The sequence below is a fragment of the Eumetopias jubatus genome, unplaced genomic scaffold (genome assembly GCF_037043125.1).
Source record: "Eumetopias jubatus isolate StellerSeaLion01/CBP00866 unplaced genomic scaffold, mEumJub1_p1.0 scaffold_1, whole genome shotgun sequence".
In the NCBI taxonomy this organism is placed as follows: Eukaryota; Metazoa; Chordata; class Mammalia; order Carnivora; family Otariidae; genus Eumetopias; species Eumetopias jubatus.
In genome coordinates, this window is record NW_028274807.1 from 107,071,976 (window position 1) to 107,216,154 (window position 144,179).

A 144,179-nucleotide genomic window follows, 5' to 3' on the forward strand; every position below is an offset into this window, starting at 1 on the left:
GCTCTGCATGACGGAACCCACAGAGTCATACCAGAATTTCTTTAATGAGAATCTGCAGAATGATTCTTTGGAGGACCAGTTCTCTATCAATATAGTGTTAAGGTCAATAGAATAGTTTAGGCTTGAAAATGGTTTTGGCTCCAAAACATGAAACTCATGTAAACGCGCATAAATTATATTTCATGTGGAATCTCAGTATATTTCAATATGTTTGATATGAAGTAGTGTGGCGTTTCTGAAAATAAGAGTATCCAAAGTCTAAGAAACTTAAAATGCCTTTGTTTTGCCCCTGCATGGCTCCCGCAGCCTAGCCAAAGCTGATGGGTCAGTGCCTCACCCCTGTGCCAATTCCACAGTCCTGCCAAAGCCAGTGGGTGCAGGCAGCTTACGGAGGAGATGCGCCTTGAGTGCCTGGCTGTGGTGGCTGGTGGGGTGGAGTTTCTGGGTCCCATGTGTCTGAAACAATTGGAGAGACGGTTCTGGGTAAAGGCTGTCACCCCCAAGGCAATGCATAGACAGCAGAGTAAAACACCCCTCAGTCTTCCTGAGAGAAAGGCCTATTTACTCGTCTTGGAGCTTTAGCCAGAGGGGCAGGCATCAGGTTTGCCACACATCCAGAAGCTATGGAGCGGCTCTCAGGAAACACAGGCCAGGAGACACCAACTTTGCACTGTCCTTTGGCCTCACTACCTCCCAGAAAGGAGCTCATACCTTCATTCCAAACCCCAATTTTTTTTTTTTTTTGTATCAAGTTTTATTTACATTCTAGTTAGTTAACATATAGTGTAATATTGGTTTCAGGAGTAGAATTTAGTAGCTCATCACTTACATAAAACACCCAGTGCTCATCACAACAAGTGCCCTCCTTAATCCCCATCACACATTTAACCCATCACTGCACCCCCCAGTCCCCTCCAGCAACACTTAGTTTGTTCTCTATAGTTAAGAGTCTCTTATGGTTGCCTCCTTCTCTCTCTCTCTCTTTTTTCCCTTCCCTTGTGTTCATCTGGTTTGTTTCTTAAATTCCACATATAAGTGAAATCATATGGTATTTGTCTTTCTCTGACTGACTTACTTTGCTTACCATAATACACTCTAGCTCCATCCACGTCATTGCAAATGACAAGATTTTATTCTTTTTGATGACTGAGTAGTAGCCCATTGTGTGTATATATATATATATATATATATATATATCTGTATATATATATATATATATATATATATATACCACATTTTCTTTATCCATTCATCTGTCGATGGACCCTTGGGCTATTTCCATAGTCTGGTATTGTTGGTAATGCTGCTATAAACATCAGGGTACAGGTGCGCCTTCGAATCTGTATTTTTGTATCCTTTGGGGTAAATACCTAGTAGTGCAATTGCTGGGTCATAGGGTAGTTCTATTTCCAACTTTTTGATGAATCTCCATACTGTTTTCCAGAGTGGCTGCACCAGCTTGCATTCCCACCAACAGGGTAAGAGTGTTCCCCTTTCTCCGCATCCTCACCAACATCTGTTGTTTCCTGTGTTGTTAATTTTAGCCATTCTGACAGGTGCGAGGTGGTATCTCATTGTGATTTTGGTTTATATTTCCCTGATGATGAGTGATATTGAGCACAGAACCCCAAGTTTTGCAACTATCTCCAGGGGCCTCCCCCAGATCACCTGGTCTGGAGGCCAGCAGGGTTTATGATCAATTAGTGTGCTATACTACATCAACAAAATAAAGGCTCAAAATCATACGATTATTTCAATAGATGTAGAAAAATTATTTGACAAAATTCAACATCCATTTATAATAAAAACTCTCAACAAAGTGGGTATTGATGGAAAGTACCTCAACATAATAGAAAGGCCACATTATGTTAAGCCCACAGCTAACATCATACTCAACAGTAAAAAACTGAAAGCTTTCCCTTTATGATCAGGAGCAACACAAGAATGCCCACTTTTCCCACTTCTATTTGACATATTATGGAAGTCCTGGCCACAGAACTTAAGCAGGAAAAAGAAATAAAAGCCATCCAAATTGGAAAGTAAGAAGTAAAACTGTCACTATTTGCAGATGATGTGATTTTATATTTAGAAAACTCAGAGGATCTGAATAGACATTTTTTCAGAAAAGATGGCCAACAAGCATATAAAAAAATACTCAACATCACTCCTCATCAGGGAAATGCAAATCAAAACCATAATGAGGGCGCCTGGGTGGCTCAGTTGGTTAAGCGACTGCCTTCGGCTCAGGTCATGATCCTGGAGTCCTGGGATCGAGTCCCGCATCGGGCTCCCTGCTCAGCGGGGAGTCTGCTTCTCCCTCTGACCCCCTTCCCTCTCGTGCTTTCTATCTCTCATTCTCTCTCTCTCTCAAATAAATAAATAAAATCTTAAAAAAAAAAACCATAATGAGATATCACCTCACACCTGTCAGAATGGCTATTATCAGAAACAAAGAAACAACAAGTGTTGATAAAGATGTGGAGAAAAGGGAGCCCTCATGCACTGTTGGTGAGAATGTAAGTTGGTGCAGCCACTGTAGAAAATGTGGAGGTTCCTCCAAAAAATTAAAGAGAACTGCTATATGCTCCAGCAATTCCATTTCCAGGTATTTAAACTCCAAAAATGAAGACACTAATTCAAGAAAAATGTATGCACCCCTATATCTACTGCAGCTTTATTTACAACAGCCAAGATATGGAAACAACCAGAGTGCCCATCAATGGATGAACGGATAAAGAAGATGTGGTGTGTATGTATACAACAGAATACTGTTCAGCCATACATAGAATGAAATCTTGCTATTGAAATCAACATGGATAGACCTTGATGGTATTATGCTAAGGGAAATAAGTTAAACAGAAAAAGACAGATACCATACGATTTCACTTCAATGTGGAATCTAAAAAACAAATAAAAAAAAAACACAAAACTCATAGATACAGAGAACTGGTGGTTTCCAGAGGGGAGTGGAGTGCGGGGGGCAGGGTACAGAAATGGTGAAGGGGATCAAGAGAAAAGAAATTTTAACCTCTTAACTTTCATAAAATTGGGGCCAGTACTGTAGAATGGGGGTTATCCTGAGTCCTTCCTATTTGGCATATGTTACAGTTTATATACTTCAAGGCATATTTTATGGAATTGAAGTGGACTGGGAGTTTCAGGGGACAGCAGATTATAACTGATATGTTTAGGGCTGTTGCCTTCCAAAGCACTCAAAGTGACTGCTGTGGAAGAGACTGTGGATACTCATGACTATCAGTGAGCTCTCTACATTTCTCAGTCTTGTGACTAGTTTTGGCCAATAAAACGTGAGTGAAAATGTTGGCTCTCACTTCTAGCCTTGGGTGTTCTGTGTGATTCCCCCAGGGTCTCTCTCTATGTTCCCCCACCCAGTCCATCTGGTGGGAAGCAAAGAATTCCAAGATGGTGGGTAAAAATGCTAGAAGGAGCCAGATAACAGTCATGAGTCAGAGAAGAACACCCAGGGAAAATGCCCAGCTGTACTAGATATCAGGCGAAGGAGAACAAAACTTTGATTGTGCTTTCCAGTTTGGTAGAATCTTCATTACAGTAGCTAGCACTGACTACCAGGACACATTCAACTGTCCTTTACATTTTGTTTATTTGTTCATTTGAGTATGAGGGCATGGGAGTTAATATGAGACAAATGGCTGCAAAGACACCAGAAAATTTCTTTTACTATAATTCTCTCTTGTCATATTAAATCCTGAATAGGCCTGATTTCCATACTGTCATATGGTTTGTAGTGTATAACATCTGACGTTTAAGCCCACAGTTTTCTTTTCAATAGATATTAGTCTCGCAGTGGCTGCACATTCCCTAAGATTGTATCATATAGTTTCTCTGGGCACTCATATACAAAAATTTAAACTTTTGTTTCTTCCTTCTAGAGACAGATGACTTTATAATGACTCCTTGTATTTGTTAGCACACAAGCTGAGCTGCTATAACAAGCAGACTCCTGTCCCCCTAATAAAACACACTCAAACTCAAACTAGATAGAAGTTTCTTTCTCATTTAATAGTCCAGAATAGGCCCAGAGTGAGCTTTGCCAGGGACCCAGAGTCTATCTATCTTGAGACTTTACCTGCCCAGACTGAAACTAGCTCATCGACACCACATTTGTAAGTTTAGGGATGTATTATAGAGTACAAGCAATCTCCTTAAATAATATGATCCAGAAGTTGTATACTCTGCTTCTGTTCACATTCTATTTGCTGAAACATAATTACATGCCCAGCCACCCCTGAAACATAATTACATGTCTAACAACCCCTGACTATATTTAAAATATAGTCTCTAGCTGAGTAGCCATGTGCTCACAAAACTCAGAAATTCTGTTATAAAAAGGAAGAGAAGGAGAATGGGCACTGGGACACAGCAGCTTTTACCTGACAAATCACACTGGGACATTAGGCCACATTTCAGTAGCCAGAAGGGATCTGTTTATCATATTCTGTACTACTGTATAATAAGTACCTTTGTGAAGGAAAATCACTGACATTCCTGGAGATAATTATCACTGAGAATGTTGTCACTAGTTCTAATTTGAGTCTTGTATCAAGAGGTCTGCAATAACAAGGCAAACAAACACTATATCTCTATCTATCTATCTATCTATCTATCTATCTATCTATCTATCTATCTATTCTATGCTATATATATAGCACCATTTCTTCTATAATGAAAGCATGTGTTATATATATCCCCCTGCCCCTTAAAAATAAAAATCTTTGTGGAAGGTGGGAACATAAGGTGTCAATCACATGGTAGTTGCTGCAATGGAAAGATTCTGCACAGGAATCTCTGGCAGTAACGAGAGATAACGAGAGACGGAGCCCACAGGTCAGATGACTATGCCCTCGGTGTCTGGCATCAGCACTCTGGGAGCCGTATCCCTGGGACCAGGTAGCTGAGTCTGTTCCTTTCGTGGGGATTAGCAGTGGTAGCCCCCTTTATGGGCACCAGAGCACAGCTACTGCATTAGGAATTGGCATTAATAGGAAGTTTTCGCAGAAAACTGGAGCCAGAGAGGAGGGAATTCTTGAGTGGTCAAGCGTGCTGGACTTGCTTTGACATGGAACATGGGTGTGGTCCTCATAGGACTTTCAGAAATATTTGGGAGGAAGTTGAGAAGATCAGGAATTTGTTTCTATGTAATGAATGGAAGTTAAGACAAAGGGAAACTGGTGACATTTGCTGTGACACTTTCTGTCCCATCTCTCCTTGATTTATAAATAGTTAATGTTCTTGATCTATTGTGTCTAGTGCTTGCAGCCTTATCTAATAGAGCTCCAAGCCTGCTGCCTCACTGCTCTTGGACTTTGTCATTGATTTGTCCTGATTCCCAGAAGAAGGAGGGGCTCCAGCATAGCACACCTTCTTTTCAGGGAACAGGTGATACTGAAGCTGAAATTAAATGAGCCCCCTCACTAAAGTATCCTCCCCCCCTATTCTATTCAACTCTGTTTCTTTTGTGTTGCCTTGACCTCCCTTTGAGTACCCTTGGCTGCTTCTGATTCAAGGCTCCACAACAGACTGAGAACCACACTAATAAGCAAGTCTCCCTTGTTCTAGTCTTTTGTCACAATTTTCTATTCTAATTATGTCTGCTTAGCACTGGTCTTGCCTCTTAACTTTAACCTGTTAATTTCATTTTCATTTTTTTCATTTAAATTCAATTAGCCAACATATAGTACATCGTGTTTTTGATGTAGTGTTCAATGATTCATTGGTTGCATATAACACACAGTGCTCATCACATCACGTGCCCTATTAATTTTAACTGGCAAAATATCTTACCAGAGGAAAAGATATTTAAGTCACTTTATAAAATGACTCAAGAAATAGTTTAAGATTGGCTTAGTTGGAATATATTGGAAATATTTTGACAGGTGTGTTTGGTGGTAGAAGGATTAAGTACAATGACATAAACTCAACTCATGATCTCCAAACAGAAAAGAATTTGAGTGCTACAATGTACTGGGTGCTGTACCAAGCCCAAAAGGTACAGTGGTAAAGAAAACAGACATGAATTCTCGTGTGGTTTACTAGGTGTCTGGTGTCACATTAGCACAATCCCCTTTTCTGACAGAGAATCAGGCTTTAAATTTTAAATGCACTTACAACATGTACACTTTTTAGTCCAGAATTCTAGATCCCCACAATTTGGCCCCAAACTACTTTGAGAAGTGAATTTTCCTCTGGTTAGTTTTAGACAACCCCATTGCCTCTTTGAAAAACTGTCCCATTTATCAACTTTGACTCAAGTTGTTCCAGTCTCTTGGAATTCTTGCTTTGCTATTCTGCATGGAGCACTGGGTGTTATACGCAAACAATGAATCATGGAACACTACATCAAAAACTAATGATGTAATGTATGGTGACTAACATAACATAATAAAATAAAATTAAAAAAAAAATCTGTCCACCATGGGGAGCCTGGGTGGCTCAGATGGTTAAGCATCTTCCTTCAGCTCAGGTCGTGATGTCCAGGTCCTGGGGTCCAGCACAACAAGGGGCTTTCTGCTCAGTGGGAGTCTGCTTCTCCCTCTCCCTCTGCCTCTCCCCTGCCCCCCCTGCATCCCACCGTGCTTGTTCTTTCTCTCTCCAATAAATAAAATCTTAAAAAAATCTGTCCATCTTTAAAACCTTAGCTTAATGATGCATCTTACTGAAGCCTTTCCTAATGATTGCAAGTGGATGTAGTCTCCTCATTTGAACTCCTTTGTCATTTCCATCATGACTAAATCATATATCATAGTTATTCTGACTTTAGTTAACCTCCTCAAGTTAGCATTAGCCCACATGGTGCCATTGCATGAATCAGAGGAAGCCACCCCTTTCTCAAAGCACCTTACATTCATCGATTGGAAAACTGTGACATTAGAATAAGAAAATTAGAGCCATCTGTGAGAAAAGTTACAAATACACAAACCTGTTATATCTAAGACATATAAGAAGTCCCCTAGATTGTGTTACTTCAGAAGGCCACCCCGGTTTCACTTACTAGATTTCAAGTTGCCTTTGGTCATGGCCAGTGGTGTGCTGGTAAATGATGAACAGCTGGATCTCTGGGAAAAATCAAACAACTAACCAATCACCCAACCAGCCAACCCTGATTTGCAGTGTTGGCTGATCTGAAGCTTCCAGAGTGATATCAACTGGCTTGCAAAATTCATAAAAATTTAAAAATCAGCTCTCATCAGCTGGTCATAGCGGGCTCCCACATACCACAGGCTGGGCTTTGTTCATTTTTCTCTCTACAGAACTGCAGGAATGAGGAAGCCCTGTACACATGGAACTCATGGGTGTTGTACGCTGAGAAATCAGGAACATTCTTGGTGTTGCTACCCAGGACAGCTTGCACTTGCCAGTGTGACTATCTCCGCTTTATTTTTAATGTTTGAGCACTGGGGCAATATGTCTTTTTTATGACATACTCCTGAGGCTGAAGTGCAGAAGTTCCTGAGAACACAGCAATTCATTAGCTTGCCCTAAGGTAAAAATAATACCCATAAATAACCTTTCAGGAAAACACAGTATGCCAAGTGCAGTAAAATCTCAAGGCTGCCTTATGATTAGTATTTCCATAGTCCTGGGTTTCTATTTTCTCAAAGCTTTGCCTGAGCAATTTCTATTTTAGCTACTTTAATGGACAAAGCCATAAATATTTTCCTGACATATTAGTGCTTATATAGGGAAGGCCCTGTTGGTAGTTAATTGGTTTGCATGCTGAGATGAAAGGTGGGTGATAGGCAAGGTTTGTTAAGTGTCAAATACCTAATCTCTGTAAGGTGAATTATGCTTATTTTATAAAGGCCAGTGTTTTAGTCTTTGAGCGAGTGAATCAGTTATGACTTCATATTAGTTGAGAATAATGAAAATTCATACCTAGTTATTTCAAATTGATGTCATACCATATACTTCACTGCCTAGTAACAGATAATAGTATTCTTTGATTTTATATAGTCGCATATATTTTGCCATTAGAAGATAATATCCGAGCTTAGCATAATTTTCAAAACGTTTAAATAATTCTGAATTATGTAACTTGCAACATTTATTTATATCATGTATTTTCTATAGCTGCCGTAACAAATTACCACAATTTGTTTGTGGTTGAAAACAACACAAATCTATTATTTTACAGTTCTGTAGGTCAGAAATCTGATAGGGGTATCCTTGGGCCAAAATAAAGGTGTCAACCGGGCTGGGTTCCTTCTGAAGTCTCTCGAGGGGAGTCTGTTCCCTTGCTTTTTCCACCTCCTAGAAGCTGACTGCATCCTCTCCCTTGTGACCCTGTTCCTCCACCTTCAAAGTCAGCCATAGCTGGTGGAACTCACATCGCTTCACTCTGGCCTTTATTGCCTGTTTTCATTTTTAAGGACCCTTGTGGTTACACTAAGCCTGCCTGGATGACCCAGGATAATCTCACCCTCTGAAGGTCAGGGGAGCAACAACCTTAATTCCCCTTTGCCCCATACCCTAACATATTCACAGGTTCTGGGAATTAGGATGTGGACATCTTTGGCGACAAGAATGCATTTACATTTTTACACTTACTTTGGAGCAAACAAAGTTTCAAAGGAGTTAAATAGCTTCCCCCAAATCTCTGGGCCAATGCCATTTTCTGAGCAAAGTGAAGGTGATTTGCCTAAATTGTTTTCCCCCAAATTATTGTCTCACTCAAATTTTCAGTTTTGTTTCGAGTGTGTTCTTGCTTTTGCTCTTTACTTTTGAAGAAATCCTCTATTTAAAGTTTGCACGTTTTGTGCCTTTTCTGTTTCAAGAATGTCTAGTGAGGAAAATGATTTAAAAGGAATCAAGTAAACGACTCACCTAGAGCAACATGAAAGACAACATGGTAAAAAAGAAAAAACAAAATTCTAGTCTTTTAGCTAAAAGCCCTCATGTTTTTAAAGACCCACAGGCTTCATTAGTGTCAAGGAGAAGTCAGAGGTAACCATCAAGGTATTAAATTTCAGTGCTGCATTTGCTGGCGACCGGTATAGTATCCTTCCCTGAGAGGTGCATGTGGTTATGGCCATTTTGAAGAGGAGGAAATTGAGGCATAGAGGAGCCAAATGCTTGCCATGTAGTCATTTGGCTGGTCTTTGCTTTGACCTTGTGTGTCCCTGGGTCTATCCGGCTCTCTCTGGATTCAGATTTTTCCATAACACTGTGCCCTAGTTCCTCTGCATGATGCTATCTTTCATCAACTCCAGGGAGTTTGGTTTGCAAAATATTCCATCTGCCTGCCTTCTGGTTTTGAAAAGGCTTTGATCTTAACTCTGATTTTAACTCTAAGACAATGGAAATGCAGAGAAATCGTTATTTGCTAAATGTAGTGATTTAGCAACAGGACTGGAATAAGAGTAGAATTCCAAGTTTCCAGGAGTGGGAGGAATATCCTTATCTTCTAGCAAATGCAAGAAATGCACAGGACTTCATTCAAAGTGGAGTGATAATGAAGAAACTTTGAAAATAGCATAAGATCTCTGAATAAATAAGGGAAGCTTTTCTTTCAAGAAATGCTTACAAGACATGTCAAAAAGCCAACGGCTAACAACGGATAGCTGTGTCAAAATTCTCAGAGCTCGTAGTCCCCTTAGCAAGAGTCTGTCTTTGCTAGGGTTAATGTGGACTTCTTACTCGTTTGTTGGCTAATGTTCTACATGAGATACACTTAGCCAATATATTTCCTTGCCTCCTTCTCCAATTGTCAAAATCCCATCCATACTACCAACTGCAACATAGGTGTTACTGCTTCTGGAATGCCTGGCATGCTAGGAAAGAAAATTTTTCTGAATTCTCAAAGTTTGTTTTCTTGTATCTCTTGGCACATCACACATTCAGCTACATTTATTTGTGTACATTTTTGATGTCTCTACTATATTAAAAGGCCAGCTGTCTGCATTTATTTTTCTTTTCTAGTGGCCCAGTAAAAGATAATCTCATAGGCCTTTTTATGTGTGTAAAGGTGCCGGATGTTTCATCAAGGAAGAAGTGAATGGATGTAGTAAATAAGTGGAGTGCCAGCCAAAGACTATTACTTTGTCTTGTTCTTCTTTTCTAATTATTTTTATTTTTGTTTCTAATACAGTACCTTGAAGAGCAGATGTTCTAGAAGTATCTATTGGTATAACTTCAAAATACTTAATGTTCTTTTAAAAATCACAGTGGCTTCTGTAAAGCCATAGAAGTACTGGAGAATACATTATTTTTCATTAGTTTTTCTTAAAGGATATGTTTTGGGAGTTATTAGCCACAAATGAGTTTATTTTGATGGGCTAAAATGCATTTTATAGTGACACAGAGAGCTTTGATAGTAAATTTATGTAGATTTTGGACTTCAACACACCCTGGTTTGGTCTCTGGCCTTAACATTTACTACCTGTGTGAAATTGGGCAAATTAGTTAACCTCTATGAAACTCAAATTCGCCATCTGTAAAACAGGAGTATCAACATTACCTCACAGGTTAGTTATATTAAGTGGAAGCTCTATACAAACAACCTATATTATGTGTCTTGCTCACAATAAATAATAAGTATTATTTCTCTTCCTTTCTACCCTTTTATTATTGACTTTCAGTCTGCTTTTCTAACTAAAATGCATACCTTCATTTTGATTACACAAAATTAAAGTTGACACTTACTCAAAATTTAATATGTACAACGTAATCCAAACTGAGATGTCTTGCAAAGCATTTAAGAAGTATCTAGTGTTACCAGTGTTTCAGACATCTGTTTCTTTTGCTTTCTCTCTTAGGAATGGTGATTTCTTTTCTTCTGGAAAGCTACCCTTCTCTGAGGACAGGGTAAGGGGATCAATGATCATAATTTGTACAACCTCACCACTTCCCCATGCCCTCCCCACTGAGGTAGACGTGTTTCCAAAATGGGCTTTTTCTCTAGGATTTTCATTGGGTTTTTTCTAGGATACTAAAAGTGGACTGTAGTTAGATCCTGTCCTTCCCCTGTGAAGGAAGCAGAGGATCTTTGAGCCTGGGCACGGTTGACCATCATGGCTTTCTTTTGGAGAAAGGCAGTCTGCAACAATAAGGTAGGCACCTGGAAAGAAGACCCGATTACTCAGCCATACCCCACATTTGGTATCGTGGATCAAGAAAATCTCTAGTTTTGGCTAAACTAGCATGAGTGTGATCTTCATTTATGACCAAAGTAAAACAGAAACACATGTAAGCAGGGAGTTACCTGGGATTCATTGTATCCTGCTGTTTCCTCCCTGTTCAGCCTCTAAATTTTAGTATCTGACCCCCAGGTAAATCATGGTGCCTCCCAGGTAGAGCATTTAGGCCAATCACTGTATACTTTACCGGCTACTGTTTTAGTTATGGGCTGTAACCTTAACCACGGCCAGGATTTGGTAAATGCTAGGGTGTTGCGTGGGGGGAGACCTGGTGGGAAAGAGTGGCAAGATTAGTATCTTCAGGGGCAATAAAGAACAAAGGACGTCTGGAGCACAGGGTTTGTTCTCAGCGAGCCACTTTGAGCACAGTCAATGGAAGGTCTGAAAACTCCCCTGCTCTGTGTCAAGCAGTGTGTGTCAAAGCCACCTTGGGAAACAGATCTGGCCTGTTGTGGGGGAAGGGGGTTCCTGACCAAAATCTCCTTCACCGGATTCCTTGGGTCTAAGTTGCCCGAGCTACGAAACTGAATAGCTTCTTAAATAAATGAACACATCTTAAATTCAAAGGAATTAGGTTTTTTTTGGGGGGGGGGCTCAATTTGCCCCATTCCTCTCCCTTCCATCTTCTCTCCCTTATTTCCTCCTTTCTTCCAAGTAACATTTTTTAGATGACTTTTAAGGTGTAATGTTTTCACCTCATAGAAATATTTAAAATGCAGAGGAAAAAATGAAATAAGGATCACCTATAATACTACCACTCAGAGATATTCCCTATTAATTTCTGGCATATATTCTTCCAACTCTTTTTCTATGCAACAATATTTTAACATAATTGAAATCATAGTGCATATCTACCACTGCAGCCTCTTGATATTTTCTTTGAACAAATCTAAACAGTTTCTCCTATTTCGTTTTTTCCTTCCTATTGCTTTGATATTAAAGGTAGAGCTGCCATGAACATCTTAGCATCGCATCTTTGATGCCATATTTCAGGAGACATAGAGCACTGATAGCATGTGTTTTGAAAGATTTGCACCAAGGTAAACAGATAATCCAGATACTGTACTTGACCCCATTTTTGTCTTCCTGCATATAAACTTTTCGTATGCATTATAATTTGATATGATCAGATCAGAGATGACACCAAGTGTGTTTATAGGAGTAGAATCAGATGTTAACATGTCTGATACCTGAAAAAATTATCGTTAGTTTCTGGGTGGGAAGGGAAATTCAGAAATATAAAACAGTCACAATTGCTAGACTTCCGGTCTTCCCTCACTGTTCAAGCTGAGAGCCCATCATGATTTCTAGCAAGAGTCTATGCTCATTTTTCTGTCAGGCTTTTCTTGCACAGCCTAGAGGATCTGCTTTGTCAAACAACAAAATAGAAGCACAGTAGTTTGGCTACAAAGTGGAAAATAACAGTAGTATTTCTCACTGTTTTAGAGGAAGTGCAAAATACAAAGGCGTTAAAATTAAGACAACATTGTTAAAGAAGAGATTAGAATGCAATATACATGTGCCACTTTGACAACAGTCACAGGTGGCTCCTCTCTTCACCTGATTAATCAAGTCAAATCCTTCAGCCCAGGGATGGTGCACAAAGACAACTTTTGTTTCTGCCTAAGCCATCATCTGGTTATACCTGTGACTCTCTATAACACTTGGCAACCTTTTCACTGAACCTTTGCAAAGAAATCGGATCGGAAAACCACGGTATCTTTGGAAGAATGAGGTGGTATATGCAAGAAAACATTGGTGAAATAGTTTATGTTATTCATTTTTAAAAGACCCAATTTGAGGCCGGCAGGAAGTGTAAGACGGCCCGAATGAAAGCTCCATTTGGCCATAACATTTTTCAAGACATAGGGGAGCCTGGAATAGGCAGAAAAGCAATACTATGAAAAACTTTGTTTTTATTTTGTATTTTGGAGACTGGAACTGATAAAAACTTTCTGATTTTCCATCTTTGACAGGGCAAGTCTCATTTCCAAACTAACTGTTATCTTCTACTTTGAGAATTCCCTCTGAGACAACAGGAAAAATAAAGGCTTTAGAGAAAACTAGTAAGAGCAGCATGGACCCTAAGGAGATCAAACTTTCGTCCTTGTCTTTGAACTACAATGTGGTCTAACTGGACTCAGGCATTTACATGAGTTCTGAATTATCTGATGCAGTGGTTCTTCACTGGAGGACAGATTACAAGCAAAGAAGTATTGGACACATTCTCCTTCTCTTGTTGAGAATACTGATGGAATCTAATTTTCTTTTATTTCAAGGGGGGGAAAGCAAAGGCCCAAGAGAATGGATCAAAGGCCCAAGGTCACCTTGTCATTAATGGCAGGCTAGGACTAGAATAGAAGACTCTTCTCCCAAGATAGCATTCTTTCCACCTCATGCCCAGAATCCACATGGACTTTGCAGCATGGAGGCCCACTCTTTACCAGTGAGAACCTCTTTCTAGCCTCATCCCTGAGTTATATTAGCTTCCAGCCCTTAGTGCCTCAGCTTCTAAAGTCTTTCCTTGACGAAGATTTGGCCACAGTGAAATTGGACTTATGCGTGAGATTACAGATAGGCCTTACCTGATGACACAACTCCAAACGATTGGGACTGGTTGAGAGAGACCCACACAACCCAACAATGATGCCACATACAATTAATAATATCCTCACATGTGAGGGAGGGGGAGGTACTGGTCTTCTCACTTAGGTGTATCCCTCACTCCCAGGAAATCTCATATCTCTAGACCCAGGAGATCCAGGCATTAGAAAGGTTTTATTTCCCCCCAGAAAAATGTCACTCAGGTCCTTCCATAAGGATGGGAGTCTGATGTTTTAAAGAGTGGGGAATCTAGTGTCTTTTTGTAATTTGTACTAGTTGCTCTTCAGCTGCTCTGACAGGATAGAAATTAAATGATTCAAAGGTAGTTGTTCTCTTCAGAACTGGACGCTCCTAGTGTTCCAACCACCAATCTTACTTATAAGTGTTTTCAGTTTATTTAAGGAAATATATCCATAAGTATACTTTGAATTACCCATAATAATGGTGGTAGTGATATAAGAAGAAAAAGATGAGGCTATCCATGGCTAGTTTAAAACTATATTTTCAATATTTATAATAACTCGACGAAATGTTTGTGGAAATGAGCTCATTAAAATCTCAAGTGAAAAAAGATGTGTAATATGCAAGTATGTATACTCATAATTGCACTATTTGTAACAGCCCCAAACTGGAAGCTTCTCACATGCCTATCAACAATGGAATGGATGAATTGTAGTATAATCACACAATAGGATATTATTGAGTAGTGACAATGAAAGATCCACAGTCGAATGCAACAATATAGATGAATCTCAAAATGTAACACTGAGTGAAAGAAGCCAGACACAAAAGAATACATGCTAATCGATTAAAATTAATGTGTGATACTAGGAGTCAGGACAGTGGTTGTCCTTGGAGGAAGGAAGTGGTAGTTGGAAGAAGGGGTTTCTAAGGCACTAGTAATGTTTTGTTTCTTAAAGGTGCTGGTTACAGGGCTGTGTTCAGTTGGAGAAAGTTCACTGAGCTGTACGCTTATGCCTAATGAAACTTTTGGGTATACGTTATATTTTCATTAACCTTTAAAAAAAGGTAAATAAATGGGCATTTTTCAAGAAGCAAGAAAACCAACACGCATATTTTGAATTGAAATTCCCTCATTTTCATTTTGTTAGGAAAAATAAGGAAAATGCCTCTTTTGTAAAATACTAATCAAATAACGAAGTTAACCAAACTAGCCAAAAGGACAGGGAAAGAGAAGAAGATAAAGCCTCAAGAGATGAGTTCCTAGCAGGGACTAGACAGGCCCCTCCCAGAACTCTAGGCGAGTTCGGATTTCAGACGCAGGTCTGTCCGAGTTGGGCAAGCCTCTCATTTATATTCAGAAATGCACTCTCCAGAGCTAGACTGCTGGCACAGTAGGCTCCGTGAGAAATGGGCTCACAATTCCAATTTAGGATCAAAATATTTCCATCAGATGGCAAACCTGAAAAGATAAGGAGATGCAGAGCTACAAAGATGCAGTTTTGTCCTTCTTTCATAGCCAGCTCAGGGACAGAGTTTATTTTGAAAAATTCTGCTTCAGACAACTGTCCAATGGCAATTTTTAACCCAGAGTTTGTGCTTTAAGCTTTTTATCAATATGATTGATAAGCTTAAAAAGTCTCAAATCTTCATCTGTACATCACTTTACAGATCTTAGTCCATAACTATTTATCTGTCTGAAACGTCAATATTCAATGATTACCTATAATAATTACTTAGTCATAAATGTAGTTAATAATTAAATATAAAAATTATTATTTATACATTACTACAAATCTCTTAAAAAGATCAAGTTTTGAGAGAGACAGAGAGAACAAGAAATTGCTTAGAAAATTGCATGGACCCTCAAGAATTTCATTATCGGTGAAAGCAGGTACAATCAAAAACAGTTTCAGACATTCATTTTAGCCCTAAGAGTAGCTTAAAATAAAATGATCTCAGAATGAATAAACTGATGATTCGCAAAATCGGTTTCAAATTACATTAAGTCCCAAGGCCCCAATATGTATAAGAATTCTTTGGAAGAGTTCTGTAGGAGTGAACCAGTTGCAAATAAAAGTAAAAACAAGTAGTGAGGCAATGTGTTTTTAACCCTCATGCCACTGCTGTGCTTTTGGAGCCAAATGTATGCTTCAATCTCTTTAATCTCCCTTTGATTAGCAATCCCAGTCTACATCAAGTGGTTAACACTGTTTTCAAGAGACGACATCAACTGGCAGATCATATGAGAAACAGAAATGAATGGTAATATCTTTAGAGATCAAGCATTATTTACACAGTGAGAGTGATTGATTTGATAGACACCAGACACCCCCCTCCTCTCTCCACACCTTTTCCAGAATAACCTAACTCCATTTCTAATATGATGCTTTGTCATCTCTGTGAACTATCCCCCATGTCATTACAGTGACCTCTGTGGACAGAGTTCCCCATTTCGGTGGTGTTGGCAAGTCTAGCCAAGGGCCACACCGCTTTCGCTGAAGATCACCACACGCGGCATTTCTTCTCTGGATTCATGTATGAATTCTTGCGGCAGTGAAAGGCCTCTGAAAACTCAGGGGAGTTCTGCAAAGTCCCAATAATCCTGTGAAACAAACAAAAGTCACATCAGCATTTGATACTTAGGCCCATGCCATGTAGGAGCTCTACAGAATTTCTCGAAGTACTTCTATTGACGGAATTTGGAATTTACAGCTTGAGAGGAAAAAAAAAAGTTCTACTCATTAATAGAATTTTTAAATGGACAGGTAACAAAGTATCAGAGCACAGATTTTGAAGACTGTGTGGCTTGAATCCTGGGTATGAGTTGTATTTACTTAGAATCTCTGTGCTTCAGTTTCCTTTTCTGTAAAATGCATATAGTAATAGTACCTGCATCTTATGGTTGTCACGGGGAGTGAACTTATAAACACCCTATGCGTGTTGTAAAATAAATGAATAGTTCATATTCAGAATTGCAGTTATTATAAGAAGAGTTTAGTCAAAAATAAAATCACGATTTTTCATTACATCTTGGAAGGGCTCACACAATAACTTACATATAATAGACTTTAAATAGATACTTGTTGATTTGATCTAATAAGGAAGATCATTATTTTCTTTTTTTCCAAAAGAACTTCATAGATATCAGAAACTGGATTCAGCCTGAGTAACTGGAAAGGGCTGGCAAAAAGTCAATGTCTTCTTATCTCTGACCCCAGTGGGCAAAAACAACACTGTCCGACCCACTGTCGGCACCAAGCAGCATTGGAAGGGAGAGAGAGGTCAGTACAGTGATGCAGAGGTGATGTTTTCACACCAACCCCAAACCAGCTCCTTCCTTTCTCTTCCTCCCGGGACCATCCCACCACACCCACCTTGGGCTGGGAGGAAGGGCAGGGAGGCAAACAGACGAGGGTGGTGGGAAGACCTCAGGCAAGTGACAGGAGAGTGTGTTCTAATTACTGAGATCTCCGTCCACGGCAGGTGTGCTGAGTATAAATCTTTGCAGTCTTATCTCCTCTGACCCATTCTCCACACAGCAGAATGACCTTTAAAGTTGGAGTCAAATCCCCTAATTCCCTTCCTTAAAAATTTCCAGGGGCTTGAATGAAATCCAACTCCTCCCCATAGCCTCCAATGTTCTGAGGGCTCCAGCCAACCTTCCCGGCCTCCTCATAGTACGTTTCTCTTCCTGTTTCTCATCAGGTTCAAACTACACAGACCGACTTTCCATTCATCAAACCAGCCAATTTCTTTCCCTCTTTAGGAACTTCTGCTCCTATGGACCCCACTCCCTTGAAAGTTACTGCCCAGTGACTCCATGATTCACTCCTTCTCAGCTTTCATGCCTCTACTTAAATACCCCTCCTCAGAGGCTTTCTTCAAAGAATGTCCAAATTAGTTCCTCCCACCCGTAGTAGCCCTATCGGTTCACAACGATTTGTTCTCCTTCTTTACTTTGTGACATCACCACTACACTGTAATCTGAGGGCAAAATACTGTGTATCTCTTGCTGCCTGTTGCCTTCCCCACTGCGCTCCCTGCAAAGCCTACCACAGTGCTTTGTCTACTGTAGGACTCAGTACATACTAACTGAATAAATGAGACTGTCAGCTGGGCATGGTGATTACACGTATAGGAGGAATAGGTCATTACAAAGAAAAACACTACTTAGCATTTTTGTGTTTATTTGCAACTAGGACCAACTATGAGAAAAAGCAAGCATTTCTTTTCCTTATCCCCATTCCAGGGAAGACAGATCCATACCTAATTTCTAAAAGTCTGACTTCCTAATGTGTCAACCATTACCACATCAACTATCTCTCCAGCCCCAACATCACAACTCCCCTATCCTTCAGGGAGAATGTAAACGTTTTTGGTTGTGTGTTTTTTCTTAGTACTCCTAGAGGAGCCCTAAAGATTAACAGGAATCTTCCTGGTATGGGGGTGTTGAGGTGGGGTGGGGGACAGAGCTGGGGAATTTATATCTATTAGTCCACTTGAGATGGAGAAGACTGGCCTCCCCAGTGCTGAGGAGGGGCCCAGTAATGGAGGGTTGTGTGAATGACAGACATTCTTCCCACTGTGAGCAGGGCCCTGAGAGGACCTCTGATAGGATGGCATGTTATGGGGGGGAGCCCGAACATCAAGAGCAGTGGTTCCCGAGGCCCATGCCCATGACCACCAGAAAGAAATGGAGCCACCTGACTTCAGATGGAGCCTCTGAACTGCAGACATGTCAGCAGTGACCATGGCAGGCTGGAGATGGAGACTAATTTCCTAATTTCTGGGTCTTCAGATTCCTGTACAACCCTAAAAAGGAGTACACTGAAAACTACTGAAATTAAATTTCTTACTTCCCTGCTTAGGGTGGGAGCTTAGAGATTGAATTAATTTGCTATAATGATGATGACGGTGATGATGTGTCATTTCTTATATCTGAAAGTCCAAGAACAAATTCACCTGATACTTGGTCAAAAGTGGTCATGTATGTAGGAATAAAAAGATTTTATTTTATTTTTAGTAATCTCTGTACCCAACATGGGGTTCAAACTCACAACCCCAAGATCAAGAGTCCCATGCACTACTGAGCCAGCCAGGTGCCCCAAGGAATAAAAAGATTTTAGACATCAGGAATTTGTATTGGTCTTTGGTCTTTTAAGTTTCTAGGCTCATGGACTCTGAGACCGAGAGAAACTTTGATTCGTTTAATTCAATCCCCTTTCCACTTTGGGAAGCCCTATGTGCTAGCTTAGTGGCAGTCATCACGATGACTTGATTATTCCTCAAATTGAGCAGCAAGCTCCCTGATGGACAGGGAAAGCATCTGGGATCCTGTGACAAGAAGAGCTGCTCTTGTTTGTTTTCATTTTATTAAACTTTTTTTTTTTAAAGGATTTTATCTTAGATATAATCATAGGGGCACAAGTACGTCAGTAAAATGTCCAAACCCATGACTTAATTCTACATTTGTCATAAAAACATGAGGGAAATGAAAACAAAAACAAAAAACCCACAGACCTCAAGGAAGGGAACTCTTCACAAAGCACCAATGGCAGTTAGCCGTGGAGCAACACTCAACCTAATGCGCACTCAGCTCTCCATTTCCGTTCCAGCTCTTCTCTTTCAATCCAAAAGCTTCACTTAGATCATTTGGTTCTGAATAATTAGGTCAACCATGTACCAGGACTTCACTTACCTTCCCAGGACTCTGATTAATGTCTTATTGTTTACATTAATTCTTTGGATAGATGACATAAATAATCTATTTCAGAAAGTAGATACATTATTAATCAAATGAATCCCTTCTCTTAAGAGTGGGGTCATCTTTCATTAATATTACATAAAGGACTTACATGAATTTCATGCTATATTAAAACTGTGCAATGTTTGTGTTTATGATAACAGAAGATAAATGGCTTTTATTGATTATGTCTTAAAGTGATTTATTTGAAATTTTGACCTTATTATATAAAATGTTTTATTATACTGTTGTTGTTTATTCCCTTGGCAAATAATCACTTGTTTTAAAAACATCTAAGGGATATGGAGTTGAACATCAGGTGACCAAGAAGACTACTCCTGCCTGTGCCTAACTGGATTTTTTAATTACTGAATGAGTTTTTTGCAATTAATTGGTCTTCTGACAACCTTTTGTTACTTCTTATATTATTTATTTATTTTTTTAAAAAAAGACTTTATTTATTTGACAGAGAGAGAGAGAGAAAAAGAGAGAGACAGCGAGAGAGGGAACACAAGCAGGGGGAGTGGGAGATGGAGAAGCAGGCTTCCCACTGAGTAGGGAGCCCGATATGGGGCTCGATCCCAGGACCCTGGGATCATGACCTGAGCCGAAGGCAGACGCTTAACCAACTGAGCCACCCAGGCATCCCTTGTTACTTCTTTTAAATGAATGACTTGGTTATGAGGTTAACTAGCTGCATTTATAAATAAACTATCCAATCTTTATCGTTAACTGTTGTTCATGGTTTTGTTAAAGGAAGGTCACATTGATCAGCTTATGTTCCACTATAAATTCACAAAGAAATAAATGCCTGAATAGATTCCCAGATGTGGTTTGAAGATTAACAAGTGCTACAAGGTTCACCAAAATCCAAACTGACATTTACAAAATATCAGAAACCAATGCTAATATTTAAGGCAAATAGAAGAAACATTAGTATTTCAAAGAGGATTTAGCATACACATACTAAACTCATGGAATAATAGGGAACAAAATCGCCATATTACCTGAAAATGTCTACATAAAACACTAGAAAGAATATCTTACAAAAAGTACTAGAAATTAAGCTGTGGAAAAAATGTCTTGCTTTATTAGTGGTGTTAGTTCTGTAAAGTGCCCTTTTATTCTGACTGGAAGATAATATCGAGCAATTTAAGCATCTAAATGAGCACCTTTACTATTTAGGTAGTGCATACATTGGTATCACTTTGTCCCTTTGAACTTGCTTTAAAAAAATTATCAGACCCTTATATATTGTTTAGAAGTATGACATCTGAATAACTTTAGAGACACATCTGTAGATTATATGGTAAATATTAGCATAACAACCATTCCAAGTGATGGGGATGGCTAACAGGAACAGAATTTCCAAAAAGACGTCATTTAAATTGTGAGTTCAATTTCTAGAACATCAAGGGGAAATGTTTTTATTTTAAATACTAAAGTTTTAGGGGCGCCTGGGTGGCTCAGTCGGTTAAACTTCTGCCTTCGGCTCAGGCCATGATCCCAGGGTGCTGGGATCGAGCCCCATATCAGGCTCCCTGCTCAGCCGGGAGTCTGCTTCCCCCTCTGCCTCTGACACTCCTGTTCATGCTCTCTCTCTCTCTCTTTCTCTCAAACTGATAAATTAAAAAAAAAAAATTCTCTCTAAATACTAAAGTTTTAGAAGTTTATAGGGGCCCCTGGGTGGCTCAGTTGTTAAGTGTCTGCCTTTGGCTCAGGTCACGATCCCAGCGTCCTGGGATCGAGCCCCGCATCGGGCTACCTGCTCGGCGGGAAGCCTGCTTCTCCCTCTCCCATTCCCCCTGCTTGGGTTCCCTCTCTCGCTGTCTCTTTCTCTCTGTCAAAAAATCTATAAAATCTTTAAAAAAAAGAAAAGAAAAGAAAAGAAAGTTTATCTAAACTACGTAAGACTTTAGTTAGGAAGACTAAAACAATTACAGCTCAAAACTAACAAATGGTTTTATAGATTCAGCTTTATATCAAATATATTTTGCCTTCTGTTTTAATACTGCCTTAAGCATAAGGTTACAAGATCTCTATTTCAGAAATGTTTCTACACAAACCACTATGCACAATTTCTCAATAGCAATTCAATGTCTATTAGTTTTAAGGCTTTTAAAAAAATATGTTTTACTTTGTACAGCCAGGAAGCAGCCCGTTTCCAAAACTAAATGTAACCTCAACCTTTTGCCGAGGAAATCCCTTTACCTCCAGAGAAAATAATAATTTCCTTGACAAAAGGTTGGCATTCCATTTACCCTTTTTAAAAAACAACACATACTTTTCTTACTAGAAACGAAAAATAGTCAAAGAGGCATCTTTTGCACCAGAACAAAGAAAGTTACAAATAAAGTTGTGAATAATTTACATATTTTATAAAAAAATAGTATGTATTTTTACAGATAGCAAATTTTACATATTTATAATAAAATTTTTTCAGTTTAAAAGTGAGGGTAGAAAACAGTTATGTATTTACCTATATATCATCTAATCAGTGATCAGTTATTGACATTCTGAACTATCCAGACGTAAGAAATGAGCAACAAAAAGCCCTTGACTCTCAGGTAATAAAACTGTTGCAAAGTCCATATATTTACCCCTGGGGATTCTTAATTCTGTTCACACCTTTCTTATCTAAAAATAATCCTAGCACTAATTTTCAAACACATATATGTAATAGATACTTCTTCTATATTAACATTAATCTTCTTAACAACTCTCAGGATAATTTAATCCTAATTTAAAATATCTAGAAACTGAGACACAAAGGTTAAGTAACAGCTTATAAATGGCAAAGCTGTGGGTGGAACTCAAGTGTTTCTTCCTTCAAAGCTTACATTCATTTTTTTCACCAAGTATAAGGATCTGCTTTCTGAGCTAATCAGAATGAAGGAATGGGATGGCAAAGGGCAGGCAATGTAGTAACAGCAAAGAGAACTAGGGAAGAAACAAACAGGAAAACTCTAATAAAAAGCCAAAATGAAAAGTCAAAAAAGCATCTCCATATCCCCATTGGTGGCTCTTTAGTGTAGGAATAAATAGCTCCCATACTCTAGCTTTTGAGGAGTTCACTAAACTAATAAACACTAAAATGCCAACTAATAGTCATAGCAATAGTCTGTGTCATTAAAAAAAAAAAAGCTAGGTTTTGTTCAGGATACTGTGTTAATAAGGCAATAAGGTAGAAAATGTATTGTAACAGAGAAATTTTAATCCAGTGGTTAAGATAAAAATGTTAATACTCAAGGGACAAATTTTAGCTATCAAAATCTTTCAATTTGCAAGCCCCATTCCCTGAGGATATGCCAGGTGTACCAGGTATTACAATAATATTATTTAAATTCATTAGGTTTTTATGCACATATGCTTTAGTTCATGGGGATATGGAAGGAAGAGCTTTGACCAATTAGATTGTTATCATGGCTTATGTGAGCTTATAATAATTGCCCTCTGTTGTCTTCAGAATTAAATTCCTGTATTTTCACTTCTGAAGACTTCAGTAAGGAAAAAGACAAATTCTAAAAACGAAAACAAAAAGTTACTTGGGTAAACTACAATGGGAATTGATCCAGTGACTTTTGCTGCTCATTATCTAAAAAGAAGTTAATTTGATTATTCTAGCAAGACTGAATTTACCTTGGATTACACACTTAATGGGCATACAATAAACAGTTGTTGAGCGAATGAATTTTGAAAGAACAGTTAAGGCAAATACTAAATGATGGTGATTACGATGATGATACTAGACCAAGCTGAGTAAACTCTTTAATTTGTAAATATGCTATTTCATTGTTTCATAATTGAATGTGGTTTTTCCCCAGGAGTGAATGATCCAGGCAGTATGTTTATAACTATTTTAGGAAGGGCTTTTAAAACTCAGCCCATTAATTCTCTTTTGTTCTTAAGCTATTTTCCAACTACTCTATGAAATTTTGTTTGTTTTTCAGAATTCCTGTCTGAGAAGTGTTGTTGATCAGTAAATCAGTGATGAAGTGTTATTGTATGTGGGAAGGGGGAGCATTAATAATTTAGTCCTAAATTGAATACATGAGGATCCAGGATTCAACATTGAAAAGCTGGTTAGAGTGATTCTCTTTCAATACATTGCTCTCTTAGATTTTCTGATCTCAGAAGGACTTTAGATTTCTTCTAACTCAACCTTCCACTCTACAGAGCATTTCTCTCCAGCATCCTTGATGGGTTGTCCTCTGACCTCTGCTTCAAGGTACCCTCTCCTGGAGTTCTGTGGATAACTATTTTATGTTGGATAACCTCTAATTAAACCACATTTCTCTTTATGTTGAATGGAAATCTTTCTTTGGAATGGCTACTCTACATCTTTGCTGGAATCCAGCACTAAGCACAGGTCACGTACATTCTGAGGATAAGAGCAGTCAAGGCTATGCTTATGTAAACATGACATTTATCCTGTTGTGTTCTGTTGATCCTATCCATGACCCTCAAAAGAAAAAACAAAACAGTGGATGTCCAGATTTTATAGTCAGAGTTAGAAAAGGCCAATTTCCAAATGTGGAAGTAATGGGGTCAATATTGGAGCACCTTGACTGCTGTTCAAACCCACGCACCTGAAATTCCCTGGACTGTGAACATCTGTTTTAATGGAGTTGACAGCATACTCTGGCCTGTAGGTGCCACACCACACCTAGGGATAAGAAGATAAAGGAAAGTAGTGTGCTTAGGTTCAATCAAAGATTATTTGTATGGGCAGGCCCACTACCTATTGCAAAAATTAAATTGGAATTCTGCATTTCTCAACCATTTGCTCTTCAAATAACGTTCAGAGATAGGCAACCAGGAACATAATTACCATTAATATGAGCTGATAGTCTGTTATAAACAGTGAAAGTCAGTCAAGTCAAATGCTCTGCCACAGCTGATTAAAACAAGAAAACTCAGCATGCAATATCTAATTAACTATGAAATTATGATTCAAGATGATTTTCATATCTATCAATCAAGAAAGATACAATACCTGGGCAAAGTTCAAGAAGAATAGTTGTTTGTGATTTAGGTCAAGTCCAGGAAGTAATTTTTCTTCACCATTCTTTTTAACATAATTTTGATAGGCCTAGGCAGTTAATGAAATAGAAACATGATGTTTATAATTTTCTAAATTTATGTATAATTCTGTGCAAAAGACCATGTAATCCAGTAATTAACCTTTTATATTGGGATCACCATAATAATCTATTTACATATGGCAACCTACAACTATTTCATGGATTAGAAAGAAAACCAGAATTCATTTACAAATGTTCTGAAAATGTCATTGATCAATAAATGTCAGTTGAATGAATGGATGACTTATATAAATGATAAAAAACTTATCTAAATGTTGTTCTATAGATAGATGGATAAGTCTTGCCAGTTGGGAGAATGGATTGGCAAGGGAGTCAGTCTGCAATTACCATATTTAGCTCAGTTACCACTCTTAGCAAAAAAGATTTACACCAGATTTTGAATGATTCATGCCAAAAGTCAAGGGATTCCTTAAGATCTCTTAAAAATAAGTACCCTACGATTCTAAGAATAAAGATGAGCAATTATTGTGGTACCCGGAAGACAGGGCAAAATAGACTGAACCTCAGTTACATTAGGAAGAAGGAATTTAGGTTACTTGAATGTCAGAAAATGTCCTTAGTTCTTAAAATTCTATGAATACCATTGAAAAATGTAGTTTTCCTCTACTAAACATATTTAAGGAATTTACAACAAACTTTCTGAGATGTGTTACTTCCAATTTAATACAAAGGAAAGTGGTCAGTTAGATAAGCAGAAGATATATTTCATTTCCTCCTCCTTGCCATTAACACAGATTTATTGAGTCTCTATTATGCAAAGATGCTAGGAACATGGGGAAGACTTGAGCCTGCTCCCTCCTAGGGAGCTCACAATCTAGCAACAGGACAGAGTATTAGATGCTATGATTTCATGTATAAAAATTATAATTTGCTTCATTATAATAAGTCTATACTTGTTTTAGGTGAAGGTCTTCATGGAAGTACCATCAACCCAGATTTTGGTTGCATTTTTACAGCAATGATTTTTAATCTGTCTGAATATTAGAAATAACTGTGGGAGTATTAATGGTGCCAATGCCTTCCACTTCCAGGCAAGATGGAGTCAGAGGGACTGGATTTACCTTCCTGCTGAAACAACCAAATGATGGACAAAATATATGAAACAATGGTATGCATAACACTGGACATCTGGCAAAAAAGAGAATGATCCCTCTGAGATGGTAAATAAGGTAAGCCCTATAATTGCCCCAGCTTACTGTCTTAAGCATTTCCAGGCTACAACATAGAGAAGGGAAACTCAACTGGAGCCCAAGGGTTGGCCTTAGTTGAGAAGGACCCGAGAGTTCAAAACACCAATGACAGGGTCCTAAAGAGGAGAAAGCTATACAGGAGAGGATCTCTAGAAATCAGATGGGCCCCTCAAGATTCACACAGTAGGGTCTTGCCTCAGCAGGGGAGAATAATTGTCCCTAGACTGAGCACTACCCTAGTCCCATCTAACAAGTTGTAAAAGCAAGTTTGATCCAGAAGGATCAAACCATTTCTGAGGAATTTAATCGTGTCTAAGAATAAAGCTCAAAATGTTTGTAGGAAAACAAAAATGTCTAGGACCCTCAAGGTAAAATGCACATTGCCTGGCATCTAGTCAAAATATTACCAGTCATTCAAAGGAGCATCAATCTACCATCCCCCAGGGTTCTGCTGGGACTCATTCTTTTGTAAACTTTGCAGGTAGCTTAATCTCCCAAACCACACATTTGGATCATCCATGGTCACTGCCAAGACACAGGCCCTCCCAGTCATCTCTCCCACACTGTTCTGAAGCTTCCCCTTTCCTGGCCCAATCACTGAGGCCCTCCCTCTCCCCTCTAACTCATACATTTCTATGGTGGACAAATAATCTTCCATCCTCATCCACTGCATAGAATATTACACACATCTTTGTCTTAGAGAAGTCTGGTTTTTCCTGGGGCACTTTATCCCCTGTACCTTCTCAAGCAGATGCTGCTCATTGGCCCAAATGTCAGCTACCTCAGGGTTGGAAGAAACACTCAAAACTACCCTCACTCCTTTTTTGTTGCTTCTAAGACCATTATTCTTCTACTATTTTGTGAAAATCTCCACTTTTTTTTTGTGCACATGGCATCAAATAGACCACCCTTTAATCCCTGCTCTAATCATCAAATAATGACATATTTTATGGAGGATTCACAGCTGTGTCTCCAACACTGAGAATAGTGCCAAATACACAGTAAAGTCCTCAACAAGTATTTGCTGAATGCAAGAATGAATGGAAGGCTAAATGAGATTCTAAGGGATGTTCCATCAATATACTCCTCTGGGTATAATAGTTTGGATGACTACAAGGCCATGTGTTGGAGCTATATCACTTCAGTCTCTAACTGCGTCGTTGTAACCGGACTGTGGTTTATGCTGATTATAGTTCCCAAATATTGCTTCACCTGCTGTGAAACTGAGGGTCTTATTTAGTACATTGATCAATGACTAAAATAATCCTTTTGATGAGGCACCTTTTCTAAAACATTTATTTCAGAACTTATTTCTTAGAAAAATGTTGCTTCCTCTGTGAAACTTGCATGTCTCCTCATTTTTGCTGATATAACATTCCAGGTTTCCTCTTCTCAGCCTCTCAGAAACCTAGACTGTTCAGCTCAATCATAACCATACTGCCCTTTCTGGTTAGCATACTTACCATCCCCTTTTCCCCCATGTATTTTTTACTTCCTATTCATTGTTCACTGCCTACATTATATGTGCCTTTTGCAAAAGGCTTTAAATGAATGATTAAATATGATAAATATATACTCCAATCACTAAAATGGGAAAAAATATTATTACTCACTCTGTATGCTTGGCCAATACCTCCATTATCAGCAATATTTTCTCCCAGTGTATTAATTCCATTGAGCTGTTAAAAAACAAAAGATGTTTAAAGATCCTTACCTGTATTTGGATTGTTAAGAAGGCATCGATAATGCACTTAAGATTGGATATATCTATTCTTCAAAAAGTTAAAAATAGAAATACCATATGATCCAGTAATTTCACTACTGGGTATTTACCCAGGGGAAATGAAAACACTAACTTGAAAAGATACATTTACTTACTGCAGCATTACATTAGCCAAGTCATGTAAGCAACCCAAGTGTCTATGGATAGACAAATGGATAAGGAAGAAGTGAAACATGGCAACACATATACACAATGGAATATTATACAATCATAAATAAAGAATGAGATAACATGGATGGACCTAGAGGGTATTATGCTAAGTGAAATAAGTCAGACTGAGAAAGACAAACACCATACGGCTCCATTCATAAATGGAATCTAAAAAAAGTGAATAAACAAACAAAAAGCAGAATCAAAACTATAAATACAGAGAACAAACTGATGGGTGCCGGAGGGGAAAGGGTGGGGTTTGGGTAAAATGGGTGAAGAGGAGACAGAGATATAGGCCTCCAGTTATGGAATGTGTAAGTCACGGGAATAAAAGCAGAGCATAAAGAATACAGTCAATGATACTGTAATAGCTGTAATGGGACAGATGGTAACTATACTTGTGAACATAGCACGATGTATAAACTTGTCAAATCATTAAATTGTACACCTGAAATTAAGGTAACATTGTGTGTCATCTATACTCAAATAAAATAAAAGCATCAATAAAAACAACAACAAAGATTGAATATATCTAAAACTTTTCAAGAGAATGTGAACATACATGCTGTCCACCTGCTAGGTCCCAGGAGAAGTTTCCATACTGGTACACCATGCATTGGGATTGGTCTTTAAAATTATTTGCCGACTGTTGAGTCCACCAGTCAACAAGGTCTCCATCCTTGTTAAAATTTCTGCCTGTAATATAATGATTTAAATAAAAAGGGAACTCATTACATCAAGAATTACAATAAGATATCTTTAATTCAAAAAGCAAGGACTGAAATACCACTGTGTGAGGGAACACTCAATTGGACAGGTAATGAGAGGAATTGCTCCCCTTTCTCATCCCGTGTTGATGAAACATGCACTGTGAGGGCCTGCTTTGCTGATGGGCCTTAGTATTGATCCAGGCTTTGTACCTACGTGGTTCCTGATATCTCAGCCAAGGCCACCAGCTAAGCCACTCCTGAAATCGTGCCTTGTTTCTCTTGGATGGTTTTCATATGGACCAAGTCTGTTTAATTTGATATTTTGAGATTGAAAAACACTCTTTTTGTTCTGCATTCATTTCCTATCTCAAAGCCCTCATGAGACACTGAGGACTCAGAGTTTCCCTCTACTTCAAGCACAAAGAAAGAGTCGTCCTTCCTCCTAGAGCTTTCCTGCTAAACCTAAATACCTCGATCTTTCCCTTTTTTGAGCTACAGTGGCATTTGTTAGATGCCATGTTTTAATACTTCATTTTATCATCCTTTTAAGTAGTTACTTATGATGTAGTGAATGAGAAGAGGGCTACAAAGATAAACTACTTGAACTCACATCCTGATTCCACTAATTTCCTAGCTTTGTAACTTCGAGCAAGTCTTTCATGCGCCTCTACTTTTTTCTATTAAAAAAAAATGGAAGTGGTATTAGTACCCACCTGAGAAAATTATTATATACTTGAATTGAGTTAATAGACATGTAGTAAGTCCTTTCCAAAATTGTACCCTTCTTGTCACCTTTTCTTTATATGGCATTAAAGTTTATTCTAGTTAAGGCTTAATTATTTTCTATTATTTTCTTCCTATCTTCTCTCCACTTGCAAACCAATTTTTGTCCTAGCTTCAACTATCACTTCCCTATGTATCTCATGTCTTTACTTCTATGCCTCTCAAATTTCGTCGAAACTCTAAATCTCTTTTTGCCATTTGAGGCAGCATATAAACATTTAAGTGTCCATTATTTGCAAAGTCCTGAATTAGGTAAAGGGTGCAAAAAAAAAAAAAAAAGGCCCTGTCTATTAGCAGTTTAAAAGTCTTACAGGCACCTTACTTTTTGATTTTATATCTGATTTTAAGACATGAATCCTGTCCTCTAGAAGTCCAGATAGATAATACGTAAACAATCATGAAATAAGACCAAACATTATCATTGGTGTTGACAAACATCACAGTGTTTTCTCAATGTGAATATTTATGTTATTCTGTCAGAGTGCAAAGCACACAGTGCTCATCTTACAACTAGACATTTCTGATCTTCTTAAGCAACAATTTAAAGGGAACGCTAAGAGTATGATTATTAGCCAATGATACCCTGATGATTAAATGTGTTCTTGTATTGATCAAGTATAATAACTCTATTCAGGTTTATTAGGATGTGTCTCAGCCAAAGGAAAGTGTCCACTGAACTTTACCATTGTCATCGAAGCCATGGGTGATTTCATGTCCTATGACCATGCCGATACCCCCGTAGTTCAACGAGTTAGACTGCTGGGCACTGAAGAAGGGGGGTTGCAGAATGCCAGCTGGGAAGACTACAAGGAAAGAAAATGGTTAAAGATGATCTGTGGCATTCTTCTTTGATGGCAGGCCTGGGCTGGGCTTTCTGCCTGCTGAGCTACACTTCCCAGTTTTGTCAGTTTCACTTAATTGTATACAAAAATCTTCTGTGATGAAACAAATGTAGGTCTTTTATGATTGATGACAACAAAGAGTTCATCCCAAAGCGGCACCATGATCTATGATTTATAATCACAATTCACTTTACAAACTCTGCTAAGATTGTTAGCAGAACTACGAGGAGTTTGGAGCTAGGGGAAATTATCATCTTCACTCAGAAGGACTTTTCCCCACAGCAAATATTTGGGAGAAACAGTTACTTAATAACACAAATACTACTTTTTTAAAAAAAATAACACAAGTATCATTTTTAATGTCATCTCTAACATTTTATCCATCTACAATAGCTTGTTAAATAAACAGAACTACTCAATCGGAGGCATCCCCCAACCACATTGCCCTATGTTATTTTCAACAAGGCATCTATGGCTATTTATTTCCTCATTTTTGGTTGTTGTCTTTCTTATCATCCTCACCTGCTCCAGCACCTCAAATATCAGTCCTTTGAGAGCAGACATTTGTGTGTCTAAATGTATATTTGTTTGTTTATTTGTTGAGTCCATTTGTTTTTTTTACTCATTATGTCCAGCACCTAAAGCTAGAATGATGCCTGGAACACAATAGGTGCTTAGGAAATATGTTGATAGGTGAATAATCAACGATAAATGAGTGAGCAAATAAATTTACCATGGTGTCCCAGAGACTACTGAATAAATAAATCACCTATTTTTTATGTCTACGCTGACATCTGCATTAACTTAGCTAGCTTTCTACACTTAGATGTCTCACAAACTTTAAATTTCATGTGTCAAACATCAAACTCATCATTTTCTCTTCTAAGCCATCACTCTCTTGACTTTATTTCTACTAGTGGCATTTGAAGGGTCTCAATCACACGACATGAACATTTTCTACTTCTCTTACATACCTATTTTTTTATTTTTTAGGTATTTTATGTATTTGTTTTTTACCAAGTCTTACACCGTCTACTTAGGAAAAGACCAGGTCATGTACCTTCCTTCTAGGAGCATCTCTTGTGTTTATTTCCTCCTATCAGTCTCATTGCCATCATCCCACCTCCTATTATCATTCTTTGTCTTAAGAATTACTTGATTTCCTACATGATCTTTCCATTTCCTGTCTCACCCAACTATAACCTATCCTAAATCTAATCCATCCTGCAGCCAGATTAAAGTGTAACTTTGGTCATTATCACTCCCTTCTAAAAAGCCTTCCAAAGGATGGCTGTGATGCTTTCTAACTAAATACAGCATCTTCTTCCTGACCTTTGACTCCGTGGTCCTCTTCTACTTCATCTCTCTCATGCCCTCTCCTCTGCTCATAATGCTCATAACTTAGCAATTTCATCTTTCATGTTTTAAAATTCTAGTATCTACTGAATTATGTTCTGTAATAAAAAAAAATCTTTAGCATCAACACCTATTGCATATAAAGCCCTAAGGGATCACTATGTGGGACTCCAAGAACACAAGAGAAGGGCCCTGACCTTAAGAAATCTAAGATCGAGTTCACATAGTAGCAAATGTTGTTTCTTTATCTTTCAGGTGGGGAGAATATGGCTGAGCCTGGCATGGATTTCAAAGATAAATATTAGATGTTTACAGAGGAGACTTTAAAAATATGCTGGACAATTTAAGTGCTCTTCAGAACTTAAAAAAAAATCTGGAAAGTTGCCATAACATCCAAATGACAAAATAATTAGAAAATAAATATTGCTGCCCTTGGAGGATTTTGATGAAAGTTATACCTCACATATAGCTGCCTGAGTTATCAACAGTGCCAAGAAATTATTTTTAGCTTAACGTATTAAAATTATGTGCAGTACTTTATTAACTTAAAGTGAATACTATCTCCCACACTATGTACTTTGATTAAAATCCACTTTTTATATAAAATGTTCTTATGAAACGTGCTATCAAGACTAAACATTAACTGTAAAGATCCTGCTGCTTTAATTACATCCTGATATGTCATTCTTCAGGCAAGTGATAAGATTTTTTTCTAAAGATTTCATTTATTTATTTGAGAGAGAGAGAATGAGAGATAGAGAGCATGAGAGGGAAGAGGGTCAGAGGGAGAAGCTGACTCCCTGCTGAGCAGGAGCCCGATGTGGGACTCGATCCCGGGACTCCAGGATCATGACCTGAGCCGAAGGCAGTCACTTAACCAACTGAGCCACCCAGGCGCCCCAAGTGATAAGATTTTTATGGCTCATATTAAATACTAGCCTTCAAGTTCAGCTTTGCAAATTATGATTTCTCCTTTTACACTGTCAGCTAAATCTCAGTGATGAGGATTTTCCCCATTAGCCAATTGCTGTTACTAGTAGACTTCATAACTTGATAACAACCAACAGCTTAGTTGTACATTTTTTATGTTCATGATTGTCAGCAAGTTAGTTAATTAAATAAGTCATTGGTCCATGAAACAAAAAATTATGTTTCTTCCTATCTCCCATGCCCTCACTTCCCGGGTTTAGTTTTTTAAGGCTGCAAACAATTCAATTTTAGAATCTTTGATATAAAGTTAGATGACATCAGGTAAAATCAATTTTGGGTGGAAAAAGTTAAATATTATTTTTTACATTAAATGGATATCAATATGTTTGGAAACATTTGCTCTTGATTTTCAAGTCTGAAAATAAGATTCCTAAGAACAAGTAAGGTAACTTTACAAAATTTAATTATTTCAAGGTAGTCATACACCACCCAGGCTGAATACACTAAATAATCCATAGAAGGTTTCTGAAGCTCTATGGAACAAATGTGTGGGGAATAAGAGACAGTGAATTAAACACTTTCGGTATGCCTTCCTGTCTGGGAAATTGATTTTTTTTTTTTAATTGACGTGAAGTGGCAGGGGTGCATAAAATTTAGAATATAGCCTATCTGTGTGAGTTATAACAAAAAGTGGTTGGAATTGAATTAAAAAGAAGAAATTATTAATATGAATAACTCCTTATATGATAATAAAACAAGTTCTTTTTTGCCATAACATAGAAAGGCCAATCCCATGAGAAATTGCATGTGATCTAATTTAAGGTATTTGTGTGAGGATGGAAGGGTCATTTGTGAGACATATGCTATTTTTTTTTAAAGATTTTATTTATTTATTTGAGAGAGAGCACAAGTTGGCGGAGAGGTAGAGGGAGAAGTAGACTCCCCACCAAGCAGGGAGCCCGATTCGGGGCTCAATCCCTGAACTCTGGGTTCACGATCCAAGCCAAAGGCAGAGCTTAACCGACTGAGCCACCCAGGCATCCCGAGACATATGCTATTCTATACCAATTCTAATTCTATAATGCATCATATCAAAATTAAAAGTTGTATGTATGTAAACAGACACACACACACACGCATAGCCACAAACTCACTTTTCTTTTGAAGGATTTCTTTCTTTTTTAAATTAAAAAAAATTTTTTTATTGACATATAATGTATTATTTTTTTCAGAGGTACAGGTCTGTGATTCAACAGTCTTACACAATTCACAGCGTTCACAATAGCCATACCCTCCCCAATGTCTATCACCCAGCCACCCCATCCCTCCCACCCCCCACCACTCCAGCAACCCTCAGTTTGTTTCCTGAGATTAAGAAGAAAGATGAAGGTCTGGATCTTCAATTACTTTTATTTAAGACAATCCCCACTTTGAAGATTTAAAAGAATTCTCAAAGAGAAAATGTACACGTCAAAGATTTCTTGTCTTGCATGACACTTTCCCCTCTTCTGAACTGCTGTTATTAGCAGATAAGCATATGAAAAGACTTTAACAATTTTTCAGATTTCGAATTTCTATCTGATACATTTATCTTGAGAGTCTTTAAAAGGTCTTTCTTATTAAGAATGCTTATTGTAGCCAATTCTTGATTATTCAGAGGATAACTATTTTGTGAAATGTTGGGCCACTTTTACCTTCTTTTTCCTTTTGCCATGTGCTTCTTTGGTTTGAGGGTATTAAGTTCAAACTGAGAACATTCCCTGGTCTTCTCTGATCAGGGAATCTCTGAGGTGAACCAATTTTGAGCTGGCTCCAGGGATATGGGGTAATTCAGAACCAAGCAAGTTACTGTCTTGATCTAAACTGTGTGGATCTGCTCTACAGAGGGGCTGAAGGGATGAACCCCTACTGAGGGTCTATATGGGTCTTCTTGTTGGAATGAATCAGTATCAGGTCTGATAGGATCCAGGGTCCTTCCTGAGCTGGATTAAAATGAAGCTATATCCCTTAGTCTATCCTAATACAGAACAAAGGCCAGGCTGTCTCCCTTTGCCTTGGAATTCCATTAAAAAAGGTCATTATCCTGTTTAAGTTCAAGTCCAGAATCATCTTACACTGACAGAACTACTGAATATCAAAAAGAAGGCTTCAAAGTGGGGGCGCCTGGGTGGCTCCGTCAGTTAAGCCTCAGACTCTTGATTTCGGCTCAGGTCATGATCTCAGGGTCATGAGATCAAGCCCTGCTGTGCTGGGTGTGGAGCCTGCTTAAGATTCTTTCTGTCCCTCCCCTCGACTCCCTGCCTCCCACCCCCACACACGTGTGCGAACATGCATGCTCTCTCTCTTTCTCAAAGAACAAAACAAAAAACAAAGGGAAGCCTCTGCAGAGAGAAAGATGCTTCTAAGAAAGGGTCTGAATGGTTTCTGGGAATACATTGCAAAAGATAGACTGCACGGGTTCTGAGTTGATCATTAAACAGGCGCTGGTCTGAGTTTAGGTAATCATTGCACTAGCTAGGAAATGTATTAGCTTAGACTTTGAGCTAATTGGTTTTGATAGGTGCACATGCCTTCCTTATTATTTATATGTTATATAAACAAACTTTTCTGATTATTTTATATAATTCATTTTCATGTCATGAACCAAAATAAATTCCAGATGGATTAAAGATTCATTTAAAAAATAAAGACCATAAAAATACTAGAAGAAAATGTAGATAGTTTCTTACTTTAACTCTTCCTAGGTTTAAAAGCAATGGGGAAAGCTACAATCAAACTTTAAAATAAAATAAAGGTCATAATTTCTTTTAAAATTTGTATGAAAAATCTAGCAGGATTTTTCATCATTTCTAATCTAATCTAATTAGTAACAGAATTCATGAAAAATTGAGGTTCAGGGCAGACTCTGAGATGTTTACTTTAGAATAATGCTGAAATTATCTTCCCTTTTGATTCCTGATTGCACTTAGAAATGAAGGGCTGAACTAGGTGCACCCGGAGAAGCTGATTGTAGGGTTTGTTTAGTATACCCTCGGTAGTACTGAAACTGTTGGGTGCCTTTCTACATATTTAAAATCCTTGGGAAAAAACGGGTCTAGCTATGTAATGCTTAAGAAAGAATTTAAAGATCTCAAGGTCTTCCCAGGAAGAGAATCAATATATCTTTGTTATAGTAGGCCATTTAGTTATTCATTATATCATTCACTCAAGTATTAATTTCTACAGATTCCTATAGTATTACTATTAGTGAGCATATATTTTTTTCTTTTTTTATTAAAAGTAGTTAAGTAAATGCAATCTCACACGGTTCAACCTAATATAACCGACTTTTCAACTTTCTGAGACATTTGGAGTTGTCTAGAAAAATAGGTGATACAGATCAGGACCATCTCCACCAGAGCCAGCTTACAGAATTGCCAGGAGAACTGGATCTCTGCAAAGCTGGTTCTTGGAACCTTAAACCCTTTAAGATTTTGATGCTTAAGGAGTCCTAAAGTCAATATAACTTAATGGAGTTATAAGAGATGTTTAAAAAGTATTTAGAAATAAAATAAAAGCACTTAGACATAAGATAAACCACTTAGCCACAAATGAGAACATTGCAAAAGAAAGAAAATCACTTAATGTAATTTGTACTAACTTAAAATTTGCTACTATAGTGAAATGAGGTACATGGATGCATTTACTTTCAAGGAGTATATTCAATAAATCAGTAATTCAGCCTCAGCTGTGCTTTTATGGGGAGTACTATAAATTGGACATGCAATGCACTACAAGTTGGTAACAACAGAGGCATATTAAAGAATTATTTAGGAATAGGCCTTACCTATCTGATTTCTGCCTGAAGAGTAAAATGCATTGACTACAGCTGCTCCGCTTATCCACCTATGGAAAACATAAGAACTCGTTACAGATTATACTATTAGTATCTGATTCAATCTGCTCACCACAATAAAAGCATTATTACTATTCCAAGATGAATCTTAACTTTCTGTGTGAAATATGATCAACAAATTAATATTAGCTCACTAGGTGAGATATCTCATTTGAAAGTATTTCTACTTCTTGAAAAATCAGAATATATCCAGGTCTACAATCCATCACCTCACTTGTATGAATTTTTGTGGAAGCAAACCCATTCAGATGTATCTTTTTGGAAATTGCAAATGGATTGACATTATATTGAAATATGTTTACCTTTATGTTCCTAATACTAGGTAAGTATACCAACAATTCTGGAGCAGTTGACAGAATATTGAAATTCAAGTTGTTAAAACTTCAGATTCAAGTATAAATTTTTCTTAATTTCCTAGTTTATTTTGACACTGAGATATCCCCTTGTCAGGTAGTTAGTTTCGGGTAATCTGTCTCTGATTACTGCCATCTTAAGTTTTTTTTTTTTTTTAATGCAGCATTCCAGCTAATTGAGCAAAGGTATACATTTGTATGAAAACTGCAAAATGAAATCCAGGTTGTTCATAAGTAGATTTGTCTGTCTGTCTGTAGGTGCCAACGTTCCCATGTCTTTCTGCTCAGATGTTATGATGATGGCATAACAATAATCATTGTTGGAATATTACTCAGCCTTACAAAAGAATGAGATCGTACTATTTGTGGCAACATAGATTAGCCTAGAGAGTATTATGCTAAGTGAAAGATGTCAAGCAGAGAAAGGCAAATACCACATGATTTCACTTATATGTGGAATCTAAAAAACAAAACAAATGAACAAACAAAAAGCAAAAACAGACTCATAAATACAGAGAACCGACTGGCGATTGCCAGAGAGGAGGGGTGTGGGGGCATGAGCAAAATGGGTGAAGGGGAGTGGGAGGTATAGACTTCCAGTTATGGAATGAGTAAGTCACAGGGATGAAAGGCACAGCACAGGGAATATAGTCAGTGGTATTACAATAGGGTTCTATGATGACAGATGGCAGCTACACTTGTGGTGAGCATAGCATAATGCATAGAGTTGCAGAATCATTGTGTTGTACACCTGAAATTAATGTAACATAGTATGTCAACCATACTTCAATAAAATAAAAAACAAAATCATTGTTATGCACCTTTTTGCAACAGGAGTAATATCCCCATCTTAATGGACCATTACATATATTTTTATACAGTCAATGAAAAATGTACAATTCTTGACTTCAGATAACCTCTTAAATGTCAGCACACATGTATACACTTAAGACAATCCTATATTATTAGCTAATGGCTTCATTGTAGTTATACCACCTTCAGGACAACAATTAATGGGCAATTATTATCCTACTTATTGAAGGAGTTTACAGTAATCAGTACAATGAGATTAAATCAGAACTGTTTCCAGACCCTGCTTTGCAAGGTAAGCAGTACAAAGTCAGCTGCCCATGTCAGCATTTTAGCTACAATTTCAGTAACTATTGTGGGATGTCAAATGGGAGTCTTATTTTGATCTCTCAAAAAGAACTGAGAGAGGGCCACATATAACTGATAAATTCTAATTAAGTATGGGCTTTATCTCCAATAACATGATGAAGACATTCATATAAAAAATTGGGGAATTAAAAAAAATCCAGATAACATTTCTGTGAATTTTTCTTCAGAAAGAAAATAAGTTTGAAGACAGAGGGGAGATGGTTGATCAATGTGTTTCTTTAGTTTGATGTCACTGTCATTTTAAAAAGAGAAGAATATTTTCAAACAGGATGGTGTGACTGATACAGCAGTTTGTCCCAATTTCATCACAGCTGAGTCATCAGTATTTTAATTTCTTGCAGGTTGAGGATTACAAGCATATAATTGTATTTATTTTAATTCAACTCTACTCAATTTCCACATGATTTGTGACGACTCACAACAAAAATATGCAAACCCGGGGGTGGTAAGACTAAAATCAAGAGATCAGGAACTATACAGAACAAGTAGATTTTGTTTGCGTGACCAAAAAGCATTACAAAAGGAAATACTTATATAAGTAAAAATCATGATCAGGAAAAATGATTTATCAGGACTATGTTTACCTATATTCACAGAGTTATTATGACTTAGGTTCAAGTATGGTTCTAAGTTGTCTGGCAGGAGGGACAAAATGGAATATGTGCTCATGCTCCCCGTGAGGAGAAACAGCATTCCTTACAGTGACTCTTTAGAAAGGCATTTCTGATGTGTCCTCAACATTTTGATAGCAAATATGGCAGCAGATTTTATGCATAAATAGCTTAAAATTATTAATTTTAATTGTTATAAAATTGATTTGACATGTTTCCAGATCTCAGTTGTTTTAAGGTTCAGTTTCTCCATTATGAACTGATTTAGTAACAGTATACTCTGCATGGACTCTTACAGGTAATCACAAATAATAGGCAAACTGGTTCTGAACTCAGGCATACGCTAAAAAGGAAAGACACAATGTGCCAATCCAAAATGTGTTCTTAAAATAAGTAGAGTACAGAGGGAAGGAGTTAGATATATGAAACTAATGTTTCACACAACAACAGAACTCAAAAGCAGGGCATAGATGAAGTTTATACACCCTTTTCATGTTTATTCCTTTTGTAAAAATAAATGTCATACCTTTGTTTTAGTGCTTTTCTGCTCTTCTATTACCGTGAGGGGTTTAAGATTGCATTTTGATTCATGTTTATAACTTTCCAGGAGGGAGTGTTTTACATATTAAAATGTCCACGGTGAGTTATACTTTCAAGAAAATACGAAGCTATTTATGACCACAGAACTCTCAAATAAAATTAGAATTATGGTGGTTAGTTCACAGAGCACGGGTGTGTAGTGTTTGCCTTTTCTTCCTTGAGAACTTTCACCATGCATCATCAGACCACCACCCCTGGGTGAGTACCCAGATTCAAAAGCACAGAGCATACTGTTCCTGGGAATGACAGGAACCTATAGTACTATGATCGGACCATTACATCTTTTTTTTTTTTTTAAGATTTATTTATTTATTTGAGAGCGAGAGCGAGAGAGAGAGAGCGCATGCGTGTGAGTGAGGGGTGGGGCAGAGGGAGAGGGAGAGAATCCTTAAGCAGACTCCCTGTTGAGCGGGGAGCCAGGACACAGGGCTCTATCCCAGGACCCTGAGATCATGACCTGAGCTAAAACCAAGAGGCAGCCACTTAACAGGCTGATCCACCCAGGGTGCACCCCTGGATCATTACATCTTAAATAAAATGATGATAACAGCTAGAGGTTCAATGTCTAATACGTCTGGTCAATCATGAAATATCTCATTACGTTACAGTAAAAGCTAAATTAGGGCAAAGAAAATATTTTTCAAGTTAAATGGTGATGTAACAAAAACTATAAGTTATTCTGATTTGGATGCAGCCCAAAGTTTCGGGAAAAGCTTCCATTTATGGGACACAGAAATTTGATGCTAAATAGCAGCACAGAAAAGAGAAACTGCACGACAGAAGAGAAAACCAAATGGAGGTGATTCTCGCCCTAAAATACTGGAAAGTGCAGGTTACTTGAGAATACCTTTCAAGTCCAGACTGGAGGCCAGACACTAGCAGCCTCCTGGAGCAGGTATCAAACCCAAGAGATGAAGTAGTACCCTGTTCTTTGATTTTTCTTCCAGCCTCCCATGGTCTCTGTGTGTAGGGGTTTGGGTGTATGTGGTGTTCAGTGAGGAATAGGAAAGCAAGAAAGAGGAGAACTTTATTTTTAATTTTGGAGCCATAATTTTGTCAGGTGAACTGATTCTTGTTTGGAGGCATTCAACAGAACAAAGAAGGGCCCCTATAAGTAGCATGGCCCTCAAAGCTGAGCTAACAGTGTGGATGGGAAATACAACTGAAATACCCTTGAGAGGGGGACCAGGTGTTTCTCTTCTATCTCTTATTACCCTGAAGAAGCCAGGAGGTGAGGAAATGAAAGCACAAAGACATCATTTTTACAGCAAGGAAAAAAGGCAGAAGTCGACAGCCTGATCCTGCAGACTTTTGGATGTAATAAACCCACTGGATTGCAAAAGCACCTGGAGTAAAACGCCTCTTTTACCCACTCATGTGTAACTTTCAAACTTAAAACAACAAAATTGTTAATGCCCCTTTCCCTAAAAGCGTTCAGTTTCCCAGCATCTAGTGGTCCCAGAGCAAGTCCTTTAAAATCAGCAGTACAAAACAATGATTTTCTCTATTTCCCTCAAGTACTGGTGGAAAGGAGAATTCTCATTTTGCAACTGCAGTAACCACTGTAACCCTTTACATTTATTCATATTCTCTCACCAAGCCTTCAGAGTTTCCTAGATACCATCCATCTTTCAAGCCAGTCATAGAAGACAGATGACACCTCCAGTTTTCAGGTATAGAAACTAAGGCACAGCATGTTTTTCTGACTTTTTCCTAATACACTTACAAAGTGATACAATTCGGAAAGGCATATGTAAACTAAAGGGAAAGGGGAGCCTCTCATCTTCCGCTCCAGCTCAGTACGATGATGAATGCCATTTCCTTGCCAAACTCTTTAAAATATAAGTGCTCATTTTTATTTACTTATCTTCAATATACAAAACTCACTTTTATTTATATACACTAGCAATGAACAGTTCAAAAAGGAATTAAGAAAACAATTCCATTGACTAGAATCAGCATGCTGTACATTACATCCCTATGACTAATTATTTTATAACTGGAAGTTTATACATCTTGATCCCCTCTACCTCTATTACCCACCCTCAAACCACCCTCTGCCACCCTGGCAAGTACCATTCTGTTTTATGTATCTATGAGTTTTGTTTGTTCATTTGTTTTTTAGGTTCCACATATAAGGGAAATCATACAGTATCTGTTTTTCTCTATCTGCCTCATTTCCCTTAGCATAATACCATCAAATTCCATCCACATTGTCAGAAATGGCAAGATTTCGCTCTTTTTTATGGCTGAGTAGTATTCCATTGTGTATATGTGTGTGTGTGTGTGTGTGTGTATGATGTATATGTATAAATATATATATATATATATATATCTCACATCTTCTGTATCCATTCATCCATCAATGAACACTTAGGTTGTTTCCATATCTTAGCTATTGTAAATAATGCTGCAATAGATATAAGGAGTGCATATATCTTTCTAAATTAGTGTTATTATTTTCTTTGAATAAATACCAAGAATTGGAATTGCTGGATCATATGGTAGAGTTCCATGTGTACTTTTAGGAAACGCTATACTGTTTTCCACAGTGGCTGCACAAATTTATATTTTCACTAATAGTGCACAAGAGTTCTCCGGACAACACTTATTTTTTCTTTTTGGCAATCATCATTCTAATAGGTGGAGGTAATATCTCATTGTGATTGATTTGCATTTCCCTGATTAGTAACATTGAGCATCATTTCATGTGCCTGTTAGCCATCTTGTAGGTCTTCTTTGGAAAAATGTTTATTCAGATCCTCTGCCCATTTTTTAATTGGATTGTGGTATATACATAGACACACACACACATATACACACACATATATATGTGTGTGTGTGTGTGTATGTATTTTGGATATTAACCTCTTATTGTATATATGATTTGCAAATATATTCCCCCATTCAGTAGGTGACTTTTGTTGAGTTAATGGTTTCCTTTGCAGAAGCTTTTAATCTGATGTAGTCCCACTGTTTATTTTTGCTTTTGGAGTCAGATCCAAGAAAATCATTCCCAAGACCAATGTCCAGGTTTACTGCCTAGGTTTTCTTCTAGGAATTTTAAGGGTTTCAGGTCCTACATTGAAGTCTTTAATCTATTTTGAGGTAATTTTTGTGTATGGTATATTTCTCTAGTTTTATTCTTTTGCATGTGGCCAGTTTTCCCAATACAATTTATTGAAGAGATTATCCTTCCCAGTATATTCTTGCCTCTTCTGTCATATATTAACTACCATATATGTGTGGATTTATTTCTGGGCTCCCTGTTGTTCCATTGATCTATGTATCTGTTCTTGGGCCAATACCATACTTTTTTTTTTATTGCTATACCTTTGTAATATAGTTGGATATTAGGGAGCATGATACCTCCAGCTTTTATCTTCTCTCTCAAGATTGCTTTGGTGATTTGGGATCTTTTGTGTTTTCTGTACAAACTTTAGGATCTTGTTCTGTTTCTGTGAAAAATACCTTTGGAATTTTGATAAGGATTGCATTGAACCTGTAGATTGCTTTGGTAATACGGACATCTTAACACTATTAATTCTTCCAATCCAGGGGTATGGAATATCCTTCCATTTATTTGTGTCTTCTTCAATTTCTGTCATCCATGTTTTTTTGGTGTACAGGTCTTTCACCTCCATTTCTCTCCTGAGTTTGGTGACATCTTTAAAACCATTACTTTTAACTCTTTATCAGATAAGTTAGTTATCTCCATTTCACTACAATTTTTTTCCTGAAGTCTTAACTTGTGCTTTCATTTGGAACATATTCCTCTGATTTCTCATTTTGTTTGACTCTTTCTGTTTGTTTCTATGTATTAGGCAAAAAACTGTTGAAGGAGTGGTCTTGCGTAGGAAAGGAACCTTATCTTTCAACTTTGCCCTAAGTCTTTGTTGCCTCTCAAGCTTTGCAATTGTCAAAGCAACCTGATTTATTCGTCATAGGTCCCAGTTGTTGATAGTGTGCCAAGATGTGTCAGTGCTCCAAAGAGTGGAATCTCTTTAGTACCCAGTTTCAGGTTGATTGGAAGGCCCTCAGGCAGCAATATCTGAAGTGTGCAAGTATATACAGTTTTGAGGGACTACAATCATAAACCCTGCTGGCCTCCAGACCAAGTGATCTGCAAGTGTCTCTGGGTTATAGTTATAAAAATTGGTACTTCAGAAGAGTGTATAAGCTCCTTTTTGGGAGGTACTGGGGAGATGTAGTGCGGCTGAGGGAGAGCACAAAGATGGTGTCCTCCAGCCTACATTCTCTGAGAGCGCCTCCATAGCCTCTAGATTTGTGGCAAACTTGAAATCTGCCGCTCAGACTGAAGCTCCACGACAACAGATCTTTTTATAGAAATACTGGACGTGTGTTTCAACCTGCCGTCTGTGTAGTGCCCTGAGGGTGCTTGCCTGCCAAAAACCATCTCTCAAATTGTTACAGTCCTATGGAATCCAGGAACACAAGCCCCTTGGCCACCAGAGCCAGTTAATTAAGGAACACCTCTGTGTTTCCTGCGTGCACTCGCTGGTTTCAGCAAGGCAGCAGAATAGCACAGAGTGAGGCACTCTTGCATATGCTATCAAGGTAGAGAGAGCAAAACTAGTACCCACCCCTGCCTCTGTCCCCACAGAGTCCCAACAGGCCAATGCCCTTAACAGATGCATTAAGATTAGCAAATGAATTTCCTTCACGTATAGTCTAGGCCCTTTTCAAACTGCTACTTTTGTGCTGGTCCCTGGAGTGAATTGAGTCTGCAGGTGAGCCCTTTAAAAGAGTTATCTCCATTCTCTCCACCCCTTTGCATCTCTTGGATTTGAATCCCATTAGTTTTCACAGGCAACATCTCTCCATTGCAGGTCTCATGGGTTGGGGTGCCTGAGGTGGGGAACAAACTCCTCACTCCTCAGGAGGAAGCTCTGAATTTATGAAATCCCTCCTGATTGTGGGTCACCGTACCAGGGATGGGTTTCTGGCAAGGCCACCTATCTGCCTCTCCCACCCATCTCAATTTGGGCCTTTTACTGTTTGTCATAAAGAAACTATTCAGCTAGTTTCCAGGTCTTTATCAGAGGGAATTGTTCTATATATAGCTGTAGATTCAGTGTGTACATGGAAGGAAGTGAGTTCAGGATCTTCCTATGCCACCATCTTGGACTGCCCCTTTGAAAGTGCTCCTTTTAAAATTGCCTCACAAAAGAGCCTAGATGTCCATCAACAGATGAATGGATAAAGAAAATGTGGTATATGTACACAATGGAATATTATGCAGCCATCAAAAAATGAAATCTTGCCATTTGTAATGAAGTGGATGGAACTAGAGGGTATTATTATGCTAAGCGAAATAAGTCAATCAGAGAAAAACAATTATCATATGATCTCACTGATATGAGGAATTTGAGAAACAAGAGAAAGGATCATAGGGGAAGGGAAGGAAAAATGAAACAAGATGAAACCAGAGAGGGAGACCAACCATAAGAAACTCTTAATCTCAGGAAACAAACTGAGAGTTGCTGAAGTGCAGGGGGGTGGGAGGGTTGGGGTGGCTGGGTGATGGATACTGGGGAGGGTATGTGCTATGGTGAGCACTGTGAATTGTGTAAGACTGATGAATCACAGACCTGTACCACTGAAACAAATAATACATTATATGTTAATAAATAAATAAATAAATAATAAAATTGCCTCACACTTAGGTTTCCCCCTTACCCTAATACACTTCAGTATGCAACGTCTATGCTACATGAAGTCTTTCTAGAAGACCCATCATGACCAGACTAAAACAACAGCTACTATTTAATGAACACCTAAGTTATATGACAGGCACATTATGCGATATATAATACAACCACCTGATAAGGCAGAAATAGATGTTATTTTCCTCAGTTTGTAAAGGAATCTTTGATGCTCAGAGATATTATGCAGGTTGTCGAAATTTACACAGTAAGTGTCAGAGCAAGAATCTTAACCCAGGGCCACCCACTCTGTCTAACTCCCACATTCCACCATCCCCCCATCCCTAACCTGACTGCAAAGCACAAGCTCTTTCCACTGTTCCATAAAGGGCAGTATTTTTTACCCAAAGGTAAAAGCACAGTAGGACCAAAGGGTCCCATTAAACTATTCATTGTTGTTTCATAAGAGTTGTTAACATAACTGAAGTACTCTGACTCCTATTCTTACATGACATTGGGAGAATCCACTTCTCTTTCAACCAAATGCAACAGAAATCACTAACCTGGTTTTCCCCCCTAGAAGTCAACCAATTGCATGTGGTTCTAAGTTTGGCAACAAGGCACAAACTTGTACATTTATATGCACAGATGTATGGCACCTTCACTTATGTGATATACCAAATTCAGAGAAATTCCCAAACTGGGAAATATATGGGTGGGTGGATCACTTCTGTCAGAATTTTCTTTCTTTTTTTATAAAAATATTTTATTTATTTATTTGACAGAGAGAGACACTGCAAGAGAAGGAACACAAGTAGGGAGAGTGGGTGAGGGAGAAGCAGGCTTCCCACTGAGCAGGGAGACCAATGCGGGGCTCGATCCCAGGACCATGTGACCACGACCTGAGCCAAAGGCAGATGCTTAACGACTGAGCCACCCAGGCACCCCTGTCAGAATTTTCTTTTGGTGACTTTTTTCCTGATTTAGAATAATCTTGTGATCTTTCAGGAAAGAACTGAAACTTCTTCCATCCCATATAACCCTTAGCAATGATATAACTTGACATTATTGTCTGTCTAGCTCTATTAGACAGTAACTCCATGAAGGCAGTGATGTTCTTTTTTTAAAAATTGTAGTAAGAACATGTACCAGAAGATCTATCTTTTTAACACATTTTACCACATTGAAGTATACATTATTGTAAACTGTAGATACAATGCTGTACAGAAGATCTCTAGAGGTTATTCATCTTGCTTAAGTTAAACTTTATACCTGCTGATTAGTAACCGCCCTCTCCTCCAGTCCCTGGTGATCACAATTCCATTCTTTGATTTTATGAATTTGGCTCTTTTAGATATCTCATATAAGTGGAATCATGCAGTATTTGGTTTTGCCTGTCTGGCTTATTTCATTTGGCATAATGTCCTCATGTTCATCCATGTTGCTGTATATTGCAGAGTCTCCTTCTCTTTAAAGGCTAACTGGTATTCCATTGTTCGCATATACTACCTTTTCTTTATTCATTCATCTGTCAATGGAAACAAGTTGTTTCCACATCTTAGCTGTTATGAATGGTGTAATAAACATGGGAGGGCAAATATCCCTTAGAGATACTGATTTCAATTCTTTTGGATATATATTTAGAAGGGGGCTTGCTGGGTCATACAGTAGTTCTATTCTAATTTTTTGAGGAAACCCATACTGTTTTCCATAGCAACTGCACCACTTTGCATTCCTACCAATGGTGTGCAAGGGCTCCAATTTCTCCACATCCTTTACCAATACTTGTCTTTTTTGTTTGTTTTATCATGATCATCCTGACAGCAGTGATGTATTAGCTCACTGTGATTTTGACCTGCCTTTCCCTGATGACTAGTGATGTTGAGCATCTTTTCATGTGTCTGTTGGCCATTTGTATGTCTTCTTTGGAGAAATGTCTATTCAAGCCCTTAGCCTATTTTTAAATTGGCTTATTGCTTTTGTCGTTATTGAGTTTTAGAAGTTCCTTATATGTTTTGGAGATTAACATCTTACCAGAAATATGATTTGCCCTATTTTCTCCCACTTCATAGGCTGCTTTTTCATTCTGTTCATTATTTCCTTTGCTGTGCAAAAACTCTTTGGTTTGATATAGTCTCACTTGTTTATTTCACGCTGCGTTCTCAATTGTATCTCTAGGGCTTAGAACAGTTTAGGGAACATGAGAGGCACTCAATGTGTCCTCCAAGAGAGATGACCCTCTCATCCTGGGATGCTGGAGGGGGGAAGGCACTAGGCCTAGGTGAGGCACTGCTGCTATGCAGGCTGTAGAGAGCCATGGCCACCAAGAACCATGCACCAACTGAACATCATCCCCTCAAGATGGTGCACCAGTGTAAAGATTCCAGAATTCTTTTGCAAAATTCTCCTAGTTTAAAACTTCATTCTTTAAATTATTTAATTGCCCTCTCTATTTCCCCTTCCCCTCTAAAAACAAAACCAAACCAAACCTTCCTTGGATGCTAATTAAAAAAGCAGAAATGGGGGCACCTGGGTGGCTCAGTCGGTTAAGCGTCTGCCTTCAGCTCAGGTCATGATCCTGGGGTCCTGGGATTGAGACCTGCATTGGGCTCCCTGCTCAGTGGGGAGTCTCCTTCTCCCTCTCCCCCAGCTCATGCTCTCTTTCTCTCTCAAATAAATAAATAAATAAATAAATAAAATCCTAAAAAAAAAAAAAGCAGAAATGTTTTACCCCTATCATGATGAGCACTAAGTAATGTACAGAATGGCTGAATCACTATACTGTAAAACCTGAAACGAATATAACACTGTATGTTAACTATACTGGAATTAAAACAAAAAAACTTAATTAAAAAAAAAAAGCAGAAATGTTTTTACTACTAAAATGTGTTTTGCTTATGGTCCCAAAACACACTGTAAAAGCACAAAGCCTGTCAGTTTAATGGGAGCATAAAAGATTGGAAATCTAAAATTTTAATCTATTACAACATGTGTAGAACATGAGCATTCCAAGGCTGATACTGACATGGGGAAGTAGAATGATTTGTCCAAGTTTGGTCTAGCTGTTATTCTGTCTTTCTGGCTCAGTAATACTTGATGAGCCAAATAATCTTTTTTGTAAATCTTCCCCACATATCTATGCTCATGGAGATTCATTTGTGTCTCAAGTTTCCAGCACTCTGCACACCCACCCTGGACAGTTCCTATCAACGCCACCTCTGTACCACCTCATTTACCCATATATAACTTACATAATATATATAATGCCCACATATATAATATAATAGCCCTCCATACTGTTTTTCTTTGGATAACCAAGCTCACTGATACAGGACTTCATGAGAAAGAAGACTGGCTCTAGAAATAATATAGTGAAGGGGAAGCATCAGAAGGGATTTTTTTTCGGTATTATTTATTTTTATTTTTAAAAAGATTTTATTTATTTATTTGTGGGAGAGAGAGAGCACAAGCAGGGGGAGCGGCAGGCAGAGGGAGAAGAAGCAGGTTCTGCACTGAGCAGGGAGTCTGACGTGGGACTCGATCGCAGGACCCCGGGATCATGACCTGAGCCGAAGGCAGACGCTTAACTGACTGAGCCACCCAGGCGCCCCCAGAAGGGATATTTTATAAAGAAGTGAGGTACTTCTCTACCTCTGGAAAGTATGTTCCTTTTCTCTTGAGTCACTTGATGTGTAGAAGCCAAGGAGGAAAACTGTTTGGCTCTTATCAACCTTCACAGTTAGGGCCATAGAGTCTTAATGCTGGAAAGAACCTTAGAGATGTTATACAGTCTAAATCAACCCGCTCATTTTATAAATAAGGAAACTGCATGCCTTTTAAAAGGCCACAGGTGGTAAATGGCAGCACCAGGACACTGAGAGAGCTCATGACTCACTGCAGTGGCAAAACTACAGTGTCACTTCACAGGTGCCAACCTTCTTGTCGTTTTTGGTGGTGTTGGCCTTTCAGGAAAAACCACAGAGAGCCACAGCTGTTGCACTGCCAGCCTCAAGGGGGCCAACTGCTTGTTTGGGGGACTGCTGTCACCCAATTAGCTCAGATCAGAAAAAAACAGCAGGCTTGAAGAAAGAAAGGGGAAGACAAATGAACCAACCATTCTGTTTTGTTTTAATTCTAGAGACTCCTCTGGTCTCATCCATATTAATTTAAATGCTGACATGTTGGGGCGCCTGGGTGGCTCAGTCGGTTAAGCATCTGCCTTCGGCTCAGGTCATGATGCCAGGGTCCTGGGATCGAGTCCCCCATTGGGCTCCTTGTTCAGCCGGGAGCCTGCTTCTCCCTCTGCTTGTGCTCTCTCTCTGTCTCAAATAAAGATAAAATCTTAAAAAAAAAAAAAAAAAAAGATGCTGTCCTAGCACTTTGTTTCTTTGTTAATAGCACCAACCAAACTCTGCCTTTTATCCGATATAATTGTTACTCACTTGTTTCTTGCCCTAGATGGTGAGCTCCTGGATGCAGGGCTACATTTTATTCCTCTGCATCCTTTATAGTGCTTAGCATAGTGCTTTGCACGTGGCAGCCACTCAATAAAATGCTTATTGTACTGGTTCCTGTCAATGTCTCTGTTTTTATTTTGATGCATAACAGTGGGAAAGATACAGCAATGAAATAAGTCTTTGTAGTTTATAGTAACTCCGTGGCTCAGTGGTCATGATTTACAAACACTGCCACATCACAATGATATCACAGAAAGTTCTGTCCTAGAAAACGAACAGAATAACATCAAGTCTAAAAAACAAGAGGGGTGCCTGCGTGGCTCAGTCGTTAAGCGTCTGCCTTCGACTCAGGTCATGATCCCAGTGTCCTGGGATCGAGCCCCACATCGGGCTCCTTGCTCGGCGGGAAGCCTGCTTCTCCCTCTCCCACACTCCCTGGTTGTGTTCCTTCTCTCACTGTGTCTCTCTCTGTCAAATAAATAAATAAAAACTTTAAATAAAATAAAAAACAAAAAAGGAATTCTTTTTTTGTTATTGTTCTTGTGCACTTTTTTCTTTTTAGAGTTTTGTTTTTTCTATTGACTCTAAGTGAATAATCATGTTCCCGGAAGTAAATCATTATAGATCATATCTAAGTAATTTTGCCAACGGATATTATATCCTCAATTTAGCACTATTATTATCTGATAATATGACATATTTGAAATTCTTTACAAACTGGCACCAAAAACCCAGAGAACATAATGTTTGAGGTAATTTTGGAAAACACTAGGCACTCAGAAACCGCAAGAACCAAGCTTTTTAAATTTAAATCCCTGCCCTTTGCAATTGTCAGCTGCTCAAATGGGCAGGAGGCCGTTTTAGTGAAATGGTTAAATCAGGTATATCACGTACAGACTTCCTGACTTTCTCAATTTTTTGAATCTCTTAAACAGGGAGAACAGCAGAGAGCTATTGCCTAACTTCACCAACCATGATGGCGAAATGGTGGGATGCGATAACCTTTACCCTTAGCAGCTGAGTCAACTTCATTAGCATGATCACAAACTGGCTATTGTAACATTTTTGAACCCCATAAACACTGAGGAAGTGTCTACATTCCGTTCATCAGTGTTCAAGCTCTAGTGACAGAAATGCATGGTGTTCTGCTTTTAACAAGGGCTAGTGCAGGGAAAGGTGAAAAGAAAAATGCAATGGGGTGCTATGAATAAGGAAGTAACGTTCCAGTTGAGTCCAACAATGTATAGGTTTCTGTTAGATGAACAAGGGCAGAAAGGGTGGTCCAAGGTAAGGGACAAGGAGGAAGAAAAGATGGAGCAATCACTTAAAATAATTCCTATGGCTGGAGCTTTGGGTAACGCTGGAGGTGGGGGTAGGGTGAATCTAAAGGAATTCTGGAGAGCTAGTGGGAGGAATACAGAGCTTTGTACCTGTTTCATGAGACAGGCAACACGGATATCCTGAAAGGTTTTCATCAGGAAATAACAGGACTCAATCTGTGTCTTTAAAACAAATCTCTAGGCTTGACACAGGACCAGTACATGTGAACACATCTAGATCAGGATGTCAGGTGCAGGGGACCTTCCTAAAGGAAAGCACCAGAAGCATTCCCAAAGGAAATGAACAATGTTCACTGAGAAACAACTGGCAGATCTGGAATTCTTGTTCAGCAAGAACCCATACCCCGCTCCCAGCCTTCAGAAAGAAATAGCCTCAAAACTGGAGATACATCCCACGGTACCGCAGGTTTGGTTCAAGACTCATAAAGCAAAACTCAGGAAACTCAAACAACAGCAATTAGCTGGGGTGGAAGTCAAGACCAGCTCTTCCGAGAAACATGGATGCACCTCCAGCACCCCCTGATGGTGCCTACCCTGCTTCCCTGGTTTATACAGATCACCCGATACCTTCCTTCCAACTCAGCCTATGCTCCAATTTTAAGGCTCTCCCAGACCATTCTGTTGGCCACACAATAGTCCATTTTGGCTACTGCCAAGATCCTAACATTTACTCCCTTTGTCCATTATGGAATCTCAAACTCTTTCCATAAGCTTCACTGCTAATTCTTTTGGTTCTTCATCTCCACAAAGAACTTAACGAGAGAAGCTAGACACAAAAGGTCAGATATTGTAATGATTTGCAATGATTCCCATACAAAAGACAGATACAAGATCTGTGCAATATGGATGCATTTCAAAAATATCTCTGTGAAAGAAAAAAGACACAAAAGTGCCCATGTGGTGGAATTGAGCGGAAAGAGGTGCTAAACAAACATTGGGATGGGGATGTTTCATGTTGTAATTAGGATGGCAGTAACCTGGATGTATAAATTCATCCAAAGACACAGATCTGTAACTCTATTATTATGCACACCACAAAAAACAAACAATCATGTGACAGGATGGAGGTGTTAGCTAATGTCACGGTGGTAATTATTTTGCAATATATAAATGTATCAAATCAACATACTGTACACCTTAAACTTGCACAGTGTTGTGTGACAACTGTATCTCATTAAAGCTGGAGAAAAAAATTTTAAATTATATCTCAATAAATACATATAATGGGACTTCTAAAAAAATAAATAAAAATAAAAAATAAAAAAATCTCTAGGGCCATAGTATGGAGAATAAGCTGAAGGAAAATAAGATGACTGGTGATAAGATTAGGAAAAAATTTGTAATAACTCTGGTGAACAATGAGACATGTCTGAATTTAGTCAGTGACCATGGAGATGATAAGATGCAGATCCCCTCACAATACGTATATAATATTTAAATAGCAGCTGGTGGGCATAAACTTTTTTTGTGAATGGGGATTTGAAGTAGATATCACTGTCAAATGTCAGAGATGAGAGAGAGGGATCAGTCTAGAATGATGAGTTCCTGATTTCTGTCTTGATAGCAATAAGATGAAAGTTGATGAAAGTATGGGGAAATATGAGGATATGGGGAGAAAGATGATCAATTTTTGCCCAAAATGGCAAATGCTGTGTTTGTAGGGTCAGTGGAACACCTACATAGAAGTGTTTCATAGGTAGCTAGACATTTGGGTTTGAAGCTCAGCAAATGAATCTGGGCCAGGTACAAATATTCAGTGGTCCTAACAATGGTAGAAGATGCCAAGAAGCACACGAGTTTGCTCAGTGAGGAAAAAAAAAGGTCCAGAAGTTTATTATTTGGATAATCGACTGAATTAATTTAAATTAATTGCTGCCTCGAAAATTTAATACATCATTTCTCTACAATACCCTACCGTGCAAACCCTACATAATCAATAGTTTTTCTCATCTCTGTCCCCTCAGTTGTGGGTATGGACACCTATTTCTCCTGCAAGACCGTGGCAGTGAGGACCTGAGCATCTGAAAATGTAATTCTCTGAGAGGTAACTACAAACAACGAGAACAGAGTAGACACAGTAGATGTTTTCTGCCTGGACAGACACAGTGAGGATTTGAACTTGGTGCTACATAAAAAAGTAAGGAAAACATAGTGACTTTCTTACTATTAACCAGTTACAAAATGGGTCCAAAACCATCACTACAAGAAACCTCAAAAAATACAAGGAACTGTACAGTCCTAATGATTTGATGTGATAATTGTCAAAAGTGCTTGCAACATTTGGGAAAACAAAAAATAAATTTTAGGAGGGCCTGGGAGGCTCAGTCAGTTAAGCCTCTGCCTTTGGCTCGGGTCATGATCCCAGAGTCCTGGGATCGAGTCCCGCATCAGGCTCCTTGCTCAGTAGGGAGCCTGCTTCTCCCTCTGCCTGCCACTCCCCCTGTTTGTGCTCGCTCTCTCTGTCAAATAAATAAATAAAATCTTAAAAAAAAATAAATTTTAAACCTAAATTGCCAAATTAAAGCTTCACCCTGTAAAAAAATTCACAAAATTAATAAAGGACAGTATCATTAACAAAAAGGAGCTAACACTAACTCAGGGGTTCTCACCTGAAGTTGGGGGGGTGGTACTGAAAAAGATACCAGTATCCGGGTCTCCATCCACAGGCAAGTACATCACAAGTGAGGGTGGTGAAGTTGAGGCCTCAGTACTATTTCTATTGCCCCCCAGACGAGTCTGATGTGTAGCCAGAGTTTAGAACCCTTGTACTCAGTACACAGGCAGAAGAAGGAGAAGAAAAAGAAACTAGGCTGGCATGGCACAGAAGACCTTAGAAGACATATTGCACTTGTGATTGACTATCAAAAAACTCATGGGAAGGGCCCAAAATGTTCTAGTGAGCTATGCATGCTACCGATGAAACATTCATTAAAATATTGTAAGGGCACCTGGGTGGCTCACTTGGTTAAACATCTGCCTTAGGCTCAGGTCATGATCTCTGGGTCCTAGGATCAAGCCCCACATTGGGCTCCCTGCTCAGTGGGGAATCTGCTTCTCCCTCTCCCTCTGCTGCTACCCCTGCTTGTGCTCTCTCTCTCTCAAATAAATAAATAAAATCTTTAAAAAAAATATTGTACACAGCTTTCACTTGTGATTATTATAAGGGAAGAGGACTCAGGAGAAAATCAACACATATGATGAAAGGGAATGAAAAATGCAAACTGTATTACAAAATGATTATAGAACTTTGGACTGCATTAACTTCAAAAGAAAACATCAAGTAATAATTCAACAACTATTTTTAAAATTATGAAACAGTCTTCTGGTGTCATATGGGTGCAGGTTATATTAGCTATTTTCAGAAACACCACCTGACAATATTTCTCTGTAGATATTTTACACGGTACTGACAATTATGAATTGTGAGCATATGTATTTTTAAAGAAATGAAAATCTTCAGACTTGTAAGAAACTTCTCAGATTATAAATTTACCCACTGCATATTCTTTTTGGTGACTTTTTGTGGGTTTCTAGAAATAGGTTTTCACAACTGATTATAACACAAACCATATGCACCCATTCTCCTTCCTTCTTTGCTAGCTAGGGCACAACATTCTCCAGCCTTTGCAGCCCTGTTTTTAGCACCAGACAATACAACATTTGCTGCAGTATAAACCCTGAGGTGAGCAAAAGAAATCAGTCTCTCTTTCAGGGTACCTGACATATTCAAATGTTCTGTAGGGATTAAAATGTATTGGCATTGTCATTTAGGAATTTTGTTCAACCTGTTCTTGGTTTAACTGGGAACAGAACAGCCTGCCATCAAACAGTCCACTCTCACTTTGTACCTTTCCTGACACAACATTTCCTTTCTGGTGGTAGAGTTTATTATATCATGTCCTTGTAATGCAATATAATATAATATAATCAAGGTTCACCTTTGATTCTACTAGTTCCCAATGACACCTGGACTTAGTGTTCTAGAATAGTAGTTTAATAAATGAATAAATGAAAGAATAAATGAGCACATGAATAAACCAAGCACCTCACTGGCATTATTTTGTCCATTACCATGCAAATCAAGGTAGTATGTTTATTTTTCATTTGCTCATTCATTCATTCATTCATTCGGTTTTAACTGAAAAACCTTCTATGTGTTCAGCACTGTGCTAAACAGTCAAAAGGAACGATAGCCCCTCTTCTCCAGGAGCTAAGAGCCTAGCAAGAAAAAGTCAATATAAGCAGCTCTAGGGATCTAAGTGCACAAACACACGTTAATAAATATGTTAGCCACACCCATTTAGTTGAAAACTTAAGACTAAACTGTTAATGTTAATATGAAGTAAGAATGCCACTAATAAGCAGAGATGAAGAGACTTTGAAGGCGACTCCCATGATCTATTTGGCTGCCACAAGGTTGAGGGTGTTACAAGGAGCAGTCTAGGAAGGGGATGGGGCTGTGTGATGACTGGCCCATGGAAAACAGGTGGGGCTGGGGGTGCAAGACCATTCTCAGTATTGTAGGTGAGGCCTCACAGAAGGCTTGCAGGAGCTCTGGGTTACTTAGGCTAAGGTGTTCTTTTTTTTTTTTTTTTAAGATTTTATTTATTTGACACACACAGAGAGAGAGAGACAGCCAGAGAGGGAACACAAGCAGGGGGAGTGGGAGAGGGAGAAACAGGCTTCCCGTGAAGCGGGGAGCCTGACGTGGGGCTTGATCCCAGGACCCAAGGATCATGACCTGAGCCGAAGGCAGACGCTTAATGACTGAGCCACCCAGGTGCCCCAGGCTAGGGTGTTCTTGAGAAACTTGTCCACAAACAGGTAACAGTCTCACAGAAAGCTTGAAAGAGCTCTGGGTTACCTAGGCTAAGGCGTTCTTGAGAAACTTGTCCAGAGTAGAGGAAATAGGCAGTAAATGAGAGGAAACCAAAGAAATGGGGGTAGCCTGAGGACACCTTAATAAAAAAATTTTTAATTTTCTTAAATCTTTGACCCATCTCTACTATGAGAGTCTTAGATGCTCTTGGAGGTACTCACTCCATTGACAGACATTGTACTTTTTTAACATTATTTTAAACCGACTTCTTTTTCTTAACCCAACTATGAGGGACAAAGCCCCTTTTCTGAATGAATATATATGAAACAAACAAACAAAAACATACTCATCCTTGTCCACCTTTTCTCGGAGCTTCTTTAGCTGTTTATTTTGGCTGAACTTCAAGTTTTGAATTATGTTCTCAAAGTATTCATCTTCCCTGTAGTTCAACTATATTACATAAAAGATTTTGGGAAAATTAGTCAAAATTTTTGCTAAAAGCATAGGAGATATGTTCTTAAATTGTATCAGTTAATAAAGTTAACAGAAAGCATTAAAACTTACCAAAGAAGGATTTAATTCTCATTAGCCTAGTTCTATATTACAGATCACTGCTGCTTTAACTGAATCACTACTTTAGCCTATTCTTCTGTAACTAATCAAATGAAACCAAGTGTCAGACAAGCTTTCCTATATTGACATTAACCCTTACATGACAGATGAGACAAGAGTCCATTCTTAATTTAGTACTTACTATGTCCAGGGCACTGTTCTTAGCGCTTCATATATTACATGTTTTTAATCCTTACAATATAATATAATCTTATGAAGATGGGCTGTTACCACCATTTTAAAGCTGACGAAACCAAGGCAGATAATTAAGTCACTTGCCCAAGTTAGTGAGTGGTGGAGCTGGAATTTGAACCCAATGTCTGTGAGTCTTTGCTCTTAGCCACTGGACTCCTGAGACAAGGGCCCCCGGGACTCACATGCTACAGCCTGTTCATTTACAAGAAATAGTCAAGCTTTTCTACAAATTGGAAGAGAGGAGAAGACACTGTGGCTTGCAAACCCCTACGTGACACCAGTAATCAATGGATTAGGAATCACTGTCATCCCCAGGTCTGGGCAAGGATCACCTTATTGTCACCAGGGTTTCAAAGTAGTTGTGGGGACCACAAGGTTAGCAACAGGACCCTCAGCTGGGTCTGAAATCAATAGCATAGTGACTTGAATCGATTCTGTTCTCTTTTCGTTGTTACATTACTAGAGGGGAATAAAATCGCTTCTGGTTTTCAAACAGTAGGTTTTTGTTTTGTTTTATTTTTTAAATACAGAGGCATGACCTGGTTTTTATCCAGTGGAGGAATAATTGGAAAGTGGAGGAAAACTGAAGACTTGACTTTTCAGGCCTGTACAAGATGAGATAAGGAGCCTGAGGGCCGCCTGTTGCTCATCACTCTGATGTCTACCCCTTGATGCACTTTAAAGGACACCAGATTTTCCCACTACTGTTCAATGGACTATATGGAAACCAAAATAACAAACGCAAATATGAACCAGGCCGATGAAACAAAAGGCTAAAACCAGAACATAGTTTTGGCTTCAGTGTAAAAGGCTTTATATAATGAGATCTTTGGCTTTAGGCTACTTCACATAATTTCTGGCACCCCACAGCTAGAAATGACATTACCACCAGTCCCAGGTATCAATAGCACAGTCTTCGTAGAGACTTACCTCGAGGTATTCATTATTCAGTTTATTATCATTTGAAATAATGTCATCAGGATAGCCAATTCTTTCTTTAATGGCTAAGGCCTAGGAAAATTAAAACATTGAATGTAAGGGCGATTATATAACTTCCAAATGCAAACATTATAATTTGCCATGACTAGCAATTGAATAACTTGATCCATATTGCTTACAAAAATAGTATTTGACAACACTTAAATAGAGATCTTTGAAATGGCTTCTCCCTAGGGTTCAAAATAAACAAAAAACAGTTCTGAAATTTTGCTTCTAATACCCTATTCTCATATGCTCCAGCTTTCCCAAGAAAATCAAAATGAAAACTGACAAGTCATTGTTCCACACATATTGTACTTATATGAACTTTTTCTCTGAAAGGCTTTTTTCTTCAATTTTATAGGAGGGGTAATATTTAGAGCTTCCATTCTAGCAGCTTATAATTATCTTTCCACTTCACTGAGTTGGCTGAGAAAACAGATATGGGCTTCTAGGTTTAGTGCTAATATTCTTTCTGAATATTGAGTCTTGGAGTTTGTATGTTCTCTTTTGGTCTCCAAAGCCAGTGTACCTACCTGCCCACAATTAAATGAGTGGCATTATTTAAAAAAGTAGAGAACAGGATTTTCCTTGTTATACCAGCTCATATTGACCGCTTGCTTACTATCATTTCTAATTTTTATTTTTATTATTTTAGAATTGTTTACTTTTATTATTTCATTATTGCTACTTGTTTCCTATTATGATTTCTATTTCTATTTTTTATTTCTCTCATTTTTCTCAAAGATATTTGACTTTTGATTCTATCATATTACATTGTTCTTAAATAATTTAATTATGTTACAAATCTGTTTCGTAAGCACAGGATTTCCACAGATCAGACAGGATATGTGTCAATAAGCCAGTTTGGCCCAAGTCTGTTTTCTTGTAGATTTCCACACCATTGCCCATTACAATCAGCCTCCTCTTGAAGGTTTTTTATTTTCTAGAAGACACTTCCCCAAAGAGTGTCCTAAGAGGCACAGCGTCTATAGAAATGGGTCTACATAAAAAGGATTTATTGTCCAATACTTTGGGTAAATACTGTGACAGAAACATTAAGCAGGCTTCTTTACTGCAGTCTAAAATGTAATGAGTATTAGATATGGTGCCTTAAGTTCATACCCTAGAAGCATGTAACCTAGTGTAAGGTGGGAGCAGGGAAGGCTTCCTATAGGAAGCAGTTTCCTAATTTCTTTGAGCAAGGGACTCTTTTTTCATGGAACTACTTATGGGTCCATTGGCTTGTGATACCACCTTGGGAAATGATGATCAAGCATAATCCAGTTGGCTACATCAAATAGAACCATGTCACAGATAGCTAGAAGAACATGAAAGGAATAAATCCAGCCTGAACTTCTGAGGACCAAGTCGGTGATGGAAAGATAGATATATTGTAGTGCCTAAATTCTAGACCTAACCTAGCAACAGCTTTCGGATAGCTGAAAAAGATAGTCCTTTCACATGCTTTAATCCTGGAAAAGAACTAGACTACCATTTGGTTTTTGTATTATAATAGGTTCATAAAATTTTTCTGTATCAGTTTGAAGAATGGTCTGTTCTTGTGACCTCAACTACAGTGGAATTATCAGATTGTATGTGAATACTACTTCCAAAGCATATACAATTTCCACTGGACATGTTCCTTCTAGTTTTATATAGTTATCAAGACAAATGATCATAGTGAATTTAAACCTAAGATTTCCTTAGACATCTGACACCTTTGTTCTTAGGCAAGATATTAGAAGTCCCAATAACAGATGCACAGTGGGGGTAGGTAGGAATAGTTATAAAAAGGCTCCCTCAACATCTCTTTAACTGTAAATCACCATGTAATACTTAAGTAATACATCCCTACCTTACCTTTGCTTGACAGAAATTTAGTACTTTTCTCCCTAGGTCATATAAAAATCTAAATAAGGCACGTTTTAAAAATTGAGCTGGAAATCTGCCGTAAAAATTGAAAGGATATTTTTAGGCTTTGGTAGAGTGCTTTTGGATATGTTTTATAAAAAGAGGAAAAATATGAACCACTGATAGTATCTTTCAGATCTTTATTGTTCATATAGGATTTTCTTCTTATTTTCTGAAGAGTCATTTTTAAAAAAAAAAGGAAAATCGGGGATCTTTCAAAATTTTGAATTGAACACGGAGAGTAGGAGTTTTTATTATCTCTTTGTAAAGAGATAATAAAAGGTAAAAATCGTAGAAACAAATCTTTATCCATGAAAACTGTTCCTGGAAACATGACATCTTGAAGGAGATTGCTTTCATTTTATGCAATCCCTGAATTTTTTTTTCTGAACTTCTTTTAAAAGTTGATCTTTTCTTGTAAAGAAATTGTTTAATAGTTAGCTCTGCCTTATTTATTTATTTATTTATTTATTTATTTTACCTTCTCCTCAGCTTTCTTTTTCGTTTCAGCATCCATCCAAGTGAGGTCATCTAAAGTCTGAATAAAAACCTCACGGATTTGTGTAATCAAATCCTCAACCTAAAACCAAAGGAAGAGAAGACAAATTTAGGAGTTGAATTAATTTTTGGTAACACAGATTTTAAAAAATAGGGCTATAAGCTGTCTTTATAGGACTCAATAATATGTTAATGCATGAAAATTTATAGATAAACTGATATAAACAAATGGATATATATGGATAATTATATATATATTTTTATATGTGGATAATTATATTTTTAAAGGAATCTTGCTACTACCAACACTAATGATTAAATAGGTCTTATATATGAGTTAATTAAAAAATCATCTTTAGAATATAATGGTTTCCATGATTATAAAAGAATTCACATAAAATACTAACTGTCATCACTGTTAGTAGTTCAATTAAGAAGTAGTATTTTAATAGTTTCTTTCACTTTAAGTTCCATTGTCTTCATTTCAATAACAATGAAAAATGGAGTACATTTTTTAAATATTTCAAATAAATTCTGGTTTACTTTCAAAGTTTTTCAGAAAACACTGATTCTTGGTCAAATTGCTAACAGAAGACTTTACAAATATCTCTATCATCAGAACACATGAGTGGATACTCTGAATACGCTTTTGGAAAATGGACAATTGGTTTTGGATTAGACAATATTAAGATGAAAAGGGCAAATATAAGGAAGAAACAATTGAGAAGATGCAGGAGTAAAATAATCTTGTATGCGACTTGAAATAAAAACTGTTAAAATGAAAAAAAAAAAAAGATTAGAAACATAACCAGACCCTTGGGGGAAAGAGGAGGAGATTCACTGAGAAATAACAACAAATTATGATTCTGAGATTCTCTGCCAATTAATAAAACTAGCCAAATTATGAACTATTGTAATTGCTAATCGATGCAAACAACTAACTGATATAGTATCGTGCTGCAAACATTACCACATGTTTACTCTCTCCAGCAAATGCTGCTTCCACGTACAGCCTTCCCACAGCATTTTCCATATTTCCATTGACATAGTTTGCACAACGTCTCCATGTTGCTGTTTCTGATGTTGTGCCATATAGGGCCTATGGGTAAAAGAAAGGAAATGGCATCTGAACACAAGTAGATGGCCACAGCAAAGGAGAACACACATTCCACAGGACTCTGTTCTTTATGTCCCTTAAGTTCTTGCAAATGTTCATTGCTTCTCCTCACAAGGCATGTTGTCCTTGCCCACGACAAAATGTAATCCAATTGGACAGTTTACTTATAAATAGTCCGAAAACAAGGTATATTTTCGGTAGCATGTCCCAGTAGAACTTTAGGCTATTACAGGTGAATATCCTTCTAGACAGCTTCAGAAAACAACAACAAAATGCCCCCCCAACCAAAACCAAACAAAAAAATAATAGTTCCAACTGCATAAACATAAACATGAAGTAATGTTCAATTTATGTAACCGGGGAGAAATCTGGTATACAAGAAAACACATTCCTGTTTTTTAATGTTTTGGCTGAACTTTCAGTACTCAGAAGAACTGTATGTATATAAATTTAAGTACTAATGAGGGGATTAACTGAAATAAGGGAAATTGAGCAAGATACCATTTTTACATTCTTTAATTTTAAAACTTTGTCTACATTTTCTTTCAAAGGGTAAATGCTAAAAATTTCAATTAAACAGTTATTTCGTTTCCATAACACCAACCAGTACATTTGCCAAAATGTCTCCTTCTTCTATCCCTCCTGCTCTCTCCCCTCACCACAAGACTACTAGGATGATTGTTTAAATAGTGAAGGTACAGCCTAATAAAAGGCCTTATGGTTGTCCCCAGGTAGGTGTACTCTCAGTGGATTGTCTATATCAATGTAGTCCATCTGTCTGTGTGTCTAGTGTGCTACAAGCACCTGAAAGTCAAATTAATTGAGATATATACCCTTGCAATTACTTTTAACACAACAGAAAACCAAGCCAGTATTCTTTCACAAACTGCTCCAATAACCAAATGCATCTCCTTCCAGAGCATTTCAATCATGGTGCCAGAATAGACAATCATAGGATGGCAAAGCCCATGAAAGCTGGCTTTCCTAGGCAACATAGCCTAAATATGGGTGAAATAACCAACACTTGGCATGTTGACTCTTGGCAAAGTTCACCATATTCTAGCACTGTACATGGCAAGCCTTCATAACCATGTATCTCTTTATGCTTTAAGTCTTAAGAAAAGAGATTTTTTCTTCACCTTGCGGAAAGCATTTCTGGACTCCTTGTAGGTTCGGCTGAGGCTGCTTACAAGATCCATTATGAACCGCCAGGACATTAAATTTTGAAGATCTCTGTATAAAAAAACCCACCACCCAGCAACAGAAAAGATGAGGCTGTAAAGCTTCTAAAGAGTGATATTAAATGTAAATTTTGAGGACACAGACACTCTGACATACCTACCTGGCAGAATATTTGGTAAGAGTGAGCTTAAGTTTGGTTAAATATTCTGGAGCATAAACAACCACATCTTCCTCATTTGGAATATTAATATTCACAGTTGACATGATTTCATTTGTGAAATTTGACCAGCTGAATGGCTGGAAAAAAGCAGGCATAAAACATTCAGTAATTTTGGATTTCTCTTCTTGGTTCTAAGACTCAATTATGGTTATGGAGTCAGACATGGTTAAGGTGTCATTTGCATCACTCTATAATTATCACGATGGTCAGTGTGACATTTGTTTGGAATTTTTCCTCCATTGTTCCAATCAGTTTTTGAATAAAAATTAGTTCTGTAGCATGATTATTCAGATAGCAGCATTAAACCAACCATTTAAGAGCAAAAGCAAAGCCTCTAAGGATAGAGGATATACAGCTAGAAATTTAGCTCAGTGTCATCCATCTTGGTCTAACTCACACACACAAAAAAGAAATCTAGCTTTAAAAATAAAACTTCCTTGGTTTATGCAAAAATTTAAATGGGTATAAAGTGTTTATCTTTTAAAAGTGTATATAACAATCCATTCAAACACCATAATACACCTCAGTGGAGATCCTGCTATAAATGAAAGCATACTATTGTCATAGGAAAGGTACAGTAATGTTATAGATACAACATGAATGGTCCAATGAAGCCAAACAACACATTTGAAACTATCAATATTGGGTCTATAGGTGTGCAATTTTTACACTTTGGAGCTGCCAAAAGATGAAATCTTAGCTTTTATTCTCTAAAAGGGAATTGTGGTTATTCAACCACCAGTAGATATAAGAAAAAACCCATAGACATGGAGATTATGCAAATCTTGCTGAAATGCCATATTTCAGTGTTTGAGAAGTTTATACATTTGTAAGTATATAAATATACTGGTCACTTATTAAGTATTAAGTGCTATATGCTTTTCTTGATTCTCTTTGGTGGTTTGGACCATTCTTTCAAAATAGATTTATGAAGCCCTTATTATATTAAACAGTTCTATGTGACAAATTCCTAACAATAGGTCATGGCTTTACAAAGCCCCCCCTTTTTTTAATTGTAATTAGGGCCAAAGAGAATTCTATTACTGAATGTGATAGTTTGTAGATTTTTCTATCTTGCTTCACTTCCCAATCATGTGCATCAACTAATACACAAGAATACATACATAGTCCCCAAAAGAGATTACTGCATCCTAGCTAATGAATTACTACTATTTAAATGGAATTTAGGAGACAAATTTTTCTTATTTCTTGTGTTCTATTTCTCCATCATGGCTCTGAACATCTCGATAGATGGCCTTGATGAGAATATGGCAAGTTCTATAAATAAATTATCCTTTTTAGGAGTTAAAAAGAAATCTAGTGATTTTATTATTTGACTGTCCAAGTCCAGTGGCTATATAATGGTCTCTCAAAAGGATTTTCCATTTTAATGTTTTCCAAACCCTTTGCTACAACAGTTCCTAGTATCATTGCACAGCTGCCTTGAAAGGAATTTCACCTTTGAAGTTCACTTTAACTAAAGCAAATACAATGATTTCACATAGGTCTGTATTTTTCTTTTTCCAGTCTTATCATGAAGTCAAATGGTTGGTGTCATCTGAATTCATTTTGAAGTTCAATTTATTTCAATAAATAAGTAATCACTGAATTTTAACAAACTGTATTTCATTGTTATAGTTTTAGAAATGGCACAATAACAGAGAACACGAAACTTGCTACTTACCTTTCCACCGATCTCTAGTGAAAAGTTATTTTGGATCTGGGCTAATGTCATTTTGTTGTAAAGAAGCATGGGGTCATTTCGATCTTCAGGTTTAGTTGTAGCCTATGGATTTAATTTTTGATCATTATTTTAGAACTAAGAATACTTCAGAAAAACATAACTGTCTATGAGGGGAAAAGAAATATGGACTAGGCACAATATAATTTAAGTTCTGTTTTGTATACTTGTTTATGGTTAAAATAAATTCATATCAAGAAGAAAATTCAGGAGATTTTAAGTATATTCAGTAACAATCATCAAGATTTGGCTACTGTGTCAAGCATAAGATTCTTCAAAAATCTTTTTATGCTTTGACAACCACTGAACCCCCTAGGCAGTGTCCACAGTCCTCTTTCCTTCTAAGGGTCATGGTCAGCTCAGTTGTTTTTGTGATTGTTTTATATAATAACTTTCTCAAATACAGTCATCTGCAATATATCTCTCAAATATTCTCTCCCACTTCCTCATTGCCACCATTCAGTATCCCAGTTAAAATCCAGACAAGAAAAAAAAAGATCCACAATGACTTCTTCAAGAATTTAAAGCGAGAGAAAAAATTCCTAGTAAACAGCAGTTATCTGAGTAGAGTGCTAGCACCTTCTACTTTTGTGACTGTCCTCCTATCCTGCCTAACCAGTTTAGTATACTCTATACTCAACAGCATCCAGTTTGTTTGTTTGTTTGTTTGTTTGTTTATTTATTTATTTTTCACGGAATCAAAAAAGAAATACAATAACAACTCCCCAACTAGTGGCTGAAATAGGAAAAAGCAAGAGAGATGAAAGATGGAAGTTTAACATGGGAATTATTTCTCGGAGACAATGGCTCCAGTTTCCCCTTTAGGTCACTTATTTATTCACTATTTAAAAAATCATTTATTGAACATCTGAACGGAATAATAAGCTGGATAATGCCAGAGATGCACAGGTGATTCAAAGAAGACTAAGACCTCACCCCAACCTGAGTCTAAGGAGAAAAAACATAGACACAAATCATTCTGAGGTAAGATATGACTATCAGAGAGCTAAGGCTGATCAAAGGAGAACATGGTCTGGGAAGGTGTAACGGCAGAAACCCAAGGCAATACACTGTTCTCCTCTAACAATTCCGTTTTCGGCACAGAACCACATGTAACCCATCCAACTGCTATTCATCCAGAGGTGGCTTCAAGCAAAGTCTGGTTCTGATTGGAGATTTTGGGTGGCATGTAGCTCCAGGAAAGCCAAAATTGCCCTCAAAGATCTTTAGTCTTCAAGATTCTGATGGCAGTGGCAAGCACCTGGGGATTCAGGAGCACAGACTGTTGTTTGCAATGTCAGGGAGAGCCCTGTAGATTCTAGACTGAAACTGACAGTGGGTTAAATCAGTAACCTTGATGCTGCTTAGACAGAGTTCACTCCTTGAGACTGCAGACTCTGTTAGAGGAACCTCAGACAAGAAAGTGCCAATTCAGACTCCAAGCGTTCATCTGAAACTACAGGAAACTCAGGAAAACATCCGATGGCTTTGCTGTTCCTGTCAGATCCTCTGAGCCAGACTGACAGTCGGAACTCGGTCACACTGAGCCATCACGTGGCAATGTTCAGGGACTAATATTAAGCAGAGGGATAGTCAATCTCTGTGATCACCTTAAACTTTAAAACAAAGTAAAACTACACACATCAAAACTAAAACAACTTTGCTGAATAGTTAGCGATCACATGTGTCCTGAGTCTCAAGGACATCTCAACAACTGTTTGACTCCAAACAGTTAGGCTTTTGGTATAATCCACTTATAATTGTTAATTAAGTGTATCTAGTTTAATATTTGTCAAACTTAGTTATGTCTCCTTGATGTCAGGAACCCAGTTTACTACAAAATTCTAGTTTCAAAGGTCTTCTTAAAGTCAATGATTCATTACTGAGCTAGGCATTTTTACCAGTTGTTTAAAAAGTTGCCCTTTTTACCTTTATAATATGATAGACGAGAAAGAAAGAAAAGAGTGATACACTGGGGTGCTTGGGTGGTTCAGTCAGTTGAGCATCTGCTTTCGGCTCAGGCCATGATCCCAGGGTCCTGGGATCCAGCCCCACGGGGTTCCTGGCTCAGCGGGGAGTCTGCTTCTCCCTCAGCCTCTGCCCCCCTCCAGCTTGTGAACTCTCTCACTCACTCTCTCTCTCTCTCTCTCAAATAAAAAATAAAATCTTAAAAAAAAAAAAGAGTGGTAACATTATTCAATGAATGAGAGAAAATGTGTTTTACATTGGCAATTTCTTTTTCCAATTCCATAACTCTCTTCATTTCCAAAGAAAGCTGGTTTTCATCGATGGGCAGTCCTTTCTCCTTACGAATCAATCTGGCCACAGAAATCATAAAATCCACATATGCTGTACAAGCCTGGAAGAAATAAATAGCAATGAATTGCTGGAGAACATTCTAAATATTTATCATGGTAATTTAACTTAAAATTTATTTATTAATTTTTGGTAACACATAAAGCACAATAAAATAGAAGGCCTTTTCTAAATCCTGAAAGAAATGCCCTGCACAAATTCTTAGACAGTCATCATGTGTTTGAATTAGAGCAGAACAAAAAAGTATCACTTTGAAAGTACTAAGTAATTTATAACCATTTGGTTTGGGAGTTCTATAATTTTCCATTTTTAATCATTATTTTAAATTGCCTTGCTAAGAATACAGTTGCAGAAACATTTGATAAGCAATACCTAGTATTTTTTCTTAAATAATAATAAATTCCTTTCCTGAATTCCATTTCTCAAGTTTTCTCTGTTTATACATATCTTATATATCTTTTTAAACTGTTCATGAAGAGATGGCCACAGACTCACATAATATTATCAGGATATCTTTACATCTCTTCTGGCCAAGCAGTTGTTTTTTGTTTGTGTTTTGGGTTGTTGTGGGTTTTTTTTTTTGTTTTGTCTTATTTCTTTTTTTTTTTTTTTCTGTAAATGAGAGTGTGTTCTCATGAGGTCCACAAACCTGGGGGTTTTAGTTAATTCTATAGTTGACTCACATTAATACGTTAATGTAAAATTTCTAGATTTGGCTATTGGCTCTTTTCTAAGGGCTAAATTCTTTCCGTTTTATCTTCACATGCATTTTAACTTTGTGAGGTAAGCCATAAACTGGTTATATTATCAACCTTTTACAGAATATATAATTGCCTTATTCAAATTCAGAGTGGCATCAACAGCAGGAAATTGAATACCACTTTCGTAAATCTCAACCATTGCTATTCAGCCATTATTATCCATCAGCAATTAAAATAAATTATGGGGGAGCAAGACGGCAGAGGAGTAGGAGACCTAAATTTCGTCTGGTCTCAGGAATTCAGCTGGATAGGGATCAAACCATTCTGAACACCTACGAACTCAACAGGAGATTGAAGAAAAGAATAGTAACAACTCCAGGGCGCCTGGGTGGCTCAGTTGGTTAAGCGACTGCCTTCGGCTTAGGTTATGATCCTGGAGTCCCGGGATCGAGTCCTGCATCGGGCTCCCTGCTCAGCAGGGAGTCTGCTTCTCCCTCTGACCCTCTTCCCTCTCATGCTCTCTATCTCTCATTCTCTCTCTCTCAAATAAATAAATAAAATCTTTAAAAAAAAAAAAGAATAGTAACAACTCTGAACAGAAAAGCGACCACTTTCTGGAAGGTAGGATGTGTGGAGAAGTGAATCCGAGGCTATATTCGGGAGGATAGACGGCAGGGAGAGGGGGCCTCTGTTGGCCGCTTCTGGAAAGAGATAGAGCAGCAGAGCACAAAATCAGAACTTTAGAAATTGGCTCTGCTGAGGGACGTCGCTCCAGTGGCTAAGCAGGGGGTGGAAACCTCGCAGGACAGTGTGGTCTCAGGACCCTCGGGGTCACAGAAAGCCCGGGGGTGCCTGAGTGTGACAGAGCTCCCAGGTATCAGAGCGGGGAAGCCAGCTGCAGAGATGGAGCCGAGGCTCAGGCTCTCAGCTCAGGGTTGCCATAAACTGTGATCCACTGCGCGGTTGGGCCACTGCTCCTCCAGCAGGGACCCAATAAGTGGCAGATCCGGGGAGACTCCCCTTCCTCCCCTGGGAGGAGCGGCGCGGGAGCGCACCGCAGGGATCTGCTGGGTTTGGAGACTCCCTACGGGGTCGGGTGCCAGAGATAGCAACGCTCGGTCACAGGCCGGGTGAGCACGGAGTGCGGCCGGAGACCGGGGAGACGGGAGTGACTGCTTTTCTCTGGGGGCACACTGAGGAGCGGGGCCCCGAGTTCTCAGCTCCTCTGGGGCAGAGATTGGGAGGCCACCATTTTCACTCTCGTCCCCCAAAGCTGTACCGAGAGCTTGCAGGGAACAAAAGCTCCCGAGAGCAAACCCGAGCAGCTTGCTTAGCCCGGACAGGCAAGGGCGGGGCAATTCCGCCTCCAGCAAAGACATTTGGGAACCACGGCAACAGGCCCCTCCCCCAGAAAAATCAGCAAGAACAGCCAGCCAAGACCAAGTTTACCAATCTATGAGAACGGCAGAACTCCAGCGCTAGGGGAATACTGCACATGGAATTCATGGCTTTTTTACCATGATTCTTTAGTCTTTCAAAGTTAATTTTTTTAACTTTTTTTTTGAATTTTTCTTTTTCCCTTTTTCAACCAACATCTTATCAATCCCTTTTAAAAAAAACATTTTTATTTTTCATTTTTAGAGTCATATTCTATCCCTTCATAGTAGTTACCCTTATTTTTGATATATATATAAGTTGTTCTCTCTTTAAAATTTTGAGATACAGTTTCTTCTAACAGATCAAAATATACCCTAAATCTCTAGTGTATGGCTTTGTTCTAGTCTCCTGCCTGATCACATTCTCTCCCCCTTTTTCTTTCTTTCTTTTTTTTAAATCTTCTTTTTTTTTCAAACAACTTCTTATCTTATCAATTCCTTTTATAAAATTTTTTATAATTTTCATCTTTACAGTCGTATTCCATCCCTTCATCATATCAACTCTTATTTTGTACATATATAAGTCTTTCTTTCTTTAAAATTTTGGGAGGCACTTTCTTCTAACAGACCAAAATACCCCCAAAATCTAGTGTGTGGCACTGATCTATGCACCAGCCTGATCATATTTGATCATATTTGATCATATTGTTTTTTTTGTTTTGTTCTGTTTTTGTTTGTTTTTATCTTTTTCTTTTTTTTTCTCTCACTTTCTTTCCCCCTGGTTTCAGGTCTTTTCTGTTTTGTTTAGAGTACATTTTCTGTTATATACCCTGTTATATACTCTGTTATATATATACCCTATATAACCTCTTAGCATTTTGTTCTCTCATTCGTCTATTCTCCCCTGGACAAAATGACAAGATGGAAAAAAATCACCTCAACAAAAAGAACAAGAGGTAGTACTGTCTGCCAGGGACCTACTCAATACGGACATTAGTACGATGTCAGACCTAGAGTTCAGAATCATGATTTTAAAGATACTATCTGGGTTTGAAAAAAGCATGGAAGATATTAGAGAAACCCTTTCTGGAGAAATAAAAGAACTAAAATCTAACCAAGTCAAAATCAAAAAGGCTATTAATGAGGTGCGATAAAAAATGGGGGCACTAACTGCTAGGATAAATGAGGCAGAAGAAAGAATCAGCGATATAGAAGACCGAATGATGGAAAATAAAGAAGCTGAGAAAAAGAGAGATAAACAGCTACTGGATCACGAGGGCAGAATTCGAGAGATAAGCGATACCATAAGATGAAACAACATTAGAATAATTGGGATCCCAGAAGAAGAAAGAGAGGGGCAGAAGGTATATTGGAGCAAATTATAACAGAGAACTTCCCTAATGTGGGGAAGGAAATAGGCATCAAAATCCAGGAGGCACAGAGAACCCCTCTCCAAATCAATAAAAATAGGTCAATACCCTGACATCTAATAGTAAAACTTACGAGTCTCAGAGACAAAGAGAAAATCCTGAAAGCAGCTCGGGAGAAGAGATATGTAACATACAAGGGTAGAAACATTAGATTGGCAACAGACCTATCCACAGAGACCTGGCAGGCCAGAAAGGACTGGCATGATATATTCAGAGCACTAAACGAGAAAAATATGCAGCCAAGAATACTATATCCAGCTAGGCTGTCATTGAAAATAGAAGGAGAGATAAAAAGCTTCCAGGACAAACAAAAACTAAAGGAATTTGCAAACACGAAACCAGCCCTCCAGGAAATATTGAAAGGGGTCCTCTAAGCAAAGAGAGAGCCTAAAAGCAGCATAGACCAGAAAGGAACACAGACAATATACAGTAAGAGTCACCTTACAGGCAATACAATGGCACTAAATTCATACCTTTCAATAGTTACCCTGAATGTAAATGGGCTAAATGCCCCAATCAAAAGACACAGGCAATCAGACTGGATAAAAAAACAAGACCCATCAATATGCTGTCTGCAAGAGACTCATTTTAGACCCAAAGACACCCCCAGATTGAAAGTGAGGGGGTGGAATACAATTTACCATGCTAATGGACACCAAAAGAAAGCTGAGGTGGCAATCCTTATATCAGACAAATTAGATTTTAAACCAAAGACTGTAATAAGAGATGAGGAAGGACACTATATCCTACTTAAAGGGTCTATCCAACAAGAAGATCTAACAATTGTAAATATCTATGCCCCTAACATGGGAGCAGCCAATTAAGGCAATTAATTACAAAAGCAAAGAAACACATTGACAACAATACAATAATAGTGGGGGACTTTAACACCCCCCTCACTGAAATGGACAGATCATCTAAGCAAAAGATCAACAAGGAAATAAAGACTTTAAATGACACACTGGACCAAATGGACTTCACAGACATATTCAGAACATTCCATCCCAAAGCAACAGAATACACATTCTTCTCTAGTGCCCATGGAACATTCTCCAGAATTGATCACATCCTAGGTCACAAATCAGGTCTCAACTGGTACCAAAAGATTGGGATCATTCCCTGCATATTTTCAGACCACAATGCTTTGAAACTAGAACTCAATCACAAGAGGAAAGTCAGAAAGAACTCAAATACATGGAGGCTAAAGAGCATCCTACTAAAGAATGAATGGGTCAACCAGAAAATTAAAGAAGAATTAAAAAAATTCATGGAAACCAATGAAAATGAAAACACAACTGTTCAAAATCTTTGGGATGCAGCAAAGGCAGTCCTAAGAGGAAAGTATATAGCAATACAAGCCTTTCTCAAGAAACAAGAAAGGTCTCAAATACACAACCTAACCCTACACCTAAAGGAGCTAGAGAAAAAACAGCAAATAAAGCCTAACCCAGCAGGAGAAGAGAAATAATAAAGATCAGAGCAGAAATCGATGAAATAGAAACCAAAAGAACAGTAGAACAGATCAATGAAACAAGGAGCTGGTTCTTTGAAAGAATTAACAAGATTGATAAACCCCCGGCCAGTCTTATCAAAAGAAAAGAGAAATGGCCCAAATCAACAAAATCATGAATGAAAGAGGAGAGATCACAACCAACACCAAAGAAATACAAACAATTATAAGAACATATTATGAGCAACCATATGCCAGCAAATTAGATAACCTGGAAGAAATGGAGGTATTCCTAGAGATGTATAAACTACCAAAACTGAACCAGGAAGAAACAGAAAACCTGAACAGACCCATAACCACTAAGGAAATTGAAGCAGTCATCAAAAATCTCCCAACAAACAAAAGCCCAGGGCCAGACGGCTTCCCAGGGGAATTCTACCAAACATTTAAAGAAGAATTAATACCTATTCTTCTGAAACTGTTCCAAAAAATAAAAATGGAAGGAAACTTCCAAACTCGTTTTATGAGGCCACCATTACCTTGATCCCCAAACCAAAGACCCCATCAAAAAAGAGAATTACAGACCAATATCCTTGATGAACATGGATGCAAAAATTCTCACCAAAATACTAGCCGATAGGATCCAACAGTACATTAAAAGGATTATTCACCACGACCAAGTGGGATTTATCCCTGGGCTGCAAGGCTGGTTCAACATCCGCAAATCAATCAACGTGATACAATACAATAACAAAAGAAAGAACAAGAATCATATGATCCTCTCAATAGATGCAGAAAAAGCATTTGACAAAGTACAGCATCCTTTCTTGATCAAAACTCTTCAGAGTATAGGGATAGAGGGTACATACCTCAATATCATAAAAGTCATCTATGAAAAACCTACAGCAAATATCATTCTCAATGGGGAAAAACTGAGAGCTTTCCACCTGAGGTCAGGAATGCGGCAGGGATGTCCACTATCACCACTGCTATTCCACATAGTATTAGAAGTCCTAGCCACAGCAATCAGACAACAAAAAGAAATCAAAGGCATCCAAATCTGCAAAGAAGAAGTCAAACTCTCACTGTTTGCAGATGATATGATACTTTATGTGGAAAATCCAAAAGACTCCACCCCAAAACTGCTAGAACTCATACAGGAATTCAGTAAAGTGGCAGGATATAAAATCAATGCACAGGATATAAAATCGTATACACCAACAACAAGACAGAAGAAAGAGAAATAAAGGAGTCGATCCCATTTACAACTGCACCCAAAACCATAAGATGCCTAGGAATAAATCTAACCAAAAAGGCAAAGGATCTGTACTCAGAAAACTATAAAATACTCATGAAAGAAATTGAGGAAGATACAAAGAAATGGAAAAACGTTCCATGCTCATGGGTTGGAAGAACAAATACTGTGAAGATGTCAATGCTACCTAGAGCAATCTACACATTCAATGCAACCCCCATCAAAATACCATCCACTTTTTTCAAAGAAATGGAACAAATAATCCTAAAATTTGTATGGAACCAGAAGAGACCCCGAATAGCCAGAGGAATGCTGAAAAAGAAAAGCAAAGCTGGTGGCATCACAATTCCGGACTTCCAGTTCTATTACAAAGCTGTCATCATCAAGGCAGTATGGTACTGGCACAAAAACAGACACATAGATCAATGGAACAGAATAGAGAGCCCAGAAATGGACCCTCAACTCTACGGTCAACTAATCTTTGACAAAGCAGGAAAGAATGTTCAATGGAAAAAAGACAATCTCTTCAACAAATGGTGTTGGGAAAATGGGACAGCCACATGCAGAAGAATGAAACTGGACCATTTCTTTACACTACACACAAAAATAGACTCGAAATGGTTGAAAGACCTAAACGTGAGACAGGAGTCCATCAAAATCCTAAAGGAGAACACAGGCAGCAACCTCTTCGACCTCAGCCACAGCAACTTCTTCTTAGAAACATCGCCAAAGGCAAGGGAAGCAAAATGCACTATTGGGACTTCATCAAGATAAAAAGCTTTTGCACAGCAAAAGAAATAGTCAACAAAACCAAAAGACAACCGACAGAATGGGAGAAGATATTTGCAAATGACATATCAGATAAAGGGCTAGTATCCAAAATCTATAAAGAACTTATCAAACTCAACACCCAAAGAACAAATAATCCAATCAAGAAATGGGCAGAAAAAAAAAAAAAAAAGAAATGGGCAGAAGACATGAACAGACATTTTTCCAAAGAAGACATCCAAATGGCCAACAGACACATGAAAAAGTGCTCAACATCGCTTGGCATCAGGGAAATCCAAATCAAAGCCTCAATGAGATACCACCTCACACCCGTCAGAATGGCTAAAATTAACAAGTCAGGAAACAACAGACCTTGGCGGGGATGTGGAGAAAGGGGAACCCTCCTACACTGCTGGTGGGAATGCAAGCTGGTGCAATCACTCTGGAAAACAATATGGGGGTTCCTCAAAAAGTTAAAAATAGAGCTGCCATATGATCCAGCAATTGCATTACTGGGTATTTACCCCAAAGATACAAATGTAGGGATCCTAAGGGGTATGTGCACCCCGACGTTTATAGCAGCAATGTCCACAATAGCCAAACTCTGGAAAGAGCCAAGATGTCCATCGACAGATGAATGGATAAAGAAGATGTGGTATATATATACAATGGAATATTATGCAGCCATCAGAAGGAATGAGATCTTGCCATTTGCAACGACGTGGATGGAACTGGAGGGTGTGATGCTGAGCGAAATAAGTCAATCAGAGAAAGACATGAATCATATGACCTCACTGATATGAGGAATTCTTAATCTCAGTAAACAAATTGAGGGTTGCTCGAGTGTGGGGGGAGGGATGGGGTGGCTGGGTGATAGACATTGGGGAAGGTATGTGGTATGGTGAGCGCTGTGAATTGTGCAAGACTGTTGAATCACAGATCTGTACCTCCGAAACAAATAATGCAATATATGTTAAGAAAAAAAAAAAAAGAAGATAGCAGGAGGGGAAGAATGAAGGGGGAGAAATCGGAGGGGGAGACGAACCAGGAGAGATGATGGATTCTGAAAAACAAACTGAGGGTTCTGGGGGAGTGGGAGGATGGGTTAGCCTGGTGATGGGTATTGGGGAGGGCACGTTCTGCATGGAGCACTGGGTGTTATGCACAAAGAATGAATCATGGAACACTACATCAAAAACCAATGATGTAATGTATAGTGATTAACATAACAATAAAAAATTTAAAAAAATAAATTATGGTCTCACCTTGTTAAAATTTACTCAATATTCAAGTTCCCAGCATCAGCTTAATGACAGACAGAGAACCATGATTGGGGAAGTCATGCCACACAAGGGTGGGATTAACGGGTATTTCTATGCTCCTAATACTTATTCCTGGGGCAAATACAAAGGAAGGTTATATAGTGCTTAACACTTTGTAGTTTCAGGAGGGTTTTAAACCCCCTACTCATTCATTATCAGTGAAAGGGGCACACTTCTATTCACTGTGAGTAGGAAAGGTACATCTGAATTTACAGCTACTCATCAAGAGGATCAAACATAAAACTTACAGGGAAATAAGTATTTTATCAAGCAAGATGTATAGGTATTATCAGTTTGAAAATCAAGAGGACAGCTTAAGGTAATGTTTAGATACAGGCATTCCATGACCTTCAGTAAATGCTAAGTAAACTGTTCCCCAGGGAGAGGGTTTCCCTTTTTATAGATACCCTGTAATGCTGGGGTATCTAGCTAGCATCTCTATACATGGATCTGCTACTCATTTGAACAAACTATTTTCAGCTGTGGGCCTGTATTAAAACCTAATCACTAAGGTAACGGGGATGAAAGGATGTTTGTATGTGTATTCTCACCAAGTCCATTCTTTTCCTATTAAAAGGCAATCAGAATTCTTGTTTCACTTGGAAGTAAACAAATATGTCTGAGTTCATATCTCACGGGCCCAACTATTCCAAACTATAAGCATGCAATGTTTTGAATTAACTATATTTCAAATAATATGAATTCATCTGCATTCAGCAGGGAATTACTACTATGAAGGAAATGGTAATTTGAATTTTCCAATATCAGCCTGCTGAGATTTTTGTTCTTTTATTCTGTGGGATGCTTTTTTTGTTAATGAGGTAAGAAAGCAATAACAAGAATGGTCTCCTGTACTTCCTTGACTCTGCAAAGTGGTTCTACTCCAGTATCTTTATCTTTACAGATACATTTAAAGACTATAGAGCTTGGCAAAAGGCAAGCACAAGAACTTTGGATGGTGCTTCTAGTCTGCCAAGCAGGTGACGTTTCTCAGAAAACCGGAAGCATAGGATATCAGCAGGGTCTGGGATGCTGGACTCTTTAATACAGCTACATGGAATACACTACTTCCTCTAATAAGCTCCATTACCTGGCAACTATTCCAATGTGACTGATTATAACATGTGTCTTAGTATCTTGATTATCTTTCCTGGCTGCCAAATTTATCTAGTAGCTGTCAGAACCCAGGCTTACTCCTGCTGTTAAATCCTTTTTACAAAATATGATTCTCTACCCTAATGTTTTAATTTTCTTCCTTAAGATATTTTGTAGATATGTAATATGGCAAATGATAGTAATTGTCATGATTTGGGGAGAAAGTAATCAACATATATTTTAGCATTTAAATAGTAGGTTGGCTAGGATATTTTTAAAATTGAAATCCAGTGTTTCTATTTTGTCACTGAGAGAGCAATTAGTTACCAGGACAAGGTCAGAGCCAACTATCTTGACAATCATAAGGGAGTTTTTGTTGAAGCCTTCAAATGGCGAATCCTTTATGTGAAAAAGAATCCACCTAAATACCTGCATAGCCCTTCTTTTAAAAATAAGACATTGTAAATCCCAACTCCTATAATAGCAGGTTCAAAGATGATCATTGGTTTTACATGGTTTTATGGTAAAATCCATAATAGCAGTTTTGTGAGTTTTGAAATTACACGCTATCAACGAGATGATATTTACTAACACCCAAGACCATGAATTGTCACTCTAAGTAGAACAATCTTCATTTTGCAGGACCAAGCAATGGTATTTATAAATTGGCTCTGTTCAGAAATTGGGCTTCTGCTGCTTAGAAAAAAGCTGGTATTTGTTGGTTGCCAAAGAGAAAGACAGCAATGACATTTGACTATTGTCCTTTAAACTTTAGTATCTTTGTCTAGGAATAACAGCAAGACCCAGGGATGAACAGATAGCTTTCCAGTTAGATTGGCTGATATTTGGGTACTTTGGTATGACAACCACCTAAGGATGAGGAGTTTCACTTCCAAAGATTCTGTTCCGAGACACCCAGCTCTTACCAGTTTTCTGCCTTCCCTTTCTAGGGAAGGCATACGGAGCATGAAGTGACTGAAAAGTCACAGAACTGTGCTCTTCTTAGCTACCGATGCCCGGGGATTTTTAATAATGTTACACAGAAAGTTTCCTGAAGGAACACACAGGGGACTTCAAGCAGGAAAGCTAGGTTTCCCATCAAAAAGATCTCCCCCCCGCCCCCCACCGTTTAAACATCATTGTCAGGGAGCATGCAGCTGCCAGCACATGGAGACTTGCTTCCCAAAAAGGGACGGCAGTTATCCAGAATCACACAGCCATTCCTGGGGACCAGAAGGCAGAAAGAGCCCCTGGTCTGAGCAGGATAAACAGAGGAACAAGAGGATCCACTGTGGACCAGCATGGGGACTCTTTGGAGCTTTCATCACATTACTAATGAGGAGAACCTTATTGTGTAACTTCTAAGGTTTATTGCACATTTGGGGGAAGATGCATGTAGTTCCTTTTATAAGCCAGATTCAATCCATCTCAAAAAATCCTCTTGTCAATGTCACACAGCCAAAACGAGTCTTGTCATACTCACTAAGCCTCAAGTTTTAAAGCTCCTTTATGTCTCAGCTTCCTGTGGCAATGATGAAGTAGTGGGCATTCTCTGAGGAGGGGTGCTCTGACTCAGAGGTGCTGGGAGTCAGGAGATACTGTCTTCCTTCACTCAAATCTGGGATAGAAATCCTTTCCATGCACTCGTGTGACATCTCATTTCTACTGCTGTTCCAGGTAGCTATTGCAGAAAAATGAAATCACTCCAAAACTCAGTGACTTAAAACAAAAACACTTTTTTCTAAACACAATCATTATGAAAAATTGAGTATGAACTTATAATTTAATAAATTATATTAAAATATAAAAAATAAAAGCTCCTTTATGTTTTGTTAAATACAGATGCCTGGGCTGGCTAAAACCTCCTGACTATTAGTCACCTGGTGCCCAGAGGGGACAAAATGAGGTCAGCAGGATCCCTTGTAGGATCTGTGCTATCAAGTCAGCCAAGGAGCAGCCAGAGTGGTCTTTTTAAAAACCAAATCAGGGGCGCCTGGGTGGCTCAGTCGGTGAAGCGTCTGCCTTCGGCTCAGGTCATGATCCCAGGGTCCTGGGATCGAGCCCCTCATCGGGCTCCCTGCTCGGCGAGAAACCTGCTTCTCCCTCTCCCCCCCGCCCCCGCCCCAGCTTGTGTTCCCTCTCTCGCTGTGTCTCTCTCTGTGTCAAATAAATAAATAAGAAATTTAAAAAAAAAGAAAAAAAGAAAAAAAAACAAATCAAATTACATCGAAATTATCCACCCACCCCTATCCCTAGTCACTCACCTTATATCATGTCACCTTGTTTTGTTTCCTTTATAACACTACTGTCTGCATTCATCTTATTTCCTTAAATTATTTACTTGTTTCTTTGTTTTCTATCTCCTCCCATCAGAACATGAGTTCCAGGTGAACAAGGACCTTTTCTGTCTTGTTTCCTCAGTATCTCTACTGCCTAGAAAACTATCTGTCACATAGTAGAAGCTCAATAAATGTCTACTGATTTAAAAAATGAAGTTAAATTTTAAGTATATTAAGAAGTAAGTTTCCCTCACTTCCTGCGACATCAGATTCTCAGCCCAAGTCTGGAACAGTTTCTCTCAGCTTGTATTTTGGATAAGTGGGCAAACAAAATCCTCTCTAGGTTTAACTCAGTTCCAGCTTGCACCTGCTCATCTAAAGGACTGCAAAGCTCAGCCTGTGCTCCTTCCTTCTTTCCTGCTCTGCATTTTCTCTTATTCAGATACACAGACTCTGGATCATCTCTTTCTGGCTTCCAACCATCCTGGCCATGTTCCAAGTCCTCTATCCTTAACCCTCGAACACCTCCATTTTTTATAAACCCCCAGTTTTTCTAAGAGGATTCAATTTCCTCCTGACTCTGAACTCCTTCTTCCCGGCCATGCCTCATAGCGCTCATTCTCTCCTGTAGTTCTCCTTTCCCACTCCTGCCCCACCTCCTCGGGCTCTCATCCACTAGACCCAGGGACTCCCTCACTTTTCTTTTAGCCCTGAAATGCTCTGTTCAAATAATTATCTCCTTGGTGTACAAGCAAGTAACATAAATCATGATGGATTGTCTTAGAGTATGTAGATGTGAAGGTGTGGCTCCACAGAGCCCTGCCATTGACGCGCAGAGGTCTCAGGTTTGGAAACTGCTACTCTGGCTGATTCTACCCTCTCAGACAAACACAGGGCGTATACATATCTCTAACCCAGTTACGCAAAAATATTTAGGGTTGCTAACTTACAGATTTCTTTACAAAAGAGGACAAGGTAACAATTAATCTAGATAATCTACAGAGAGAAAGAAAGGGAAGCTTTGAAAAACAATTCCCATTTATCTCCAAATACAGAGTTCAGAGACTCTTCTGAAGGTAAGTGATTCCTTAAGAAAATTCAGGCTGTCATTCCTTTCAGCGAACCAATCAATATACAAGAGCTTCCTCACATAAGGCTGGTTCCATTGAAAAATTCCATGGATGGGATGATTATTTTTTATGGCTAGTGTGTATCTTTCATATTGTTTTCCTTGCATGAAATTTATACCCTTGGAAGGGATCGAATTGTTTCAAATCTCACTACTTCTGTCCTTTGACGTAGTAGTGTGTCATTCAAGTTAATCAGAGTAGGTTTCTATTGTTTACAATTCATGTTCTTAACTGACACCTGGATCTTTTAATCTGAGTTTAAGTAAGTCATTTTACTTCTTTGGGTCTCTGTTTCCTCATTTGTAAGATAAGGGTTTGGACCAAATCCTCTAATGTCCCATTTAGCTCTTTAAGTCTGTGCATGAGTAACTCTAATTATTAAGAAAATATAGGATCCTGGGGTGCCTGGGTGCTGCAGTTGGTTAAGCATCTGACTCTTGGTTTCCGCTCAGGTCATGATCTTGGGGTCATGAGATCAAGCCCTGTGTCAGGCTCTGTGCTCAGTGCAGAGTCTGCTTGAGTTTCTCTCTCCCTCTGTTCCTCCCCACTGCTTTCTCTTTCTTTCTCTCGCAAATAAATAAATAAATCTTAAAAAAAAAAAGATCCTGTCATGTAAAACAATATAAGAATATATATCTCTGGTTTCTATTGCACTAGAGCCATGTTCCCTCTTTAAGTGAGAGGGAAAGTACAGAAAATAAAAAGGAAAAGTGTTTTAAGTTTAGAAAAATAACCAGAGAAATACAATATGCATTTCTCAAAATATAACATTTAAAACTGCCAGAATAAAAGCACATAATAAGTTTGAAAGGCAGGAAGATCTTTTAACAAGAGAAAAATAGGTTTTTTCTTCGAGGAAGAAGGTGAGAAATAGTTCTTGGAAAAAAAATGCATCATCTATTTTCATTACTTAGTTGTCTAACAGCACAAGGCATTTTACTGTTTTGAATGCCACATAATTATCACAACACAAAAATTCCATTTGGAGGGTATCAAAAGCAAAAAAAAAAAAAAAAAAACCACCAAAAAAACAAAACCAACCAAACAAAAAAATACCAAAAAAAACCCCCAAAACAAAACAAAACAAAAAACCCCCCACGCTTTCATGAAGCAGAATGGGCATGGGAGGTCAAGGAGGACCTGGGGAAATGGGCTTAGGTAATGATTTGATCAAGATCTATGATTAGGGTCATTTTGATCAGAGGGGGTGTGACCCTCCCTCATCCCCAGCCCCTGAAGCATATCTGCAGAACCAGACTCCACAGTAGAGTTTGAAAATCACTGGCTAGCATGACAGGCAAAGAAACCAGGTTTCTCTAGTCAAAGATGGAACACCTTTCTTGGTAAAAAGTTGGTGACCTTATGTTAATCCTCAAAACTTCTCTTGGTTATTTCCAATAAAATAATATGGAATGCAAAAGTATGGGACCCACTGAATGTGTGAATACATCTCAGGCAAACTGAATGTAGCAGAGAAAGAACTGGAGATTAAAAAGAGGAAAAGGGAGGCACAGTTGTGAGATGTGTGTAAGATGCTTAGGAAATACAGCCTGTCAGCTACTGAGGTTCTAGATCTCACACTTGCCCCAAAATCAAGATGAGGAACTAGGAAGGACCTCGAAGGACTGGGTGCTTCTACCTTCCCTTTTCTTTCCTCTCTTCCTGCCATCTTCCCCTTCAACTGTTCATCCACTGATTTATCCCCTGATTCATTTAGTATTCATTTGATAATTCATAAGGGTCAGAATCTGACCTGGATACTGGAAATAAAGCAAAGAATCAGTGAGACATGCCACTGTTCTCACTAATTTAAGTTTCCTGGGGGAGGGGGCAGGGAATGACCTTAAATAAAAAAGTATCCAGAAACCCATGTGATATGAGAACATAAAGGTATCTTCATCTAGTTAAAAGTTCCAGGGAAAGCCTTCATGAGGAAGTACAATTTAAATGTCAATTTAAAAGGTGAGGAGAAAGGAAGGGGGCTGGGCAGGTGGCAAGTGTGTATGGAATGTTCTAGACAAAGGGAACAGTATATATAAAAGCCTATAAGGGAGAAAAATCAATGCAGACCAGTCATAGACAGATACAATGGTATTAAGACTTCTTCCAGGTTTATGACTTTCCCACTAGCTGTCATTTCGTTAGCTTGTCCTTTTCACCATTTTTTTTTCATGAAGCAATACAACGCTGAGGAAAAAGTATTTAAGGGGGTTAACTTTTTTCAGAGATAGGAAGGTAGTGGTAAAACTAGAACTTTTACCTGATAGCTGGCTAGAGATGCAGAAGAGAAACTAAGTGAGGGATTACAGGTGGAAGTGGCCATCATCGAAGGGCACCTAACTTGAACCGATGATTTCCAAGCTGTAAATGCCAGTGCTGCTGGGTTTTCTCTATCACTTGCTCATTTAAAGAACCCTACTAATATAAATTAATATTCTTACAAATTTGGAATGATGTAATGGAAGGAGCAATGGACAGGGACAAAAGTTCTAGCTCTGGTTCTACTATTGCTTTTCTGAGTGTTCTAGGGCAAACCTCAGAGCCTCAGATTTCTCTCCCATGAACTTTATAAATATATTACTCATTCCAGATTTGATCACCAATGCGTTGTTTGACTATAAATATTGTATTTCCCCGACCAGCAGATGCAAACTGTAGCAGTACTCTAAGATCCAAGATCCCCTTCTTCCTTTTAGTAACAGAACTTTCTTCCCCATCAACCAAATTTTAAAGAGGCACATACATGACCACTGAGCTGAAGGCTACATTTTCCAGCCTCCTCAATACTTAGTTGTAGCCACATGACAACGTGCTAAGCAATGGAATGCATCCAACTTCTGCATCACTTACATAGAGAGAAACCTCTTCTTTTTCCTGTGGCATGAAATGTGAACAGAGAATTGGTGAACCAACCCTGCCCAAATAGACTAATAACAAACACGAGAAGAGGTTGATGTTCGAGCAATGAGGTGGTCAAGGAAGCTTCCTTCCTCGCCTGGACTGCCTGCCTCCTTCTGTACTACCATGGGAGATAGAAATAAGCTTCTCTCTGGTTGGAGCTTCACTATTTTTAGGTCTTTCTGTTACCGTAGCTTCACCAGGACCCAACTAACTTACAAACTCAGCAGCATACAGGGACCAGGAAGTCAATATAAATTAATAGTCATCTAAATAAGGACTACTCAAACCTAGAGAACAAATGCCCCAGTGGAAAGAAGCAAACAGCTCTGTCCATTGCTGCCACATGGGAATGCAGGCCTAGGGTTTCCAATCCTACTAATTTGTCAAGAAATCTGGATTCTCAAGTAAAATCTTACAAGTTTTAAAAATATTGGCAACAAAAACATGGAAAATAAAATGTTTTCTTAACATTTGGTGGCAAAAAAATAAAAATAAAATAAATAAATAAAAATAAAAATAAAAATATTGGCAACTAATCCCAAATTTAAAAACACGACAAAACTGCAGGTTAAACAAAAATGCCCCTATATAGACTTAAGCTTATGACGGCCAGTGTGTGACCTGTTCTAGATGATGAGATAGCACTGAATATAAAATGCACAAATACACCCTCATCTTAACACACCTTTTTTGGGGGGAAAAATAAACTTTATCACATTAAATGTATACACTGACTGCCAGGTCAGCCTTGATATCAGAAATGTTAAAGTACAAAAAAACCACATATTTTTAGGATTGGAAAAATCTGCTGTTTTTAGGGCACAATCTTAAATATGAAAAACAACCCAGTTGATGATGATGACAATGTAATATAATGAGTCAAAAATTCCTCAATCACCCTCAGCTCTGCAATAGGAAGTAGCTCGAAAAGCCTATAATAGCTGCAGCCCACACAGTAACTAGATTATCATGAACTCAAATACCCCACCTCCATTTGACTGTCTGTGCTACTGATTGTGGCCTTTTATAACACATCTTTTTCTTCATTTCAGTGTTGGGTAGCCACTCAAAAAGATACTGTACAGTGAATTTAGTCCATGTCATTTAAACTTAATAAGGCAAAATAAATTTTGGCATAAACATATTTAGCTAATCATTTTCGCTAAGGGGTAAGTTCAGCCATAACCAGTACGTTGTAACCCATCAGGATCATCAAATGTAAACTTAATTTACTTCTGAGTTACAAAATAATGATGAGGAAAACATTTATAGAACTAACGTCTTTCACAAGTATCTGAAATCCATCCCATGGCTGAGTTTATCTTCTGTTGTTTTTTTTTTTTTTTTACATCAATAAGCCTAAGCACATGGACATAGCGTGAGCGCAGTAAGGCTCTGAGACAATACAAAACACCCCAGGATGTCCAGCAGTTTTCTGTGGTGTAGGGTGCCCCTTGGCTCACGGACCAGTGTTAGAGTCAGGAGGTGGCCGCAAAGGTTTGTCTGAACCCGAAGCTCCTACCTAGGTAGTTCCCTAAAGTGTCACATCCAAAAGCTCTGAAAGTGTACTGCAGAGTAGGATGTGTCTCACCACGGACCACTCCCTGATCCTCACGGGCACCACCCTAGACCATGATTCGTCTGTTCAGTTTTTAAATGACTCAGTTTATAGAGGAAATGAAACACTTAAAATTCACTTTTCAAAATGGGTCATCTGACTTCAATAGTAAGAATCGAGACACAAATCAGGAATTCCAAGTTTTCTTATTTCTCAAGAGACTTTCATTCATTCTGCTGAGGACATTCATTCAGTCAAAGGAAGCTCACTATTATGTATAATATTAAGCATCTGTTCTGGGTGAAGAACACAGAGGGTTAAGTTTAAAGCTGGCCTTAAGTCTTTTTCATTATTTATATAAGTTTATACCAATTGTTCCCGTAGTTTTGTGTTTTTGTTTGTTTACCTCTTCATATATTCCAGTGCACTCATAGTAGTCTCTGGAAGGGAGGCCAAGCCGAGGCTGGTCAATCTATAAGAAATATACAAAGAAGAAAACAAACCGTTCAGTTGATGTGGGACAGGTGGACAACATATGAGCATGTCTATCTATGTACGAACAAGATCCTAGTGTTCTTGCTGTTTATAAGGGTAACAATCAGACAGTGAGTGAATACAAATTAGGCAATGGTTTCCACACCACTTGGAAGTGTTACACTGATGGGTAGTTAGGCAATCTGGAAGATTATGCTGCAGGTATTTGAGGAAAACCAAAGAAAACTTGAATAAAAATACACTGGGAAGGATTTTTTAATGCAAAATAGAAGGGGCAGGTAGACAAAAACATGTTAGAATCTAGGACTTGGAAGTTTCTAAATTATACATTTACAGGACATTTGGCTTCCTGAGATCCTAATATGCTCTCCTGGGGGACATTCTCTTCTATTCTCACCCTTAATTGGGATGGAAAAAAACAAAACATTGGAAACCTCTATGGTAACTCTAGAACTGTTTGGCTAGGGGAAATCTTGCCAGAGATTTTTTTTTGACATCCCCTACCCTAGGGGGATAGAGGAGACTTCTCCTCAGTTCTCTCCTGCTCTGCTCAAATTCTGGCAGCTGGGTGTGTGAAAGAGGAAAGAAACAAGGCTCTGCTCTGGTGTGTCTGGTCTATTGCCTTCCAGTGAGAGCCACCTGGACACACTCCCAGATCTGTGAGGTTGCTTCCTATGCACTGCATGGTTAAATGGGTCCGGGGCAAGTGAGAGCACAGATGGATTAGAGTGAGAAAGCCAGCAGCTGTAAAGAGCCCAGGACAATATGAAAGAAACAGAACCCAGAGAACTGGTATGGAAAGAGTCAGAAGGTGTCACCAAGGTAGGGCTCAGCCCCTTTCCAACCTTCCAACTCCCCCTAGGAAATCTCTCCATGGTGATCATGGGGGATCCTGGCACTTAAGAGCCAAAGGAATGAATTCTGGAAGGAGAAAGGGGTCGACTGTAGAAGAGAGCTGGTTTCAATCTCTTTTATGATTTTGATAAAAATGGCCATAAAGATTTATGCAATAGTGACATAAATACGAATCTGTGACTTGCAGCTTTTGGGGTACTTTCTTTTACAGGAAACCAAATAAAAATTCTGTAAATGTTTTAGTTCATTCCAAACATACTCATTAAGTATTAATCTCATCTTAGGTGGCACCTTAAGTAAACCTAAATGAATGGCTTACATGAGAAAAAAATCGAATAAATCCATTTTAAAAGAATATTTTATTTACTTTCACTGAAAAAAAAGTTCAAATATTCTTTAGTAACAACCAAAATTGTATTCAAAAACCCTTTTCTATGTTCTTTTTGGAAGCAATTAGAAATTTTGGTTTCTAGACTTGCATTACTTATGCAAACCAAACCATGCTCTTTTCATGAACACACAGAGAAATCGGGTGCTTTTTCTAAATAGGAGGCCCTTTCATTTCTTTATTTTACGAAGAAAGCAGTATCTAGACGTACGGTAGCAGAAGGGAGAGATGAATGTCTAAAACACAGCATTAAGAAAATACTTCCAAAATTGGGAATCCAGGTATTGGGGACAGAGCACGAATTTATTACTATCTTGCTCATGCAATTCAAATGAGAATATGCATTATTTCTAAATATCAATAACAATGTATGTAGACATTTTATTACAATTTTTTAAAAGATTTTATTTATTTATTTGAGAGAGAGAGAATGAGAGATAGAGAGCACGAGAGGGAAGAGGGTCAGAGGAAGAAGCAGATTCCCCGCTGAGCAGGGACCCCGATGTGGGACTCGATCCCGGGACTCCAGGATCATGACCTGAGCCTAAGGCAGTCGCCTAACCAACTGAGCCACCCAGGTGCCCAACATTTTATTACAATTTAAAGATAACTTTGGCTGTCAGCCACACAAACTTACATGAATTATATGGTTCACAGAGTTCTTATCATCAGTGCCGACAAAAAAATTAAGAATGACCTTTTTCCCATATTTAGAATTCAGTTGTGCAATAGATTTCTCAGCTGTCCAAGAAGTACCTTAAGCAACGAAAGGTGAAGTATACTTTTAGAAGGTTTAGTGCATTAATATGATACTATAATAACACAGATTTTACATGGAAATTATTTTTTTAAAAAAGAGGGAAAAATTGCCTTACCATATGTTTGCTCCCAGTTTTCTGTTGCTACTGGCCAATCATATATATCTGGTAACAGACTGAGTAGAGGTTTCCCACCTCTGCTATCAATGGCAGCTTTTGAAAACAATGAAAATAAATTCATTATGAAGTCTTTGCATATTTGGGCACACTGTTAATGAGATAAAATGGAGAGCACTTACATTCATTTATACAAGATCTGTACAATGTTTTTGCTTTCTGCACTGCTACTATATCTTCAGGTTTGGGTTCTTGAAGAACATCTAAAATAGAGCATTTAATAAAACACATCAATAAAATTGCTCATTTGCAGCTGTAATTAACATTTGCAATGCGGGTTCAGAAAAAAAGCTTGTTTTTGTGTACGTAGGTTCACTCCGTCCCCATTCTAAACTCTATAGGAAAAGCTAAACCCCTTACCTTATTCCTAGTGCAGAACTGGGAGTTGATGTCATTAGCCAAGTTAGATGAAAGTCTTTTTGACGAGATTATCTTTTTTGTGAACAGTGAGGTGTACTGCTCTGCCATACATAAAGTACTGTTTTTGAAATTGAGATTAAAAAGAAATAATAATGCAGAGGAATATGGAATTTAATATGATAGTCTTCCACCTATGGCTGGAAATAATTATCTTTGTGTGATTGTACTATTCACGCTCCAAATAAACTGACTGAATTATTCTACTTGTTTGGAAGTTTGAAAATAGCAAAAATTGTGTTTCTACAAAGTAACTTCTAGAAGAGGGGAACACAGAAGATGGAGGATAGCAGAAGACTAGACAAGACTTCCTCAGCTTCCCAAGGCGAATGTCTTAGATGGGTTAGAATAAATATACCTGCTCTGGCATGCAAATGTCAGTAACATCCTCGACACAGTAACGACTCAATACTGACTTCGACCCAGGACCAGAGTGGAAAAACAATGGAGGTGGTGTTTAGTGGCCATCAATTAATTTCTTCTTATGTGAAATGGCATAAAGATGCCATCTATAAGAATGACAGAGCTTTATCGTATGTGTACCCACACATGAAAGCAGGAATGCTGAGATGCCAACATATCCATTTCAGTGTTACCAGCCTCAGAGTGACTTAGTGGTGAGCCACAAAACTTGGAGGGATTATCGACTTTAATCTTCTGTGGCATTCTCCATAATGGCTAAGAGTTGTATCTTTAAAAAATGGATATATTAAGAGAGAAATCTTTGATGCATAGACACAAACTCCACTAACCTTTCAAAATGACTTCTAGTTCATCTCTTAAAATGTCAAAGTTACTGTAACGGGAGCTGGTCTCAGGAATGACGTTGCGTTTCAACCAGCCTCCACAGGCATATTTAAAAAAGTCTGTACAAGGCTCAGCAGTAGTATCCATGTTCTGGATTAGTCGAGCGGCTGAAAGACCAGAGAAAGAACGAGACAAAATGAAGGATGTATTTCTTAAGTAGTTTGGAAGGTGGAACAAGAGGCTTGTTGTTTCTCTTTTATGATCAAGTCAACTGGACTGATGCTCCTTTTTCTTATGTTACTGTCAATTGAAGAGGAATGATGACTATGTATAGTCCTCCTCTCCTTTATTATAGTTGGTTAGGTTTATTTCTGAGAGGTCTTGGTCCTCCCATCCTACATCTCACCCCCACCTCCAAATAACTGAAGTTCTTGCTAGTTCCTATCTCAGATGAAAAAAAGAATACTAGTCTGCCTTTGCCAGCCTGAGCCCGGTCCTGACACAAGGTGTCTCTTCACTCTGGTAACTTCAGCTGCTAACTCTACTCTTCAAGGTGCTGTGACTTTTGAATGTCTCTGACACTCCAAGGGATGTGGGATTGTTTTTTTTGTTTTTAAGTAATCCTTACACCCAACGTGGGGCTCGAACTCACAACCCTGAGATCAAGAGTCGACTGCTCCACCAACTGAGCCAGCCAGGCGCCCCTGTGGGACTGTTCATGGATTTTATCATTTTAGTAAAGATCTGAAGCTGCCGTTATTACTTCTTGGACCTTGCTTACAATATTTTTGCAATTCAAATTGGACATCTGATTTGCATTTGTTTTTGTAGAGTCTGTCATTGTAAAATTGGCTGTAAGCTTGTTAGCTTTTCTTATGTCCACTCTTTTATCTTTGAGAACCACGATGAAAATGCAAATGAGCCAACAGGGAGTATTTACAGTGTGCAAAACACTGTGCTAGGTACCGCAGTTGATAGAAGGATGCATAAAATATGAATTACTGCCATTGAGGAGGATATTACGTCCAGCAGGCCCAACGCCCACAGTTTCTAACACCTGGAATAGTGAGAAAACCTTCCTACTGACCTCCCCACATTCCTTCTCCTACGAGTTGAACTGTTCTGCGGTGAAAACAAAAGAGCAGTTGAGAACGCAGCTGTATCGCGAGAGGATAAGTTCTCAAACGAGCTTTTGAAAATACTTTGCTTTCTGAAGAAATTAATTCATTAATTAAAAACTTCAAACAATGGCTGAGGTGTGCGGATTTTTTTTCAACTGGGAATGATGGCTCAGTCTCTATTCCAGCTGAACGTCAAGCCCCCGCTTCTCATCACCTTCTGGGTGTGACGCTAAACTGCAGGTTGTCTCCAGACCAGTCCTCTCTGGACTTGTGCGCAATGGTGTAGAGCACGACCCGTATCACGGCCTCCCAGGCTTGAGCCTTGGGTAAAACTCTGTATTTCCCCCTGCCCTTTAGGCTTCTTGGTAACTCTTTTGCCTCTTTTCTGTACTCTTGCCTTGATCAGTTTTTCTTCTCACTCCCTTTTAACTGGCAGTCCCCCATCTACTCATCGTGCTAGGACCCTCTCCCTCCTTAGATACATCCCACGCATCTTTCACAGCTGAAACTTCCCCAGATACACTTTTGTTAGTCACTCTCCCACTGGAAAATGTCAGTGGTTTGACACTGCCCAGGTTAAATTACAAAACTCTTTAAGTTGGCCTCTAAGTCTTTCTGAGAGTAGTCAAAAGTCTCTCTCTGCCTTTTCTCTTTATATCCTGCCTCTGTGTTCTTATACACTCTCTGCTCCAACCAGATAGGCTTGCTCCATGTGCCACGAACACTCTTGTGTTTCTCTACCCAGTACTGTTGCTTCTCTCTCCCTCACCCCACCCTTCTAACTTCTCTTCCCTTTCTTCCCAAATGCTACCCACTATTCAGTGTTCAGCATATGTCCCATCTTCTCTCTGAGGTTCCCATGACTCCACACTTCAGGGACTCTTTCTTTCTCTGAACTCCTGAGAGCTCATGGCCTCACTCAGTCTTGAATGCTCAGATGAGGTTTCTGATTGTGGACACCTACTGTGTCTTCCCGACCGTTCTGTTGATGAACTTAGCCTCTTTGTATTCCCATCACCTAGCACCTCATAAAAGGCATGGGCATAAATGGTTATGTGTGACCACCACACTGAGTCATCTGTGAGTCCTCCTGTCTCCTCCCACACACCCCCTCCTCCACTCCTGCAGGTCAGAACAGTTCTCATCTCCTGGCCTCCAGTCCATCCCATCCTTGCAATGCCCACTGTTTCTGCTCTGTTTTGGGCCCTCCTTCTCTTAGGCTCTATCTAGGCCCTTTTGCCCAAGTTATGGCCCCAGGCCTCTCCCTACTCCAATCCATCCTGTGTGCCAGTCCGATTATTACCATAACATTTTTGCATGCCATTTCCACTCTGAGGTTTTCAATATGCTCCGTCTGCATTTATAATAAAATCCAGAAAAATATATAAATAATACAAATATAATAATAAAATCCACACCTGACACTAATATAACACTGCATGTTAATTATACATGAATAAAAAGAAAACAAATAAAATCATGGATGGAATAAATGACTCTGGAAGAAATTTAAAAAAGAAGAAAGATCCAGATCCCACAGCATATTCTCACTCTGATTTTATCCTGTGAAGCTTCTCTCTCCCCACTTCCTCACATGTGCCATAGGCCCCAATTTAAATGACTGTGCTCAGTTTCTGCTGTGAATGCCTATAGTTTTCTGCTTTTGTAACTTAGACCATGGTGCATCAACCCCTATTAAAATATCCTTTTTAATTTTTTCATGTTTAGAGATTTCAGGCATTTCCAAGGCTCAGTTCAAATCCTCCTTCTTCAAGGACTGTCCTCACTAAATCTGTATCAGCTGCCATCGTATTCATTTTAGTTGTTGTTGGAAAAACCATGAACCCCTCACCTAGACTGTGTGGTTCTGGTAAAGAAGGGAATGCGCTTTCCAGGTCTCTTACAGAGCCTCATGTTGCACTCAATCAAGATTTGTCAGTAAAAACTCTAACTTGAAATGTCAGGTAGAGCTGAGGAAATTGATTTCAAAAAGGTAGAAAAAGTAATTCCCTTAAACGTCAAAGGAAATGAAGAGATGATGACAGGGGAAGTGAAAATAAAGACCCTCAACACTTGGAGAATTATGTAAAAAGTGAAAAACCAGAAAATTGGAGGCTGAAAAAAGTGCTAAACAAAGATGTTCTAAGCATACATTTTTAGCAATTTTATGTAACTGTTGTCTTTTAAAATACTTTTTAAGTATTTAAACTGAATGTGGTAGAGGGAACTGCCATTTTGGGAGCACTTGCATTTTCTTCCCCTCCCTGGGGAAATGGATGGTTTATGTCCTAACACCACAAGGAGCAATAAACTCCGAGGGGGGAAGAGCAGTGAACGAGTAATGAGTGAGTAGAATGAACAAGGACACTAATGAGCAAGTCTTACTGCCAGTTTGGAAATATCTCATGCTCTTTTAAACACCTTGAAGAAAAAGGAGGAGCAGTGGAGCAGCTCCATGCTTGTGAGCACAAGTCCGCTGCCATGTGAAATGCCTCTACACTTCTCACATCTCCCACAAAGGAAACAAGTGATCTTTCCCCGCTCAGGTTGAATTCGTACTTGACACCCAGTTAAATGACTTCTATCTGGAAAACAAACCAAAGAAGCAGTGTTCAAACAATTTGTGAGGGCTGTGCAGGCCAGAGATAGGAAGAGGCAAATTTGCCAACTCTTTCCTGTGCCACTTTTTAAAAATTTCCCTTTGACCAGAGAGCTCATCTGAGCATGGGCGCTTCCAATCACTTCAAAGAGTGCTCTCTGTTCTGGTGAATATTTTGGGGCCATGGGCCAAGGCAAGTCATGAGCTAGCACTTTTATGCTGGGTCTTTGATCAAGCTTCCTTTAATCTCTTATCGTGGGTTTGATTCTCGGTTTGCACCTTATCCTCCGGACCTCCTCTGTGCTGACTTTTCTTTGAAGTCAGCGGTAGACCTGTGGGTAGAAGGGCTGTAGGAAACAGACACACAACTGTCAAACTGGTTGTAATTGTTTTTATATTTTGCACTTTGTTTTGAATTACTCAACCTCTCCACAGAGCCACACCTGGGCTCTTCAGATGTTTCCTTATCTGTGTGTTTCTGACTTCTGAGTAAACAAGTGTGGTTTAAAAACAAATAAAAGTACTCACCTTCATCAGCAGACATAAAAAATGATGTAGGAAAGGCAAACGTATTGACACGGAATGTTGCTGACCAGATGTTCGTGAAGTGAAAGAAACAGTACTTACACTTTTTAAAAATCTATATAAAAGCACAGAAAGTCTAAAAGACGTTTACAGCAGTTATATCTGGGTGGGTGGATTATGAGTGTGTTTAATTTTGTATTAGTTGCTTATCTTTATTTTCCAATTGGTATTAGATGAATATGCATTGCTTTTGCAATATGAAAAAAAAAGCATTTTTAATTTAAGAAAATAGTCACATAAAGACAAGAAAAGTAATCTATTAATAATGAGCTTATTTCTTCCGAATGACAATTCCAAATGTTCTAGGCTGATAATATATGACACACCATTTTTTTCCTAACTAATCTTCTTGTAACATTCTCCCAACTTCCTTGACTATAGGAATTTTAAAACAAGCTCAACTACCGTCTGGGAAGTTATTAATTACTGTATTCATTACCAAGGGTCCATTGTGTGGGTATGGATTAGAAGATGCTGTATAAGCTGGGAAAATGTTTGGGGTCCTTAAATCAGGCAGACCTGTTTTGAATCCCTGAGCTTCACCACTTTTCAGTTGTACAAGATTAAGTAATTTCCCCAAGATCAAGCAGCTAGTAAATGATGGAGCCCAAGGCCTTGCACTTAGGCTCCCATGGGGGCTCCATTTCACCACCCCTTCCCTCCATATTTTGGGTAGACCAGATGGGGCTGTGTGAGAAGCAGTGATCTGCATTCTCTCTTCTTTTCCGCTCCTTCTCAGCTGCCCTTTATTTTCCGTTTGCCCTCTACTTCCTCCCCTCCCTGCCACTATGTAAACATGGCTTCCCTCCTTCCCTAATGTCAACCTTATCACCAGCACCTAGCCCTGGGTCAAAGGTAGGAGAAAGCGTCAGGACTTGGAAGGTCTGTAGTATCCAGGAAGAAGGAAGAGGTTAAAACAACAACAGATGAATTCATCACAGCAGGGCAAGCAGAGAGGTGAGTGGCAATGGAGCCCATTTGTACTCAAAGGCACGTCCAGAAGTGCACCTTCTTGAAGTGGGCATGTAGCAGCATTCCTGCCTAATCGATCTTTGGATATAATCCACTGGGTTCTGGAGAGTGAAAATTCTTAGGGATATGTTTCAGAGCAGTACTTTTCAACCCTGGCTAACCATGTGAATCACCTTAGAAGACTTTTAAGCATCCAGATGCCCAGAATTCACCCCTGATCAATTAAATCAGAATCTTCGAGATGGTCCAGGCATTTTTTTTTTTTAAGACTTCCCTAGTGGTTCTAATAAGCAGCCAGGGGAAAACCATCAGATTAGAGAACAGAGAAACATGGAAAATGAGGACAAGATATTCCAATACCATACTCATACTTACATGAATCAGGCATATTTCTTCTTGCTTTTCCGGTCTGTGTCAATGGGCTACCGTCATGACAACCTATATTTCTAACTGCATTTCAGTCCCTTATAAATCCTTGGCACAGTATTTCAGGAAGCCACACATGTGTCTCCTGTGTACAAGCCCACTCCCCACCTCCCAGTCCTCCACTCTATTCTGTTGCCTTTGGCCTCTACAACCTCGCACCCCAGCCCCCACCCATGACCCAGCTCCGGGTGTAGGAACTGTGTGAAACTGCCTTTCTGTCATCTGTCATTGTCCTGGAGGAGTCCCAAGGAGACTCCTGGTGCCTCCAGGTGAATAGCTGACTTAACATTTTACTTCCATGCCTCCCTCTCCCAAGACCACAAGGACAAATAGGCCTGGTTTGGCGGAGCATATAATAACAAAACCTGCACTCCGTTCAGAACTATTTCTCTTCTCTGATGGGCAAGGCTTTGTTCAAGGGACATTTTTGTTGAGCTTGACTTTCTATTCCTCTACGATGAGCTCTCTCTAATCTCAGGAGGCTCCTGGGCTGCTCAGGTGACAGCCCTGAGGCACAACCACTCCACCAGTGGCCAGACATAATTAGACATGATGAAACGCCAGTTGCACTAGAATTCCTCTGCCTGTCAGCTCAAGAAGGGGAGATCCTTGGTCTGTCTTTGAATGCCAATGGCTTCCATGCCACATGATCCCCCTTTCCTACCTGTATACCCTGCTTTTTTTATTTTAAATATTTTATCTATCTATTTATTTATTTATTTGAGAGAGAGAGCGTGCCCGTTCACACACGAGTGGGGGGGGCAGGAAGGGGCAGAGGGAGACGGAGAAGCAGGTTCAGTGGGTACTGAGCAGGGAACACAAGGTGGGGCTACATCCCAGGACCCCTGGATCACGACCCGAGCTGAAGGCAGACATTTAACTGACTGAACCACCCAGGAGCCCCTATACCCTGCTTTCCAACAACATCAATAGTTTGCTAACTGAAAACAATATTTTGGGCACTATGCACAAGAAATATTTCAATGTTTATACATGTACATTCCCTAGAGGCTAGTTTTCTGGTCTTGTGTGTGTGTGTGTGTGTGTTTAAAGAAATTTCTTCATGTGTCAAGTGCTCCTGGGGAAACTTCAGTAAAATAAGGGAAATCAGAAATAAATATGATTGGCACAAGCAGCAAATAAATAAACTGGATAACATAAAGCTTTGTGTTGTGGCACTTTATTGTGGACTTAACCTTATTTAAAGTTGGTTCCTACTTAGTAGATCACTGATGCTTTTCCATGAGAATGAACTCATGGGAATTATGAATATGGTCAACTCTTTTTATTTGATGGAGTTTGTTGTAAAGTCACAACTAACACTGAATTATCAAGTACAGAGTCATCGATCCTTGGGAAAATACAGGGTTGGGTTCTTATGAGCCTCTGATTACACAGCATTTTCATCAGCTGATCAATACATAATCTTGTTTTATGTGTGTTTTTATTTAATTGAAAGACATTTTATTTAATACGTATCATTGACTCATTAATACTGAACTCACGGCCAATAACGCTATAACTCATGATGGAACAAAGCTAACTAACACAGGTTTTTTTCTTTGTAAGGCACAACACAGCTTTCTGGTGCTTAGAAACACTAACAGCCCTTCAGCACTATGTCTGGGAGCCATTTTAAACCAGGAGATTACCAACAAAAAGCACAAAAAATATGAAAAATACGGCATTAAATAGACCAAGAGAAGGACCCTTGCTTACAGTCCTTGTTGGACCTCAGCCAGGGACACAAGTGGAGGGCGACTCACATCTTTCACCAACTGCTCAGGTCTGCAAATGACCTCAAAAGCACCACAAGTACTGATTCTGGGGTTACAAATAAATTTTAGCCAGTAGGGGAGTTAGCAAATAGGGAATTCGCAAATAATTAGAATCGACTATACTTTTGTCCTTCATTCCTTTGAGGCTTTTGATCTATCCAGGAAATGTACAAAACAGGCAACAATATTAAGTGGGAATGGACTTAAAGAATTTCATCCTCAATTATTACAATTATATTTTAGTGTCAAACATTGTGAATAGGTTAGGCATCTATTTACAACATAAGTGCCACACATCTGATTCTACGAAAAAATTTCTTTTCTGACCCTCTTACTCTGCATGGAGCTAAGGTTTAGGGAATGGTACATGAGCAAAACTGTTTTCAGCTTGTTCTCTCCAAATCAGCCCAAGCCCTTGGCTTTTTGACTCCAAGCCACACAACATTTTCATTTCATTTCCTTAAAATCACTATAATCAACCTGGCTTATGACTGTTCTGGAAGTGTCCAGAAGAGGTCAGAGAAATGTTGGGGTACCCAGGAACAAATGCTCTTGTAAAGACCTTAGGACACCCATTTCTGACCCAACCTTCTGTCCTAAATGTTTGTCTTATTAATAGACATTGAGCCTGATATTAGTTACTAGGCAAATTTGACAAGTTAAAAATCTTTTTTGACAACATTCTGAAAGTATTGCTGACCTCATTCCCCTGCTGCTACCCTCCTCCCACCATTGCCCAGTCAAAATTAAGGCAAAGTCAGAACGTTTTGAAAGAACACAAGGAAAATGCAATGTAATCACAACGGGTCACAAAGGACTCCATTCAAAAGGCAGTAATGTGGAAACTAGAATCTAGGGGACCATTCCTGAAGGGAAAATGACTGAAAATTAGCAAGCACACAGACTAATGCTAATAAAAACCAAATGGTTTTCGTTACAAACATTCTGGATTCTTCCACGGTCCACTCCTCACTTTTAAATGAAATCCTTGTCCCCAAATTACTTTTGTGATACCTTGGTTAAAGAAAGGTTGGGGTGGGGGTGGGGGGAGTACCTCATGCTGAATGTAATCTAGACTGCTAGTTTATCATTTAATCAACCACTCCCTGTCAACCACTAGTTAAGTTCCAGCTAAGCCAAGGTCACGTCTTACATTAGTCTAAATGATCAGCACCAAGAAAAGCCATCATTATACCTTTGTTCAGAAACTGTCTGTGGATTTATACAAGTAGATCTGAGGGAAGCATAGTGAATTATTCTGTAGAACAACTCTCAAGAAAGGAGACCAATTGGGGCACCTGGCTGGCTCAGTTGATAGAGCATGCAACTCTTGGATCTCAGGGTTGTGAATTCAAGTCCCATCTTGGCTGTAGAGATTACTTAAAAAAAAAATTAAAAAAAAAAAAAGAAAGGAGACCCTTTATTTTGTGTTTTAGCTTGAGCAATAATTAGTTTATAAACTATTTTATATAAGCATGTGACCAATTTACCTTAAATGTATAGACAAAAACACACACATGTGCACATGCACACATTTCTAAATGCTTAACCTGGACTCCATCTGCTATCAGATTTACAGATAAACTCGATATCAGGTTCACATATAGAGTGTAAAATATAGGATCTTCTTTTGGGTTCAGCCAAAGATGCTCATGTAATACTACTACTGCTACCATTACTAATAATATTCGGTGGTTGACATGTATTAGGCACCAAACACTTACTGCTCGAGAGGCACGTTTCTAAATTCTTTAAAATTTGTTTTTATTAAACTGTATATGGTAACTCTATTTTTGTCCCCATTTTAGAGCTGTAGAAATTGAGGATGGTTGTTGAGCAATAAGACCAAGGTTTGACCTCAAGCAGTGGTGGCCAGAGTCTGAGTTCTTCTGTGATGTTAAATTGCCTTTCTGGCTTTAAACTTTTTTTCCTTATTAATGGCTCCACACAGTAAGACATATTTATTACCTCTATTTTAAGGAAATCTGGGCACAGAGTGGTTACATGTCCAAGATCACCAATATGACTTTAGATAGAGTGTAGGTCTAATTTTAAGTTGACGTTTTTCATACAGTATCATTCTTCCGTATCCAAATAACATTAAAGAAATTTCAGAAGCTACACAGAGAGGGTAAGAGAATCCAAATTAAGTTATATGGCAACCAGTTTTTTGGAGGGGGGAGAAGGTTTGATGCCCAATTAAGGTTTTAATCGCTCTATAACATGAGTATAGCTACATGAATTCTTTCCACCTCATTTGACTTTGAATTTTAGAATCTGTTGAGATAATCACAGAAATCTCAAGCCTAAAGGACCCACAATAATAATCATTTTTTGGCTCTCCCCAAATTCTTCAGCCTTATCTTACAGCCCATTTAAATGAATGGCTCACAGCAAAGAGAGCACAGTCAATAATTTTCCAATAGGGATTCCTCCAAAATTCACAACCCAAAACATATTCTGTTAATAATTGAAAGCCCTGAAACTGTGTTACTGTTAAGTTAAAGTGCCATATGTCTAAAAATAATTTTTCTTTTCCAGGTCCAATTTGCATTTTGAATCCTAAAAGATTCTTTGCTAGCAAAAAGCTATTAGAGATTCTCCTGCAATTTAAATACAATATATCACTTAAAATGTTACCAGGGCTGCACGTTGATTATAATGTTAATGAATAAAAATGCTCCTCTTTGAGGAAAGATATTGAAGGTGATGAAAAAGGTTATGTTGTTCCCTCAGTCACTCCCATCAGGTAGACCCCAAGCTCCCTGGACACTGGCAGGTGTGTCCGAAGAGGAAGCAGGGAGCTGGCATACCCATGTTTCTCCCATGTAAGCATTTTGTTATTTCAGGTCATGTTATTGAAAAAGAATGATCAGAGCAACTTCAGTAATAGGTAATTACTGAGAATAACTCAAGACATTCTGCCTTTGCATCAGTTTTGGTTAGAGAGTGGTGCAAAAAGACCGCAGCAGGAGGATAAGCTGGGTCATCAGTGCTTTTAGACTACTGAAGTCAAAATCGGTTAAGAAGGCTCTTCTCTAGTGAGCACTATTCAATTCCGTACGTATAACAAACTAAGCGCTGAGTTGACATAAGGTTGTGTTTGGCTCCACATGTTTATATTTTGTAATGAATAAATAGCTTTTTTATATTATCGAAAACACAGAGGATTATGCTCAATCATTTGCCTTCTCCAAAAAAATTTTCTCCTTGTGGAGCATGAAAAGACTTGGAAACTTTTCATTTCATCTTCACAAATATTTTTGAGTCCCCCTATATATCGAACACTATTCAGAACTAAATACACCACAGTGAATAAAGAGCCATAATTCCTGCCCTCAGAGCTTGCAGATTTTCCTCTGAAACAAGACTGTTTCCTTCATAATGTACATGAACTCCTCTAAAGTAACTGTATCTAGCCATGCTCGGTTCTCACTTTCAAATTGCTAAGCTTACCCAGTATTCAGCAGACGGGTAAAGCTCCTATTTTATACGTAATCTAAGACAAGGAGTCATGTGCGGTGTGTCTGTGTGCTTGTGGTCGCATGTGTGAGCCGACCGGGAATCTGGATGAGCATGCTGTGAATGAAGCAACCAGGGATAGGGAGAAACAGCAACGCTCAGCTAATTCAGGGCACCCAAGAGAAGGAACGCACAGGGGCTTCATGAGACAAGAGCGGAAATGGGCTGCGGAGAAGGACAGGAGCTCCGAGAAAACTAGAGGCGGACAAGAAGAGCCAGACTAGTGGTAATGTGGGTCCTAGAGAGCTGGAAATGCTTACCTGAGTAGGAAATGAGTTGAAAATTCTCCCTGAAACAGGAGAATAGAGGGAAAGAGAAACACCTCCAGAAATTGTTTCCTTGCCAACCTGATTCGAGCTTGGGAGCATAGAATTAGCAAGGTAAATGAAACAACTGGGAAGAGAGTGACTGACTTCCCTGCCAGCAGAGGAGACAGATGAGACAGAGGAAGGCTGAACTCAGGACCGCCGAGAGAGAAACACAGAGCAAAGAAATCTGACTTCTCTAAGCAGGACAATGCCTGAATGAGGACACTTCTTTGTGACCATATTTGTGTATCGGGTGCCCTGACAAATCACTTTGCCTAGACAGCAGTGGTTTTGTGACCTCAAGATCAGGAATCCAAGAATAAATATAAGAAAATAAATAAATAATTTAATTATTCAACCAATATGTATGGACAACTTACTATGTGCCCTGCACCATGCTAGGCCCTGTAAACAGAATGACAAGTAAGATAGAAAAAGTCAAAGCTTTTATTGCAGTGGGCAAAACTAGACATTGGACAACTAACTACAAGTGAGATGTGAGCTATGGGTGTGCAAGGAGTGCTGGGAGTGAAGGAAGAATTAGCTGGGCAAAGGTGGAGAGGAGCATTTCATTCATTTATTCATTGGTCATTCAACAAATATTTGAGTAAGGTACCAAGCTGTTTTCCAGGTTGAGAAGGTGGGTGATGGCCTTGACATATGAGGACTGGAGTGTAAGAGGCTACAGGTGTGGAAAGGCAGGCCAACCTCTGAAGGAAGGATGCAAGATGGACAAAGGATGAAGAGCTACATTCCCAAAGCTTCAGCACCCCGGAAGGAGCCCTACCTCTCTGTGACTAGTGGAAACAGACAGGTGGGAACTAATAAGCAGGGGCTTGGCCTTTGTCACCTTGTCCAGTGAAGGGGAGGGATTTGATCATGGGAAAGAGTATTTACTCTTGTGGAGGCTGCAGGAAACAGCCAGCCTTGTCCTGTTAAGTCCTCATCATGGGCATGACATGGAGACAGCTTTCCTTTTATTTTCTGTCTCCACGGCTGGTCACAAAGTTCTAAAGCATCTCTTGGACACATGCCCTGCCATACTGGCTTATGATTTTCTGAGCCCTTGCTTGGATGGATCTTCTCCATGAATCCAGAGATCTGGTGGACCACAGACGTTAAGCTGTCGGCTGACCTCCTCTATGTTTCATACCTCACGGCACCATTTGTATGACTACATGGTGAGGTGAAAGATGGAGCCTCAGATCATTAACAATGACAAGAGTTACCAGTACGAGATGCACAATTCCTGAGAGATAACTCAAAGTATATTCCACAGAATATAGAAGCAATAATAATTGTAGGTACACTCCCCACCCAGAGCAAGGAATCTAATCCCAATACTTTGCACAACGAATCGATAATGGACATTCCAAAAGAATCCTTCCTTCTCAGTTAAGTAAGCCTTTGCATAGTAAATTATCACCATCTGTTATTTAAAAGCTTTGAAAAGCACACCTGTACTCTATCAGCATCTTAAAACATTTTGATATGACTTCTTTTTTCTGTTACTAAGCTTGCAGTAAAAATGACTTTTATTGTTCATTTAAAGTCAGATAGGCAATATCTGAAAAAAATTTAACTTTCCACACATAAATTAGATTTTTTTGTATTAAATAAAACAAGACAAAAACATGATTCTTCCAAGTTTTTAAAATTAATAGGTGTGGTAGTTGATGGCTGAGGGAAAAGCAGGATCCTTGGCTTCCTGTGTTGACATACAAGATTAGTGAGCAGTCCCTCCCTCGGTAAATGAAGAAACATTTGGGCTCAGGTAGAAGTAGTCTGAGCCAGTCCAGTGAGACTGAATCCTATTTTAGATAGACTATAAGGGTCAGCAACAGAAGAAGTTCCCAGCTAAGAGCAATGGAGGGATGAAAACCCACAACCAGTTGTGACAAAGGAGCTGTGAACCAGCAGTGTGTTGATCCAAGGAAGTTCTGTAAGTTCTGGCAAAAGGTAATGTGGTTAAGAGCTAAGCTACGTTTCAGGCCCAGAAGACAGGGAAGGAAAAGCTGAAACTCAGTTTCCAGAGGTGGGGAATGAGCCAGAAGTGAGGTCCCAAAGGACAAGGTAAGAACCCACGTAACTGGAGCTGGGGTCTGCGGCAGCTCAGGAGGCATGAGACTAAGCAAATTTGGAGTCAGAGCCACTGACCGTGGCCTGAGTGAGTGCCTGGGCCTGAAATGGGTCTGACCCTGCCCCATGGGCCCTGCATGGAAGCCAACGAGTTTGTAAACTTTGCAAATCTTCTCACTTCTTTCCTTGGTTTTAAGTTGACTACCATAGTTAAAATATATCATGTTAAGTTTCATAGTGTCTATTTCTACTATCTTATAATCCCTTTGAAAAGATTCATATTTGCATGGATATGAGTTTATGGGGGCTTTCAAGGTATCACTCATGCCATTTCTTCTCGACATGTTGTTATATCCTTGTTACTGGATAATATTGATAGTGCTTTGAGAAATTTTCTGTTCAGTTAATGACTTTTTATATATTGCTTCCTTTACTCGATCCACTCAAATATAATTAAATTATTTCTCTGAACAAATACAATTATTAATATTTTGCTCCTTGGCTTCTAAGTTAGTGAAATCATTAATTGCTATATACATATGTTTGGGGATAATGAATTCATCTGGTCTCAGACTAGCAGAGGTATCAAAACATCCTAATTTCACTCAGGTAATTTCATTATACCAGAAAATTAAGCCCATGGATTTAACAAAAGCTTTCTTTTCTGGAAGTATTTTTAAGTAACTACTGGATCCTCAAGCACATCTTATTATAAGTCTTTAATGATTTGGGAGTTCTTTAAATAAGAATTTCTTTGAAGTTCAGGAAAGCCTTGATTAACCAAAGAAACTATTTAAAGATATGGCTTGGGCCATAGCCATCATTTTTTAGTTGACTTGCTTGTTTCTGCTTTAAGCATCAAGCACAGAGAAACAGACACAGGGCTGGCTATTGGTTGCTTGCTAATTGATTCCAATTTGACTGCCCATTGATCTAGTCTGTGCTGTGGACTGAACCCCCTTTTTTTTTAGCTTCACAGCTAAGGTCCTACTGCTGTTAGACTCCTCTGGACTGAAGTTTTTTAAAAAGATATTTTGGGGTGGCTGGCTGGCTCATTTGGTAGAGAATGTGACTCTTGATCTTGGGGTTGTAAGTTTGAGCCCCACGTTGGGTGTAGAGATTACTCAAATATGGAATCTTTAAATACATACAAAAATACATACATACATACATACATACATACATAAATTAGGGGCGCGTGAGTGGCTCAGTCAGTTAAGGGTCTGCCTTTGGCTCAGGTCATGATCTCAGGGTCCTGGGATCGAGCTCAGCATGGGACTCCCTGCTCAGCGGGGAGTCTGCTTCTCCTTCTTCCTCTGCCCCTCCCCCTGCTTGTGCTCTCTCTCTCAAATAAATAAATAAAATCTTTAAAAACCAAATAAAATTAAATAAATAAATAAAAATTATAAAAGATATTTGGATTTCTAAAATGCGACAAATCTATTTTGGGTTGTTTTCTTTTTTTTTTAATTTTGAAGGAAGATTGTGCCTCTGAGAAATGTTTAAACAAACATTTTGTTTTAAGATAAGAACTCACAGATTCACTCTGAGTGAAAAGATAAGTAAAAATGAATTCATTAGTAATTCTCTCAAGTGGAGCTCAACAACAGTATGCCAGACAGGTGGCCCTCCACCATTTCCTCTCGCTGGTTGCTATTTACCCACTTGAATTATATTCAATTACATATGACAACGTGTGAGCCAAAAGCCCTAACCTGTGTGAACTCATTTCTAGATCAGGTGGCACACCCTACTAAGACTCTAGAATCTTAACTCTTGTCAGCAAACATTTACCTCCATTCAGAAGGAAATCTCCTGCAAACTTCTCCCTGGAGTAAGAAAGATATGGGTCTGGGATGTGAGAGGAAACAGGATTAAAGGAGCATATTAAGTGTTTAAGTAATAAATAAGTATTAAATTAAGTCTTTACGTATTAAGTGCTAAGCCTGCTCACTCAGTGCTGCCACCAGCTCTCTGCTTTAACCAAAACCCCTCCTCCTGAAGCTCCTGGGCCCTCTAGCATTTCAAGACACTGAAAGGCACAACTAGCCTTCTATTATCACTCCAAGTAGCATCCAAATCATCACTCGCCATGGGGCTCATTTAGGCTTCTGCCAGTTGACCATTCCAGCCTCAACTACCTTATTTCTTTAACTGTCTAGACATTAATTGCTGTTTATTAGAGATGGACACCTCAGTCAGTCATCCCCTCCATGAAAGTTCCACCACCTTCCCAGGTAATATCAGGGACTGTGGAGAGCACCTCTGGTCCTCTTCAGCTATAGAATTTCTTAACCTTCTGACCTGTCATGACCTTCCCCTCCACTCCACATCAGTACATGCATTTTTTATGGTAACATCCTGATGTTGCCATCACCCAGAATAGTTCTACCTCTGAAATCTTCAACTTGAGTAACCTATGCTCTGACCTTCTGATCCTTAGAAGTGTTTCTCTTTCTTTATTCCCTCTATACCTGCCCTTGAACTTCACTGAGAACTCTCAGCCCACGCCCACTGTTTTCCCTTTGCCTTTATCTTCTATCCAGCCTACATCCTGTAGTGCCATCATTTGAACCATCATCTCATCAAAGTATTTCATTCCCTTGCCCCCTGCAAGTAAGCCTACCCTGAATCTACCCAGCTGCCCTCCTTTCTCCTCCAATTCTAGGCTGAGATATTTAATATGTATTTTATATATTGATTGATTGACTGCCTCCTTTTTCATTGCGAGCTTCTTGTGAGCAGGGACTTTGTTATTCGCTTCTCCATCCTCAGCAACTAGAGCAGTGCTCAATAAATACCTGTCGAAGATACACTCAGTGATGCTGGGAAAACCCTGTAACTGCCTGGCTTAATACCATTTCAAATAATGGCCTTCAGCTTCAACAGGGTTATCAATCCTGTGCACAGCCTTCCTACATACTTGGCCCTGGTTAGCCTTCCCTTCCCCTCTAATACACTGCCCCCTTTCCAGCCTTCGATACTCCTGCTTTCTTTGCCAGGTTTTGCTTCTTACTTCACAGCGAAAAGTGAAGTAACTGGATGATGAGTGACACACCTTCCTATCCTTCCCAGCCTCCAGACGTATTTGCATTCAGACCACCATTGCCTCTTTCCTCCTGGTAAGAGAGGACGCGGGGGCCCTCCTCTGTCGAAGAGGAGTCCTGCCATCTTTCCCCTGGATATATACTCTTATGTCCCCAGGAACAAGACTTACCAATTTTCCCACCTTCCTCCTGAAACTTCAACTTCTTCCTTTCTGCTTTCATTTCTCATCTTAGCAACCTCTCAGCTGCACCTAACTCCAGCGATCTAATTTTTAACATACTCTCTTCTTTTTGCTTTGGTAATTTTACACCTCACTGCTTTTTCTTCTACCTCCCCGACTCCTCCTTCGTCCCTTTTGGAAATCTTCATTTCCTTCCTGGTAAATCTCAATCACATCACGCATATGCTGATGGTTCCTGAATCCTTATATCCAACCCTAACTTGGCCCCATGGAAGACTTACTGGTATCTCAAGTCTACACCGTCTCAAAAAGGACCTTTTACTGCATGTTAAAATCTGTCCATTCTCTCCACCCTGTTACCACTCAAACCCAGACAACCATTAGTTCTCATCCAGATAAGTGGGCAGTGGCCTAATTTCCTGCCCACAGACATTCCTTAGTTATAGTCAGTAATCCTACCCAACAGTTCTGATCAAGTCATGCTTCATTTAAAACCCTTCCTTCTGTAATTTCTCGGTGCTATTAGTAGAAGGTCCAAACACTTTAACATGCACTACAAGATCCGACACCTGCTTATCTCCGTGCCAACATTCAACACTTCCCCGTCTCTTCCCCACTTTTACATCCTCAGACATACCCTCTATGACTTAGCCCTACAGCTATCCCTTCAGTTCCCCAATCTTGCCAGGCTCCCCCTCACACCTGGGACACAGAAATGCTATTCCCTTGTATGGGTAAGTCTTAGCCTCCACTTTACCAGGTGTGAGCTAGATAGCAGGCAAGCTTGAGAATGCTACACCTCTGCTTAAAATCCTTCAGATTCTCCCTGTAAGACATTTCTTTATTTTCTATAGACTTTAGGAGGAATTACAAGCCATGCAGTACATGATCAAGCCCCCATCTACTTTTCTGGTATCATGACTTGCTAGCCTGGTGCATCCTTCCAGCCATCATGAACCATATGCAGGTCCTAAGCTCACCAAGCCTTCACTGGCATGTTACATCGAGCGCATGTACATGCTGCTCTCTGCTCCACCAGCCCCGCAATCTCTGACTATCCTTCAGAACTTAGTGGGTGACTTTTCCTCTTGAGAATGCTTTCCTGGCCCATTACAATCACTCTAGCTGCCCACTCCCATGACTGATCTGGTTCAGCTGCTCCTTTCTCAGAGGGCCTAAAGCACATTCTGCTTGTCTCTGTCATAGCACTCATCTAAACCATGTGGTCATTTTGTTTCTTGGTCTGTTATGCTGACTGGACTACCACTTTCCTAAGGACAAGGGGGTATCTGGGTTCACATTCCTGGGTGTCTAGAAAAGTGTCCAACATTTAGAAGGTGCTCACTTAATGTTTTTAGAAAAAAATCAATAAATGAATGGAGAGATGAAGGAATAAATGAATGAACGGATGAGGAAAGAAGTGGTTCTGAAGTCTCTATGAAAACATTCCTGCTCACATTATTCCTGGGACATTCGAGAGGACATGCCATGTTCAACTGCTCCATTACTAGCGGACAAAGTGGCCCAGTGCCTCACCCACTCTAACTTACTTTACACAGGGTAGCACAGCCTGAAATTGCACCTGTTAAAGCAATTCATCGGTTAACATACACTTTCTTTTCAAAAACGCAAACATCCGCATAATTCTTACGTACCTTAATGTCAATTGATTTAGTTAAAATGTTTTTCTTCCTGACACCTAACAGAGACCACTCCACTGAAGGAGCAGGAACTTTTGTGTGTCAGAGATGGTTTGGCATGGGTATATTTTAAAAGCTTCCCCAATTATCCTAATAAGCACCCCGAGTGGAGAATCACTATTCTTCAGCACTTTTCAGACTTTATTATGCACACTATTCTCCTGGCGACTATACTAAAATTGCAGCTGCAGATTCAGTAGGTCTGAGGTGGGGCCTGAGAATGCACACTTCCGCAAGTTTCCCAGCTGATGCTGATGCTGATGCTTTTGGCCTATGGACCAGACTTTGAACAGCAAGGATCCGGTTATTCTCCTATTGCAGCAGGTCTCTGGCTTATTTACTTTAAGGGGGTCAGTCAGTGGCAAGGGAAGGGCCAACGGTGAGAGTGTGCAAGGGTGGGCATAGGATAAGTACGCATTCAAATCAGTGTGCCTGCAGGTAGGTTTTGCTTTATAGGAAACATGGATCTAAGTGCCCATTTCTGAATCCGCTCATTTTAACTTCTTCACAGGCTGACCTGTCATCCCCTGTGCTAAGATAGAGCACAGAAGTCAAGGAAAATGTTAAAAAGGGATGAAAAATTTTACCCGAGAATATATAGAAGATACTACTCTCTCTCCGTCTCCCTCCCCTTCCCTCTCTCTTTTGACCACGCTTTCGTCTTTAAAAACATATTGACTGCTTTTTGATTCTCCATAAGTAGCTTTAAACAGTGCATCTGTAACCTGCATGAAAAAAACACATGAAATGGAATATATCTGTGCATTATACCTACGGGGCATCTCCCCGAAGGATGTGTAATGTGAAATGGGCTGTCATTAGTCTTCACTGTTTCTCTGTAAGATGAGACACTGTAATTCCAATTTTGTAGATAAGGAAAATAAAACGCAGAAAGCTAAACTGACTTAATTAAGATCACATGCTAAGAACACAGGATGTGGCCAAAACTTGCATCCCAGTTCCCCCATGCTACATTGGCTTAGTGGAAAAAGAAGCCGTAATCTTTCAAAAGATTGTGCCTTAATTATTCATAACACGTTTATCTCTTTGAAATACAGCTTACTATTTAACAGCCTTTCTTCTACCCACATCTACTGCTGGAATTTGTCTATATCCTATTCATCCAGTTATTAACCTATTGAAATGAATCCGAAGTGGCCTTACAAGGCAACATAAATTAACTCCTACACAACGGATGAGAAACAAAAAGGAGGATAAGAATAATGCTAATGAGTCAAATGGCACACAAAGAGGTCCTATGATTACCAGGTAGAAACAAATTTGACTTTTACTAGCAGTCCAGGTGAAAATGGAAATATTTCACGGGACGCACATATGAAACCAACACATTTTCCCAAAAGCAGGACTATCCATGGTAACTGCTCTGTGGTAGACCCCATATTCTGACCTTGTTTCAGAAATGGCTGGTCCACCTAGCCCTCCGATACCACATGCGTCTCTGACTCCCTCTGAAAGTGAAACCCTGGCTCATGCAAACAATGCTTCCCATGTCCGATTCCGAAGTAATTTTAACTTCCTACTTGATTTTCTGTTTCCAGAGACTCTCGTCAACATTACCCTCATTAAATCCAAGAATAGATCCTCGCTCAAATGGAGAAGCTTGAGTTAGGTTATTTAGTGAAGATTTGGTAGGCACTGAAAACGACACACACTCATTTTGAATTGCAGAAATGGGACTCAACATTTAATAGCAATCAGAAGATCAAAATATAATTTTATAGGTAGACATTGGGGAGATGGAAAAAAGGGATGAGGGTGGTTTTGTTTTGTTTCTTAATGGTGGTATTGAGTTACAATTTGCATACCATAAACTTCAACCAAGACTTTTTAATAAATTTATACAGTTGTACAAAACCATCACCACAATCCAACTTTAGAACACTTCCACCACCCAAAAGTCTCCCTTGTACCCATGTGCAACAACCCTGCCCCACTCCCAGCCCCCGCAATAGCTATCCTGCCTTGTGCCTCTTGTAATTTTACCTTCTCTGGAAATTTAATGGAATTGTATAATAGGCTGGTTTCTGTGTCTGACGTATTTCACTTAACATAATGTCTCTGAGGTTCACACATACTGTTGTATGTGTCAACTTTTTATCGTTGTGTGGTATTCCCATTTATGGCGATACTGTATTTTGTTTATTCACCTGTTGATAGACATTTCCATGTTTCCATGTTTGGGCTATTATGAATAATGTCGTAATGAGCAATCACATAAAAGTTCTTGTGAGGACATGTGTTTTCATTTCTCTTAAGTAAACACCTAGGTGTGGAATTGCTGGGTCGTATGCAAAGAGGTGTGTTTAACTTTTTATGAAAATTGCCAAATGTTTTCCAAAATGATTTTTACATATTCAGCTGGGATATACTGAGGTGTTCTCCATCCCAACAATGTATGATGTCTCCAGTCTCCACATCCTCACTAACACTTAGTACTTTTTTTTTTTTTTTTTTTTTACAGCCTTTCTAGTGGGTATGAGGTGTGGTTGTGTTGAATAGAGAGAATGTAGTCTAGTTTTCAGTCAGTCAGAAATAGGATCAAAAGTAGTCTCCCCCACTCCACCGCTACACTACACTATCTCCTTTCCTAAATGATCGGAGGGAATGAAATCTTTCAGGATTCAAGGGTTTGGGAATTTGCCCCTTATGATTTTTTAATTCTCTATTTTTAAATTTCCCTTAAATAATCTATTAATATTATCAACTTGATCTTCATATTATATCAGAGAGTTACTGGAAAGCACCTTGCTAGCCCACGGATTTGGTGATGAACAGAACAAAGCCAGACCCTGGAACCACAGAGGGGTCTTCCCCATACCTCTCATTCTCCGATGGTAAGTGTAAAGCTAGGGTCCTCATCCCAGCCTAAGCTACAGTTTATAGCCACTCTCCTTCCTATATAGGTAATTTTCACAGCTGTAAAACAAACCTTAGGATTCCAAATAAGCTTACCAGGCATTGCTAATTTTCTTCCCCTGCAGTCATTTCATTCAGCTTATCTATGTTTTCCATGCCTTGGCCAGGCATTTAGGGGGAAAAAAAATGACAGTGCACTACTGCTTAAATTCTACCCAGCAGGTAAGAAAAATATGTTACATATGTTTGTATTTATCACATAACTGTTTCCTTTCTTGGAAAGGATTTGATTGACAGATGCTAATTTTAACTGGAGAATTTTTAAAGCATGTATTGCTCCACAATTGTCAGGAGAATGATACCAGGAAAGCTGCCCAAAGCAAACTGTCACATGCCACATTTAAATTAACAAAGGTGCACTTCAGCCGGCTTCCACTAAGATACCTGCTGTGGATACCTGCTGTGTTCTTATTGCCTGGAGGATTTTTTCCATCTTAATTACATAATGAAATAGCCTCATCTCCTACTCTGAAACACTGGCCCGTGCCTGGTAGCCCTCCAGAGTCATCTGCAGTCGTTCCTGGACTGATCTAGTTGTGCCATTTTTCTTCATGGAGACTTCTGGGCTGTTAACAGGCAAGAAAGGAGAGACCAGGGCCAAAAGTGAGCCAGAGAGTCCCTGTTGCTTCCAGGAAAAGGCCAGCTGGTGCCAAGATACCTCACTTAGGGCATTACCAGAATCTGACCCTTGCAAAAATGATCAGGAATTTGAAGGTTCATATTCAGAATATGAATACATTATCTCACCATGCTGAATCTATCTTTCAAGTGAACAGAATGTCCCTTTTCTTTCTATTAATAATTAAATACTCATCAAAAGTTTGCTTGGTAGAAAAAAAAAAGTTTGTCTGGTGAGTAGAAAATTAAAGGGGAAAGGAAATGAACAGTTCTGAGAGGTCTCATCCAGGTCTCGATGCTCCATGAACCAGTCTCTCGGGGCTACCAAAATACAACCTGCACAATTGTACAGGCAGTCTTTCTTTCTCTCTTGTGCATTGTATTGCTCATGTATCTTAACTTGGCTTCTCTATCCCCTGGACAGTCTAAGACAACACTGCTAATTAATATTTGCTTCTTTAGACCCCTCAATTCCAGGTTGTTTCTGATGTACTAAAATCACTGATGAAGATGCTCAATGTTCTCAGTAAAATAGCTGGTTTCTGGACTGAAAAGAGATTTATTTATTCTCCTCCTTCTCAGTGTGGATTTAATTATTTCAATTCTCAGAGAGTCTTCTTATGCCTCTTAGCATTAGGTTCTAGCAGGAGGGGAGACAATCTGCTTCCATATGTACAAGACATAGGGTACTAAAAGTTGGATAGACTCCTAGTCTCCTTTGAGGCAACATGGAGAAGGGGTCATGAGTATAAGTTCCAGAACCAGACTGCCTGGGGTGGAATCCTAGCCCACGTTGGATCATCTGTAAAAATAAGACATAATGGTACCTACCTCACAGGGTCATTATGAGAATCAAATGTGTTAATACATATAAACTGCTTACAGTAGTGCTAGACACATAAATATTCAGTGTTAGCTATTATTATTTTATTGTATTATATTCTATTATTATTCACCTGTATTTTATTATTACACTCCTCTACAAATCTATTTAACATTCTTTCCCTATATCTCTATATTACACCCCTCGATTTAGTAATGAAGGGGCAGCTTGGTGGGAAACACTCGTGTGTGTATGTGTGTGCATGTTTCAATTCTTCAGAGATAGCCTTAAAATAAGTAAGTATGGAGGGTGTCTTAGGTCCCTCTCACTGCTCCAACAAATTACCACAAACTTACTGGCTTAAAACAGCAGAAATTTACTATCATGGAGCTCTAAAAAGTTATCAGTGCTGCATTCGTTCTGGATGCTACAGTGGAGAACCATTCCTTCCCCCCTCCAGCTTCTCGAGGCTGCACACATCCCTCGGCTTGTGGCTGCCTCACTCCAACCTCTGCTTCCTGCGCTTCTGTGGTTGTATCTCCTTCTCTGTTTCTAACCCTCCTGCTCCCTTCCCCTTAAAAGAATGCTTGTGATTACATAAGGCCACCCAAATAATTCAGGATAATCTCCCGATCCTAAATTTCAAGATCCTAAATCAGATTTGCAAAGTCCCCTTTTTCCAAATAAGGTAACATATTCACAGGATCAGGGGATAGGAAGTGGATATCTTTAGGGAGGCATTATTCCACTACAACAATGGGAAAGGCACTGGATGATCTCTTGAGATCATTCAAGCCAGTGATACCTAGTTGGAGGTGATTCTACTGTCCCAAGGGGACCATAGCAATGTCTGGAGACATTTTTTGGTTGTCTCGAGTTGGGAGGGGAATGGTACTAGACATCTAGTGGGTAAAAGGCCAGGGATGCCACTAAACATCCTACAATGCACGGGACAGCCCCTTCCCCCAACAAAGAATTATCCGGGCCAAAATGTCAACAGTGATAAAGTTGAGAAGCCCTGATTTAAAGCATGTCATTCCTTGAAATCTTCTGAGTTAGTAAGGTTGCAGTGCCCAGGAAGCCAGTTTCAGGATTTAGATTTACATGGAGAAGTTTGAGGAATCACAAGCAAACTCTCTAACTCCATATTTTTGACAATCTTATAGGGTAAATAAGAGATGAATAATATTACTCATGCTTTAATAGTAGGGTTTTGAACACTGCCTTAACTTGTTATTTGTTAAGTAGTGTTTGTTTTATTTTAGGTTTGGTGTAATCTTTCAAACTGATACATTTCATACACAGGCAAATTATCTTTAAGTATGTATTATAAACATCATTTGTGTATATTACAAATGCTCAGATTTAAAGTACCTAACACCAAATACATTTCAAGATGCTCCACAGCCTTCTATAATATTTCATTTTTGCCTCAGTATGACTTGACTTCTATCCCTTGACTTCAAAGAATCAAAGAGTTTTTGTTTTTGTTTTCCCCTGGCTTGTAATTTATTTATTTATTTATTTATTAAGTTAACTCCACCCCCAATGTGGAGCTCGAACTCACAACCCCAAGATCAAGAGTCGCATGCTCTACCGACTGAGCCAGCCAGGCACCCCCTCGTTTGTAATTTAAATGTGTCCGGTGATCCTTCTGAGTGGCTCAGAGAGCAATAGGCAAATAGACAGTCTATATGTGAGCTCTTGTGGTGATTTCCCATCAGGTCATTCATATTCAGTTTACAGGGCTGGTTAGGCTGCTAGGAATCTTGTAAGCAAGGTATCAGGCTATTTTTCCAAGAGCTTTATTGGCTCCATAAAGTCAACTGTAGCTCCTTAACAATGTCTGGTCATACCTGAGTCTATGCATGTTTCTCTCAAATGTGACATTTCAGTCAAAACCTGGGCATCATGACCAATGTTTCCAATTATGTCCCCGTCAGCCCTTTGCGGACAGCTGGGTCTCTGGGAGCCTGTGCAGCTCCATGATCACTTGCCATGACATCCTTATCTACCCAGAGAAAGATTTAAGTTAGAACCAACTTTCACTGAAAATAAGCACCTTGTCTAGCAATACCTACGTTTCCAATTCTCAAGGATTTCTGTGCTTAGGTGTGAATTCTCCCAGTCTTTTGAAGTCATCTAGGATTGTCAGTGGGAGACTTTATATTCTTTTCAACATCCTTTTATCCTGTCTCCCTCTTCCTTTCCATCTCTTGGACTCTGCTCATTCCCTTTCTTTCATACTTTCTTCTGCCCAACCATTCCCCTAGAATTTTGTTAATTTGCAGCAACTTCTAGAAACAGTAGTTGTATCTTCTATAGCAGAAAAGGTTTACTAACCAGCAGGGGACTGTGGGTGTGTGAGCAGGCATGGGTGTGAATACTGTATCCACGAGAGTGAGTTTCATCTTTATTTTGTCTCCCAGGAAGTATCGTAAACATCAAAGTATTCTAACAGCTTGTAAACAAACAGAGCTGAATAAAAACAGAGTTACTCAGCAACTTTGTTTACCACTGACACTATTTCTATAGTATACATTTCTCTGCCAAGAAAGAGTTTTGCAAGTGTTTTACATTTGGTATGATTTCTAACCTACAATTAAAGGATACGTGTCACTATTAAAAAAAGCCAGAGCCTCACCCCTAAGCAGTAAGTCACATCTGAGATTCCAGATTCCAGGTATCACATTGCTAATTGGGGTAGGTACCACTAGAGGAACCTACTTTGATCTCTACGCCTAACTAGGGAAAGGATTCCGTTTCTTCAAAAACAAAATAAAAAAGAAAGAGAACAACGGAGTGAGAAAGAGAGAAAGTGCGAGAGAGAATCTATAGACTAAGAGACTTAAAAAACATGTCAAGTGTATTAAGGACAGAGAAACTTGGAGACGATTAGAGGTTGATACGTAAGCAGGAGTTTCTTGAAACAGGATAGGTCATGAGCATATAGTAAGAGCAGCAGGTAGAGAGAAAAGTGGGGCAGGGTTTGGGGGAGGAGCAAATGGTAACTTTGACAACTTGGGCCCATACCGATTCTGGCACAGTGACCCTGGACATCTCCCAGCCAGGGTATCTGTGCAGCCATTTCCTGGGGAATAAAGAATCTGCTCTTGTTCTGGGAAAGTCCTTGGATGGGTAAGTCCCTGTTAGTATGTTGAGCAGCCAATGGCTGATGTCCCAATCAGGCCTCCCTCCAGCCACCCACATCATGTCTTAGGTGTCCTGCCGGTGCACATGAGGTCCAGAACGACTATAGCAATGAAAATATCAAAAAACAATACAGAAAAACGAAGGGCAAACATTCAGATCATTAGACTATCACCTAAAATCCCGAGATATTTTCTTATCATTATTTTGCAAAGGTCAATGAATAGCAAAAACCCAGATAAAACCATCTAAATGGTTCAAATGGTTCAAAATCATTTGGGACAGGTTATTTCTTGAAAGAAATGTAAACATTAGGAAGGAGGTTTAGAATCTCCTGCCAAAGGAGACAAGAGGTAAATACCGTGTTCATATCCTAGGGTGTTGTGCTCAGCTGCGACCTTTCTTCTTGTCAAAATGTTCTCTTTTGCACCACACTCTAACTGATGTGACATCTTACAACTCCACACACTTTCTCTGTTCCTTTCTCTGACTTTTCTTTTCCTTCCACTCTAATTCTTGGTATCTTCTTAAGTTTGGCCCTTATAGCTCATCTCCGTTTTGGGAACTCAAATACTCCCAAGGCTTCACCTAGCACCCCTGGACAGATCCTAAATGCACTGCATGAGAGATCTTCTTACGCTCCGTCTCTACTTTTCTGCTGTCTCTCCCCACTTGCATGTAACCCCTGGCTCAGACACCACATGTCCAAATCCATATTAATCACATCTCTCCCTAAAACAAACTTACCTCCTAACTTCTCTATTTCTGCGCGCATTGCCACCATTCTCCTGAGTCCTTAGGTTTTCAAATTTGGCCTCATTTTCAAATCCTTCACGTCCTTCATTGAGTGAGTCCGTTCCACCGAGCCATCCCATTCTCCCTTCATGTTGTCACGTAGCTCTCTCATCCCACCGCAGGCTGGCTCTTCAATGCATACCTGCATTACAGCGGCCCCCACCGGCCCACCCTCTCTGGCTCAGGGCTTTGCACTCAACCCACCCAACCCGGCAGTCCTGGAATCATCGTTCAGCTTTTGCCTTAGTGAGTGATCTCTTCTGTAAAATAGCCATTTCTCCTTCACTACAACATCAAGGCTAACACATGGATTTTCAAAGCCCTCTACAACGTGTCCCTATTTATCAAGCCTACACATTCACCGCTTCTCAACATGACTTACTCCTGTTGTTCTTTCTCGCTGTATGGCAGTCCCTCTTCTGTACCTCCACTTCCAAACCCTAGCCCTGTTTCAAGGTCCCTCCCAAATCTTCACTTCTCCATCCATCTTTACAGACTACATTTCACTCTCTCCTTAGTTCTTACCCCTCTCGTGACCTGCATCGAGAAAGTAACATAATGATACGAGGCTCACCATTTCAGTGTGTTGATTTTCTTTCTCCAACTACATGGCAAGCTCCATAAAGCTAGAGATATAGTTCTCTATCACCCTACTAAACACTCCAGGTATGAAAAGACTGAATTCTTTTTTAGAATAAACTAGCTAATTAATCTACTACTTTAATACATTTAGATTTTCCTCGACTATAAATAAATGAGGTATAAGGAATAAAAGTATAAACAAAGAAAATGTAGGGATGGTTGCCTATTAGCATTTGATTTTTAAATGTTATACATTACTTGTAAAACTATTAAATTTAAAAACCATCTTCTTACCTGATTTTATGCAGTCTGATGACTTACAAATACCATCTGGAAAAAGAAGGGTATATGTGTAAATATTTGCAGTACAGTCTTCTAATTTCTCCCTATCATTTGTTCTTTTAAAAACTGCCAACTAAATAATCAATTCCTTAAAGGAAGAGCTAAAACCTGAGTATTTTATATCATTGTCAAAAGCTAGAAAAAACATACAGAAATAAAATAGGCAAATCCTAAATTTAAATTTTTTATTATGAAGAAAGCAGTGCATTCAACAGTCTCATCTCTACCCACTAAGGTCTATTAAATTGAAATAATCAGTCGTTGTAGTCTGGTAATTTTTTTTTTTCCTATTAAGGAACCAATCTTTTCTAATCCGTATCGTGAAAAACTTCCAAGACTTAAATTAGACCTCTTAGGTCCTGTGGAGCCTTTTAGAATTTCAATGACACAACAAATTTCACTAACTGAGGTTGGCCATAAGATTGTGTACACTTTAATCAAATAAGATTATACATTAGAATCCTAATAAAATAAGCATGAGTGCACTAAATACACTTGGCAATTAATAACTTAGCTGAAACATAAAAGACATTGTACTTTAGTCCGAGTTAACTGTTTTGACATACTGATGTTACATTTTATAAAGGAATCTTTATGCCACCATCCTGAAGCGTCCCTCTCCTTAACACATTCGTTTGGCAGATGAAAAAAGCGTAAGATGAAGATTCCACTCTCCTGTGCACGGATGTGTGCACAGGTGTGGGAGTACCTCACCATCATAGGTCGCGTAGAGTGCGATCATCGTCACAGCGATGACGGTAAGGAGGAGGACAAAGACGGACAGACTGATCTCCAGTGGGGTCCATCGTTGTCTCTTTGGCCTTGGAGTGCTGATATCAGTTATATCCATCTGACTTTCTGATCTGCCCATCACCTAAAATCTATAAAAATTTTTTTAAAGTCTTTAAGTACTAATAACAAATTAATAAAGAGAGAATAAGAAGAGGAAATGTATGTACAACTTTCCAAATGCTTAATGCAGCTAAATAAAAGTAACAGGTTAATTCATTTTAAATAGAAATAAATTGTAGTTGTTGCTGTTGAAAGTCAGAATTTTGATTCTCAAAACAAAGAGTAGAGAGCCAATGAATCTGACATAGGTCACAATCTTTCTTTCTTCCTTCTTTTCTTTCTTTCTCTCTCTCTCTCTCCCTCTCTCTCTCTCTTCCCTTCTTTTTTGATATATCACTGAAGATCCAAACAAAATTAGACAAGAAGACTCGGGTAATACTCACATAGGATTCCTTTGGCAGTTCATAAGCAAATAACTGATGCACCATCATACAGCAAAGTTTTAAACTCACCCTTCTGAACTTTGGACAACGTCAAAGGTGAATTTTATATCTTGTACCAGTGGCTTCCTTTATAAGCATGGAAATCAATGACTAAATACTTCGAGGTTTTGACTAAGCAATAATTTGAAACACGAATACCGATAAAAACAAAAAGAAAACACTTGTGATGGTTAATCTTTAGTCTTAAAAACAACTTTTATTTTTACAGTTCAAAATTACAGCTACTGCTGATGTGGGTATATATTAACTGGTTAGACAACATTCTGAAAATGGTCACTCACTAAGTCAAAAGTCAGTGGTTTACACCCAAGGATGAAAGATACTAACCCTAATGTTTCTTGTGCAGTTGAAGAAGGAAAAAATATATGATTAAAAAAAATTCTACCCTGCAGGTCAGGGTAACAATTGTTAAGATACTTATTTAATCTGTATTTAAATTAATATTAATTCTTCTACTAATACTAGCTGATATTTATTGAGTACCTCCCATGTGTCACTCACTAGTTCTTAGTGCTTTACACGTACTAATTGATTTCATCTTTGTAAGGTGGGCATTAATATTCCAATTCTGTACTTGAGGAAACTGGGGCACAGAAAGTTCAGGTAATTTGCCGAACTACACAACTAGTAAATGTCCTTTAAAAAGAACACATTTGGTCACTGCTAGAAATAAAAATATATCATATCACAATAAAAGCTATTTTAGATCTTATTGCAGAAGTTTTGGGGAGGGGAAGGGAAATCGTGGGGATGTAAGCTTAAATATTAAATTTCATTATGTTTCTTTTAGAGGCCTCATGAGTTTTTATCGACCATCCACCAAAACTCAGACTTCAATTTTTCTGCATGACTGTAGAAAAGAGCATCGTAAACTAACAGACTAGCTGTTTATAGCTTGATACAAATTAAGCATATAATTTAGTTCCTAGATGAAGCGACTGCTCAGAAATACTCTTAGAGTTAAAGATCTTTGTTGAATACCCACAATTCCCTGAGAGTGTGTTTTGTGGAAACTGAGGCACAGGATAAAGTCGAAATAGAGTCTGTATTTGAAGTGTGGCCTGAGAGATCTCGCTGATAACTAGGAATTTAATCTCCCCAGTGAGTTATTAATAAGTGAGCGACAACTGGACTTTAGACTTCTGGATACAAAGTCTTAAGCATGCTGTTCTCTTGATTACACGAGACTATAACCAAGGACAGACTATCAAATAAAAATATTTTATTAGACCATGAAAACTGTGTCTGCTCAATAAAAGTAGAATGTAATGTACCTGAATGTTAAAATGTCTTACTTAATGGTTATGTAACTCATGTTGGCTTAGTCTCACAGCCCCTGAGGTTATGATATGGAATTGCATTGATCATGGTCCTTGGAGTTTTAATAGGGATGGTGATTGGGGAAAGAAAAGATGGAACCGAATTTAGTACTTGGACACTGTATTTTCCCAGTTTCCCCAGAAGAATTCAAGAGCGACCTAAAGAGCATCTGAATATTAATCACATTTACCTTTCTGGAGCATTTGTCCTCCTGCTCTAATGTTTCAGAAGACAATCTAGAGAAAAGCATTTCTGAAATAATAAGACCCGCTTCTCTTTTTAGTTCTTAGAAACAACAATCAGTTTGTCTAGAGCTAGGAATCAGGGCAGCCACAGGGTTAAATTAAAGGTGCTCTTTGGCACCACCAGGCTTCCAACTAGCAAGAAAACTAGTAGGCAGGCATGTCTTTCTTTCTCGCTGCTGGGTGACTTTTTCCTCACTTCTCCTCCTTGCCCTTGAGATGGGGGTACAGAGGCAGCTGGGTTCTCAATAGCTGTGTCCCTAAGCCTGCAGAAACTGTTATAGAGAAATAAAGGCAGCGACTAAAGCTGTTAGTTCTTTTGCTGGCATCAAAAGGATATCATCTTTGAATCACCTGCAAACTCCCCATCTGCCCCTCTTGTAAATGCTCTGCAAAATTTTAGTCTTTTGCTCCTAAGTAGCACTTTTGAACAACACTGAGCAAAAACAGAAATGATGCCAGTGTAACTTCCTAGTTAACTGTCACTCATGTCCAGATACCTGTGGTGGATTCACTATTTTCTTGTAAGAAAACAGGGGTCAGAATCTCGAACATCAGGATGGAACATATCACCAACTCCCAGCCACTGGAATATCCACCTCAACCACACCTAACCCCATTTTAGGGAAGGCAGAGAAGGGAGCAATTACACAAAAGAATACAAAAAAAAAAAAATATATATAAAGTTGGTACTTACAGTTCCATACAAGGTAAAACGCCATAAAAAATGCCTAACACGTTTAAAATGCTGCATCTCAATTTAGAGGTATGGTCAGAAAAGCTTAAACCGAAAAGTAGACACTTCCACAGGAGAGGACAGAGTTCTAGAAGCTCTAACCCAACAAGAAATCTGTGAACTTCAGCTTAACAACATCACCAAAAGAATAAATGATTATTTGGCTTAAGTAGAAACTGCATTTCAAAGCAATATAACGCAGCAATTCTTACACCAGTTGAGAATAGGCATCACTTCACGATAGAGTCAAATCAAAGACCCTACAGGATAACCGTTTTTGTTAAAGGGAAGTCTATAAACCAAAGCGATTTTCACCTTCACAGCACTTGACCACTTTTAGCATTTCTGCAAGCCCCTGAGGGTACACTACTGAAACAGTTTGTATTAGGGAAACTGAGGCACAGGAAGCAGGAGAAACAGGTTCCATATTTAGGCTGTGGCTGCAGAAGCTGAGGAGGCAGGTATTCAAGAGAAATCAGCTCCCCTTTTTGCCAGGACATTAATTTGTAGGTGTTCCCCGGGCCTGGGATATGGAGTTCTGGACACAAAGTACCAAGCACATCACTCCCATAGGCAGTGTAGCTATTTAATAAAAGTCACAGCATCGAGTTCAAGAAAATATCGGACAAATTTCTGTATGTGCTGGAACCCAGAAATAATGCAAGAGAGTGAAGACGCTGCAAGCCTTCAAAGCCGTTCTGCCGATTAGCAGGTTCTAAATGCTGACACTGCAAGTCAGGTACTACTTTTCAGTTTAATAAAATTAGCACTTGCATGACCTATGGGGGAGGAACAGACTCAATCTTAAGTGGCTAAAGAGGAACGTTTGGCTGCAATTACCCCTGTTTCCAAATAATACAAATAGAGTGAGACCGATTAGGTAAGGAAACTTTCATCTACATAAGAACTCCCCTCTACTCCCGCCAACCAACCCTCCGTGATTCAAGCACGCTATCAGCATAAATTATATAATAGGAAACTAAGGTTAAGGCAAGATGAAGAGGTGGGATAAAGAAATGATCTTCAGGTTAGGAAAAGTAAAAACAGAAAAGTGAGTTCCAAATGAGGAGAGAATCTGATAGAGACCAAAATGAAAACAAACCTTGCTTTAAAGGAAAAAAACAAAATCAGTGTGCAGCGGAATGGCAAATTCCCAGCCCCCAAATCAGTCCCCCTGCAATTCGGTAGCGCTGATGTCGGCAACCAAACCTAACTCCCCGAGGCAGAGGCTGCAGGGAGCTGTGGCAAGGAACCTGAGGAGTCGACCCGACATCACTCGCAGAGCCCTCCTCCCAGGTCACCCTCTCTGCCCCTTCCCCTCACTCTTCAGGTCCTAGTTGTGGCTCCTTCCTAGGGCACGCCTCCCTCGCCCACGGCCGCAGGGTCCCGGGCGCTCGGTAGCGCCGGACCCGACCCGCCGTCCCTGCTCCGCGCGCCTCCCGGGCAGCCGCTCCCCTCGGTCGGCTGTGCCCGCCCCGTGCCCGTCCCATCGGCTCCCACCGCCCGCGCTCTCGCGCCCTTCGGACCCTTCTCCCCAGCTGCCAGGTGCTGGCTCGCTCTCCCGGGACTCACCAGTGGGATTCGGGAGAAGTTGGAGGCTGCTGAGCAGACACATCCCGACCAATGAGCGCGCGGGGCCGGGCGTGGGGAGCCCCGCCGAGCGCCGGTCGGTCGGTGCGTCCGCCCCAGCGCGCCCCGAGCGGCGCGGGCTCCGGGCTGCAGGCAGCGGCGCCGAGCCAAGGCCGGACTCCGGGAAGGTTCCGGGTCCCGCGGCGGCCGGGGACCGGGGGGGGAGGGGGGGAGCGAAGGGGAACCGGGCATCCCTCGGACCCGCACCCGGAGAGACTCACCGTGGCCTCTCAGCAGATCCCGCGCCGGGAGTTGGGTGGCTGCTCCCGCCTGCGCTCGGTCAAGCTTCGCCACTTGCACATCTCCGCGCCCCGCGCGTCTCGGCGCCCTCACCGCCCCCCCCACCCCCCCCCCCCCCCCCCCCCCCCGCCTCACCGCCGCAGGACGAGCGTGAGGAGCAGTTCCCCGGGTGACCTGAAGGTTTCCGCTAGGTCTCCCGAACCCTGTCACATCTTGTGTGGGGGCCGGGTGTGCGAGTGTGCGAGAAAGCACCCACCCCCCTCTCCACCTCACCCTTCCCAAAAGGGCTTTGCCAAATATTCTTGGAATTGCTTAGCTTCGGGGCTTTCAAGAAAACAGTACATTGCCTCTACGAGGTTGTGTAGTGCTGATGAAGGTTCCGTTGCTCTCCCTAGTCAACCTGAGACAAAAATGATTCTCTTCTCATATTCTTCTTCTTTCGCTCCCTTTCTCGCTCCTTTTCCTCCCTCCATCCAAGCTTCCTTCCTTTCTCATTGTTTAGGTTCTCTCCCTTCCCCTTTTTTGTTTTCTTTCTTTCTTTTCTTTCATTGCCCCCTCTCTCCCTTTTCGTTCTTCCTGTCTTTCTCCTCCTCTCTTTGCTTTCCCTCTCTTCCTTTCTTTTTCTTGGCCAGACCAAAATGATGTCAAGGGCTATATTCTATACTGAAACTCCCCACTCCCACCTCCTGACTCTTGGGAATCTAGTGATGTGTATATCTGAAGTTGGGGATGGGGAGTGAGAGAGTCACAGGAAAAATAGGCTAAGGTGTGTCTGCTCTACCTACTAAATAAAATTAGTTATGTGTTCTGGACCCTTGTCATTTTAATGGAGCCAAGCAGCACACCATTTTCATATAAGACGTGCGACTCCTTCTCAGGGAAGTTTTAAGAAAAAGAAAATACTTTTTGTACAGAGACGATTCCTTTATAAAAGCTGCCTTTAGCAGCTGTAAGTGTCAGGGAGCTCAGAAGAACTAGACCTTCCCTATTGGTTATGTTGTTGTTTTGCTTACATAATTTTTAGTTCAGTTATTCAATGCCAAGCACATATGAGTAGCTTTCAGAGTGATCCCTTTCCTTTTTCGAATCATGTTTAATTGCAAACACAGACACACACACACACACACACACACACACACACACACACACACACACACACCTGGGGAAGTCATACTGAAATACAGGTGACTTTTCCTGAACTTGCAATTATCTGTTTTCAACATCAAGCGACTGACAGATTTTACATTCTTTACATGCTAGAGCTGAAAGGCAAGGAGAAAAAGTGATACTTGCTAGTGAAATAGTAAATGGAATACAATGGAGAGACTTTTTTCAAAAGTTAAAGCAATCATTAAATAACTGGACTAATATAGATAAATCTAATATACAGCCTTCAAGAGTACTCTCTCCATGTCTCTATGCTTTACTCTCTCTTGGTGCATGTGGTAGACGCCACTTAATCCTCACGCAACCCTAAAATACAGACGTTAATTGCCCTACAAATGAGCATAAGGAGCTTGCTAAGTTAAAAGAATCCAGAACTGTTTCAACTGGAATGTGAACTGTTGAAGCCAGTTCATTCTCTCTCTCTTTTTTTAAGATTTTATTTTTGAGTAATCTCTATACCCAACGTGGGGCTTGAACTTACAAACCCCAAGATCAAGAGTCCTGTGCTCTACCGGCTGAGCCAGCCAGGTGCCCCTGAACCTTGTTTATTTTGATTCAAATGCTGAGTTACTGGTATCCTCATTTTACAGAAAGGACCGAAGCATACATAGGTGATCTAAAATTCATTGTGTGGGGCGCCTGGGTGGCTCAGTTGGTTAAGCAACTGCCTTCGGCTCAGGTCATGATCCTGGAGTCGCGGGACCGAGTCCCGCATCGGGCTCCCTGCTAGGCAGGGAGTCTGCTTCTCCCTCTGACCCTCTTCCTTCTCGTGCTCTCCATCTCTCATTCTCTCTCTCTCAAATAAATAAATAAAATCTTAAAAATAAAATAAAATAAAATAAAATTCATTGTGTGAAAAACCTAGATCTTCTAACACTCCGGTGCTGAATTTTCATTACTGTTCAGCTAAATTACCAAAATGTTATTTCAACCTTACACAATCAACAGTGAACTAAAAGGAATTAGAAAAGTCCTTTCTTTTTTTTCCCCACTTAGCCAGTCCTCAGTCTCTTCATAGCGAGCCCCATGTATTAAAAATGTAATACATTTATTCTCATTAACATAATACTGAATGTTGGGGCGGTGCCATGGCCAGAATAATCCCCAAATTTGCATATCAACAGGAAATGCAAGTCAAACTTATGCGTGATCTTAACACTTCTATTTAAACTTTTCAAGCTACATTTTGTTTTCCAATTTGCACAAAAATTTTAAACAGGAAAAGTTCTTTTGGAAGGTAATAGAATATCCCTGCAGTTCATGAATATCCTATTACCAGTAGAAAATAAGGCAGTCTGGTTTGTGTATAGTGCCTCTAAACTTATAGTTGAAAGTTGAAAATAAAGGTGATTCATTTAAATAATCTTTTAAAAAATAAAGATTTATTAATGAAAAAATTTTAGGCTATTCTGTTATAAGCATATATCATAGTTTTAGTCCTGTCTTGTTGCTGGAAGAAAAACCCTACAGGAAGCCAATTCAAAGATCCACTCTTGATAAGGGTATTTTATGGGAAAAAAAGAGTGGATATATAGTATACAGCAAAGGAAAAATGGCATGGTTAGTTATCTGTAGACTGTCTTTCAGCTGATAGTCAAGTATGTTTCCCACAAGAAATCTAATCTCATAAAATTTACCAGAAATTTAAGGGTTTTATCAAATATGCTAAATCCCTTCCCAGAAGGAGGTTATGCTAGTTTGAGAAGATTTCTCTTTTGAGGGATCTAATAAAGAGCCCCCAGGTGATGAAACTCAGAAAACTGAGATTTACAAAGGTTGTCCAAGGTCATGCCATTTGGGGAGTTGCAGAAATGGAGGAAAAAGTAGTCCTCCTGGGTACCATGCGTAAGTTATTAAGAATGGAATGCATTGGTTCTGGCGAGTTGCAGAATAGATCCTTAAAAGCTGTCCTTAATATGCAACACTTATAAATGCTTGATAAAAGTCTTTTTTTAAAGGCCCTTTAAATGCACCACTGAGCCAGCAAGAAAGTGAAGGAAAAGCCAAAATCCTAAAGAGCCAGGAATTCAGAAAGCCTTGTAAGTACTGAAGATGGCGCTGCCCTGGGGGCATCTCCTTATCTTTGTAGGCCTCACCAAACCTAGAGCTGCAATTTTAACAGGACTTAGAAGTGCCAGGGACAACTAACAGAACAAGGTGAAAAGTCAGGTCACAGACTCCTACCTAACGCTGAGGCCACTGAAAAGAAACATCTGTAGTGCAAAGATGAACTAGAAAAAAGAAAAACAAAACTCAAACCTTATTCCCACCCCCTCCCTCACCTGCCCACCCCAAACATAAATATGTTTGCTTTTTTCAGCTTGACTCAGGTAGGTATATTTATGCCAAAAACTTCTGGTGAAAATTCATAATCAGGCCAGACTTCAGACGGAGAGTAGGGCTAGGATTTATACTAATTATGTGACTTGAAAATTCCCAAGTTAAAAATCTATAACAAAGCAGTTCCAGCTAGACTATGCCAAACAAAAATTGAGAGAATTATTATTACTTTACTCTCACTAAAGGAACTTACTGAGGATGAATTTATGAAACAAAATGATACTGAAGTAGGGAAGCTGAAGGCACTCCATTTTAGAAAGGCTCCATCTCTGCTGTTGGTCTGCTAGGCCCCATTTACTCAAGTTCCATATTTTGCCTCTGAATAAGTCAAAGAAGCTATGTTCCCACTTCAAGGGAAAGCAAGAAAGTGAATTGTTCTCTGAATTTTGTCCTAGGCCCCAAACACCTGATAACGCCTAAGACGAGCCAGATCCCAAACATTTTCCAGGACATTAGCTTCAAACAAATCTCAGCTGACGCCTGGTGGCATCAATACCACTACCTTCAGTAATTTATGGGATAACACCTACTGTTCACCTGACACTCACCTTTGATTGGACCCAACCACGGATTCCTGAAGAAACACGTACCCTAGATCCTTTTCCAATATAAACGCCTAGCCCCAAGCAATGATGCGACTCATTCTCCTTTCCTTTCCAAGTCTCCCAGACGTTCCATCTACTGCTATTCTCTGTCAGTCACCCTATTCAATAAACTGTTTTCATTTTCTCCAGCTCACATTTGATTTCTATCCTGTGTGAAGCCAAAGACCCTCTTGATAGGTCCTGTGGGACCCTCCCCTGGCTTCCTGGAGTCAGCCTGCCTGAGTTAGTCTAGATAGATCAGATATTAAAGAAGTTTGCTTAGATTTACCTATGTTGTTACTATATTCTTTGCTAAAGAATTTTTTGCTGAAGAATTTACCTATGTTGTTACTACACACTAGTAACAACATAGGTAAATCTAAGCAAACATTGACTGAAAAAAAAAGTCTGGGCATACAGACGGCCAACAGACATATGAAAAGATGCTCAGCATCACTCATCATCAGGGAAATACAAATCAAAACTACAATGAGATAAATACCCAGTAGTGCAATTGCTGGGTCATAAGGGAGCTCTATTTTCAACTTTTTGAGAAACCTCCATACTGTTTTCTAGACTGGCTGCACCTACTTGCATTCCCACCAAAGAATGTAGGTGGGTTCCCTCTCCGGGTATTTACCCCAAAGATACAAAGGTAGTGCTCTGAAGGGGCACCTGCCAATGTTTATGGCAACAATGTCCACAATAGCCAAACTATGGAAAGAGCCCAGATGTCCATCGACAGATGAATGAATAAAGAAGAAGTGGTATACAATGGAATATTATGCAGCCATCAAAAAATGAAATCTTGCCAATTGCAATGACATGGATGGAACTACAGGGTATTATGCTAAGTGAAATAAGTCAATAGAGAAAGACAATTATCATATGATCTCACTGATATGTGGAATTTGAGAAACAAGGCATAGGATTATAGGGGAAGAGAGAAAAAAATGAAACAAGATGAAACCAGAGAGGGAGACAAACCACAAGATACTCTTAATCTTAGGAAGCAAACTGAGGGTTGCTGGAGTGGAGGGGGGTGGGGGGATGGGGTAACTGGGTGATGGACATTGGGGAGGGTGTGTGTTGTAATGAGCACTGAGTATTATATAATGAGACGGATGAATCACAGACCTGTACCACTCCTGAAACAAATAATACATTATATGTTAAGTAATTGAATTTAAATTTTAAAAAATGAAAAAAAAAAAAAAACTACAGTGCTATATCACCTGTCAGAATGGCTAAAATCAACAACATAAGAAACAACAGGTGTTGGTGAGGATGTGGAGAAAAAGGAACATTAGTGCACTGTTGGGGGAATGAAAACTGGTGCAGAGCCATACTCTGGAAAAAAGTATGGAGTTTCCTCAAAAAGTTAAAAATAGAACTACCCTCTAATCCAGCAATTGCACTACTAGGTATTTACCCAAAGACTACAAAAATACTAATTCAAAGGGATTTATGCACCCCAATGTTTGTAGCAGCATTATCACAATATGGAAAGAGCCCAAATGTCCAACAACTGATGAATGGATAAAGAAGATGTGATATGTGTATACAGGGGAAGAGTACTCAGCCATCAAAAAGAAAGAAATCTTGCCATTTGCAATGATCTGGATGGAGCTAGAGTATAGTGTTAATCGAAATAAGTCAGTCAGAGAAAGATAAATACCATAGGATTTCACTCCTATGTGGAATTTAAAAAACAAAACAAACAAGGGGGGCGAAGAGAGAGGCAAACCAAGAAGTAGACTCTTAACTAAAGAGAACAAATTGAGGGTTACTAGAAGGAAGGTGGGTGGGGGGATGAGTTAAATAGGTGATGGGGATTAAGGAGGGCACCTGTTGTGATGAGCATCAGGTATATGGAGATGTTGAATCACTATATTGTACATCTGAAACTAATATTACACTGCATGTTAATTGGAGCCTAAATAAAAACTAATAAAGGGGGGATAAAAAAGATCAACTGGAATACTAGACAATAATGGTGTATAACTTGAGAGTTTAATTAGAGTTAAAGCACTTTACAGCACTCACTTATATTGCTAGAAAGGGGGATAATGATATTGATTAATTTTAGACTTTATTAAATTAATTATACATGCAAAAATTACTAGTGTAACTACTCAGTGAGGAGAAATAGAGTGCATAAGTTCAAATGTTGCAGAGAGAAAAAACTAGAATTAATAAAAGGCAATCTAAAGGAAAATAAGGAAAGAGAAAAAAATGAAATATTAGAAAAGACATACAGAAAGCACAAAAATAAGATGGTGGAAATAAATCCAAATATATCAATTACAATAAATATAATTGGACTTAATTCTCCAGTTACAGGACTAAGATTGTAACATAATAAATAAGCAAAAATGCAGCTAGCTCTCTTCTATTTAAGAAACAAACCTAAAACATAAGACTATAAAATGGTTGAAAGCAAAACGATGGATAAAGATACATCAAACAAATATTAACCAAAAGAGAACTCGTGTAGAAATATTGTGATCAGACAAAATAGACTTAGATTTGACCAAAAAAAAAAAGACAGTAATCAGCTCAGCAGGGTAATACAATTCTAAACTTGATTACATCTGGGAGCACACATTTTAAATATGACAAAAAATGGCAGAATAACTACAGAAGAAAATTAATAATTCATCATGATAAGGATGATTTTAATATACTTTTCTCAACATTTGATAAATCACATGCACAAATCAGTAAGGACATAGAAGATCTGAATAATGATACTAACAACGTATCTAATAGAAACATATTGAACATTTCACCCAAGAATTGGAGAATACACACTTGTCCTTGATAAGTAATCTTTATGGAAGCTGTGGGCTAGATTTTGGGCAAGGGAGCTTCTATAGTAGTTTGCATCTTAAAGCTTCTTTCCCTTTTTTTTCCCTATCTGTTGAGAATTACCTCCCTGAAGTTTGCATTTCAAGGAGATGGCCTAGATAAGAAGATAAGAGTTAGTTTAGCTTAGGGGAGAAGACCAAAAAAAAAAAAAAAATCCTATTGGGTTCTGAATATCAACTTCTAGTTTGACCAACCACTAAAAAAAATCCTTTTAAATATTCTTCAGTTTCAGCTGGGAAACAGTAAATATTTCTGGCAATACTAAACAGCACCTTGGACTTAAGAGACATCCACAAATTGAGTGCAAAAGCTATTTTATTTTTCTCTCTTTATCAGGCACTACACACAGAGATCTGAAGAACTAACTCTGGTGAGAATCCTCACCCTTAGCTGGCTTCTGCCAGTTTCCCTAGGATTTCATCTGCAGGCTACATGTAGGGTTTAAAGCAGAAGGTGTAGCTCTGGTATCTACCAGAATTTGGCAAGGTTTTCACTAATTTTAATTTTAGTTTCCCTTCGCTGTTTAAGGGGATAACATAGCAGTTTACTGGATAATTCTCAAGAGTCTCGTCAACTCTGGGAGGGGTCCATATGGAGGTCCTCCTTTGACAATAGATACAGGGGTATCCATGAGACCTCTGACTTGATGAACTTTCGTTTACAGTATTATAGTCTCCCCTTCAGAGTGGAAGGACAATTTAGACAGAGGATAAATGATGGAATGAGTGCTATAAAGGAGGAAGGAGCGGGGCAGTAGGAGTTAGGTCCATCTTTCGTTTTAGGTACTTCTTGTGTCATTTTTGTGTGGGTGATTTTTTTTCAACGCAGTTATTTTGGAACCTTGAAGCCTTTTGAAGCCTTCTGCATACCAATTAAAATAGGTATCTCATTCTGTTTGTTTAATTTGGGAACACTATTTTTAAGTGCACTTCTTAAATGATCTTATTTATTTGGAACAGTCCTCATAATGGCCATTGTAAATTCCCTCCCTGAGGGCTGGCAGAAATTTTGTAGGACCCTAACCACAAATGGAATCCAACCCACATTTCTGTCCAGCCATATTTTGGAAACCCCAACCTGAGAGTTACTAAGTTCTCAGGAGACAAAAGGTTTTTTGGCAAGATTTTGTCATTATTGTAGATATTTATAAGTTCCAGGACCATAGCAATTAGACATCAAATAAGTAGGTACGCTGGAAGGTGGCACACTTACCTCCTTAGAATAGGGATCCCATTCTTCTTCAGCTAAGCCTTTGGGTCTCTTGGAGCCAAACTAATACTAATGAAGATGTGCTGCAGGGATGGAGATGGTGTGGTGTTTTAGAGTGAACCTCATTGCCCAGAGATTTTCTCAAGGTTGGCAGGTGAGCCAGTGTCAATTTAACCTGTTCTGGGACCAACTTATCCTAACCTGGGAGTCTTTAGAGTAGGTGGCAAACACTCTAACAGCTTTTAAGTGCTCACCCCATGCCCATCAAGTTTTGTGGCTTTTTATCTTCCAAGATTTCCATGAACACTAGCCTTTACTTAGTGGACGCAGTCCAGCTTAAGCTGGACCCAGCCTGATCCCTGATCCAGTCCAGTTCTTAGGTTAGATCCAGTAAGATCTTGGACCCAACCCAGTTTTTAAGTTGAACCCAGTCCAGCTACCAGCGTTGCCCAAAGTGGAATCTAAGGGTTGGGGAGGCGACTGAACCAATGGACCCCAAAGAATGGGGACTGCAGATTGATTGCAAACAAATGGGGAAATCCAGCTGCCACTAGCAGTTCCCAACATGGAATCTGGGGAAGGATTCCAAACAAATGTGGAACTGCTAACTAAGCCCCCAATGTAGAAATCTGGGGACAGAACCAAGGGCTGGGGTTTCTAATCAAATAGGGAACTGACTGGAAAGTCGATTAGATCGGGAGCTTGACCATAAAGAGAGTGGAGCCCAGAATTGAGAGGAACTTACCCACAGCCCTCGGAAATGGCAATGGTGAGAAGGACTGAACTCAAAGGGTTCTCAGGTTACCACTCCTGTTTTTCTTGTCCTCTCTGAAGCTATCAGGAGTTTGCATCTGATGTTTGCCACTGCTGCCACCAAATCTGTTTTAAAAAAGTCAACTGTGGAAAGTTGAAGATCTAATTGGCTTTATTCAATGACTCATGAATCAGGCAGCAGCAACCCAGCTAGCAAAGAGAGGAGCTTCAAAGAGCTGTACAAAATGGGAGATTTTTATAGGCAAAGGGGTCAGGGACTATGGAAGAGTGGGTTATGTCATCTTCCTCTGGGGACTGAAAGGGGTCTATCAGGCAGATTACTCCACTACCGCTTAAACCAGATTGACTGGTTTAAGATTACATTCCAGGGAGAGGTTGAAATTGCAATTACATTAGGTATTAAGTCTTGGTTTGCTGAAGTGGGGCTTAGCACAAGTGACTCGATTTGGGACTTATTTCTTCTTCTTCTTTTTTTTTTTTTAAAGATTTTATTTATTAGAGAGAGAGAATGAGAGATAGCAAGCACGAGAGGGAAGAGGGTCAGAGGGAGAAGCAGACTCCCTGCTGAGCAGGGAGCCCGATGCGGGACTCGATCCCGGGACTCCAGGATCATGACCTGAGCCGAAGGCAGTCGCTTAACCAACTGAGCCACCCAGGCGCCCACTTATTTCTTCTTTTTTAGCAGTATATCTAAGAGCATGTCTTTATGACCTTACAATAAGAATGATTTCAAAGCCCAAAAGTTTTAAAACATAAAGAGTTGGATAAATTTAATTACAAATTAAATTCTATTTGTTTGCCAAAAAACTTTGTAAAGAAAATAAAAAGCAGGGGCACCTGGGTGGCTCAGTCGGTGAAGTGTCTGCCTTCGGCTCAGGTCATGATCCCAGGGTCCTGGGATCGAGCCCTGCATCAGGCTCCCTGCTCCGTGGGAAGCCTGCTTCTCCCTCTCCCACTCCCCCCTGCTTGTGTTCCCTCTTTCGCTGTGTTTCTCTCTGTCAAATAAATGAATAAAACCTAAAAAAAATAAAAATAAATAAATAAATAAATAAATAAAAAAGAAAAAGCAGTGCACTAAGGAAAGATCTACAACATATTAAGTGGACAATTATTGGAATATATAAAGGACTGCAAATTAAAGCCAGATAATCCCCCCAAATGGATAAAACACAGACATTAAAACAAAGGCTAAGTAAAAATGACCATAGCATATAAGATACACTATCTCATTAATAGGTAAATGCCAATTAAAACTCCAACATAAACCCAAGTTTTATCCAACCTGACTTCTTACACATCACTGGGAAGAGTATTTGTACAATATGCCAGAAGAGAAAAAAAAAAAAGTTGTCCTTGGGGCGCCTGGGTGGCACAGTTGTTTAAGCATCTGATTCTTGGTTTCAGTTCAGGTCATGATCTCAGGGTCCTGGGATCCAGACCCGCACTGGGCTCCACACTGAGCTTGGAGTCTCCTTAAGATTCTCTCTCTCCCTCTCCTTCTGCCCCTCCCTCCCGTGCTCCTTCTTTCTCTCTCTCTCTAAAATAAATAAATAAAATCTTTAAAAAAAAGAGTTGCCTTATAAAGGGCAAATGATATTGGCTATCTTTTCAATGGAATTTGGGGCATTGGCTAGCACAGAAGTGGGAAAACTTGCTCTGTAAAGGGCCAGATAGTTAATGTTTTAGACTTTGTCCACATATGTTTCTGTTGCATACCTTTTGTTTTCCTTTTAAAACTCCTTAAAAATATAAAAAAAGTATCTTAGTTTGTGGGGTCTATACAAGCAGGTACTAACCACTACTGGATTTGGCCAGCCAGCTACCATTTGCAGATCTCTGGCTAACAGATTCCCCAGGATAATCTGACTTTATTGGGATATATACCTTGGGTGGCTTTTTATTGACCATGCTATTTTGCAACTATAAAAAGGTAGCCTTTAGTGGAAACCAATAGTAATGCAAATGCATTTGTTTGGGAATTTGTAGGAAAATGAGAGCAATGGAAATGGTTCGTGTTTAAAACAATGCCAATAAATCTTTTCTGGCAAAGATAGTAATGATTTCCATTGAAAAGACAGCCCCAAACATTACATTTCATTGTCCTAGGCCAATAAAAGTTTGACAGGCCAATATAGAGTTGGGAAAAACCACACTTTAGCAAACTATTTTGGAAAACATTTGCACTATCTGGAAAGTTGAAAAAGCACATGATTTACAATCCAGCAATTCTACCTGCAGATACATATTCTAGAAAAAAGCCTGCACATGTGCACCTGGAGATATAAGCAAGACTTCATCACAGCATCATCTATAATAATAATAATAATAATAATAATAAAAACTGGAAACAATACAAAAGTCCATTGATGAGAGAGTGGGTAAAATATTGTAATACATTCATAAGATGGAATACTAGACTATTACACAGAATGCAAAATAAGTAACTGCAGCCAAACAAATCAGTATGGATGGTTCAGAAAAATAATGTTGAGTGAAAAAGCAAGCAAATCCTGTGCAGGATTATATAGATACAAAGAAAACAAAAGATATGATGATTTCGTAATCAAGGAAGCCATAGATTAGTGGGTAAGAGAAATGCAAACAAGCATTTACAATAGAACATGGTAATTTTCATAATTGAGTTATATACAAAGTTCATTTGATGTATGATAGGCAACTTTTTACCACTGGGCATAGCAGAATACTTCATCACTTAACACATTTTTTGTTCGATTTGAGGAATTTGCTAGATAGAGGAGAGGAAAACACATTCAAGACAAAGAGAACATAGAGAACATTCTCTCTGCCTTGAATACTATATGAGAGAAACATTGTAATATTTTGATGACTTCAAATGGTTTAATATTGCTGAAACACAGAAGGCATGGGGAGGGAGAACAGATGGGGAGCAGTGTCTTGAGAGAAGCCTGAAGAGGTAGGGATCAGATAATGAAGGAATTTTTACAAACTGTGTATACTTTGTTGCAGGCGATAGGCAATCAGGTGGAATTTGATCAAGGGAGCAGGAAGCTCAGAGTGTATATGAGAACTCCCAGGCTGCATTGCTAGTCATGGAAAGCATGGACAGAGGAAACAAAAATGTAAGCAGAGACGTCTGTTAAAAAACTAGTGCAATGACTCTTCTAAGAAATGTTTTTGAGGGCGCCTGGCTGGCTCAGTTGGTTAAGTGTCTGCCTTTGGCTCAGGTCATGATCCCAGGGTGCTGGGATCAAGCCCGGCATCGGGCTCCCTGCTCAGCCGGGAGTCTGCTCTTCCCTCTCCCACTCCCCGCTTGTGATCTCTCACTCTCTCTCTCTCTCTCAAAAAACAAACAAAAAAAAGAAATGTTTTTGAAATAACTGAATGATCTAAGGCGTTTAAAGATTTTCGAGGTGGAATCCAGAGGATTCGTGTTTTTTTAATATTGAAGGTAAAGAAGCAGCAGGAATCTAGAGTGACTCCTGCAGTTTGGGACAACGAGGTGAATCTGCCACTTCACTGAGATAGGGAACATTTAGCGGTGAGCAGTGGATAGGATGTTGGACATCCTGTTGAAATTGTAGCATTTCTCTCACGTGATAGAATATAATGATGGGATGTTCGTTGCTTCCGGCAGGTCAGCAAAACTGTCTACATCATTTGTTATGGGCCAAACACAATTATTAACTCTGACGATGGGACAAGTAAGACTCAGAAACATTGTAACTTCAAGTTTCAGGCACCAAGCAGTTTTCTGATTTGACCATAACTGATGGATTGAAAATTAAATTTCAAAACATGGAATTGAGCCTATTCTCCAGCTAAACTGTTCCATGTGGTCTGATATTGCAGGGTAGGAAAGTCCCAATGGGGACATGCTGCACTTTCCCCTCACATGAGGACGTGACTAAGCTCTCAATTACAGAGCTGTGTTCATCCCCCCACATTCCCGAGCAGCTCTGAAATTCCTTTATTGACAACATATAGAGAAAGGGGAAGAGTGGGGACTCTGCAGCACAGCTTGTGTGGACACTTGGCATTCACAAGCCTGGAACCAATTCTAGCTCGGAGGGAGGGCTGTCTGTGGCAGGCACTTTGAGGATGCCCATCACCACATACTAAGGAACATGTGCATCTGATTCCCTCCCATTAGACCTCTCTGATGCATTTCCTGTGGACATCTGTGGCAAGAGCAGGGAGTTGAGTACTACACCACAGCAGCGACAGGAAGAACCCAGATTGGGGACAGCTGTTCAGCCTTGGCACAGCCTACCTTTAAATCGCTGGTTCTTTCTGACTCTGACCTTGAACGGGGGTGCTGATTATAAATAGTCGAAACTAGGACAGGCAAGATAAAGAAAAGGAATGTGGCTTCTAAGCAACCTCTGAGTGGGAAAGTTTGCATCTTACCTTGATATACTCACATGGTAAATGTAATCAATTCCCAACTTCTCTTGGATCTGTAGTTTCCAGGAAAAGTGCCAAATGAAATAGAAATATCTTGATTTTAGACTCTGACGGTTTCTTCTTTATGCCCCGTAGCAATTCATTTGCAAAGATAAAGCTTATCTTTAACCCCAACATTCTTTTTTTTTTTTTTAAGATTTTATTTATTTATTTGACAGAGAGAGACATAGCAAGAGAGGGATCACAAGCAGAGGGAGTGGGAGAGGGAGAAGCAGGCCTTCCCGCTGAGCAGGGAGCCCGATGCGGGGCTCCATCCCAGGACCCTGGGATCATGACCTGAGCCGAAGGCAGACGCTTAACGACTGAGCCACCCAGGTGCCCCAACCCCAACATTCTTAATCCTTTCCACCAGTCATTCATTCTTACCAGTTCAGATTATTGCATTTACCTACATTCTTTACATCTAAATGAAGTCTTGAAAATTCACGCTGATCTGTACATGCAGATGTATGCACATAGAGGCTTTTAGTGTATATTTTTTGTATAATGTTTAAAATATCTGAATGCCAAATCCTAAGTAAAACTCACTGCTGTAACTAATTGTTATAAAATCTTTTCCAGTATAGTGATTTGGGAATATTCTTTCACAAGTTTGTTCAGTATGCATTAATACACCGTATCTTCTAAAATTAGGCCAGAAAAATTAAAGAAATGAAAGAATTAGTAGGATCCATTTGACTAGGGCAAAATTTATGTAACTGAAAGCTCCAAAAATATTAAACAATGTGCTCTGTCTTGTTTGCGCTCCTAGCAAACTAACTGTATTATCACAGAAGAGTTATTGTCTGTCCCCCAGCCCACCTGTGATATCTATGGTTATTGGCGGAGGCGGCAATTACATTCCCAAGGGAAACTAATCTCTTCCTGGTCCCTCTGGTTATGCCCATTTCCCTGCTTCTGGAGCTGGGGAGGGAAGCAGATCCCAATAAGGTATTTCTGCTGGGATTGTCTGACATTGCAAAGATAAGGGATAGGTTTAGTCACATTCTTGCTAAATTGAGCTAGCATCAGGGTATTAAAATAGCTAAAGGTAATGGAGCCTATCCCTAGTCTGTTAAACTGACAGTATTGCTTTTTACTCATTTGAAACTCAATGAGTTTCTTTCTGCTAAGGAACTCAGGATCAGATTAATTTCTCCAGTAACACTTCGAAGTAGGTGTTAATAAAATTAAAAAAGTTCTCCGTAAGGTACAATTTTTTCTCCCCCTCTAATATCTCCGATAAATTGCTAAGGCACAATTTCACATTCTAGCAGGGAGTGATTAATATTACTCTAAAGTCTCAAAGAAAAAGGGTGGGTTAGTACTCTTCCGATGAGTACTGACAGGGATGCCCGTCTGCCGTCCAAATCCGTCGTTTGCGGGCTCAGCCTTATCCTGGGCCTGGACAAACCTCTCTACTCTGAGTTGTTCTGCTCTGACTAAGTTGTTCTGCTCTCCCTTGTTATGGAAAACCTTCTTGAATTTTCTCCATTATTTCTAGCCCTGTGATTTTTAAAAGTCTTTAATGCATGTGTTTCCTGAACTTTTCACTTCTCAGTTCCACAGCATGGTGCTAACTCTGGTCTCTCCCATCCTTTTCTTCCTCCATGTGTCTACTGAACAAAGCATCTCTTCTTCTCCTTTCATCTCCCTACCGTTTCTTCCTTGATTGTGCTTACCCATCCTTCTTTATGATTTCATGAGGCTTCTGGTCTCATGGCACACGACTAACAAACCTTCATCAATTAGTCCAGCGCCTTTCCTGAGTGGCAGACCTCCTTTTTCCTCCAGTTGTGGGACACTTCGCATACTCATGCCCCTGTGACCCAGCAATGGCACAGAATCAGCATTGCCCAAGTTCATCTAGGTTTGCCACATCAAGTGGTCTTTAATGACTTCTTTATTACTGCCCATATAGTAAGTTCCCACGTCCTAACATCTTTATCTCTATTCTTCCCTACATTCCATTCCCAAAGCCAACATTAGCCAGCATGAGTTCTTTTCTCTTGTTTTTCCAGGATTATTACATCAATATTTTAACTATTATCCTTACAAAACACCCCCGCAACTTCGTCTTTTCTTTATCTCAATTCATTGTTTACTGTAGTCCCTGGTTGATCTTTAGATGAAACAAGGAAGAATTCTCCCCCACAAGTTTAAAAGAAGCATGGCCTTACTGACACCTTGCTTTTGGACTTCTAGCCTGGAGCCGTGAGACAAGAAATTTCTGTTGTTTTAAAGTACCAGTGGTGGTATTTTGTTAAAGCAGCCCTAAGAAACTAATACTGACGGGTGCCTGGGTGGCTCAGTTGGTTAAGCGACTGCCTTCAGCTCAGGTCATGATCCTGGAGTCCCTGGGATCGAGTCCCGCATCCGGCTCCCTGCTGAACAGGGAGTCTGCTTCTCCCTCTGACCCTCCCCCCTCTCATGTACTCTCGCTATCTCATTCTCTCTCTTAAATAAATAAATAAGTAAATAAATAAAATATTAAAAAAAAAAAGAAACTAATACTGACATCTAGGAGCTCATTAAGTAGATCGAGGGGGGGACATCTTCCAGGTATAGGTAACAGTATGTTCAAAGGCATAGAGAAGTGGAGAAGTACCCAGAGGAATCCTATCAAAGCAATTGAGTGGCTTAAATTCAACAGGATCTGTGTAGTTCAATGAATAATAAATATACAGTGTGTACTGTTCCTTATTATTCCACACGATGAGCATGTGCCTGAGAGTGAACAAAATAAATGAAACACAAAGCTTACCTTTTTTTTACTTTTCCTGAGCCTGTCTCTTGTGCCTCTCCTCACTGAGTATTTTGCCAGTTGGAGGATTAATACAGTTGTGAAATATACTTTAAAAAAAACAACAACATGGCCTCTAAACATGAACCGAACACTATATTTGGTTCTCAACTAAACAAACAGGTATCTATTCCAATATGGACAAAATACCGGATATATTTTAATTACTGACGTCTTTTACAGGTTTCCAATTTGACACCTTCCCAATGTGTTTTCAAGGGTAATTTTGGCTCTACATAATTTTTGTCTACCTGTTGATTTGAGTTTCTAACTCCTTAGTAAGATTCAACTTTATTGTAAAAGGTTATGTGATGCCCAGTTTTCTGTTTCTAAAAGGCCTCAAAAGTTGGTCACTCATCATCAGGGAAATGCATACCAAAACTACAATGAGGTATCACCCCACACCTGTCAGAATGACTAAAATAAAAACACAAGAAACAACAAGTGTTGGCAAGGATGTGGAGAAAAAGGAACCCTCTTGCACTGTTGGTGGGATTGCAAACTGGTGCAGCCGGAGTAGAAAACAGTATGGAAGTTTCTCAAAAAAATTAAAAATAGAACTACTCTATGATCCAGCAATCACATTATTGGGTATTTACCCTCAAAATACAAAAACACTAATTCAAATGGATACATGCACCCCTATATTTATTGCAGCATTTTTTACAATAGCCAAATTATGGAAGCAGCCCAGGTATCCATCAATAGATGAATGGATAAAGAACAGGTGGTATATATATATATATATATACAATGGAATATTATTCAGCCATATAAATTAATGAAATCTTGCCATTCATTTGCAACAATATGGATGGAACAGGGTATAATGCTAAGTGAAAAAGAATTAGAGAAAGACAAATACCATGTGATTTGACTCATATGTGGAATTTAAGAAACAAAACAAATGAGCAAAGGGGGAAAAAAGAGAGAGAGGGAGAGAGAGACAAACCAGACTCTCAACTATAGAGAACAAATTGCTGGTTACCAAGAGGGGAGGTGGGTGGGGCATGGGTGAAATAAGTGATGTGGATTAAGACGCGCACTTGCTGTGATGAGCACTGGGTGATGTATGGAATTAAAAAAAAAAAAAAAGACCTCAAAGTTGGAGGTAGGGTGTAGGTCATCAATAGACTGACAATTTTTATTTTTTTACCAGGCCAGTGAAGTTCTGAGAGAGCTTAACAGAGCTTTTTTTTTTTTTTTTATGGTTTATTCATGTATGGTACTTTTAAATATAAAAGGAACTGCCACATATATTAAATAGCTACATATATTCATCCATATCATATAACGTGTGTGTGTGTGTGTGTGTGTACCTACAGTGGGGGAACTGAGATAAGGAGAAATCAAGGAATTCTCTGAAGTCATGGAACTAATAAAGGGAAAAGCCAGGGTATGAATTCATATATTCTAACTTCAAATTTAGCATTTTTCCAACTTGAGAATGATGACTGTCTTATATATACGCGTGATTTTCCAGCAACAGAGGTTCTCCACAGGGAAAATGTTGCTTTTTAGGCAACATTTGACAATGTCTGAAGATATTTTATTTGAGGGGATACTGTGGCATCTGGTGGACAGAGGCCAAGATCTGAACATCTTACAATAGATAGGACATCCCCTCAGAAAAAGAGTTATCTAATCTAAAATGTCAGTAGAACCAGGGTTAGAAAACTGTGATCAAGCATAATGACTAATAATGAATATGATTACTACCATATGCTAAGAAATAATCATTCCTAAGCAATGTTTTCTTTACCCTTGAAATATCCCTGATGAAGTACATAGTATTCTCATTTTACAAATGAGGAAACTAAAATGGAGAGATTAATTTGCCTTAGCCAGTGACGGGTCTAAAACTCAAACACAAGTATTTTTGTTGCTAAAGGCTTTATTTTACAGTATATTCATTACATTCTAACTTTCTCACTGACAGGAAGGTCATCATATGATAAAATGTGATTCTAAATAACTTTCTGTTAAGGATTATTTTATGCTTTGGTTGCCTTTGCCTGACAATAACTTGTATCCTTTATAAGACAATGATGTGGTGTAAAATTTGCCGAGATCAATTTTAGTTGGCAGAACAAAATCAATCATATAATGAACACAGGATCATGTTATCCTGCCCAAAAAATAAATGTTTCTGCCTGATTTATACCTGGGAGAACTAGAAATGTAATTTTAAAATTCTTTTACCTCTTTTAAGATAAAATTTATAAGGTACTTCTGTGATCACTCAGCAGCTTTTATCCACCTATATCATTGTCGAGAAATTTTTTTTTTAAATGACTGAGAGACCATAGGAGTTTGAATTAAAAAGTGGCCATCAATAAGAGCAGGCTGTGTAATTCAGAGCAAAATTCCCACTGTGAACAACAGAAAAACAAAGGAAGAGAATATGATAAAATAGTGAAGAACCATGGAGCCAAGATCCAGGAGAAAGAGGTAACGTAGAAAGTGAGCCTTGAATTTGGGGCACTTTTCCCCTAGGATCACATATCAATTCTTGATGAGGTCTGAGAGCCTGAGATGGGCATTGTTTCGACAATTTTGTACAGCAAGAAAGGAACAGTGGAGGCTAGAGTCTACCAAAAGAAGGAAACTAGTAAATCCCTCAGTGCCTTGGGTTGAAACCCCAAAAGGATACACCTTAAGAAGTATGGTGTACTGAAGATAATCTGTCCCTTCTAGGATACTTTTTATTTATATAGCTGTTTTTCACCTCAGCACATCTTTTTTCACATGTTATATGCAAAGCTATCCTTTTATAAGGAGTATCTCAGACAAAGTTGTGAAAGATTTGGAGTTTGTCTTTAACTCTCCCTGTGTCAGGCCCCCTCCCCAAACCGCCACCATTTTGCTCCTTATTGTCATCAGGACCTTAGGACTTTTCCCTCCAGTACAGCCATTGGTGCTTGCTCTCTGGGAGGGATCTGAGGACTCTAGAATCATGGAACATTAGAGCTGGAAAAAAATCTTAGATTATCTTGTTCAAACACCCTCATTTTATAAACAAGTAAACTAAGGAACAGAGAGGCCAACATACTTGCCCTAAATTACCTGCACTAATTAGGGTAGAAATGCCTGTTGAAAATTAGTAAACCGTCGTAACTGTAAGTATTTCACTTAATACAGCAAAAGGAAAGGACCTTTAATAATGGGATTTAGCTTTCAGCCAGCCCAAAGAGACATTTGCAGATCAAAGAGGATGTCTCACATAGATGAAATTATATAATTTTGCTGCAACTTCTCAGAACATCATTTTTGTCCCCAGCCTCCCAAAGGGCAGGTAAAAAGGTCTGTTCTTGGAGTCAGTAACCTATGATCTCATGGCCCAATGTAATTTTAGGTGACACATAAAGTACCTGTGGTCACATTCTACCCTTACCCTTATCACTCAAGAGAGCAATCAATAGATTAACGACTTCTGCTTTGAGACTCCAGGTCTCCTCTCTCCGGCGTCCAAATCTATTCAATGACCTTTTTACTGAATTCTTATATTATTCTTTTTTTTTTTTCATTTTATTTTCTTGTGTTTACTATACTGGCTGTGAATAATGAGAATTTTTGCTTCCTTCCTACATATGTATATACATGATTTATTATTATTTTTTATTGAATTTACCGCATATAAATTTTCATTTACCTAGAATTTAAGAATTGCATAGTTTTTACACTATTGATATAGCTTTGATTTTTTTTGAATAAATCCTACATTTTATCATTTAACATACTAGTAATTTATCTCAGATGGTGGCATCTTCATTCATAAATGAGGTAAGGCCTGTAGTTTCTGTTCTCTTTATAAGCATTAGCTGTTTTAATGTCATTCTGGCCAAGTTTTGGTATCAATATGCTAACCTCATAAAATACACTTGGAAGTGATCCTTCTTTTTCTATGATCTAGAAACGTTTAAAAGGCAGTATAATTATTTATTCCTTGAGGATTTGAAATAACTTAGTTATGAAATCACCTGAAACCTGTATCCTTTGGCAGGAGGCGGGGATAGCTCTTTGACAAGTTCACGTTTTCTTTATCTTCTTGGAATAGTTTTGGATATGGGTGGCTTACTGGAAAATTACCCTAATATTTGAAAAATATTAAGATTTTTTCAAATGTATCAATATACGGTTGTTGCTTTTAATCTTCTCCTAATGAAGCTTAAAATGTATTTGTTCATTTGTGGCCTTTTAAAGAGTCAGGTTATGGTTTTATCAGCTTATTCTTTATTTGTCCTTTTTTTTTCCATTTAATTCTGGTGTAATCCTTTAAAATTATTTTCTCTTCTTGGGTTTTTCTAACTTACATTAAGCGCTTTAGTTTGCTCTCTGGTACTATGCTGGCAAACTGCTTTAAAAGTGTGAAAAAATAGTTAAAAGATGTTTCTTCTCTTTCTCTAACATGAGCATACTATACTTATATGTTATTTGTTGTGATTACATTATCATTAATTAATTTATTCATTCACAAATGTTTATTTAGAACTAGACATTGTCCAGGGTGCTGGCAGGGGGCATAGGGCAGTGAAGAGTAAACAAAACGGGCATTGCCTTCAAGAAGAAAAATTTGTAGTGGCTAAATGTGCTTTGATGAGAGGGAGATGCTCTTCCTCTTTCTTGGATCTGAGCTGATAGAATTCTACTGCCTAACACTTGGGGTCAATTCTGATCAGGAGTCTTTATGAAAAATTTTGACAATTTTAACTTAACTGTACCCATGTATTATTATCATTGTTATTATTATTATTATTATTATTATTATTATTTTAAAGATTTTATTTTATTTATTTGAGAGAGAGAGAATGAGAGAGAGAGAGCACGAGAGGGAAGAGGGTCAGAGGGAGAAGCAGACTCCCTGCTGAGCAGGGAGCCCGATGTGGGACTCGATCCTGGGACTCCAGGATCATGACCTGAGCCGAAGGCAGTCGCTTAACCAACTGAGCCACCCAGGCGCCCTATTATCATTGTTATTATTAATAGGGATTTATACAAGTTTGTTTTAATCAACTACCTACTGATGCATCTTAGAATATATGATAGCTAAGTAAGCTGATATCTTCTTTTTTTAAAAAATATTTTATTTATTCATTCGAGAAATAGAGATACAGAGAGAGAGAGAGAGAGAGAGCATGAGCAGGGGGAGAGGCAGAGGGAGAAGCAGGCTCCCCGCTGAGCCAGGAGCCGGACATGGGGCTCGATCCCAGGACCCTGGGATCATGACCTGAGCTGAAGGCAGATGCTTAACCATCTGAGCCACCCAGATGCCCCAAGCTGATATCTTCTTTTGTTAAGTAAACTTGACCTAGGCTTTCTGGAGCAAGATGGTAAAAAAAAAAAAAAAAAAAAAAAGTCATATCCTATACCCTTCCTTCTCTAAAAATTAAAAAATTAAAAAAATTAAAAACAAGTTTAAAACAGCAACTGCAAACATGCATGAAAGAACATTTCAGTATGGCAGGAGGAGTCAAACAAATAGATATATAACCAAGCCAGAGAAAGAGAGGTAGAATGTAACAGGCATTGTGAGGATTCCTTCTTCCATCCATCCTGTAAGCCACAGGGGAAAAGAAGATGAATTATATACTAAAAAAATCACTGATCTTCACCCTCTCACTACTTTCTTCCCCTCCCACACAGTCAATATAATTTGAGGAAAAATGAATGAATAAAGATGTCAGCTTGGGGAAAAATCCTTTGAGAGTCTGAAATATAAACCGCTATCTACCATCGCATGAGAGGTAGGCAAGTCCACAAGGGCTCACCCCCTGGGAGGTGAGCTGAATAGAGAAGTCCAAAAAATTATAATAATCATCCAAACTAATTGGTCTCTCCAAAGTGTTTAGGGACCTAGTATAAAGGATGCTGAATGAGAAAATAAGATAAAATCATCTGAGGGAAGAGACACTTGGAGAACTGTAGGTTAAAGCCAATCAATTTTCTTTTCTATGAACCAATGTCTTACAGTTAAAAACAAACAAAAAAAAACCTGAGTAGGAGGAGATTGTGAATTACAGCTGGTAAAATATGGTAAGGGAATTGAAAGATCTGGGATTCTCTATTTGAAGTTGCTGAATGGGGAAGAATGAGCTATATCTAAGAGGAGTTCCATGTTAAAAAAGAAAAAAAGCAACAAAAAACAAAACCCCCAACTCTGTGGCCTGACTTGAAGGAGTGAACTAAGGTCCTGAACTCTTAAAAAAAATAAATAAATAAAAGCAAAGCAACTTTTCTTATATTTTTTGTATAACATACATTTAGAAAAATGCGTAAGTTGTAAGTGTGCATCTCAACAAATTTTCACAAAGTTAAGACATCTGCACAATTGCATCAAGAAACAAAATGTTGCTAGTGCCTCTGAGGTCCCCCAGGGGCCCGCTTCTAGTCATGTCCTACCCGTCCCAGAAGCACCCATTATTCTAACTTCGAATCCTGTAGATTAGGTTTGCCTGTTTTTGACCTTTATATAAATGGAGAATTCACGCAATAGATTCTGTATTAGTCTGTTTGGGCTGCCAGGGCGTGAAAAATACAGTAGACTTGCTGGCTTACACCACAGAAATGTACTTTCTCACAGTTCTGGAGGCTGGCAGTCCTAGATCAAGGTTCCAGCCAATTCAGTTTCTGGGGGAAGCTCTCTTCCTGGCTTGCAGATGGCTGTCTTTTTCCTGGGCCCTCACATGGCAGAGAAAGCAAGTTCTCTGGTGTGTCCTCTTATAAGGACACAGATCCTATCAGGTTGTGGCCCCACGCTTATAATCTCTTCTAATGTTAATTGACTCCTAATGCAGTCACAATGGGGGTTATGGCTTCAACATATGAATTTTGGGTGGACACATTTAGTCCATAACAGATTCTCTCTTTTTTGCTCAACATTGTTTGTAGTTTCGGTTTGTCCATTCTTATTATTATATGGTTTCATTGTGAGAGCATATCACATTTTTTCCCATTTTATAGTTGAGGTATTTGAAGAGTTTCCAGTTTGGAAGTGCTATGAGCATATTTTGTATGTCTTTTAGAGAACACCTGAATACATTTGGAGAGCTCATGAATATAATACCCATGTTGGGTATGTATCTAGAAGTTGAATTGCTGGGTCATGGAGTATACATGTGATTCAGGTTTAGTAAATGGATACTGTCAAGTGGCAGTTGGCAAGATGGCAAGATATGTTAGCAATTTATGAGATTTCTGATTATTTTAGATCCTTGCCAACTCAGTCATTTTTATTTTAGCCATATGTTTATCAGCCAAAAGATAGTCATTAAAGTCTTTAGCCCAGGGCGCCTGGGTGGCTCAGTCGTTAAGTGTCTGCCTTCGGCTCAGGTCATGATCCCAGGGTCCTGGGATCGAGTCCCACATCGGGCTCCCTGCTCAGCAGGAAGCCTGCTTCTCCCTCTCCCACTCCCCCTGCTCGTGTTCCTGCTCTCGCTGTCTCTCTCTGTCCAATAAATAAATAAAATCTTAAAAAAAAAAAAAAAAGTCTTTAGCCCATTTTCAGGTATAGTGAATTTCTAACAGCGATATAAGAGCACATAGGCAAGGTCCTCTATCTGAGATTGTTCATAGCCAGATTTAATTCTTCCCATTCATGCGTAATGAGGGAACCAAAGCTCTATGGCATAAAAAATTTGGTCTCGGTAACATGGAAGGAAGACAAGAAGAACAAACCAAAATTATTTAGGACCAAAAGAAGGTTTTGACAAAAAATTCAAATGAATAACAAGGAAGGCAAAAAGAAATGGCATGGAAGCTACATAAAAGCACTATAATAATAATCATTAAAAGGAATTAGTATAAAAAATTCCAACAGATGAAATATATCATTAAAAAAACCAAGGTCAAA

The 144,179-nt window shown here is 39.1% G+C and overlaps 1 protein-coding gene and 1 pseudogene across 1 annotated transcript; one reads left to right on the plus strand and one right to left on the minus strand.

Annotated features, from left to right (window-relative positions):
* Positions 1-15,629: 15,629 nt before the first annotated feature.
* Positions 15,630-120,207, minus strand: MME (membrane metalloendopeptidase). The gene is made up of 23 exons (XM_028103129.2): positions 120,139-120,207; positions 115,410-115,576; positions 114,648-114,683; positions 87,135-87,296; positions 86,088-86,168; positions 85,906-86,001; positions 85,668-85,786; positions 83,699-83,764; positions 65,936-66,070; positions 63,655-63,756; positions 61,911-62,047; positions 61,708-61,801; positions 60,422-60,550; positions 59,435-59,533; positions 56,992-57,072; positions 55,601-55,704; positions 36,161-36,219; positions 29,890-30,009; positions 28,276-28,409; positions 27,394-27,459; positions 24,482-24,577; positions 24,075-24,151; positions 15,630-16,344 (listed from the first exon to the last, which is right to left on the minus strand). Exons 2-23 carry the CDS (start codon positions 115,564-115,566, stop codon positions 16,245-16,247), a joined length of 2,250 nt encoding a protein of 749 aa, XP_027958930.1. The 5' UTR covers positions 115,567-115,576; positions 120,139-120,207; the 3' UTR covers positions 15,630-16,244.
* LOC148165045 (divergent paired-related homeobox pseudogene) lies at positions 50,722-51,192 on the plus strand (annotated as a pseudogene).
* Positions 120,208-144,179: the final 23,972 nt, after the last annotated feature.

Bases quoted from the DNA above. Each gene is read 5' to 3' on its own strand.
- MME (XM_028103129.2), bottom strand. From the start codon at position 115,566: ATGGGCAGATCAGAAAGTCAGATGGATATAACTGATATCAGCACTCCA. The intron at 57,073-59,434 runs GTAAAATAAATA...TAATTTTCCTAG, and splicing joins AAAAGAAAGCTGAGGAGAAG to GCCTTAGCCATTAAAGAAAG. The intron at 16,345-24,074 runs GTGCGTGGGTTT...TTTGTTTCACAG, and splicing joins CACAGTCCAGGGAATTTCAG to GATTATTGGGACTTTGCAGA.